This window comes from Camelus bactrianus, chromosome 22 (assembly GCF_048773025.1).
Source record: "Camelus bactrianus isolate YW-2024 breed Bactrian camel chromosome 22, ASM4877302v1, whole genome shotgun sequence".
NCBI classification, from domain to species: Eukaryota; Metazoa; Chordata; class Mammalia; order Artiodactyla; family Camelidae; genus Camelus; species Camelus bactrianus.
The window spans coordinates 1,577,280-1,721,458 of NC_133560.1; the positions used below are offsets into that span (position 1 = coordinate 1,577,280).

The 144,179-nt window shown below is 42.0% G+C and overlaps 1 long non-coding RNA gene across 3 annotated transcripts; it reads left to right on the plus strand.

The window, feature by feature from the left end:
• Positions 1–555: 555 nt before the first annotated feature.
• Positions 556–119,765, plus strand: LOC141574623 (uncharacterized). Of its 3 annotated transcripts, none has more exons than XR_012501509.1 (12): positions 556–789; positions 50,174–50,261; positions 51,477–57,488; positions 57,650–57,797; positions 57,996–58,088; positions 81,565–81,784; positions 84,944–85,122; positions 85,676–85,732; positions 87,625–87,849; positions 93,957–94,156; positions 94,460–94,582; positions 117,833–119,765. It is a non-coding gene; the product is annotated as an uncharacterized LOC141574623 (long non-coding RNA). The 3 variants fall into 3 exon arrangements; XR_012501510.1 differs by having other exon boundaries at positions 81,629–81,784; XR_012501511.1 differs by lacking the exon at positions 81,565–81,784.
• The last annotated feature ends 24,414 nt before the right edge of the window (positions 119,766–144,179 follow it).

Below are 144,179 nucleotides of genomic sequence, written 5' to 3' on the forward strand. Positions count from 1 at the left end.
GACTGCTGCCTCCTTCAGGGTGCCCCCAGAGTTAAAACTTTTTCTCTCCATCTCTGCTACTCTCCTCCCCCCTCCAGATCCCTGCCTTCTCTCTGCTCCTCCTATCCATCTCTCTCCCTCCGCTTTTCCCCTCCTCCCCTCCTTCTCCCATCTTCTCCCTCCCTCACTTCCCCACCTTCTCTCACAGAACCCAGAGCATATAGGTGGCCCTCCTGCGCAAGCGCCGTCGGTGCCAGCTGGAAACAGGGTTGGAAGCTCCAGCTCCGAGCCGGGATCGGCCCCAAAGGCTTCTCAGCTCTTTCGCTGAGACTTTTTCGTAGGACTTTGGCTCCTTCCCCGGCGCCCCGGCCACAGCTGTCCAGGGCCAGATGTGCACCTGCCGCCTCTCGCCCCAGCCGGGCTCCCCTCAGTCCGCGTCTGTCGTCCCCTTCCCCTCTACCGCCCACGAGTCCTCTCCTCCCGAGCTTCCTCTCCTCGGCCGCCGGCCCGTCCCCGCCCCTGGGCGGGCTGTGTCCCGGGCGGGCGGGGTCTGCTGACCCGGATGGGGCGGGCGGCTGGGGCTGGGTATGGCCTCCGAGCGGGGCTGCAGCCCGCGTCCCCTGCCCCGCGACCCCGGGGCTGCCCTCCTCTCCCTTTTCGGATCCCTGAGGTCTAACTCAGTGGCATCTGCGCTGCTTCCCGGGCTGAGCGCATCCAGCTGTAAACCCCAGCTTCTCCTGGTGGAGTCGGTAAAAGGGAGTGTCAGTGCTGAGAGAGCTTCCGTCTCCTCCCTCAGTGTTTCTGCCCCAGGTAAGTACCTTTAACACGTTCACGTGTTATGATGGCTGTGCTTGATGATGTCACTGTTTTTATAGTGAGAGGGATTACAGTGTTGAAAGCAAGGCTTGGTTCATTTAAAAATGAGCTGAAGGCATGAGGCTGTGACAACCTCCATCCTTCCCTCTCCCAGGGTGAAACATGTGACCGTCGATCTTAAAAAGATAGTTACAGTCCCTAACTAGTCCAGCCAAGCTAGTGTGTGTTAACAGGAACAGCACCACCAGAGGCGTTGGAGACTCAGGGACATTGCAGTCCTAAAGAGCTCCTGGCAAAATTTGGTTTGTTTTGGTTTTTTTTGTTTTTCTTAAATTGTGGGGCAGACTAGTTGTATAGAGGGAAAAACAATTGTCAAGAAATATTTTTTCATTTAACATCTTTACTGTGATATTGTTCACACACCATGAAGTCCACCCACTTAAATGCTACAATTCAGCAGCTTTAGTATATTCACAGTGGTGCAACCATTATTATTCCAGAACGTTTTCATCACTTCAGAAAGACCAGTGGAAATGAATGTCCTATCCACCCCTTCCCAGTGCTGGCTCTAAAGAAGTTTCTTGGCTGTTCCTGACCATAAATTATCTTGTTACCCATGAAAAATCTGGTAGGAAATCTAAACAGAATTGTATTGAATCTGTCTATCAAAGCAATAAGGATTAATGTCTTTATGGCATAAATTTCTTCTACCCATGAATATATCTGGGACCCTATATTTTCATATTTCCAGAGCCTGGCCCATGGGAAGTCCTCATTAATTGTTGAGTTTGTGAATGATGGGATTCTATACACCGTTAGTTGCAACTGAAGCCTTTCACAGAAAAGAAAAGTAAACTCACTGAAGCCAAGTGACTCTCTGATGGTCAGAAAGAGTGACAGCCAGTGCTGGAGTGATCCAGTGGACTTGGTGCTTGCAACCAGAATTCTCCACCACCTACAGCTAAGGGGATTACAGTATTCTTTTATTTTTTCTTAATGGCATTGCTTTTAATTTTACTTATTTTTTAAAATTATTTTTTATTGAAATGTAGTCAATTTACAATGTTAGTTTCAGGTGTACAGCACAGATTCAGTTATAAACATATGCATATGTATATACATATGTTTTAGATTGTTTTTAGTAGAACTCATTACAAGAAATTGTATATAGTTCCCTGTGCTATATAGTAGGTCCTTGTCATTTATTTTATATTTATTAATGTGTATCTGTTAATCCTCCCTTTCCTGCCTGCTAACCACAGTTTGCTTTCTATGTCCATGAGTCTATTTCTAGCAGCAACGTTTTTGCTAGTAATATATGCTGGTTGGCTGCTTTCAGTTTCAGTAATTCCAACTTATCTGTGGGCATTTTACTTCTGGTGGGCCTGTGTGTGGTTTGCACACGTGTTATAAGAGATCTGTATTTGGGAGAATTCCAGGCCTCGTGTAGACCCTGGTACAGAACTCCCACTGAGCTGATGTTTGAACTGGGAAAAAAACATAGTAAATGTTGGAATTTCTGCGATTCTCTGTGAGTCTAAAATCAGATTCTACTTTCTGGTTGTTGGTAAGTTGGAGGAGAAGATGCCAGAGAATTGATAAAAAGATAGTCCACACCAGTCCTGTGAGTGACAGGCACAGGGGACCCGAGTCCCACTTGCTTGTGGTGCCTGGCGGGCTCTGAATGAATTTTCACTTCCTCCCCGGACATACCTCTATGGCTTAAGGAAGGGGGGAGTCATGTCGTGGCCATGATCTGTACTTGTCCTCGCAGGGCCCTGTGATCTACATGCCCTTCTCCCCTTCTGCTTCTTGTAGATGAGCTGGCAGGTGTAGGGGCCTGGGCAAAGCTGAGTGCACAGATGCCAGCACAGTGCCACTCCCAGACTGGCTCCATTCCTGTCACATGTCACCACTTGCTAAGCCCCGAGTTGTTAGTCAAGGTAGGTGCATCGGTGCAACGTAAGCAGGGACCACGTTCTCCCCCTGGACAGAATGGTGGGTGAGCAGTGGAAGCCTGGAGCCCTGCCCCAGCCCTCTGGCCAGTGCCTCCTCTTTTGTCATAGGAGGCACTGGTGAAATTTTTGCTCAGCAACTGCTTGGCTCTGAGTCTGCAGACCCACCAGAGAATGCCAGCTTGTTTTTGCCTTTTGAAGTCTGCCCTTGGGATTTGGTGGAGTACCTGGATGTGTGCTTAGCCCATAGTGGTTGACACTGTCACCATTGTATACCCAGAACCTTGTGTACCTGGCATGGCTCTCGGCTTCAAAATACAGCAGCGCATTAAACCTCCCTCCTGGTGCGTCTGTTTGTTTTGTTACCATAAGGGCTCATCCAGCATCTGAACATCAGTGAGATAACGTGGCCAGTGAGCTCGGGTCAAGAAAGTTCTCCTCCAGTCACTTTTACTCCATTGTTGCTTTTACTATTCCACAGTCATTAATTTTTTAAACAATGCTTTGGTGCAGGAACAGAGCCTAATTCTCTCCTGTTACTCATGTTGGGAGTGAGTAAAATTTTCCAGCTTGAAATGCGACCACATTTGGTAGCTCAAAAGCTGCCTAGACACATCTAGGTGAAGTTTAGGTTTGGGGCGCTGACCATGTTGGGGTCCCCCATCAGCGCCGCTCTCCTCAGGCCCCTGCCTTCCCTGGAACAATAGGTGAGGGTGGGTCTCACCGTCCCCTCGTCCATGTCCTCATCACACTCACGTAAATTCTTGTAATTGCTGTCAGTTATTTTTGTTCTCTTGTGTTTCTAATTTTCACTGTTCCTCTTTTCTTTTTTCTATTTCCCTTTCTCTCTTGTACCGCCCTGTGAGCATGTTGTTGCGTCTGAAAATGTGGGCTGTGCACACCCTGCATTGGAAGTAGCCAGATCGTCCTCCGTGCTGTCCCCATTGCTTTAAAAAGCAAAAACTTAACAGTTGACTTGATACATATATTATCCTACTCATCTTTTATTTTCTAGATTTTTGGAATTTTTGCTTTGTTATCACATCACCCACTGGTGTTTGATACCTGTTAAAATCCTTGCTTTGAGGAACCAGTTTGGTCCTCCTTATATTTGTTGAAAAATGCGCCCTTAATAATTTTGTTTGATTGTTTTGTAGAAGTGAGATGCGAATTGATTTAGGCGGCTGCTGAGAGATTTTTTTCATGGAGTATTTAAACTTGGAAAGTCAAAATCTGCAGCATCTTCCTTGATTCCGGCTTTTTTACACAAACGTGCTTGGCACCCGGTTCCGGGCTGTCACTGTGTGACGTGCGTGACGGAGCTTCCTGGCCGGCGGTCACTGGTGAGAAAGTGGCAGGCTCGGAGATGAGCAGCTGCAGGGGATGCTGTTGGAGGAAGCAGTCACCTTTTTTGTTTTTTGTTTTTTCTTTTTGCATTCACCTTCCCCGTGCCATTTACTTTACTTTACCTTCATAGAAGGGCAGGAGCGGGTCTAAACTCCATGCCACTCTTTTTTTCCCTTTACGAGGCTGGTTTTTCTGAGTATCAGAACAATATGGCCTTCTCCTAAGTAGCTGGCTCACTTGGACCTGGTGGACACAGGGACCGCTAAAGGGGAGCGTAGCTTCCTCTCTGCTCCAGCCAGTGGGCATTCAGAGCCGGGTCTGTGGTTTGCCTCAGCAGCCATGCAGGCCTCCCTGCACTGGCTTTTACTATTAACCCATGTTGGCATTAAGTAGCTGGCTCCATGTCTGTTGCAGCTGACGTCCACCACTGACGGCCGTGTCGTTAGTTTGCGGTAGTGAGTCTCCAACACCCCAGTGAGCCGTGAAGGGACCTTGCATTCTCACCCACACCCTGGTTCATCTCACCCGGGGGAAGGGTTTGGCCACCACCGTCATGCTGGCCATGAGACCTTGTTTCTCCTTTCATGCTCTGGTCCAAATGTGGACACCTCATCCTTCACTGACTTGGTCTCGCTTGAGACAGGCCAGACTTTCTGAAAAAGTCCATCACATTCTGGGGGGGAACAGAACAGAAGTAAAAGTCACAAGTAGGAGTCTAGGCTATCTGGGTTGGCAAATGCATGCTGGGATCTCTGATGGCCGGGCTGTGCCCTGGACACAGGCCTTTCCCGTGGCTCCCGATAGCCCAGGGGTCGGAGTGAGAACAGCCTTGCCTGGGTTCCCCCATCCTCATCTGCTCACTGGCAGGTGTGTCTGCTAACTAGGAACTGCCCTAAACCTCCGGCCCTTCAAAGTTCAGACCACAGGAGAACCTTGAGTCCCTTCTCCTGGTCCTCCTTTGTGAGAATCCAGTGCCTTCTGAGGTGACCAGTGGCAGGAGATGCCTCCCCCTCCAGGGAACTCTCTTCGGAGGACTGTGACTCAGTGCACCTTGCTGTGAGCTTGTGGGGTTCCATCCGTGGTCCTTGCAGAATCAGACTTGAGACTGGCTTAGTGACAGAAATGACAAGAGTGATTCCATGGCAGGGCCGGGGGGAGGAACAGGGGAAATTGACTGTGACCTCAAACACCTATGTGGGTTCTGAGTCTGTTACTAAAATCGGGAGCCTGGGAGGTACCTGCCAGGAATCGAACTCTAGAGTAAATGGTGGACATGAGGCATTTTTAAGATTCCATTTGTCATCCAAGTTAGGACTTCAAAGAGGCTCTCGGGTCTATGGCCCTGGGGCTCAGGTGAACGAGCCGGACCACATATACACGTTGGGAGTCGTCATTCTTAGCTGGTGTTCACAGCCGTGCAGGTGGATGAGCTCATCTCGAGAGGTGCAGACTGAGGCTGAGGCAGGGCAGGGCTGTGCCTGGGTTGGAGGAAAGCCCAGACCATGCAGCTTTGGTGTGTCAGTCAGCGGTGTTTGGGATTTTCAGAGCAATGGCATTTATCCTTAAGGGTCTTGGGGGTGGGCAGGGCCACCCAGGAAGAAATCTGAAGGGAGGGTTGTGGCCACGCGTGCGCTTCTTGGGATGATGCAATGGCTGCAGTGTCCGGGAGGGGAACCTCCTCAGAAGCTGGAGTCGGAGTGGGGAGAAGGTAGTCACACTCATCTGTGAGGGAGGGACGGAGGCCTAGGGAGTCCCCACCATAGCGGACTCTCTTTCCCACAAACAAAAGGCCAGCAGACAGAAGATTTGAGGTGAGAAGGGATGGGCGCTGGGAGACGAGCCAAAGTGGAGAATGGTGGTTGGACAGTTCTGGAATAGTCTCCCTGCAAAATAGAGTTGAAAAAACCCAGACTCTTAAGAACACTGATAGTAACGTGGGAGGAGATGGTTCTTTTTCTGGCCTCCTAAGGGTAAGGCATGTATCCGGGGATACACAGAAGAATCGGGCAGTCTGGTCTGGGGGCTTGACCCTTACCAGGAGGAACAGTGCAAGTTTAAAGGGGGAGAAGGGCAGCAGAGGGAAACTAACCAGGCCCCGTGTCAGGTAGCAGTCGGCCGCCCTACTTGCATGTTGCATACACATCCATGCCTCCCAGGTGGGCGGTGGCAGCCCCCTTTTGCAGATTGGGAAGCCTTCTCAGAGGGGTCAAGGAATTGGTCTGTTTAGTGGCTAATAAATGCTCTAGCAGGATTCAAGCAGGGCCTTGTCAGTCTTCAAGGGCATGTTCTATCTACTAATTCCGGCACCTCCCTGTTTTACGTGGAATGGTGAATTGGGTCAGTTTTGGAGCCTTTCAGAAAAAGTACAATTTAAGTGCCTCAGGACTGTTTCACAAAGCTCAGCGTTCTTTGATTTTTCTGAAGCACCGAAGTGCTTTTCGCCCCACAGAGGTAAGGTCTTACTCCTTTGATGCTGACGTGGTTGCAAATGACGTACAGGTGCAAAACCAGACTTAGCAGCTTCTGAAGGGAAACTCTCCAGTTCTCCCTTGATCGGCTTTCTTCCACGGGATGTAACCTGCTGCAGCGTAGGCCTAAGCTTTCCGTATGGAGTGAGGGTTTGATATCCAAAGTTAGCAAAGAAGGGTCAGATGGAGAAAATCGATGTTAACAATTTATTTTGGGGTTTCATTAGACAAGATGCACTATCACTTAATGGCCCATATAAGGTATGTAACTGAGTACAGAACATTGCATTTCTTACTTTCTAATGAGAGCTGTCTTGCAAAGTAAGGTTGTCTGCTTTGGAACTTCAGCTAGGGCGCCTGTCAGTGTGTTGGTGTGATTGTATTTACACAGTGCATGTAATCTGGGCTTCCTCAGCCCCAAACACTCCAGTGCAGAATCATAGGCTGTAGCCATCACTTAGTTATTCAAATACTTCTACAACTATATGATACAAAAAAAAAAAAAGAGAGAGAGAGAGGGAGATTGCCTTTATCAAAGTTCCTTTGGATTTTAACTGCAAACTGTTGTTGAGCAGCTCTGGTTTCCTTTGGATATGAATATGTACATTTCTTTGCATGTAACTTGGATTTTACACTAGAACACCAAGCTCTTGCTTTCCATGAGCCACAAAAATCATAGCCAAATGACATACGTACTAAACATTTTATTCTTTTCTTCTGAGACAGTATCCTTGATTTGGGACTTGGGCTGTGATTTTGCTTTTTGCTCTTCCCACCCCTCTTGTCATCTCACTCCTTTTTCCCACGTGGCCTCCAAGAGGTCATGGTCTCAGAGGAGCAGGTGGACAAACACCAGTTGGTCACCAAGCAGTCCTGCTGTAGAGGGAGCCCAGCCAAGAGCTAAAGGACATCATCAGAGAGGACTTCCTGGAAGAAGTGGGCTCTACATTCAGTTCTGAGGACAGAGTAAGAGTCAGCCAGGAGAAGGAATCAAGAGGGTGACTCAGGTGGCAGGAGCAGCCCGGGTAGAGGCCTGGAGGCTTGTGGGGTGGGGACTTGGGGAGAGTGCCCTGTGTGGTCCAGGGTGGAGGGTGCCCCTTCTTGGGAGGACACTGGAGAGGGCCTAGGGATGGAGGGCTTTGAAGTAGCTTGGTTTTTTACTAGAACTGACACAGAAGAGGCAGTGAATGGTGTCAGCAGAAAGTGACCCTCAGGAGAGGTACTCCTGGTTTTGCTTCTGATGTTCTACAGAAGGAAGGGGTCGGGATGGGCTAGAGCAGCTCTGACTGTCCCTTTGAGACCCACCCCTTCATTCATTTATTCATAACACATGCAATTCTGAGTGTCTAAGGGAGAGAGGGTGGACTCACAGTAGTAAGCAAAATGTACTTGCTTTTTGAGAGCTTAGCAGTGTCAGAAGATGTCTTAGCGTAGAAAGTTCTAGGAACACAGCAGGAGAACCTAACCCAAAGTGCGGAGGTTCGAGGGAAGGAAGGCTTCCTTGAAAAACAGTCAAAATGAGCCTGGAGGCAAGTGGGAAGTAGCAGCAGGTCAGGGGGCGCCTGAGGTCACTGGGGACCTGGGTACTGAACTGAGGCTGGGCGATCTGGGTCGGGGGTGGGGCTAGAACTCTATCAGGGAGCCTCTGAAGGGTTTGAAGTGGGGGTGATGGAATCAAATTTTTGCTTTGGGAAGGCTGTCCTGGCTCCGTGTGTGTGTGTGTGTGTGTGTGTGTGTGTGTGTGTGTGTGTGTGTGTGTAGCGGGGAAGAGGGGGAGGATGCCACCAACTGGGAGGGTCATTAGAAGACCATTCACAGGCTGGGAGGCCACCAGTGGGAGAGGGGCGTCGGGGCTGCTTGGGGACGGCAGGGGCAGTGTGGATGCCGGATTTCCTTATGGGGAGGTCTTATTAGCGGGGACGCCCTAGCGGCATCTTGTGGCTGGAAGAAAACGGATGCAGCCAGGTGGACTTTTCTCTTCCCTGCCTTGTGTGATGATCTTAGCTCAGCCAACATTTGGAACAGAAGAGCTAAGTTCCAGGGTAGCCCAGGAATTTGTTGAGCTCGTTCGAGTGACATCTGATAGGATTTAGGCTTGTGTTGAGATCTGCATGTTCACTTAGCTAGAAACGTCCCGTCTTTTGGATTTCCATAGGGGTATTTATTCTTGATAAAGATTGCTTTCTTGGTGAGAGGAAATTTAATACAGCTGCTGTCTTTTTCAAAAAATCTTATCTTTTAAGAAATTTAATATTCAAAAGAATAGGAAAATTTAAAAAATGATAAACTAAGGCTTTGGTGTAGTTTCTTTGGTTTCTGAGTTAATGTAGAGTTAGAGCCTTTGCATTACTTAATAGCACATCCTTGTCAGTATTTAAAGAGCTGTTAGTGAGTACCCCAGGCCCCACTTCTCAAAACATCATTAAAGCTTGCTCTGAAATAGTGAAGTCATAAAGGTCTTGTTTCCAGAAGCCAAAGAGTTGGTTTATAATCTGCAGCATAGATCCCTTTATAAAATAATAATAGGTTCAAAATTAAGAAAGTGGAAGATAATTGATTTTTTTTAAGCTGAAACATAAACTTTCTTGTGTTAATGTTGCAACTGGAAATTTTGAAAAGAAAAATCCTACTGTAATATCATCTACGTGAAATAAATATATGTCTATTACATTTGAAATGTAACTGCGCAGTGGTTTTTGAAGTCAGGACCATTCCAGCTGAGATCCTGGCAGTGATGGTTGCTGGTTTTGAATGGAAGACCCTAAATTTGCCTTCTTAGCTTTATTCTTTTCTTTTCTGTTCTCTCTCTCTCTCTTTTTTTTTTTTTTTTTTTTTTTTTTTTTTGTAGTGAGAGGGCTGAGTAGTGCTTTGCCAGCATGATTTTGGGGCAATTTGGGGGCAGATATAATGCAACAGCAGTGAGATATTTCCATGCATTTTACTTTCTGGACATCACCATGGAACATGTGGGGGTTTGTGCCTGCAGGCCGGGATGCTGCAGGACTCCCTGGTCCATCACCGTTATGTCTTGGAGCTGCTCTAGTCAGTGAATGACTTTCTGTGGCTTGGAGGTAAGGTGATCTGATGCAGATGATCAGATGTGTAACTAAAGTACTGTTACTTGAAATAAGAGAAAACCTAGCAAAAATGGCTCTAAAATACAGGATGAGGGAGGAGAATTGGCTGAGCTGCTTGCAGTGGGGAATATTCTCAGGTGACTCCCTCATTGTGTCTCCTGTCACTCCCCACCCCCCCCAGCCCTGCACGGCAGTCATGCTGAAGCAAGAATGCACTTTCTCAGACCGTACTGAATTTCCTTGTGCCTCTGTTTGTTGGCTTTTTTTTTTTTGAAAGCACATCTTGCACTTTGCTTTAATGCCATCCCTGCCTAGTCACCTCTTACACTCATTCTTCTGGACCTCGTCCATACATTGCTGCTGAATGGATGAACAGAATGTAGTATCTCCATGTAGTGGAACATTATTCAGACGTAAGAGTGAATAAAAAAGAAAAAATAAATAAAGGGGAATATGAAAAAGGCCACCTGCTCTGGGAAGTCCACCCTGACTGCTCAACCCGCACTTTTCCCTTTGAAACCCCACCAGTTATACTCCTCTCTACTGTTTTCGATAGTATATACCACCTCCTAATAAACTTTAACATTTTCAAAAAAAAAAAAAAGATGCTGATACCACTTCAACATGGACGAGCCTTGATAACAGCACATTAAGTGAAAGGAACCAGACACAAACGACCACATATTGTTGATTTCAGTGATCTGAAATGCCCAGAAAAGGCACATGCAGAGGCAGAGAGCAGGTGATGGTTGCAAGGGGCTGGGTGGAGGGGGGTTGGGGAGTGACTGCTAGTGACAGGGGTGTTCTTCTGGGGTGATGAAGTGTTCTGGAAATAGATGGTGGTGAGGGCTGCACAACCGTGAGTGTGCAGAAGACTGCTGAGCTCTGTCTCTGGGAGTGCCTGTGGTTGGGGGCAGCTTTATTTTGTTCTCATCTTGCAATGTGAAGAGTCATCTTGTGCTGAGGCCATTCTACTCCTGTGAGTGGTGAGGCTCAGAGACTTTGCAGAATCATGTGTTATTTTCCCACTTGCTGAGTGTAGGCAAAAAAGATTTAAGCCTGAGAAAGTGCTCCATCTGCAGAAATGTCTTTTAGTTTTGCATGGTGTAAAAATCTTGAGAGCTTTTTAATCGTTGAGGACAGCCTGTGGGGGGAAACAGCCCGTGAAGCCTGGGTGAGTCCCGGAAGAGCCGCTCTTCCCTCCCTGACACGGGTGGGGATTTCACCCCCATTCAGGCAGTGAAGGGCCCAGACACGTGAGCCGAGTTGACAGTCGTGAATATTTACATGTATCTGCTGCTTCATCTTGGATATTAATTTCAAGTTGAGTCAGTTTGTGGCGGCAGCCTCATCCTACATCAGGAATCTATAGTAACTGCTCTTTGAGGTGAAGACCTGACAGACTTGATTATTTAACAGTCTCCCTTGAATTGATATGTCAGATTCCTTTGTCAATAGTATAACAGCAGAATTATAGACGTCCTTTAATGCCGATGTGACCTGGAGCAGGTTTAGTCTCTGTGCCTCAGTGGCCTTATCTGTGGGTGGGGAAGATGATAACAGTGCTTCCCTCAGAGGGGCTGGTGAGGGGGGAGTGAGAAGCACACATGGAGGACTTACACGAGATTCTTATTAATGACAAAATTTAGTGCTCTCAGCCTGGTGAGGCCTCTGGGGCAGAGATGGCAGAACAGAGCATTCCTAGCCAGAGCTCGATCTGTGTTGGCAGCTGTTATGATCAGGATCACCCCTGTGGTTTATCAGGCAGTTTTAAGACTTGGTAATATGAATTGATGAATAATGTTAAAAGATTAGACAACTCAGATCCGGTTTACATAGTTCTCAAGATTTCCTGTGAGAAATGGATATTTTTCCCCCATCTTAAATCCGAGTTGAGTCTCTAAAAAAATTCTGTATTCCTCCACCTTTTTGATTTAATTCTCCATTTCTTAAAAAAAAAGTTTTTAAATGGAGTTACTGGTGTCTGAACTGAGGGCCTCATTCATGCTGAGCACATACTCTCTCAAGTGAGGTATAATCTCCCCCCTAATTTTTTTTAAACTTTACTTTCTTAGTATGCAGAGGTTAGAGGCCTCTAATTCTTTTTCTGGAGACTTGTCCATGAACCTGTTAATCTATAATTAATGGACAAAACTTGGCTTATTAAAAACATCAATAGAACATTCTACAATCCATTCAAAAGGAAATGCTCATTGACATAAAATGTTTCTCCTTTATGGTGATTTCTAATTTTTGGTCTGCCTTAACTTATTCAAAGTAATCCTCATCATCATAATGACCAAGCTTGCTCTGAGTGGACACTTACCTAAGGCTAAAACGCTTTCCTCATGTTTTACTTCATAGCAGGTGTTTGAGGGTAGGTATCAGTGTCTCCGTTTCTGCAGCTGAGGGATTGAGAGATGGGGCAGCTTGTCCCAAATCTTATGCAGCTGGCACTGGCAGGCTCAGGGCTGGAACCCAGGCTGCACAGGATGCTTTCTCAATGGCTCCTCTGATCAGCCCCGTGTTGAGTGGTTTCCCGAACTCCTGTGAGTCCATAAATGACCGATTTTAGCGATCTCAGCTTGATGAAGCCTTCAAAGGAGAGACATCAGTGATAATGTGAGACAGAGTGGCATAAATTAAAATTGTACATTTTCACAAATGTTGCTTTCTCAGGCAATGAGTTTAAAAGTTTATATTTTTTTATTTTAGTGCTCTGTAAACACTAAAAACAACACATTAAAAATGATTATAGTGCAAAATAGGAGTGGACTTTGAAAGTCCAACCATTGCTAATGATCTTGCTTGTTTTTCTCTAGTGGTGCTTATTGACAGAAAAATTTACAAAGACTGAATTGGTTCTATGAAGTCTTAGTATGGAGGAAGGTTTTGTCAGTGAATATTGTAAGTAAAATCTTTACTCTTTTCTTTCCTGATGATGAATATGTAAGTTGTTTTCATGGCTTAAGTATATTTCCTCATTTGTGAAATTTGAGTGATGCCGTTTACCTTGTTTGACTGTGAGATGTAGACGCCTTGTATACGAAGCACCCAAGTGCTGCTTAGTAAAAATATGCTGTCACAAGGACAGATAGTTTAGAAGGATCAACTCTGAATACTAAAGAGGGTGGCTTGTTTCTGATGCATATTCAATACGCATATTTATGAATATATGAATATGGCTTAAAGTAACAAGGATTCAGGGTTTTGTGTGTGTGTGTGTGTGTGTGTGTGCAGTATGAAAGTTTAATGAAATCTGTATCATTCTAGTGAGACAGAGACTAGTTAAATCATCTTAAGCAGACGGCCTTGAAGATTATTTACACAGAATGTGTGTTGTTACAACTCAGAATTCATGTTCCCGTGTAACCATCCACTCAGACATTTAAATTCGTAGGAATTTCACCAGAACCATTAAGTTTAGAAAAATCCACATTGATCATTTTCAGGAAATAAGCTTCTCTCTTTTGTGATTAAAGAAAATTTTGATTTATTTTTCTGCACTCTAAATAGGTTTTAAAATATCAAAACATTGATTTGACATGTCACTTTTTTTAATAGAGTAAAGCTCATGCTGTTTTAATGTGCAAATAAATGTTTTTGAATTTCAATACACTTGTATGATTTCCTGGTCCTTTGAGAAGTATTTTGCAAGATACCTAGATTACTTACTGTTGGAAAAATACAGACGTGACTTTTATGAATATAGGCCTAGTACAGATCTGTTGGTTTTTGCTACGGTGCAAGACATGAGGCCTAGGAGAGAGAGCTATGCTGCTGACTGCCAGGAGGACAGATCCCAGATCTCAGTCTCCCCTCCTGTAAAATGAAGTGGCTGGACTGGATTCTTTCTTCTTCTAAGATGAGTTTCCATGAGCCTGTGTCTTTTGTTTATATTCAGGATTATTAGCAACGTCAGAATAAATACTGAATACCCCTCCCTTCCCTGAAGCAAAGTGCAGTATGTGCTACATAAGCTTTTAGTTATCTGATTCTTGTTTCTGATCCAACAGGCAATTTTTGTGTTGCATCTTTCCCGGCAACCTGGAAGGTCTTTATAGCCATAGGTGGCTGTTGCACCTTCTTACAGCCTTAATTTTCCTGTTTGTAAAAGAAGGCTTAACAAATATTATTTTGTTTTGATTACTTTGCTTAGTGCTTCAGAATTGCACAATGTCCATTATGTCTGTCTACCTGGAAAAGTTATTCTGCTTACATCTTAGTTTTATTCTGTCATCTTGCTGTAAACATTTCAGACTTGCTGTGCAAACAATGGCAAAATCGGTCTTTTCTTCCAGTGTTAGCAACCAGTGAGCCGGGAACTTATAAAGCAGCTAGTAGCGGCCTCTGGAGCACCTTAAAGATGAAAAGTGTACTGAGTTCCTTGAGTGTTGACCCAGCCGCTGTGTGTCATTTGGTGGGAGGTGATTTTGTACATATAAGAAGGGGTGTAGTTTTTTGACTTTGGTTTGCGTGCACGCGCTGCCACTGAGCCACGTGAGCCTGAGTCAGTTTGTTCTGAGTTTCTCCCTCGTCTGTGAGATGGGGACGCTCGTATCTTCTTTGTAGAATTGTGAGAATTAGAAATTATGTAAATTGTTTAGCTCAGTGGGAATGCCAAAGGGCTCATAAAGTTTAGCTCCTGTTTTGTATGAAGCCATCATTTTACAGTCTTTGGCAATTACTAAGAAACAGGAAAACAAGAAAAGCTGGTTTTACGATGAAAGATATTTGAGGAGGTTCCATAGTTCCTATACCCATAATTTAGCATCAGCAGAGTCAGGACAGTTACAGTCGCCCTGAACCAATGTTAAGCCACAGAATTTTTTGTTACTTCATATATATTGGGGCTTAAGGGGACCCAATACTTATACACATGTTTTCTCCAGCAGCCAACTGAGAGATGACACAGAACAGGCAGGCGATAAATGTCTCCTATATTACTGATGAAGCCACGTCTCCATGAAATTCAGGGCTGTGGGAAAATGCGTGTCATGATACTGTGCCCCAGAATTAGAGACTCACACAGTCCCAGTTAGCTCTGTGCCACAGCGAGCCTTCCCTTAAGATGATCTGCCCCATCCTGCACAGGGCTGCCCTGCCATGGAGCTGAGCATCCCGGGTGCTTCCCAGGGTTGGCCAACGCTGGAGGGAAAGGAAAGGTTTCATATGCCCTGCTTGTATCTCCGGACTCACACCTCAATCTGTTAGTGTGAGGAGGGCTAGCCATTGTCCAGGGGTCAGGGGTGTGAAGGGAGAAGCACTCTCCATGGACCAGAGTGTGGAGGAGGCATCCCTTCCCTGAGTTTAAACAGGTGGTGGGATGCAACAGAAGGGTGCTCCCCAAGAGTTTATAAGAGGGGAAATAACAATTTCCTTTGGGACTCAGACTAGCCATGAAACACAGAAGATGATTAGAAGGGAGACTTGTAAATCATTTTCTTATTAAATTCACATTTTTTGAGCACCAAAAATGTGCTACATTCTTTTCTGAGCGTTTTACAGAAATGAATCCTTCAATCTTCACAACAAGTGAATAAGGGAGATTTGACCGTTATCCCAGGTTTACAATGTGGAAATTGAGGCACGGAGAGAGTAAGTAAGTTAGCCAAGGTCACAGAGCTAGTAAGTGGCAGAGCTGGTATTTAAACCCTGGCTGTCTGGTTTCCAGGCTCCCAGGGATGGGCTTTGGGTGTTTAGAGGTATCTGCACCCCTGGATGTCTGTACCTTTGTGCATCACTTAGACCAGAAAGGACAGGGAAAGGAGAGTTACACAGGTGCTCACAGTCGTGTCTCAGCCACTGTCCATGGACAGTGCACCGTGATTGGCGTTAAATGTCTTCTGGGCAGCAGATCTGTTCGTATAACAGAAATTTAGTCCATTGAGTTAATCTAGAAACCCTTCCTGCTCTGCTTCTGTCCACGCTTGCCATGTGACTGCCTGCCCGTGATTGGGCCGTTGAGGAGAACATGTACTCATGGTTGAACTCTGATATTTCAGTCTGGTTTGTAGTTTCACGTCTTCTGTTACAGTAATAAGTTAAGTTTCTGGTTTTCTTGCATCAGGGTGTCATGAGTTTGGTTAATGTGCAATCAGTCCATGGGAGCCCCGGGGTGCTGACAGTATATTTTCTGAACACGTTGTGGCACTTCTACCCATTCGGACCTGGGTGGAAGATTTCCACCTTCCGCACTGATTTCCCCCAACAGCAGGGTCCTCTTCCACCACCGGATGTGAGGCTGGGAGCTCTCTGAGTAGGCCAGTCAGAGGCCTAGTCCACCATTCAGAAAATGATGAAGTACCCGGAAGTGGGTTTAATAGAAGAAAAGGGCTTTCAGGTAGTCCGATGGGCTGTTCGAGTCTATTTGGTGAAAAGCTATCCACTGTTTCTGGTTGAGCTGCTTCTTTGCTGTTGAAAAGTCTGGATTACATGGAGGGATTTTAAAAAGCAGAAAGGTGTGATTTCATGTGGTACATCCACACCGGTGAGAAGTGATGGATGACCGCCTGTGTGAGGCATAGACAGAGTCTTACAAACTTCATAAAACAGCTTGAAAAGCTCTGCCATCTGAGTGCACTTCATATGGGGTCCAATTCATGACTGGGCGCACTGAGAGGGCAAATAATTGGTAATGGCTGAAAGGACACGGAGGCATCAAAAAGGTCTCAGTCATGTTCCCTGCTTAAAGGATGAGGCACAATGTAATATATTTGAGCTGGTTCTTCACTGAACAGTTTTGAGTGTTTTCTGGGACTCCCCAGTGCCCCAAGGTTCCGTGCAGCTGGGTGTCCCCTCAGTGCAGCTCTGTCAGCGCTCATCCTGGGCTGACGTGTTGTCACGGGGAGCAGGACGGTCACCGTCCCCGGCTCCTCCGAGCTCCGTTTCTTCATCCGCAGTGCCGGGTTGCTCTTCCTTGTCTACTTAGTAGGGTTGCTGAGAATCACACGTGATGGTTGTCAGGTGTGACTTGTGGTTGTCTCTGTGATTGCCATATAGTCAATATTTGATAGAAACTCTAATTTTTTATTAAAATTATGGCTCCTAGATTGCAGTGGTTTTTAGTCTGCATTTATTCTTTTTATAACTTTATTCTTATTTTTAAATAAGCACTTATTTTTATTTATTTTTATGAAGGTACTGGGGATTGAAGCCAGGACTTTGTGCATGCTAAGCAGGTGTTCTACAACTGAGTAATACAGACCCTCCTTGTCTGAACTTAAAAATAAATATTTCAATACACAAAATAGCTCTTAAACACCATCGTGGGACCTATTTTCTGTACAGACAATTGAATACATATGCTACTTCAGTAAGAATAAACGTTGTTTGGACATATTTTCTGAATCTGTTTACGTGTTTAAAAACGATCATACGTAGTGATAAACACGAGTCTTGGATCCAGTACTTAGGGTCTGTTTTGCCATCATGGGAAATTATATTCTACAGAGAAGGCTAATTGGGTCTCGTTGATATTTGGATGATTTAGCAGATGATGAAGACTTTCAAAAGCTGACAATCTTGTATTTTAAACTAAATACAAAGTTATCTTCTATAAGTTGGAAGTCCTCAGCTTGTGAATTGCCCAGTAATTCAGTGTGTACATGTCTGTGTCTCTGTGAAGATGTGCTTGTATGATTTCAGGAAGGTAGAAATAAGTTCCATATAGACTTCTGATACCTTTCTCTTCCAGTTCAAGGTGTAGGCACATATTTATAGAAATAAATTGATACTCTTTTGTCATTTGGCATATTGGTGAGAATAAAAGGTTCTCATACTTGTTTCAGAAGGGTTGGGGAACATGAGCTTAGAAAATAGGAGGAGACAGAGGCAGGGAGGTTCTTTACTCTTTGTACAGGATGAGAAACAGTAGCTTTTCTTTCTTCTACTAAAGCAAACTGGCACTGAATTGTAACATACTATTACTCAGAATTGCTTTTCTGATCAGATACAAGTGCCTCAGATTTTTCAAGGCAACATGAATGATAAAATGTGTTTTAGCAGTTATCTTTAAAAGTAGTTGTATTTTTTAAGTAAAAGGCTATAGCCTGTTCTTTATTCCAGCTGTACAAGAAGTTCTCATTGATCCAGATACATGATAATTGTGCTTAGTTTCTTTGGGTTTTTGTTTGTTTTTAAGTGCTTGTTTCACTGTGGTGTGAATGAATGTTTAAAATTTCTGGATTTTGATGTTTAGAACATGCTGATTTATCAGAACTGTTAAAAACCTGATTGCTGTTTGGTCCTCGTTTGGTGGGGCAACCTACTGATTTCTGTTGTCTGTTAAAGAGGGAAATTCTTCCTCTAGCCTGTAGATCATTAAGTGAATGGTTTGCAGTGTGCCTTTAAAATTACTTGAATGCATTGAGCATGTTTGTCCAGTGAATTTTGAATTGAGTCATAGTAATGACTTTGCTTTGATTCTGTGGCTTTTGCTCCTCTCCACATGAATTTGAATTCTCTGTTGCATTTTGTATACGTGTTCTTAACAGGGGAAGAAATTTTGCATTTTTTACAGAGCTGGGTTTTCCTATCCCCTCTGAATGCCTTCTGTAATTCATACAGCGAAAATCTGTTATTGCAGTGCTTAATTATTTCATAAACTATTTTTTAGCTTAATCAGAAACAATGACAAAGAATGATAATAAAAAAATATGAAAACCTTCCTTCCTTTGAAGAATAGAAATGAGGTGGTCAGGCTCATGCATGCTTTGTACCTGACATCCTTACTTTCATGTCATTGTGCATCATGATTCGGAGATGGAGTTGCTTCAGGTTTGTAGATTTTTGTTTTAACACATGTGTTGAATTCATTCTCTAGGCTGATGTTTCCTGATGTGTTTGTGGAAAGTGTAGATGAAGGGAAACAGATGCTTTGTTTTGTATTCAGGAGGCCTGAGTTGCTGAAGAGAAAGGAGTAGAGGGTGGGCTGAGGAACAGAGTGACACTCCCTCACCTCCAGGCTGAAATTGATGAACAATGAAATCAATTAAGTGTATCGGTATTTGATGAATAGAAGTCAGAGGGCCCAGACTGTCTAGTTATGTGCAATGGAAATTACTGAATTCACCTGCAGAATTAGGTGATTTACCAAGTAGAAGCATCTTAGAGCAATCAGAAAAATCAGTCCTATGATGAGATATAAAAAGAATATAATATCTATTATTTCTGAAACTATTCTACGTTAAGTTGTATAGAGCTAAAATTAAGTTCCAAGCACCAGGAGTAAAGAGTCTGGGTGGTTCTGTGGGTTCGTTATTCAGGGATGTGTCTAGACCCTGCTGGAATGGCCGAAGCTGGCAGGAAAAGACCCAGAGCCAGGATTTGTCATCCTAGGTTGTCCTCCATAATGGTTCCATGTGGTAGCCCATGATTGGGTTAACAAATTTAACAGACCCCAGACGCATGTCAACTTTAAGAAGAAAAAATGCGCTTAGTAACTTCTTTCAAGCAAGCACCTGTGCATCCTCACTCCTGTCTCCTTGCCATAAAAAGCATAGACAATGCCTTGCTTGCATATTTGAGGTTTTAGATAGCACTCTGCTCATTGCACAGCAATGACCCAGGCCCTCAGCTATAAACGCTGGGCGTGCTTGCTGTTAGATAGTATATTATTCCCAAAACAGGGACCTGGCTGGTCTGGTGGTCTGCTTTGTAATGAAGATATCTAAAGAATTTATCTTGTTCCCCTCTCCCCATGTCTCCCCTAAAGGTAAACTAAGCCTTTTTACTCATTGCGGATTCTACAATCTCTGCCTCATCCCGTCTTTCCCGAAGTTCCTCCTTACTATCACACAACTGTTAAAGACTATTATCTTTGATTATACACAATAAATATGGGAGCATTTGAGAGATTCTTAGAGTTGGCTCCCTACTCCCTCTCACTTTCTTTCCTTTTTCCACAGTCTTCAGTAATTCATTCCATGTTGGTAAGACTTCTGGCAGCCAGAACCCACAGTTCCAGGTGAGAAGGATGCAGACTTTATCTCTCCTACCCGAGGGAGAGAGAGAAGAGAATTGAGATCTGCTCCCCCGTGGTCCCTTCCTGCCCCAGGGCCACTCCAGTTCACCTGCAGCATTCTGGCCTCTGCTCAGAGGGCCTCTGTCCCAGGACTGACTGCAGCCTTTTCTTCACTTGTCTATATTTCCTGTTCCTTTCAGAAGTTGGTCTCTTCTCTGCAATTCAACCCTGGCAGATGTGATGGTGGTCAGCGAGCTGGTGGGCAGTCATTTGGGGACTCCCAGGAGCCATGCTGATTCTCCTGAGTCTCTCATTCGGGGTTACAAAACTGTCGAGCACCGGAGGAAGCCCATTCACGTGAGGTCAACACACCATCACATCACTTTCATTTTGTTTTTGAATTTTCAGTGGAGAAATTATTTGTAGCAAACTGTTCCAGATTTTCGGCTGCCTGCTTTCCTCACCACTATTTCCTTGTTGGCTCTGGCGCTTGCTTAAAGAACCAGGTTTCTTCTCTGGTCATTTGTAGCAGCTGGGCTTGCCGAATCCTTTATCTGCATTTGAAGCAGAATGCTTCCTCGTGATGTCAAACTGATTTTCCTTGTCATGCCTTAATAATTTGTGTACACTCAGCAACTGTTTCAAGTGAAATGCTCTTGTCCAATTTCGGTTAACTCAAATTTGCTGAACTCCTGCTTTCATGCTGAGGGCAGTTTCTTCTTCCTCTAATAAAATTTAGCAATTTGCATTTACTATGGGAAGGTACTGGCTGGAGGTGCTTTTTTCTTACCAGTTTTAATAACAATTCACCCATTAAAATGTACGGCGGTTTTTACTCTATGCCCAGAATTGTGCATCCCAGTCAATCTTAGAACATTTTCATCCCCCCAACAGGAAGCCCCTTACGCATATGCAGACGTTCCCATCTTCCCCATCCTCCCACAGCCCCAGGAAGCCACTTTTCTCTCTCTGTGGATTTGCCTGTGCTGGAAATTTCATGTAAGTTGAGTTACTTCATGTAAGTGGAACCATCTACTGTGACTGACTTCTTTCACACTGAGTAACGTTTTCAATATTTGTCCAAGTTGTGGCCTGGGTCAGTACTCTATGCTTTGCTATTGCTGAATAATATTCCACTGTATGGCTGGGCCCCTCTGTTTACCCATTCATCACGTGATAGACATTTGTGTTGCTTCTGCTTTTTGGCTGTGATTAGTAATGGCTCCATGAATATTCCTGTAGGAATTTTTATGTGAACATTTGTTTTCAGTTCTCTTACGTGTGTGCTCAGGAAGCAAAATTGCCTGGTCATTCAGAAATCAAATGTTCAACTCTTTAAGGACCTGCCAGGCATTTTTCCAAATTGGCTACGCTGTGTTACATCCTCACCAGCAACGGCTGTGACCTCCATTTCTTCTGTGTCCTCATTAGTGCTTCTTACTCTTTTTTTGATTATAACCTATTGTAGTGAGTGTGAAGCGGTTTCTCCTAGTGGTTTTGACTTGATTTCCCTTACAGCTAATGATATTGAACATCGTTTCACTGTGCTTATTGGCCACTTGTATACTTTCCTTGAAAAATATTTTTCAGATACTCTATTGATTTTTTAATTGAGTTGCCTTTTTATTGTTGAGTTGTAGGAGGTTCTTTTTTTTTTTTTTATAGATACAAATTCCTTATCAGATAAATGATTTGAAAAAATTTCCTCCTGTGTGTTGTTTTTTCACTTTCTGGATGGTGAAATTTGAAGCAAAGTTTTAAATTTTGATGAACTCCAATTTATCTCTGTTTTCTTTTTTCCTTGTGCTTTTGGGGTTATATTTAATATCTGAGGTATTTTATTTAACCTTTTATATATAAAATAACTTAATTATTAGGACCGTTCTAGGAGACGGGTGCTGTTGTCCCCAGTCTATGGATAGGAGACTGAGATTCAGAAAATTTCACTGACTTATCAGTGTCAAAGCTAAACAGTGCTGTGGGAATTCAGACCCTCATGTTTGTCCCAAGCATCTGTGATCCTCACGACCATGCTCCACTCCTTCCTGGAACCGTTAATGAAAAAGTCTTTACTTTTTTGATTTCTTGTTAGTTTTTGTTTTTCTCATTGGGGCCTCATTTCCTCATTTCCTTAAAGAGATCAGTGTAGGTTTATTTTAGCTCTCTTGTAGGCAGAAGCATTGCTATCTGTTAACTTCTTTATTACTCACTCCCCAGTGATGGCTTTTGCTAATTGACCTAATCAAGCCATGCTTAAGTCTTTCCTTCTCGTGACACTAAAAACAGAGTCATGACTTACTGAATGCTTAAAGCAGAAAGTATTTGATTGATTTTATTTTGCTAACCAATCAAACCAATCAAATAAAAACCCAATGTTGAAACAGACGGTAAGCCCTCCAGAATAGGGTCACTGTCTTCCTTGTGTTTCATTTGTTTGGTCACAGTGTCTGGATAGTGCCTTGCTGTTCAGCAGTTTTGTTAGGATACGGTGCTCGTGAATCATTGTAAGGACAGAATTTTGACAACAGACTGTGTTGTTCATTTAACGAGGGAAAAGTTAATATCGAAATACTGCTCTGATCTATTTTAAAATTAAGCTTGGAATTTTGAAAAGAGTTCAAGAAACCATACAAAGATCTTTTTCACTAATTTTAGATCTATCTTAGACACATTATGTTTACATAGCAGAGTAACTTATCAAGTAGATTTGACAAGAGGAGTGTATTATTGATTATTTGTTTTAGTTGAAATATTCTACCTGGGATAAAATATTCAGTGCCCATAAATGAACAAATATGTTTGTATTTCTATGCAACATGGGAGTAGACTTCATATGTTTCTATATAATATATATGACTGTGTGTTTTAATCTGTCTGTCAGTGTCTTTATAGTTTTTCAGCAATGTTGTAACTTTAGAATTCTTCTAAGAAAATCACCCCAGATTCTAGTGCAGTTTGTACTGTGTATGCTGTCTTATGCATGGGATTCCACTGTCCCCTCAGTGAGGAATTTCCTCTTCTATTGAGTTAGTATCAGAGTTAAAGGAACTGTGATTTCTAGGCCTTTGCTCTCCATGTGTTTGCACTTGGGTGTCAATCACAATTTTCCCTTTCTTGAGTTTTCATTGTTCAATTAGAATTTTTGAAAATAACTATTAATTTGTTGCATCAGTCTCCCTAGAAACTTGATGTGTTTGTGCTTTTCTGTTTTCAATTAATGAAAAATGTAAATACACTCTTGTTTTTAAGTAGTCCTTTTTCACTAGATATTTGTTTACCTCCTTATAGTTAATATATTTTTTCCCTATGAATGAATCGGTGTGCATGTTTTAAAAGATACCTTACTTTTTATTTTTCTTATTGTAACAGTTATATTCATTGTAGAGAATTAAAAAATAAGGATAAACACAGTAATAACTTCACAATGGCTTCTAATCTCACCTGGAGATACAGTTGTAAGGTTTGAAATTGAGAATTACAAGTCCTCTTACATGTTCTTCTTTTTCAAGTACGTTTTGGTTACTGAGTCCCTCGAATTCCCATATGAATTGTAGCAGCAGCTAGTCAGTTTCTGCAGAGAAGCCCGCAGGGATTCTGATCGAGACCACGTTGAATATACGGATCGCTCTGGGGAGCACTGCCATTCCAAGAGCTCTGTCTTCTGATTCAGGAATATTCGTGGTGTGTCTGTCCAGGTATTTAGGTCTTCTTTAATTTTTTTTCAACAATGCTTTGAGTTTACAGAGTTTTATTTTACTTTTTTTTTTTTTTTTGGCCTTATACTGAGGACAAGTGTGCAAGGTACCAGGATCAGAAGTGTATTTGAGCCCTGCCACTTGCTGCCACCATGGTCGCTGAGCTCTTTCTTCACCCGCTATACAATCTTGCACAGAATAGGACCTCAGTAACTCTCTCTCTCCATTGAATGATTGTATGATTGTTGGATGATGTTTGAGAGTCCTTGTGATGATTTTATTTCCCCAGCCTTTCCCCACTTCTTTACTATGCCCTTTCTCTTCCTTTCCTCCAGCCTGGGTTTCAGTCTACCTGTCGCATTGATTTTTCTTGTCTGTAGACACTTCTTTTCACTGGTTCATGATAATTTTACATGTGGGCTGTGCAAACTTGCTAGATGTCAAGAAAGAGCCAATCCATTGCATGCTAGTATTTTTAGAGTGTGTTACTGTTTTATCGATTGAAATAAAATCAGGCTGACCCACTGAGCCCTCCCGTGAGCTGTTTTAGCCTTCCTAGAGGTGATACTGCTCTGGTTGCTGAATGTACCCTTTCCCCAGACTTGGTTTTGGAGTTAAGTCACCATCAGTGGAGCCCTCTCTTTCAAAGATGAAGAGAACATTTGCTCCTTCTCCCTGCTTGGGGACTTGGATGAGATGAGGTACCAGATAAAGAATGGAGCCCCAGCTCATTCTAACACCAGCTCGTGTTCCATTCCTTTCTCCAGGGAAAAAGAGTACAATTCAACACTATAAACATTTATTGTGAGCTAATGAGATAGACAGGATAACCGATCATTTATTAAATATCCTTTCGTGCCAGAAACAAATGTATTATACACACAAAAAGCACACAAAGCACGGTAGTACCATGATTACAAACGTGGGTCCGAGTTCAAGTCCTGCTCTGGAGTGACCAGTCCTGTGAGATGGAGAACTGGTAGGTCAGCTTAGCCTCTCCTGGACTTGTTTTCTGTCCTGCAAAGACGGGCTCGCTAGGCCTCTCTCCCCCGTAGAGGTTCTGTGGGGTGTAAATGATGCACGTGGGCAGCCTGAGCACAGCTGCTCTTTCCTCGTAAGTGCAGGATAGCATAGCTTTTGTGGTTACGGCTTTATGACCGTCCCGTGTAGACTCTTAGTGCTCCGAAGTGATGACTTGTGGTTTGGAGATGGGATTCTCACTTCTGTAAATACCCAAGGATTGTGTTATTGGGCCCTGCTGATTTGAATCTATTCTTTAGAAAGTACATATTGTAGATATATTTTTCAAGCATGCATGCTTTTTTCTTTTATTATTTATAGTTCTACCCTCTCTCTTGGTGGGACTTTTCATGGAATCCAGGAAACAGTCCTAAGCTACCTGCCTCTTCACACTTCTCCGTGGTGGTTTTCTTCCCTGACTACAAGAGGGTTCTGCATAGGAAATTTTCTTTGTTCCCCTTTTCTTGAAGTCTCTCTGTCTGTCTGCCCAACTCTCACCTGTCCATCTGTCCATTTATCTACCCACTGATTCTTCTGACTTGTTCCAAAAAGCTTTTCAGGCAGCTTACAGAAGAACAGATACCAAATAAACAGGTGAGAAAATGGGGCCAAGTTCAGACAGTGAGGCTAGGAGGCGAGCCTGTTTGAGGGTTGCAGGCATGAGAGACACGTGTCTGCCCTGTGACTTATAAGATCGACACCTACATTGTGCCTGAGGCTCTGAGCAGACACAGGGAAACAGGGTTTGTGGGAGATGCTCACTGGCTGTGAAATAAATAAGTGGCTGAAGAGAAACCCAGCCTTTCCAGCTACTAAGGCTTAGGAGAATATTTTGAGTTTTTTCAAAATCAGAGTATTGCATCTTTTCTTTTGTCAGAGTTCTACGTATAGTTGGTTACATTCTATACATGGAAATTTCTCCAAAACTGCTTCCCACGTGAGTCCCATGGCTCGGGAATGGGGTGGTTCTGCTCATTGACGGGTGTTGGCCAGAAACAGAAAATGACAGCCTCAAAGGAGCCTGGGATTTGTCAGTTATGTTTTGTCAGTACTGTAGAATTCAAAAAGTGCTTTCACAGTATCTCTCCATCTGAGGTGGCAGCGTGCTCTGTTACCAGCATCAGGAACTCAGGACCACGGGATGGTGCGGGCTGAATGCACTGCCATCAAGACAGCTGAACTAGTCACTGCAGGTGTGGTTCTTTTACATAAGGCCTTTCATGTTCTTTACTAGAATGTTTCAACAGGGAGTTAATTAACTGAGTCAATTCACATTTAATAAATATGATGCTTTTTTGAAAAGACAGTTATAGGCAGAATATAAGTTGTGAAGACTTTAAAAACTATTTCATTACTGAAATTTCAATAGGGAAGATACACAGTTTATCTTACTTATGCCTCTCTTTTAAAGTAACAAAGAAACAAGACAGAAAAGGCAGAGGATGGTTTCTGTTCTTCCTCTCCGCTTGCAGGTGCCCTCACCTCCAGTAGCATCCATCCAGACACCAGCACTGACACTGGCAGTGCTCAGAACTGCCTCAGCCCTGAAGACACAACTGACAAATAGAAGGGGGCCAAGCCCTGTTACAGCAGGTGCTCTCAATTTGTAGGTCCTTATGTAACTGCACGTTGTTATTCAGGATCGCCCGTTCTACATTGTGTAGCCCTGCTGCGGTGTCTCCTAGTTACTTGTTTCTGTAAGTATTCATGTATTATTCCCCAATGCGTGGTACTACATGCCTAAAAATGCTTTTTTCACATGAAAAATAATGTGCATTTAATATAATAAGTCTGAAAAAACGGGCAAAAGATTCTATCCTGGTCCTGCTACTAGAGATAATAATTAACAATTTAACATTTATTTTCTGTTCTTTTCGTCAGTGTGTATCAGCTCTGTCATAAAAACCAGTGAGCACTCTGTCCCTTTTTACTGTGCGGAGACCTCCATTTTCCATTCGGCTTCTTACATGTTTTTCTGCAATATTCTATCTCCCCTGGTATGATTTTTAATGACAAGTGTAGCATTCTGTCTTAAGGAATGCATCGTCCATTTTACTTCGGACTTAAATAAACTTTTAAATTCCAAGTATACTTAACTGAAATACTGAAAAGAGAACTGTGGTGGTACAGGAAGGCCCCTAACTCCCTTCCCATTATTTCCTGAGAGTAAAAGCTGTGGAAAATTTGGTATATATATTTCATGACCTTTATGCCTATGAGATACATATATATGCACATATGAGAAATCAATGTATACATGTGTGTATATATGCTTTATTTAAAAATGAGACCATACTATATGTTTTTCTGCAGCTCGTTTATTCACTCAGGGGTATATCATAGACGTCCTCCCACTGCAGACTCCCCCGGTCCTTTCAGATAGATTGGAGGGATCTCCTGATGTGCGGGTGTCGTCTCTTGTCCACGGACACCTTTGGTGGGAGAGTACTGTGGACAAAGCCCTGGACCACTGTGAAACGCAGGCTCCCTCAGCGCCCGCAGCTCACCGTGATTTACCGTAACATTGTCTTAATGGTGGACAGTTAAGTTTTCTCCATTTTCCACTGTCAGAAAGAATGTTTGACTTACATCCTTCTTGTACAGACATTCCTGTGATCTTGCATGTGTATTCCTTTAGTTAAGGCTTCTGGAAATTTAGTCCCTGGATGTGACATTTACATTCATCACAGACTCCTTTCAAGTGACTCTTGAAATTCCTTCTCCATTGGGGAATGAAAAAATGCACAATTACTTATGTACCCAATTCTCTATCGCTGGATATGATTTCACTTCAGTTTTTCTTCCCACCTTTGTAAACAGTGCTGTGTAAATGCCCTGATGGATACATCTGTTTGGACTGATTTTTTTTTTTCCTAAAGGAAACGATTCCTAGAAGTGGAGTTGAGTCAGTGTGTACGTACGTTTTTCAGAGTTTACATATCCATTGATATGTCATCATCTGAAAAAGTCGTTCATGATTTGTTCTCCCACAGATGGACACTAACTAGAATATCTTAAAAATATTCGCCAATATGATAAGCAAAAGTGCTTTTTCATTGTTTTAGTTTGCATTTGATGACCAGTGAAGTTTTGAGCATTTTTCACTCATTAGCCTTTTGACTTTTTTAAAATGAATGATTCATTTTGTCCTTTGCAAACATTTAAGTGAGGGAGCTTCTTGTTGCTTTGTGACAGCTCTTTGTATGTTATGAAAATTTACTTCGTGACTTCATCAACATGTATCACAGAGCTTTTTCTTGTCATTTCTTTCCTTTCATTTTGTTCAGAAAGTTTTTTTATTCTTGTTGTGGCTCAAATTATTCTTAAGATAGTAAAGGTATTCCTTATGGGTTTTATCTTTGACATTATTCTTAGAAATACTTTCTTATAATGGAATAATTCTCTTCTGCAGGTTTTTTTAATCTCTAAGGTGGAGATTATAATAGTACTTGTTATAGTGAGGAGAAGTTGATTTAATAAGAGCAAAGGGTTGTATTTGCTGTTACTAGTACTTTTTAATATTTACATCACTATGTGCAATTTATCTTGTGGTCATTATGACAGGAATAGTATTTATTCTTTCTAGGTGATTTTCTGATTGTCCCAGGACAATTATTGAATTCATACTTTTCTCTCTGATTTGAAATCCCATCTGTACAAAATACTTACATACACTAGAGTCTCTTTTTGAGCTCATGGTTCCCTTCTGTCAATCTCCCTTCCTTACTCCAGCACCATATCTTACATATGGTAAAAATTTATTTAATAACTGGCAGTCTGATTTTTTTTTGATTCTTTTCTTCCATCCCAAATTTTCTTGTCTAGTATTATGACTTTATTATTCCTGAAGAGTTCCAAAATATTTTGTTCAAGTTAAAAAAAATCAGATTGGAATTTTCATGGCATTTTTTAGCAAGTTTTGAATTATTCTTAGGAGAACTTACATCTTTACAAAACTACTTTCCTCCATGCAATATGTTTATGTCTCTACATTCATGCCTCTTACTTTAATCCTCAGTACAGTCCTGAAGTTTCTCCATGTAGAACATGGGCATTATTTTTGAATTTATTCCAGTTTATTGTTTATGTTTTTGTTAATTTTGTGAGAATTTTTTGCTATTATATTTTTAAATGCTTAAAACTGACATTTAGAAAGGAAGATTCGGTTTGTAAATACTCACTTTGTAACTTGTCATTTAAAATTGTAAGTATTAAGCACTTATTCCAGAATCCTTTCTTTTCTGTTTTTAAAAATTTGTTTCCAAGATTCTCAAAATGCTCATAGCTAAGTAGTATAGGTGGGGAGACAGGTGGAGAGAGGTAGTGTGGCTCATGTACAAACTGTGAGCATTTTCATGGCTGCCTTTAGGCTGGAGAAGCCGCAGAAGAGCCCAGGTTAGACCCGGGGGTGGCTTTGTACACACTTGAAAGCCAGCTTTCCTGCCTGTATGGTGAAGCCTGGTGGGCGTGGCAGGTAGATGATCAAGGTCCGATGGAGGTCATTGGCTGCACAGAGCGCTGTGTCTGTGAGAACTGGCGACCATTACCATGGGAAATGCTTGGTGCCAGGAACACTGCAGGGGAGCTGGGGGGCCTGTGTGTTAAGGATTTTCCAGTCCTGTGAGTGAGAAGAGCAGACTCTGCATTCAGATCTGAGTTTGAATTCATCCTCTTTAGTTTACTGGTCCTCTGACTTTTGTCAAGTTATACATCCTCTTTGAACTCCTGTTTTCTTGTCTCTCAAAACAGGAGAATTACAGCCTGCTGCTAGAGTGTTTGATCAGTGTAAATGATTTGTGTCTATAAGATGCCATGTACAGCCACAATCTCAGTGAGAAATGGGCTGTCGCCTCTTCTTCTGCAACTCAGTGCTCGATAAGACATCGGGGGAAAGCCAGTCCCTAATTTGTATGTGATGCAAAGAGGAACAAAATTAACTTCTTGCCTTTCCCTAGCACTATTCTTACTTCTTTGTTTCATTTACCTCTTTCCTCCTTTACTCTCCCTTTTCACCTCCTCCACCAAAAGAGACTGAGACTCTCTCAGAACACTAGATTCAAATTACTTTAAATGTTAGCTCATCCCCATGAAATTACAGTGACATTAAAAAAAATCTGTACACATCCCAGACTTGATTACATTTGATTTACACACACACACACACACACACACACACACACACACAATCAGGCTGCCTCCCATTTGCTGAGAGAGAAGGTCCACTTTTTCTGAGTTTTCATTCACTGAGTGTGAGAGCAAAGTCTCTTAAGCAGAAATTCACCTGGCTTCATGCATGGTTTTTAAATTGGATTTCTGCTTTGTGTCCATAGAAATATTCTCCTATTAGAAGAAGGGAAGTGGAGACATAGATATTCTACTGAGATATTGGTGTCATCATATTTGAGTTGGAAAGGAATTACGACAGCATAGAGTCGTAATTTTTTATGGGCGAGAATCCATGATAGTGTAACTTGGACAAGAAACCGGGTCTTCTGTCTTCGTATCCATGCAGATGAAGAGGCAACTGGGTGGGGGATGGCAGGGATCCTTCTTGCTTGAGTTCCAGGGTCTTGCTAGTTTTCATTGTTCAGCTGCCTTTAGTTTATGTCCATGTGGCCTCTCATGGGAAGGTCACTATGTCCTGATAGATTGAGTTTCTTATTAGCAAAAATGTCTGGACCAACTCATGGTTCCCAGAGATTTTCTGCTGACCTGCTGACACTTTATATAAATGAGACCTAAGAAATTGCTGGATATAAAATCCTTATTGTTATCATTTGCCCTCGAGTTCCATAGGAATGCGGTGCTGTCTCAGGCTGTCTAAGGCTAAATCTGAACAAAGATAGGGTGATAGGCTGTGCAGCTGGACCCTCCCCAGTCTAATGGGATTTCCACCTTAGTTTTTATTATCAGGCAGATGAGTTCAAATCTTGCCTTTACAAGTTATTAGCTTTGTGACCTTGAGGAAGAAACTTTACTTTTTTGGGGACCAATTTTCTTTATCTGTAAATAAGTTCAGTATTTATTTTAGGGTTTTTGTTTTAGAATTGAATGAGCTAATTCCCTTATTTACTCCTAAAATACAGATCACATGGTTCTATGCTGGTGCCTTAGTAGTTGATTACTAAGGGACTCAGCAGTGAGAATGTGGGTGAGGGCCCCTAGATAATAGAGCTTATATTCCACGATATGCTTGTAAAAGACTGGATTGCAGTGGATTTTTAGTAAATGTCCATTCCTTTCCTAATCCCCATTGATTGTGTATATATCTTTATACTAATATATGAACAATTTTTTTATTGCAATTTAAGTCTCTGTAGTATTTAAAGTATGTAGCTATAACAAAAATATGTGAAATAAACTGATTTGACTTTTATTTTCTTTTCAATAAGCAAAACAAAATAAAATAGAAAAGAAAAGAAAAATTTTTGAAGGAATAGAAATAATTTTATTTCCGTGGAATCAACTCCCTATGTTAAGTTTTTTGGTTGTGTTCTTAAACAGCATATAAAATTGACAGGTTTTGACTTCAGTGTTGATAGCTGGGTGAGTATAGTTTCTTTTTGTGGTTGTCTTTGATGAATTATTTGCACTAGATCATAAGTAATGTGCACATTACATATTGGAAACTAGGAAACAGTGGAGACATACTACCTCCAATGCAGTCATTTTGTTACCGAATCCAAACTCGTTCTGCTCGCCGCATGACAGGGCAATAAACCAGGAGACGAGGTGTTGGAGCAAGAAATAGTGACTTTATTTGCAAAGCTGGCAGATCCAGAAGATGGCAGACTGATGTCCTGGAGAACCATCTTCCCCAAGTCTGAATTGAGTCTCTTTTTATACTAAAAAGGGGCGGGGTGTTGGTTGGTTGTTGGAAACTTCTTGCTGTATGAATTGCTTGTCCTTTGAATCTGCTGTTCTTGCAGCTGTCCATGCGGATCAAATCATGTTGCCACTGTGAAACCTCCAAAAAAAAACAAAGGTTATTCTCTATTTTGCAACTTGCCATCTCTACATAAGTGCAGATGAGTTAGCATCCTTCAAGATCACGGCCAGGAGAATAGGCTGTCCTGGATATTTCAGTCTAAAGACAACTTTCTTTTACAAATGGTGCAGAGCTAGCAAGTCTGAGCCTAGAAAACAGGACACAGGGTTAAAGCCAAAGGAACAGACCTAACATGGGGTCAAAATTGTTCTTTTCTATTACAATTCCCTTTTCCGCTTCATAGATAATTTTAGTAAGAAACACGAGCAATTTTGTATTTTTGCTTCTTAATAACCGATAAGTGGGCCAACTATATGTGAGCAGGGATGCTGCACGGGCATAGGGGTCACAGCACACTCTTGTTGGGGGTGGCCGACCCTGCAACATGTCTGATGCCACGTGAGTGTAGGTGAGGGTCCCCCTAGCCAGCGGCAATCTTCAGGAACTAGCATATGGGCATTGACTTCTGGAGACCTCATTTCCGGCTGCAGGAAATTTTTTCAGATACTGCGATTGAAAAATCACTCCAGCTGGGGATAATTATGGAAAAAAGGAAAAGGAAAAGGGTTTGGAGTAGAGTAGATGAGAAGGACATCAGATCACGGAGCCTGAGTGCTTGGCAGCGGGGCCTCGGTAGAGAGGGGAGCAGAGGTGGGGAGGGGCCTGGCTCCGGAACCAGCTCCTGCACCTGTCCCCGTGCCCAAGCCACATAGCTTTCAATTGGCCTGGGCCACCTCTCTGGGCTGGATGTCACCCTGGTCAGAACCTTGAGAATCGAAGTTAAGGGGTGGGCAGCACTCACCTAGGGGGTTACTGTGGATTTCAGTCAAGTCCACAGTGCCTTTTCTGGTCATGTGCCTTCACTTGTCCTTTATCTCAGGATCTGAGGAGGAGGAGAAAGGAACTCAGGTAGAGATCCAGGAAGATGTCCGACTGTGTTAAGAGAGGACAGACACAGTGAAAAGGGGACCGGGGACACTTGCAGCAAAGTAAAACAACCTCACAACTATTGCATCAGAGCTGCAGGTGTGAGAGAGACTAAGCCTGTTTCAGAGTGCAGGGGACAAGCGGAAATGAATGGCAAAATTTCCACTGACAATTGAAATTTTGTTAAATAGCCTGCTACTGTTGCTTGTATCACTTGAATGAATGCAGGCATATTTCTTTGGGCATTTATATGTTCACTCAACCCCACCAGCCACTCTTGCCCCCATCGGGGATGGGCTTTCTCAAGCACAGTGCACCTCCTGTTTGGGTGGGCCACGCTGTGGGTCCTCGCCTGGGGCCGGGCTGCTGCAGGGCACTGAGTCCCTGAGGCACGGCCTGTGATACACAACAGGAACACCTGTGCTCTTGACTGAGGGCCTCCTTTTCCCCCTGCAGTGTAAGAATTCCGGTGACTGAGTTAGAAGCATGCTTCCAAGCTGTCTGTGTCCTCAGCATCCAGAAGCAGAGCCTGGAAGCTTCCGAATTTCTCCAGAATGCAGTCTACATTCACCTTCGGCAGGTGAATATATGTCCTTACAAAAGTGGAGGAATTACTGCCGTTTTCCTGGAACTTACTCCCCACTAGTCCATCTGATTTTTCTGTGCTAGGATTCAGTATGGCCTGCTAAAAAATCTGGAGTCAGATCTTGAAACCCTGATGAAGAGGATTATTTATTTTATTTCCCTATATGATAAAATTTTACTTTCAAAATTCAGAATTTTTGGTTCTTTCAGGCATTTTTGGGGGGGTTGGCAAAACAAATTTGCTCTTACCATCTTTGCGACCTGTTGCTTTGGGCCTCTCACCTGTCTTCTGTCACTTGTGAGGCAGTTCCATTTGTGACCCTGTCCGGGTTGTTCATGTTATAAAACATAAAGTCTGTAAAAGTACAGTCCCTTTTACTCCGAAGACATTCCACAAATACTACTTAAATCTGGGTGTGGTTTTAAGAAGACAGAATCATTAGAACATGTACTTGCAGGTTGCTAGTGCAAAATCCCCAAATCAATAGTCTAGCTCAGCATCTAAAATCTTTCTAATCTACCTTGGATTTGTATTGATAAGTGAAGACATTTGCTAAGAACTCAAGAACAGTGTTAGAATACAGGCTGGTGTAGCTCAGCAGGTCCTCTTGAGCCAGCGCTGTGCCAGAGGGCGGGGCCTTGGGGAAAGAGGAGGGCCAAGGAGGAGGGGGGTCCTGCCCTCCCTGAGCTGACAGTTTCATGGCAAACACCTTCACCAGGTGAGGAACTTGGAGTTTCTTCTAAGAACACTAGGTTTGAAAAGAGTCATAAAAGAACGGGAGTGACAAAATCCAATTTGTCTCAAATAGGGGAGAGCAGCTGGAAGGCCACTTGGGAGACTCGTGAGTCCAGGTGGGCAGTGTTGGTGGCTTCTACCTGAGCAGTGGGACAGTCAGTGGGACAGTCACCGGGAAAAAACGAACTGATTTTACGCATGTTTAGATGGTAAAAAGGAAAGTATGAATTCTGTCTGTGAAGGTAGGTTGGAGTAAGGCCCAGGTTTCTGGGTGGATTAATGAGGTAAATGATGGTCCTGCTGTGCTCTGAGGAGGGAAAGCTGCAGAGGGAGCTCTGGGGGAAAACTGATGAGTTCAGCTGTGGATAAAGTGAAAGGCTGTTAAATGTGTGGTCTGGGAGCTCAGGTGAGAGCCAGTAGCGAGTAGGGGGAGGGGAGAGAGACGTTCAATTCATTTTGTCTTGTAAGCATACAAATAATTATGAGTAATAAAACACTTGCGCCTCTATATTCTGGATTTAACACCCATTAACATTTTGTTATATTGACTGCAGAGGTTCCTAATATTCCTTAATAGAAATAAAATAAATAGAAACAAAATAGTGGAGTTAATAAACATCTTAGAGTTGATGTGTGTCCTTGTATGTATTTTGATACCTCATCTGTTTATAACCATAATCTATAAAATGTTAACTAGTTTAGCATAAGAGTTAAACAGAGGGACGTGACACACAGTTTCGGGGCTTGAAGCTGATCTTCTCGGGCAAATTATGTAGCCTCTCTGTACCTTTGTTCCATCTTCTGTGACTGCCCCCGGGCCCCTCATCACAGCTGATTTCCTAGACTAGATGTTGGGAGGGAGGCTGCTGAAGGGAGTAAGAAGTGGCAACCGCTAGGGACACTGAAGAGAGAGACAAAAAGAGATTAAAGCCGATAAACTCAGTACAAACAAATACTCTCAAAAGAGAAAGAATCCTGCAGTGTTTTGAGCTACTTAGCGTAAGCGAAACAAAACCACGTGGACCCAAAGCTCTTGAGCATGTGAGTATTGTGGGTGGGATGGTGTCATCAGAAAAGGGTTGAGAAAAGGTCTTTTGGTTTCCCTTGACGTTTCCAGTAAGGATGGGGAGCAGAAACGAAAACCCTCCGCTTCAGTGGAAGCTGCTGTTTTGTGTGAAACTGACCAAACCTTGGAGACCAGTCATCAGCGGTGCTGGCAAATGAAGAGACTTCTGGATTGGATGGGGCACTTGCTGTGACTTCCAGGTGACCTGCTGGCTGGGGGCTGTGAGGCGGGCAGTAGGTTTGCAGGGTGACCCGGGCATAATCCCTGGCTCTGAGGCTGCTGGTCTGACTAGCAGGCCTGGGCACATGCAGTCCTAATGGGGCAGCTCGGGATGTGGCCTGGGACACCTGCCGTGCTGAGGGCGAGAAGAGGGCTCCCCTGAGGGGTTGTCCCTGCAGAGAGTGGAAACGTCCTCCTGCAGGGGAGGAAGAGCCTCTGAGCATGAGGAAGGATGCATAGGCAATACCAGCCTGAGCACGGAGGTTTTGGGAAGTCAGAAGTCATACAGTGGCCAGAGCAGCCTTGTTCCTGAGAGATGGAGGGAAAAGATGCTGAAAAAGCAGGCTAAGGTCAGACCCTGTGGTGGGTCATGAGTGACAGGAAAGGACTGGTCAGGCAGGCACGAGAGAACCCTGTGGGTGTCCCAGCTGGGGCGTCACGCCGGAGGGAGGAGCAGAGTTATAGACTTTGCCACTTTTTAGCTGTGTGACTTTGAGCAAGGTCACCCCATCTCTCTATATATACCTTCATCTGTAAAATGACAGAGTGACAAGCTCGTGTCATCAGAAGGCTTTTAGCTCTGATCCTCTGTGTCCAGTCCTTTCAGTGCTGCCCTGTGAAGTTCTGCAGTGGCTGCTCTTACCCTGAGATGGGAGGGCTTAGAGGGACATTGTAGCGCCTGAGGGCAGGAAGGGTTTGTTTAAAAACAGACATGTAGCCGCCTGCAGCTGCAGGCCTGCAGGCAGTTTGGTTGATGGTCCAGGAGAGGACTTTGGAGGCCTTAGCATCATCATAAGACTTGTTTTCCCTTGGGGGCCGGATTTGCCTTTGCAGATTAATGTGGAAGATTTGGGCTTCTGGCAAAGCTGTTTTCAGAGATGGTAATATACATAACATATCGTATAAAATATAATGCTTTTATTTAATCTGTGGGACTTTGCAGCTGTTAGGAACAGCTCTGTTGGCCTGGTCTCCACGGAGGACACTAGTGGTCGACAGAGCGTGCGGGAGGGCAGGCAGCCCACCATGGTGCTGCGGGGTGTTCTCCACAGCACGGCACTCTCTGAGTTGACTCTTCTCTGAGTTTGGTTGCCAGACGAGCAGACAGCAAATTAATGAGTTTTGGTGGGATTGTATAATGACAGGAATAAAGAGGGACCCGTAGTTTTTCTGGACTAGAACACGCTTTTGGTTCCTGATCCAGTGTGTTCCATTACAGAATTGATGAGTTGTGTCTATTCTGGGACTTGTCGACTGAAAGAAATATGTAGCCTGAAAGTTTAGAGTTATACTTTATTAGGCGGGAGGACTCGAGGCGGGATGACAGCCTTCAAATCTGTCTGAGGGACTGCTCCCAAGAAGTAGGGGAGGAGCTAGGATTATATAGGAGCTTTACAACAAAGACCAGGGAGTTGGAACAATAAAAGATTGCTTGTTATCTAAAGAAATCCAGGCATCTCAAATTCAAGAATTTAGTGCTTTTCTATGTATGGGAGGAAGCATTTTGGCTCATTGAGTTTATTCCTTTTACAAGCACCTAGCTATCTAGGGCCAGTATTCTGTCTTTTCTTATTCTGAGTACCCTCAGAGGACACCATTCTGAGTGGCTGCCTAGGCTGTGCTGAGGGCCTGTCCTAGCTGGGGGATGGAGGCAGCTGCTGATGTCTTGGTTTCAGCATTCTTTGTTTACTGACGTGGTTGCAGTATTTTCATTCACATTGTAGTATTTTCATTCACAGTGCTCCCCCTTGGTCCTAAATTCGACCAATATTTTGAGAGACATTTCATGACCAATTTTGTCCCAGGGTGCTATGAAGGCTCATTCCTAGTTCAGGTTGAAGAGCCTTCTGACCTGCCATTCAAGGTGTTAGGTGATTTTATCAGGCCCTGTTGATACTAAAAGTTCTCTGGATCGCCTATCTTACTAGTCTATTATGATCCAGGAAATGTTTACCCTTTGATGCTCATTCCCATACATAGAATCACATTGTTACAATTATTTTACGCAGGGTTATAAACTTTATGTATTTCTTCAATATGTTTTGCCATCATCAATCTTGTTGTAGGCCTAGTTACACATTGGGAAATGTAAGAGAAAACAATCTTATAAAATAGACAGGATAAAAGTAATAAAGCTAGTAATGTTAATAGAGTCACGATTAAGAATTTAATAGTTGAGAAGTTATATTTTTGGGTTAAAATTTTGCTTGTGTTTCTGATTGAGTTTGAGTGATCTTATGAGAAAGTTCGTATTTATGGTCAGGCTCCGAGCAGGTATTAATTGGCCAGGTGAGGTCACCCACCTTGTAATATCAACTGTGGCCTAAACAGAACTATAATTTCTTTTAAGAGTAAAGTTCCTGAGGGCTATCTAGTTAGAGCCTTGGTGTAGGGAAACCCACCAAGGTAACACAGAAGTACTAGACATAGGTAATTTACCATAAAGTTAACAATTGGAGTAGTTCATAATCAAAGGTAGGAGAAATTATCAAAATAATTGGTATACAGGCCTGGTCTGGTGACTTGGGTCAGCTGTCTACCTCATATGTCATCTTCTTCTCAGCCTGGCCTGGTAGCTTTTTCTCCATTTGGGCATTGTTTTAAGGTGAGCAGTGCTCTATAGGCCAGTGCATTGCAGGGGCTCTTTCTGATTGGAAATGAATCCGAAAGTCAGTTTCCTTCAGCTTTGGTGTGTATGGTCTAGTTAAGAGTACCTGATAAAGGGTCCTTCCATTCATGTTGGAGACAGGTTTTTAAGTCACGCCTGTTCCAGTATGTATAATCCCCTGGCTGCAGGTCATGAGGCATTGGATCTTTACCCAAGGATATATTACTAAGCTTCAGAAAGAAACATACAGTGTCCTTTTAATAATTCAATTAAACTTTGCAGCAATGTAACATAACAGCAAGGAATGATCTGGGAATTGTCTTACTAAATATAGACCTCAATTAACAAAACGAGAATTTAATATCCACTAAAATATAATCTTTTTCTCTCTGAAGTTCCCTCGTTTTTATCAAATACAGTCAAATCAAGGTGAATTTGTTTACAAGTTAAGTCTGATTATTTGATCATATAGGCTTTTTTAAATTGGCTGTGTTGGAAGTTTTAATAAGGACTTTTAAGCTAGAATGTTAATAAGGTTTTCTAAGGCCAGGAAAGCCCCGTCAAGGGCCTGTCATAGATCTCTGCCTAACAGATTTAGGTAAATTCTTTTCTTTTTGAAGTCCTTAAAATACTTTGAGATTCCTATACCTGTTAGGAGACGATCTTCCTAATTTATCTGATAGCACCACTGGGGACCTAAGAGATTTTAGTCTCTTGAGGGATCAGATAGAGAGAAAAGATAACTGTTCTAAGTCTGCTTACATAGGTATAATTTATCAAATTGCCATGAATCATAACTAGTTTAAGGAGAAGAGTTTCTTTATGTCTGGGAAACATGTTAAAAGCCAGTAGTATTTCAGACAAAATCAAAAATTGTAACTATATTCATCAGTTTACTCAGTCCCACGTAACTAATTCTTTTAATCAGAGTTTTCATTAGACCTTTAAAATTTCTTACCTAGTTTATTTCAGTGCTATAGTTGTGAAATTTATTAGAAATCAGTAAATCTCCTTAAAGAGAGAGTATTTTGCAAAATCATCAGAAGAAAACAATTACCTGCCTATAAATGACAACAGAATTAACAGCATGGTTAAACAACATTACACTGTAATCTATAAAGAGACCTGGTCACAATAATCAGAATTATGACTGGTAACATTTTAGATATACTAGAATTTTAGGAAGTCCATATAATTTCTAGACTATCTATATTAATAATATTTTCTCATACAATATAACCTAGGAAGATTTATTATTCATTTGACAATACTTCACATGTTATTTAACATGCCAAATGAAACTTACTACTTTAAAATCTCTCTTTGTGATATTTCAGGGACCCTTTGTAGCATCCCAAAGTTAACTGGAGACTAAAAGAATTTTAATGAGAAATTGATATTTGGGGAGCTTGTTAAAAGTTTTCAAAACACTTGGTCAGATAAACGTATAGATCACTGTAAAGTAGTACTTACTCATTAACAAGAAAATATTTCAAAGGTAAAGGCACAACAGATCACTTAAGTCGCATAAGAAGCTTTACAATTTGTTACTGAAGGTGGATTAATATTTTAAGAAAATTTTGTCCCCTTAACAGAGAGAAAACCAAATCTTGTCTTGTACCAGCTTACTTCGAAGATTCATTTACTTTGCCCAAATTGATTCTAAACTTAGCCAATTCCGACCACGTACGAAACATTCCTCAGGGTTCCTCTTCCACAAGCCTTCCACAGCTTTCTATACTCGTATTATTGTGTCCCTTATTTTTTCTTCCATTCAGAAGTAACCAGCTTCAGGACAAAGTCACTATTTTTCATTAACAAAATATAATTCCATTCCTTATATCTTCCTTTACACATTTATCTTACATTCCAAGGATACTGAGATCTTTCCCTTAATAACAGAGACTATTTCAGAGTGGCACCAAGCATTTATTAATATTTCTAAACACCTATAGTTTCTCTGTAAGAGGAAGTCATATGTTAAGTAATTCATATTTCAATCTTATTTTATCTCAAAATGGCATAGCTATTAAATAAAATCCTATCATCTAACTTAATTTAGCACAACTCTAGAATTTAGATACCAAACATTTAGAGATTATCTTAAGCATACTTGTTAAATATATATTTAAAAATATTTATCCAAAACTCTCATCTCATTTGTATTTAATTTACTTAAAATTTTATCACACCACATTACTATTATATTTTTTGACAATTCTGCAACAGATATAACAGGATCTTATTTGACTTTCATTAAACCTAGGTACAGTAAAGGTATTATACTTAATATTGATGAATTTAAAGATGTCTATATTAATTAGAACATACTTAAACTAAACAATACCAAGTATTCTCTTAATATTGAATATTTTCCTGTTCACGTGAACCTGAAGGTCAACTTAGTTTTTATTTTAAAAATACTTGATTTGTAAACTCTTACTTTTTATGTAAATTAAGCAGAGCTCTTTGACTTTGGTTTTTTTTTTTTTTTAGCAGTAGAAATATCTCATATCTATAATGTGAATGCAGGCTTATAAACAGACAAAAGCTAGAGATCTCATATCTTCACTTTAAAACTTACTTATGAGATAGGTATAATAATAGCTGGAGTAAGCTGAATTTGCTGGATCAAATCACTAAGGCTTACTATTTATGAAAAAGACATTTAAGATTTCTTGACAAATTCTGACGGACCCGTCAGAGTTCTGAGTTCTAAAATTCCAAAAATTTCTTTGGCCTTAAGTTTTATTTCATTGAGCTGATTAGGCTCAGTCCTAGGTCACTGTTTGTTGTATTTACATTTCTGATCTGCAAGACAATGACAGACACTTCCAGTTCCCCAGAGAACTGCTCTGTCACCTAGGCCCAATTGTATGTCCTTATTTGGCTTTTTTGTATCAGTGAGAAGAGCTGTAAACAAAGAATTCCATGTTTTAAAACTTTAAGGTTCAATTTATCTTGTCTTCCAAAGCTTGCATAAGGCATTTAGTAAGGTCTCTTTTCCTTGAGTTATAAGTTAAACCCAGGGTAAACCTCTTATTATATTTTTTTATTAGCCACTGAATATTAGTTTTTAGTTTTACATTATATTGTATGGCTCATGTAACTCTATTTGTTTCCTTTAGTTTGTTCAATTAATATTTTCTGAGGGACAGAAATGTGTCCAGCCTTGTAATACCAAGAAGGGGAAGCGTTTTTCTATTGAAATATATCTATCCCACAACATAATTAAGCAAAAAGTTTATATAAAGCCCATTTAAACATACCAATTTTACAAACTTTTATCTCAAATTTATTAACTCTTATACCTTTAATTTAAATATTTATTAGGTTTAATCAATAATTTTTATTTCTAGAAGGAGTGCCAGAAGCCTTTTTCTTCTTTTCTTCTCTTTCTTTCTTTTTTTTTCACTGTATCTAATTTTATAGAAAAGCCTCTGGGATCCCCAAGTTTAAGCCAAAGAACTTAGGCCCTTCTCAACTTTTAATTTGATTAATTGGTCTGTTGCCCCAATCATTGATCAAATATCTCAGTCTAGATATATATATATATATATATCTAGCCCTATAAATACATACATTTTAAACTGGGGTAAATAAAACGGACTTGTTTGAACTTTAATGTTGGGAGGGCAGTAGGTGATCTCGTTGGCCATTTTTTTTTTAACTTTATGTAGTGTAGTATCAAAACCTTGTATCTAAATCCAAAAATGTCCATTTTATTTATCTCATTCAAAATAACCATCTAAAAATATTTACCCATTTGGGATAAGACCCTTATCTTTTTTTTTTGTTTTGTTTTGTTCAGAAAAAAATCTTTCGACATTTTTACATTCCTTTTTCCAGTTACTCAACCTAATTAACATTAATTATTCTAAGATTTTATTAGCATCTCTAAAACCATTGATGGGAAAGGAAAAACACAAATGTAGCTTTTTAAACCAGTTTTTTTTAACAAAGTTCTTAGATTAACCTTATATATATTTTCTACCTTTAAACTTGATTTTAATAGGTACCAATAAAATGGCTGTTTATAATGAGAGCTCTTTCAACTTTCACCAATTTAAAATTTTTTCCAAATTAAGGGGTCCATCACATGGCCATCAATTTATACACACACACACACACACACACACACACACACACACACACTGATTTTAAACCAATAAAATGAAGAGATTTTTCCACTTGAGAGTGGGGGTGTTGCCTAAATAAAATTCAAAAGTTTACTCTCCAAACGGTAAAGCCATTTGTGGTCCAGGATGATGCAACAAAGTTTAAGATGGCAAGATGCCTGAAAATTGGTTCAAAGGATAGTTGAGAATCCCAATTTATTCGTGTGGCCACCATATGTACACAATACTTGTACCTTTTGCATGGCAGAGTCCAAGTTTTCCTTTAAAAAAAAGGAAACACATATATACATACATACGCACACATAAAACATCCAGAGAAAGGTAAAACGTTTACATTTCAAGGACACAGGAAGAGAAATCCAAGTTCCCCCTAAAGGGGTTTTGGTTTTTATAAGTTCTGAATTCCAAAAAATGTTTTTATCAGGCCTGGTTAGTTACTTTCAGAGTGAGTTTTTTTTCTTTAATTCCCAATTAAAGTTGTAAGTTTGTATGTATATAAACTTGGCTGGGGTATTACTTGGAGGCTGGCTATCTGTCATTTCTTTTTCTTTTTTTCCTTTTCTTTCTTTTTTTTTTTTTTTTTGAAAGTTCTATTCCCCATTCTAAGGTAGGGTTGTCAGAATAAAATTGCTAGTAGGTTTTCCCGCAGGGACAGCTGTATGGCATGAAGTCTTTGCCTCTACCACTCCTGCAAGTTTCTCAGTCATCCGAGAAAGCTGTTACCAGCCAGGAGGAGGGTCCCATTTTTGGAATTCAAATGTTCCTCATTAGAGTTTTACTTTTATCACGAAAAATTCAATGGAGGTAACCAAATTGAGGAAAGCATTAGACCAGCCTCTTACCTAACCACTCAGTCCTGACCCCAGTGTCTTTCAACATGGACCCACTCGGGATGTCTCCACTGGGTATTTTCCTGGTATCTTTCAACCAGCCCCACCTTGGACGTCTCCTAAAGGTGGGTATTTCCCGTTATCTTTCAACCAGGCCCCACCCAGTATGTCTCCACTGGGTGGGTAATTGCCCCCATTCTCTTTCGCCTGGAGGGCCAGGTACCTGGATACACCGCCAAATAAAACTCAGGATTATCAACCAATATGGGAGATCTGAGAATGAGTATAGACTCATCCAAATTCATCTGTACTCCCCGAGGAGGCAGATGGGCACAAAGGGCCACTGCTGGTACCAAGGTTCCGGTTACTTGGAGAGTTCAGGTGGAGAGAAATCTGCTCTGGGTCCCTTCATGGTGTACAAAACTGTTGACTGAAATACATGTGCAGCCTAAAAGTTAAGAGTTATGTTTTATTTGGCAGAAGGACTCGAGCTGGGATGACAGCCTCTCAGATAGCTCTGAGGGACTGCTCCGAAGAGGTTGGGGAGGAACTAGGATCCATAGGAGCTTTACAACAGAGACCAGGTAGTTAGAACAATAAAAGATTGCTTGTTATCTAAAGAAAGACAGGTATCTCAAGTTCAAGAATTTAGTGCCTTTCTATGTATCATTTGGCCTCACTGGATTCATTCTTTAGACAAGCACCTAGCTATCTAGGGCAATTATCCTGTCTTCTTATTCTCAGTCTGTTCAGAGGGCACCATTGTGAGTGGCTGTAGAGGCTGGGCTTTAGGTCTGTCCGCGCTGGGGGGTGGCGGCTGCCTTGATGACTTGGTTTCAGCATTCTTTGTTTACGGACATGGTTGTAGTATTTTCATTCACATTGTAGTATTTTCATTCACAGACTGATTGTGGATAATCTGGAAACTTGGAAAGGAACCGAGATGGAATTACTGCAGGTACCTTCTACTTTAATAAGCCGTGTGCAAACATAAACATGGAGGAAGCATACATTTGAATTTGGTGGTGTAGGGAAGGGTTTCTGCACATTACAGGAGAACACAAGGCAGAATATCTCTTCTTTGTTGGCAGGGATGTGGGTTCACCTGTCTTTTCTGTAGCGGTTTCTGAGAGCAGTTTATGGTAATTAATGAACATTGACAAACGGTGGCACACTTTGCATTTAAGAGCTGGCCTGTGCAAACGTGTATTGGACAGGTGGATTTCATAGGCAAGTGGTGAGGTGGATTGGAGAGAGGTGTAGCCCAGGCCTGGGCTCAGATTCAGGTTTACTTCACCATTTCCTCACCAAAGGACCTTGGACAAGAATGTAACCTCCATTAAACTGTTGGTGAATCTATGAAATGTGCATTATAATATTCATTTCTTCCTGGGTTTGTTGTAAGTTGTAAACAGTATTATAACACACATGAAGCACTTAACAAACAGGCACTTAGCAGTGTTCACTGTGTCCTTCCGCCCTGCTTAGCATGTGTCACAGCCGTAAAGGTAGCATGAGCCTGTTGAGGACGTACTGGTAGCTCCTTGAATAGGTTGTGAATTTGGTGATTTCCTTTAATCCTTGAAACTCTACGTGCCATGGGCAATTATTTTCATGAACAGATGAGTAATCTTAGGGTAAAGAAGACTGTGTAATTTGCCCAAAGTCAGACCATAATTTTGGGTGCTGGGGCCTCGGTTCAGCATGGGCCCCTGGGCTTTCTGCCCTCTCCATTCAGCACCAGAGCCAGACGTGGGGTCGCCTGTCTCCCAGCCCAGAATATCCGGCAGGCAGCAACACAAACCTGGACCTGTGCTGCTTAAGCAAAAACTCCGGAGGGGAGGCAGGTACTAAAGGGATAAATGTAAAAACAGACGACTGCAAACTGTGATCAGCTCTGAGAAGGAAAGGAACACGCCTCGCCGTGCAGAGCTGGGAGCTTTCCCTTCGGGGCTGCTCTGGGGGCATTCATTTCAGCTAAACAAACTCCGCTTCTGCACCAAGGCAGGAAGGCAGGGTGCGTGTAACCAGGTTGACAGGGCCTCATTGATTATACTCATTCCTAATTCAGTGGCAGCTGTTACGGGCAATTACCTAGTAAACAGATGTTGGCCATAATCATCACGCACTTTGCTTGGTAGTTTTATTCGCCTCACATTTGAGATGAGGTAATTGAAGCTGGGGAGTTTGCTGCATGCCCGTGATCACCTTGGAAATACCCCCACTGGTCTTTCAACCTAGACTTGTGTGGCTGTTACATCCCAGCCCTGTGAATGGCACCGTGTAGCTTCTACCAAGTGGCCCAAATGACTGACTTTGATTTTCTTAATCTGTAGGAAATGGTATGTGACAATAAGAGAAAAGGTAGTAAGAAATTCTTTGGCAAACTAGAACAAAATCCAATATTTCCCCAGCTGGGGTAGCGTACCCAGTGTCACTCATCCCACTCACAGCTTGGCACCTCCTCCCTCCCGACTCCATGTTCAGAAGCCACTTTGAGCCTTCGAAGAACATTTTGCCTCGTGACACTGTTGACTAAGACCTGTGACCTCTCTGTCCCAGGTTAACTCTCTTCAAAGCCAATTAAATTTTATGCAGGCTTCTCCACTCTGATGTAAGAAAAGACTCTTTAAATTTCTTGATGCAGCTCCTTAGTGAAGATCTTGTGAAGGAAACCTAGTCAAAACCTGGGAGGTATGCACATAGTGACTGTAATCTCAGCATTATATGAAGTTCAGAATCAGAGGGGTGGGAGACTCAGGAAAGGCTTTTTAAGGTAGAAAGGGGAAAGTGAAAGGATGCAGGCTGTGTGAGACTGAAACATCTCGGTCCCAGCCAGCAAGGCACCTGCGTTCGGGATGGTGTGTGGGGAGTACAGAGTTCTCACAAAGAAAGAAGTGGTGGGATGAGAGGGAGGACAGATAGATTCTTTACTAGGGAAGGAAAAAGTGGGCTGAAAACTTCCTGGTTGAATAAGAGGACTGTGACATGATGTGCTTGTATTTTGGAGAGAAGGGTTTTGTGGGGACAGGCCTAGGAGAACGCTGTCTGGCTAGGGGGTCAGCACAACAGGGAACCACAGAGAACTGGGCTGACCTCAGGGCCCCTGCTGGGGGAGGGGCTGCCCGCCATTTTGGTCCTGGGGGCTGCTTCTGTCCCTTAGCTGGGGCCTCAGAACTCCCTTCATATCCCAGTCCTGTTGATACAAGAAAACACATGTGGGGCATGAGAAGGGCTGTATCCCAGGCTTTGGTTGAGTCCCTGGAATGTGCCCTACCAGACGTGGGTCCTTGGCTTCATGCAGGAAAGAATTCAAGAGCAAGCCACTGTTGAGTAAAGGTAGATTTATTCACAGAGACACATTGAAAGGCAAGAGAAAGGCCACGAGTTGTGGGGGTTGGTTGCTCAGATTAAAAGTAGGTACACATTCCACAGAGTGTGGTCCTTCTCCGAAGAGGGAGAGAGGGTTGACCGCGAGGTGGCGCTGTGTTGCTGGTTTTCATGGGCTTCGTTGTTTCATATGCTAATAATTAGAAGGAGCAGCCTAAGGGAAGGGGGCTGGGATTCCCAGGGAGTTGGCCATTTCCCACCCTTTGACATTTTGTGGCTAGCCTTGGGATGGCCATGGTGCCTTGGGGCATGTTATTCACCATGTTACTATTACAATGGGTGTATAATGAAGCTCAAGATCTGCTAGAAGTTAAATCTCTTCATCCTGAGCCTCAAGGCCTATTGGGGGTTGAATCCTTCACCATTTTGATGTTAATTGCTGTGGCCTTCCTTGAATGGCTATGCTCTGCCCCCTTCCATCCTGTCTCACTGTGTTGACACAGAGAGAGCAAAGGCCGGGCCCTGCCTGTGCTCCTGCATTTAACAGGGGGAGGGGTGTGGTGGGCTGAGGATGACTCTGAGTGGTGAGAAGGATGTTTCAGATTTTCCCACGTGAGACATGGGGACGTGCCAGCAGCCACCGCAGATTTATCTCACGGGCATTATCATTTGTGTCACTCATCTTTTTCTATTTTTCTTTTTTTTTTTCAAGTATTTAATCTAAATTTAATATCAGGTATTTTTAGTAAAGAAATTTCTCTTTTTCTTTTCTTTGGGGCTCTTTTGGGGGGTAGGTTATTAGGTGTATTTATCTGTTCGTGGAGGCCCTGGGGCTTGAACCCAGGACCCCGTGCACGCTAAGCACTGGCTCAACCACTGAGCTCTACCACCCGCCCCATCATCTTTTACTTTTTGCTTTAGCTGCCAAGAATCTTACTGCTGAATTTCTAGTCGGCCTTTAACACTTACCCTGACTTCATGGCATTCATTTTTATGAGTTTACCTCCCCCTGGTTTCATTTAAGTATTGAATCTCCATTTTCTCTTCACTCTAACTTTTGTGTTTTTGTTGTTATGGTTGTTAAGCTGTGTTAAAAAATTGTTTAATTTCTCTTTTAGCACGAGGCTGAAAGTAAATAAATATGTAAACAAACTTATCACACTTAAATGTTTTATACATTCTAAGCTGTTTAGTAGTTACTTATAAACCGAATTGAATACTAAAGTGATAACATTTTTAAATTATTTTTTAATTTTTTTATAAAAGTATAGCTGATTTACAATATGATATAAGTTTCAGGTGTACAATAGTTGCAGAATTTTTATTGTTATGCTCCATTTATATTTATTGTAAAACATTGGCTATATTCCCTGTGTCGTAAGATACATCCCTGTAGTGTGTTTATGTTAGATGGAGCAGTTTGTATAAGAAAGTTGGGTAATACAGAGTCTGGGGTGTGGCTCTGTCTAACCCATGTTCCCGGTCACCCTTCCTGTCAGAGCACAGGCCCTCACGCCTGTCTGCAGGGGAACTACTGGAGGCAGCCCTCATCAGCGCTGGCACCACCCTCTGAGTGGCAGTGACAGCAATGACTGTGTGTGGACGTGCAAAGTGTTGTTCCAGGAGCTTTACATGCATTTCTGCATTTAATAATTAAAGCCCTCCTGTGAGGAATCATTTTATGATTTTAATGAATAATACATTTCATTTTGATTTTGATAGAGTTCAATCCTCCGGAGAATGTACTGGAATAGTACAATAAACGCTTAGATACAGTTCACCTAGAAGGGCACTGTTTGCCCTTTTGTGTCTGGCTTATTTTAGTATAAACTTTCAAGGTTCATCCATGTTGTAGCCTCAATCAGTAATTTATTCTTTTTGTTTGATAATATCCTTTTTCTTTTTTTTCGTTTTTTGTCTATTTAAAAAATTTTCATTGAATTCTAGTCAGTTTATAATGTTTCATCACTTTCTTGTGTACAGCACAACACTTCATTTATATAGGAACATACCTGTATTCATTTTCATATTCTTTTTCAACATAAGTTACTATAAGATACTAAATATATTCTCTTGTGCTATACAGTATAAACTTGCTGTTTACTCTATACATACTCAGTATCTGCAAATCTTGAACTCCCAATTTATTCCTTCCCACACCCTCTCCCCTCTGGTAACCATAGTTTGGTTTCTATGTCTGTGTGTCTGTTTCTGTACTGTAGATAAGTTTATCTTTTGTTTGCTTGGTTTTTTTTTTTAGATTCCACATGTGAGCGATCTCATATGGTATTTTTCTTTCTTTTTCTGGCTCACTTCACTTAGAATGACATTCTCCAAGTCCATTCATATTTCTACAAATGGCATTATTTTATTATTTTTTATGGCTGAATAGTAGTCTATTGTACAAATACACTACAACCTCTTTATCCAGTCATCTGTCAGTGGACATTTAGGTTGTTTCCATGTCTTGCTATTGTAAATAGTGCTGCTGTGAATATTGGCGTGTAGGTGTCTTTTTGAATTACGGTTCCTTCTGGATATATGCCCAGGAGTGGGATTGCTGGGTCATATGGGAGGTCAAAGTTTTGTCTTTTGAGGAACCTCTGTACTGTTTTCCACAATGTCTCCACCAAACTGCATTCCCATCACAGTGTATGAGGGTTCCATATTCTCCACAGCCTCTCCAGTATTTATTGTTTGTGAACTTCTGAATGATGTCTATTCTGACTGGTGAGATGTGACATTTGATTGCAGTTTTTATTTGAATTTCTCTTATACTGATATTGAGCATTTTTTCATGTGCCTATTGGCCATTTGTATGTCTTCATTGGAGAAATGTTTCTTTAGGTCTTCTGCCCATTTTTGAATTGAATTGTTTGTTTTTCTTTCTTATCAAGTGTAAAAGGTGTTTATATATTCTGGGAATTAAGCCCTTGTCAGTCTCATGTATTGCAAATATTTTCTCCCATTCCATAGGTTGTCTTTTTGTTTTGCTTACTGTTTCCTTTGCTGTGCAAAACCTTGTAAGTTTAATTACATCCCACTTGTATATTTCTGCTTGTATTTCTATTGCTTGAGTAGACTGCACTAGGAGAACATTGCTGAGATGTATGTCAGATGTTTTGCCTATGTTTTCTTCTAAGAGGTTTATAGTGTCTTGTCTACATGTTTAAGTCTTTAAGCTATTTTGAATTTATTTTTGTGTATGCTGTGAAAGAGTTGTCTAACTTCATTGATTTACATGCAGCTGTCCAGTTTTCCCTACACCATTTTCTGAAGAGGCTGTCTTAACTCCATTGTATGTTCTCACCTCCTTTTTCTAAGATTCAATGACCAAAAGTTTGTGGGCGTATTCTTGGTAATTTTGTTTATCCATTCATTGATGGATGGATATTGTTTGTAACCTTTGGCTACTCTGAATGATACTGCTATGAATATTGATGTGCAAGCTTTTGTGAGAATATGTTTTCATTCTGTTGGCTGTACAGTTGGCCCACCATATCTGTAGTTTCCACTTCATGGATCCAGATGGCTGGTTGTAAAGGGAATCGAACATCCTTGGATTATGGAATCCAGGGTGGGGGGTTCCTGAAACCAACCCCCTGAGGATACTGAGGGATGACTCTACATGTAGGAGTGGAATTGCTGAGCCATATAACTCTAACCTTTTGAGGAAACACCAGACTCCTCCAAAGAAGCTGCACCATTGTCCCTTTCCACTGGCCACAAATGACGTATCTCTGCCTCCTCAACGACACTTGTTATTGTCCATGATTTGATTATATCCGTCCTAGTGGGTGTAAAATGAGATCTCATTTTGATTTTGATTTGGCTAGTGATGCTGAGCTTCTTTTCATGTGCTTATCGGCCATTTGTGTATTTATTTAAATCCTTGGCATATTTAAAAATTGGGTCGATTTTCTTTGTATTGTTCAGTTGTAAGCATTTTTTATATATCCTGAATACTAGTCTCTTATTAGATACATGCTTTGCAAAATTTTTCTCCTGTTCTGCAGATTGTCTTTTCACTTTAGTTTTTTTAAGCATTAAAACAATTTCTTTACAGGGGAGGTAATTAGATGTATTGATTTGTTTTATTTTTCTTGCTAAGCATGCACTCTATCACTTGAGATACCCACTTCCCCTGTCATTCCACTTTCTTGATGATGTCCTTTGTAAATAAAAGGTTTTAATTTTGATGAAGTCCAGTTTATCTGCTTTTTTCTTCTATCACTTGTGCTCTTCGTATTGTATCTAGGAAACCAAAGCATATCCTAGGACCACAAAGATTTATACTGTGTCTTCTTTTAGAAAGTTTATAGGTTTAGTTTTTATGTTTCTTTCTGTGATCAATTTTGAATTAATTTTTATTTGTTATTTAAAATATGGGGGTCCAGATTCCAGATTCATTCTTTTGCCTGCAGATACTCAGCAGTCCCTGCACCATTTGTTGATTAGACTATTCTTTCAATGGAGTGTTGTTGGCAACCTTGTGGAAAACTGACTGTAAATGTAAGTTATTCCCCCTGGGTTTTTATTATGTCTCATAGATTTATTTATCCAAACTTATGCCAGTACCATACTGACTTAGTACTATAGCTTTTTAGTACCCTTTAAAGTGAGTCCTCCAACTTTGCTCTGCTTTTTCAAGACTGTTTTGGCTGACCTGGGCCCCATGCACTTCCATATGAATTTTGGGATCAGTTTTTCAATTTTTGCAAAGAAGTCAGCTGGAATTTTGATAGGGATCCCACTGAATTTGTAAATCACTTTGGGGAGTCTTAAGATTTTTAACAATATTGTCTACTATTCCATGAACATGGGATGTCTTCCATATATGTAGATCTTTTAAATTTTATTTCGATGATACATCAAAATATTCAATGTACAAATCTTGTAAATTTTTGTTAAATGTATCTCTCATTTTATTTTTAATGCTGTTGTAAATGGAAAGGCTGAGTTTCTTGAGGGTAGGGCTATATATCAATTTGTTTATTTCTAGGATTCCTACACAGCAAATACCCTAGGTTTATATTTGCTACATAAATCTATTCACAACTCTTCCCACCCCCGTGTTATAAGAAACAAAGACCCAGGTTAAGCTACCTGAACAACTATGTGGAAGTGAGAAATGAGACCCTTGGGTGGGACTTTGTGCAGATGATACTGAGAGCTTATTTAGGATGGCTTCATCTTAATTTCTTTTAAACAACACTTTCTGTGTAGTCAGATACATTAAGAACATGCCCTTTGGAAGTGCAGAGGAGCTAAGACTATCATTTTCAAATAATTTCTAGTGAGAGTATTGTACTTGAAATCAAATTTGCATCAATATTTGAAGATTTATGTTTCAGGAGCTTTGACTAAAGAACATCTGTCTTTATTCATTAATGACAACTAAATGCTCAAGCAACATGTAAGAGTTTGAGCAAACTGCCCCCGCCCCGTAGTGCTGGTCGGCTGCAGCTGTAACTGGAGTCAGAGCTTACCTCTCCCAGCACGCTTGGGCTGATCTGTTCAAAGGTGTTCATCCAACAGTTTGTCTGTAGTCTGTTGGACAAAGCCATAAAACATTGAGTTAAGGTTGCTGGAATGCAATATATTCTTATTAATATTAAGTAAGCACATATTGAGTGCTTACTGTATGTTGGGAATTGTCCCTCAGCCTCACATGAATATTATTTCACTTAAAACTTCACATATTTCCTTGTTATTCTCACTTTACAGATAAAGAGACTGAGAATTAGGCCTTCTCTCTTTTGGGTGGAGCTCATTATCAATGACGGGAAGTTGTAAGGAAAAAGATATTGATTCATCCTGAGAAAACATTTTTCTGAGAGACAGCATTGAAGAGGATGACCACTGAAGAAGGTGATCATTGTTCGATTGAGACGAGCCCCGGGTTGTACGGAGTCAGCATCCCTGTCCTGGACACGGTCAGTGTAGTGCTGCATCGTGGGTGAGGCGGCGTGGCCCCGCAGGGAACATGGATGCTGGGCCGTTGGGCTGTGCTCAGGCCCGGTGGGGCTTTCTCCTAAGGGCACTGGGCCGTCATTGACAGATTTTAAGTAGGGGAGTGGTGCGCTCTCGTAGATCACTTTTGTCTTGTAGAATGCTTAGAAACATTTAGAAGGCTCGGCAGAAGGTGATGTGATGAGTCAGATTAGGGTGGCTGCCAGGTGTAGGAGTGTAGAATGTTCAAGTGGTTTTCAGTCCCAGTTTTGTGGCTCAGTAGCCATGTCACTTTGGATGACACACTCAAGGAAGAGAAACAATTTATCTAATCAATTAAAGAAGTGATGTACCGACCTCCCAGGACTGCTGTGGAGATCCTGTGAGATAACATGTGCACAGTGTGCAGCGTGGTCCCCAGCACACAGTTAGTGCTGAGTGAGTGCCAGTGAGTACCTGGTAGGTCAGGTGTGGGTGTTGGGACTCGGTGATTGAGGAAATCTGGGCCCTGAAGGAGGGGTCCAGTCACATCTGTGAGTGATGGGCCTGAGCTGGGAGAGGCAGGGAGACCTTGCCCCCCGACCAGGGGCCCTGGGCAGGATGGCTATGGGAGGAGCACCGTGAAGTCAGCTCTTTGCAGGTGGAGTTTGAGTTGCCCTTGAGACATCTAAGTGCATTGTCATGAGCTCAAAGGGGAGGTCTGGGCCCGGGCTGTGAATTTTCCTATAATCTCAATCCCTGAGGACGCCAAGGTATTGATCACTGAACGTGAAGACATACTTTACAGGACAAGTGAATAGTAGTATCATCTCTGTCATCAAAGCTCACATCTCTTTATTCATCACAAGTTTGCTATTGGGTACTTACAGAGCTCACTTCACCGCCCTCCACTGGACTCAGGCTTCACAGTAAAGAGCTGGTGAGCCTCCCTCTTTTCCAGAAGAAGACACATTTAGCTGGTAGCCTTCTGTACCTCACCAGACTTAGAATTTTAGTTTGTTGTATTAATTCTATTTTCTGTTAGTCATCTCCTGACAGGAGAGACGTTTTACCTCATGGTCATATTTCAATTAGCTGTTACTGAGAATTGCTGATCTGATCCATAGTGTAAGTATTATATTAACCTTGTAGAGTATTTATCATTTTTCTGTCTTTGCCCTTTAATTTTGTATGCCCCTTCAAGTCTCTATCCTATTTGGGGCCTTATTTTTTTAAAGTAAAAAATGTCTATTTGCAGTTAAGAAAACAAAAGAAAAGAAAAATACACATGATAGCTAAACTTAGAAAATATCTAGTCTGTTTTCTGTCTCGGCAATGGAGGGTTCTAGGAACTCGTGAAAACCTTCATTACACAAGTTTCTTAAAATGCTGATTAAGAAATAAAACCTTCCTTCCTCATCTTTCAAGCTGCACAGCTAATTGTCAAGAAAGTGAGGGGAAATCCTCAGAAGCCAAGACAAACCAGAAAGAAGGGATTCTGTGAGATACACGAGCCTTAGAAACCCTGGGGTGCCTGTTGGCTCCTGTACTGAGTTTCAGTTGCCCTGACAGGAGGGCAGGAGGTGAGACCGAATCCTCTCACACTGGGAGTTGGATGACTGATCATACGTAAGGCCAAGCCCATCCCAAGAAGCATGGTTTACTAAAGGGTGAACTATGAAAAAAAATTCCTCAAGGCAAGACAGTAAGGAAAGTCAATTTTGCTGGAAGAGGGGAAAAATAACAAATCCAAAGTAAGGATATAGTTTAAAGCTTTTCTGGCATGAGAGTGACCACAAACTCCTGGCAGAGAAGCACAGCTACTCCTGGAATGAGAAGCTGTGGTTTGAATGAATCAGTGAGCAGCCATTCCAAAAAAGGCCTCCAGAGTCTTGTGGATCAAGATACTTGACTGCAAACACGTCTCTTCCAAGGTCTCATACAAATAACCAGAAAGGTTTTAAAGGAAAGAAGCCATAATCATAGTTCTATTTTTTAACATTACATTATGCTAGGAATTCAGAAGTGACTATGGAGTTGTCTCCTCTTTTATGGACCTTACTTTCTCTTTGGGGAGACCAACTGACATAGTTGGGGAGCTTGGTGGAGGGAGGTGTTAGTCTGTTGCAATTAGCCAGGAGAGGAGATTAAGAAAGCAGTGAAGGGTGGGTGAACTTTTTAGCTGAGGACATTCTTGTTCTGCTGGCCCTTAATTGCAGGCTCAATGAGCAGTCACTGGAGGGAATAGATCTTACGGAAGATGGACTTAGCTCAGGCCTCTTTAGAATGGACAAGTGAACCTGGAGAAAGACAGTCAAATCTGTGCAGATATTAAAGTTCACTTGAACGTGCTCCATCCCTGAGCCAAAGATAGGACAAATATGCAGCACTTCTTAAGGACAGAGGAGTGGTTTTTAAGGTTCTCCAAGTATGAATCCCAGGGAACCGAGATGGCCAGTTGTCAAACTGTGACTTTGCCCTTTGGACGGTGTACCCACCAAGGGTATTGGCCGTTTATAGGTTTCCATTTCTCTTTAATACATGTCAGGTGATGAGGACGTGGGCACAAGTGTTTGACACCTTGTCGAGGCGACTTTGGGTACCTGCCTAGAAGTGCGGGCACAGCTGAGGATGCATCATACGTCTTGCCCCCTTCCCGTTCCCCGGCTCCATGATCACGGCAGAGTGGTCCCTTGTTGACCTGTCCATCTCCTCTGTGACATCATAACCCATGAAAAGACCGGAGCGTATTAACTTGGATTTGTTAAAGTTAAAGGAACAGGTCAAATATGGAGTCAGATTTGTTCTTTCCTATTTCAGTAGTGCCATGGAGAAGGCAGTTTGGGCAGCTTTTTATAGGGTCCTGGAGGCTTTCTCTCTCAGCCCCTGGGCGCCTCTATGGAAAACCCTTCATAGCTGTCTGGCCTGCTGGAAAACCACTCTGCCTGTTTTGCCCTGAAGATGTGTTCAGTTTATAACTCATCTCTACTCCTTGGAAAACAACTCAATAAAAACTCAGTTGGTTTTCCACCAGCCATGGGCAGGGGTGAGGGATTCCTTGTTATTATTTCATAAAATATTAATAATAATAATAATAATAATAATAATAATAATAATAATAATAATAATAATAATAATAAAAGAAGTCTTAAAACAGCACTGGGCACATAGGAGAGAGTCAATAAATGCTTCCTGGCTTAAATCAAAAGTGATGACTCAGTGATTCCATGGCTGCTGTATTTGCTGAGCTAGTTACTCCTTTGCTCCATTACACATTTTTTTTAACTGAAAGAGAAATACATGCAAATGGTTAAAAAAATTTCAAACAGAGCAAAAAAATACACAAGTGAAAGAAGTTTTCCCTCATCCTCTCTTCTTTCAGCCCTCCCTGGAGATGCCACTGTTTACTATCCTTTGGGTGCTTTTCCAGATATTTTATGCACATTCCCACCTATGTATGTAAATTCCTTTAAAGTTTTAGTTATTTTTAACTTAAAGGGATTTAAATCCTTAAGTGTCTTCTGCCTGGGTAATAGAACAGAAACAATCTGACTCCATATTAGATCTGTTCCTTTGACTTTAACCCTATGCTCTGTCTCCTAGGCTTCATCTTGCTTGTAAAACAATGTTGCTTACAGCCTGAAATATACAGGAGAACCTATTCTGAAGGCTCTGACCTTTAAGGATATTTAACACTTTTTCATTCATAAAAATATAAAAAATTGCAGAATAGAAAATAACGTTTGTTTTGTTAGAGGTTTACAGATGTTTGACCCAGGCAGATAGCTGCAAGAACAAAGGATTCTAACAAGAAGGAATTCCTACACCAAGAAAATTGCAACAACCAAGCACGTAGGAAAAGAGCCTGAATTCTAACTTGGGGAGATGGTTTTCCAGGACATAAGTTTGCCATCTAGGTCTACAGAAACTTGCTTTTCCATACCCCAACACCTGGTGTCCCAACTTATTGGCCTGTCCTGCACTGAAGAGAATGAATTTGGACTTGGTAACACTCCTATCTACCTAGCAAGCTGGGCACTGGAACTGAGTGTTATGGAAACAACAGGCCAGCCAAGGAACAATCACCACTCGAAGTGTTGGAGTACTCAGATTTATTATGCCGGTGGGCTCAGAGGGGCTTCTGCTCCAAAGTTCTGAGCACCTCCAAGATGTGAACATGAGGTTTTAAAGGGTTAATTACAAGTAATTGTGTATTAGCCAATAAGGCTCAAACAACAAAAAGCAAGGAATCAGCACACTGGAGCTTATCAACTTATAATAGACAATTGTTGAGCTTGGATTTACGAGTTAGCTTGTTAGCCCAGTAAACTGACACTAAACTTCAGATTTAAGAGTTAGTCCAGCAGAATTTAGATCAGTAAACCGACACTTATCACACTTAGATTTGTGACTTAGCTTGTTAGCCCAGCTGGGCTTTTCCTTCACGTGAGGACAGCTCTCCCACACCCAGGGAGCTACTGTAAGCCCTTGATGGTTCCACTAGGGTGGGGTGTGGTTTACCCAGGAGGGATGGGGACTATGCACCAACACTCAGGCAGTCTGCTCTGTCTGGGGCTCTGATCTTGTACCACCCCGCTCCCTGCCAGCCCAACACCTGGGACAGTGGGGCTAAGGCAGAGATCGTGCCTGCTTGTTTCCCAGCATGTAAAAGGGGAATATGTACTCTTCCCAAGGTAGTTCTGAGCGACAACACCTGCGGGTGCTTGGTTCCCAGAGCAACAGAAAACCCAGCTCCACGTGGGGGCAATGGGTGTGATACCAGTAGTGTTTCTTCAGAAGCATCAGATGGAGGGCTGGATCAGGGAGGTAAAACTTGAGCTGCGGGCCTTGAAGGGTTACAGAAGGGTACAGAGGCAGGACTGCTGCCTCCTTCAAGGTGCCCCCAGATGTAAAGCTTTTTCTCTCCATCCCCGCTAGGACCTTCTCATTTCCAGATCCCTCCCTTCTCTCTGCTCTTCCTGTCCATCTGTCTCCCTCCACATTTTCCCTCCTCTCCTCCCCCTCCCATCTTTTCCCTCCCTCACTGCCCCACCTTCTCTCGCAGAACCCAGAGCGGATTGCTGGCCCTCCTGCGCATGGGCAGTCAGTGTCAGCTGGACCGAGGGTTGGAATCTCCAGCTCCGAGCAGGGGATTAGCCCCAAAGGCTTCTCAGCTCTGTCGCCAGCCAGGCCTTTAGCTCCTGCCCGGGGCCGGTGCCTCTGGCTGTGGATGTGCAGTGTGGGGTCTCCCGGGAAATGGATCAGGTGGCTGCGGGAGGGCGGTTCACGTGTCACAGACCACGAAGGCGCGAGTCAGCCTGTGTTCAGCTGAATTCCTTTGACCAGGCCTCTCTGACCATGCCACCTGCCCCGGAGCCCCGGCCACAGCTGCCCAGGGCCAGGTGTGCACCTGCCGCCTCTCTCCCCAGCTGGGCTCCCCTCAGTCTGCGGCTGGCGTCCCCTTCCCCTCTCCCGCCCGTGAGTCCTCTCCTCCCGGGCTTCCTCTCCTCGGCTGCCGGCCCGTCCCCACAACTGGGCGGGATGCATCCCTGGCGGGCGGGGTCTGCGGACCCGTACAGGGCAGCTGGGGCTGGGGCTGGGGATGGCCTCTGAGCGGGGCTGCAGCCCGAGACTCCGGGTCTGCCCTGGTCTTCCTTTCCCGCTCCCTGAGGAACATCTCAGTGGCGTCTGCGCTGCTCCCTGGGCTGAGAGTCTCCGGCTGTAAAGCCCAGCTTCTGGTGGAGTCGGGAAAAGGGATCCTCAGTGCCAAGCGAGCTTCTGTCTCCTCCCTCAGTGTTTCTGCCTCAGGTAAGTACCTTGAACACTTTCAGGTGTTATGATGGCGGTGCTTGTTGATGTCATGTGTTTTTATAGTGTGAGGGATTACAGTGTTGAAAGCAGGGCTTGGTTCAGTTAAAAATGAGCTGAAGGCATAAGGCTGTGACATCTTCTTTCCTTCCCTCTCCCAGGGTGAAATGTATGACCATCGATTTTAAAAAGACAGTTACATTCCCTAACTAGCCCAGCCCAGCTTGGGTGTGTTAACAGGAACAGCACCACCAGAGGCGTTGGAGACCCAGGGACATTCCAGTCCTAAAGAGCTCCTGGCACAGTTTGGTTTGTTTTGGTTTTTTCTTTTTCTTAAATTGTGGGGCAGACTAAGTAGTATAGAGGGAAAAATAATTGTCAAGAAATATTTTTTCATATAACAGCTTTATTTTGACATTGTTCACACACCATGAAGTCCATCCATTTAAATGGTACAATTCAGCAGCTTTTAGCATATTCACAGTTGTGCAACAATTATTATTCCAGAACGTTTTCATCACATCAGAAAGACCAGTGGAAATGAATGACCTATCCACCCCTCCCCAGTGGTGGTTCTAAAGAAGTTTCTTGGGTCATATGGTAAGTCTATTCCTAGTTTTTGGGGAATCTCCACACTGTTTTCCATAGTGGCTGCACCAAACTGCATTCTCACCAGCAGTGTAGGAGTGTTCCCCTTTCTCCACAGCCTCTCCAGCATTTGTCATTTGTGGATTTTTGAATGACGGCCATTCTGACTGGTGTGAGGTGATACCTCATTGTAGTTTTGATTTGCATTTCTCTGATAACTAGTGATATTGAGCATTTTTTCATGTGCTTTTTGATCATTTGTATGTCTTCCTTGGAGAATTGCTTGTTTAGGTCTTCTGCCCATTTTTGGATTGGATTGTTTATTTTTTTCTTATTGAGTCGTATGAGCTGCTTATATATTCTGGACCCAGGAATCCCACTCCTGGGCTTGTATCCAGAAGGAAATCTACTTCAGGATGACACCTGCACCCCAGTGTTCATAGTAGCATTATTTACAATAGCCAAAACATGGAAACAGCCTAAATGTCCATGAACAGGTAACTGGATAAAGAAGATGTGGTATATTTATACAATGGAATACTACTCAGCCATAAAAACCGACAACATAATGCCATTTGCAGCAACATGGATGCTCCTGGAGAATGTCATTCTAAGTGAAGTAAGCCAGAAAGAGAAAGAAAAATACCATATGAGATCGCTCATATATGGAATCTAAAAAACAAAAACAAAAACAAACAAACAAAAACAAAGCATAAATAAAGGACAGAAATAGACTCACAGAAAGAGAATACAGACTTGTGGTTATCAGGGGGGTGGAGGGTGGGAAGGGATAGACTGGGATTTCAAAATTGTAGAATAGACTACACTGTATAGCACAGGGAAATATACACAAAATGTTATGATAACTCACAGAGAAAAAAATGTGACAATGAGTGTGTATATGTCCATGAATAACTGAAAACTTGTGCTGAACACTGGAATTTGACACAACATTGTAAAATGATTATAAATCAATAAAAAATGTTTAAAAAAAAAGAAGTTTCTTGGCTATTCTTGACCATAAATTAACTTGTTACATTCCATGAAAAATCTGGTAGGAATTCTAATCAGAATTGCAATGAATTTGTCTATCAAAGTAGGAAGAATTAATGTCTTTATGGCATAAACTTCTTCCACCCATGAATATATCTGGGACCCTATATTTTCATCTCTCCAGAGCCTGGCCCATGGGAAGTCCTCACTAATTGTTGGGCTTGTGAATGTTGAGATTCTATACATCATTAGTTGCAACTGTAGCCTTTCACAGAAGAGAAAAGTAACCTCAGTGAAGCCAAGTGACTCTCTGATGGTCAGAAAGAGTGACAGCCAGTGCTGGATTGATCCAGTGGACTTGGTGCTTGCAACCAAAATTCTTCAGCAGCTACAGCTAAGGGGATTAGAGTGTTCTTTTATTTTATCTTAATGGCATTGCTTTTATTTTTACTTATTTTTTAAAATTATTTTTTATTGAAGTGTAGTCAATTTACAATGTTAGTTTCAGGTGTACAGCAGAGATTCAGTTATAAACATATGCACATGTATATACATATGTTTTAGATTGTTTTTACTACAACTCATTACAAGAAATTGAATATAGTTCCCTGTGCTATATAGTAGGTCCTTGTCATTTATTTTATATTTATTAACGTGTATCTGTTAATTCCCCCTTTTCTGCCTGCTAACCACAGTTGGCTTTCTATGTCCATGAGTCCATTTCTAGCAGCACCGTTTTTCTTAGTAATATATGCTCTTTGGCTGCTTTCAGTTTCAGTAATTCCATCTGTGGTTTCTTTTCTTCTGGTGGTCTTTATGTGGTTTGTACACGTGGTAATAGAGATCTGTATTTGGGAGAACTCCAGGCCTCGTGTAGTCCCTGGTACAGAGTTCCCACTGAGTTGATGCTTGAACTGGGAAAAAAACATAGTAAATGTTGGAATTTCCACTATGGTTGAGACTTCCAGGTTTCTATAACCTGTTTAGCCCACCTTAATATTGGCTGCACCCATACTTGGTAATTTGGTGGAATTTCATGTTATGGTGGTGTAGAGACAGGGCCTTTTATGATTATTCTCTTTCCTTTTTCTAACACTCATTCTCCTGGGCCTCCCAGATCCTCCCCCAGCAGTGCCCAGGGCTGGCTTGGTGCTGCACTGAAGCAATATTTATTAATAAGGCCCTTTCCTCATCTCTTCTGAGCCTCCGTTTTTTTCTCTGCACAATGAGGGCTTAGACTAGATAAGTCCTTTTCAGTTTCTTTAAAGCCATGTTTCCTTTGAGAAACAGAAAATGCAAATCACTCCTCCCATCCCAACACTTTAGATTTTGATACGGCCTCCAAGGAGTGACATAGCTCTTTGTGGAAAATTGATGTGATTGTGATTCCAGGTGGCACAGAAAGGACTCTTCAGAGATTTATTGCAGGGAGAGGGCAGGAAAAGTGCAGTATGTCACACTTTCTGATGTGAGAACTGGAGCAGTGGCTTGGATTTAAATACGGTGTCTGACGTGTCCTCTCTCTAATCTTGCACAATGTGATAAACTTCTCTACCTCAGTTTTCCTTGATGTGTCAAGTTGGCGTGATGATATTTTAGGGCTTTTGTGAAACATTATGCACATAATCCATTTGTGTTTCGGTAGAAATAAGACCTGCTAGGGATTCAGGGATTTGTTTAAAAAAAAAAAAAATCTTGTCCATAGCACTCTGTCGGTGTGTATTTTGAATTTCCTGGAGGGTGAGGGTTGAGTCTAAAGTCCATCGTGGGACAGGTGGCCCATGGGTCTGTGTGACCCAGATTGCCCCCTCCTCCCCAGTCCTCTTCCTCAGTCCAGGATTAAGTTCCCTAGTAGATTTACACAGAGGTCTTGTGGAAATGGCTTTTCATTTTATTGTTTCACCAAGAAAGGCTGCCATCATGATCTCTGTGGTCAGGTTTTGAAGGGCTGCAATCATGATGTCTGGTCAGGTGAAGGCTATGCAATTTGGAGTTTCTATTTAATAAAAAGAAAAATATTACAAATAGAAAATTAGAATAAGGATGATGACAGGGGCTCTTGGAAGTGGGCACCATTAGCTTTGTTAGCTTCAGGTGCAGTGGCCTCTTGCCATGAGGACCCAGACTCTTGCTCTGAAGTTGGAGGGACCAGTGGGTTCAGTGGGAATGTTAACTGAGTGTATCTCATATGCTGGGCTTTGTCCTATTTTTACTGTGTGTTCCTTATTTGAGAGTGTGCTCATTTAACCTCAATAACCTCTTTAAAAAATTAGACTTTTTATTTTGAGATATAATGTAGATTCCCACGTAGTTGTAAGAGATAATATGGAGAGGGCCTATGGACCCTTTGCCCAGTTTTCCTTAATTGTTCCATCTTGCAAGGTTGGGGTACAATTCATTATTGACTCACTAACAATTTGAGGTTTGTGTTATTGCCCTAATTTTATTCATGATTAAACTGGGGCTTAGAGAATCACACAGGCCTGACCAGGTCACCCACATGGTTAGTGTAGAGATGGGTGGAACGTGGGCTTGGGATTTCCAGGCAGTACCATTGTGATGGTCTGTGGCAGGGAGCAGCATTTACTTTGCTTGTTTATTCATTCATTCAACAAACATTATTGAGTAACCTCTGTGGGTCAGATGCTTTCATAGGGTTATCTGATTCTTCAGCAGTCCTGAGAATCAGGTAATGTTTATTTTTTTAATCTGAGAAAATTAGCTCTGAGAGGTTATAACCCCCCCAAAGGAAATATAGCTCATAAAGGAGCAATAGTAAATTTGTACAGTCACCCCTTTTTATGCAGGTGGTACCCTAGGCATTTTAAATTTGCGAACTTCGGTAATCAAGATATATTCTTGTAAGGGAAGGATTTTTTTTTTTAATTGAAGTATAGTCTAGTTTACAATGTTGTGTCAATTGCAAGGTGTCTTTTGAATTTTGAATTGAAAAATATTTTTTGAGGAGGGAAATTAGGTTTATTTATTTGTTTCATTTTTTAAAATGAGGTACTGGGTTTGAACCCAGGACCTCGTACATGCTAAGCACGTGCTCTACCACTGAACTGTACCCTCCTCCCCAAGGCAAGTTTTCTTATCCATTATTCTGAAGCTTAGGAGTTCAAATAAATTGGATAGAAATCCAGATCTTTTGATCCTACTGTAGTTCTTTTCTTTATATTCTGCTGAAGGAGGTTGGGGAAAGCAGTTCCTTTGTTCATTTCTTTATTCAGCATTTTTGAGCAGTGACTTTGCATCAGGGCCTTGGTAGGTGCTTGGAAACAGAAAACAAGAAATGACCCTTCTCTGCAGGGGCAGGAAGCCTAGACCAAAAGCTGGGTAATGTGATCCGAGCTACGGTAGCCATGTGCAGACTCTGAGGACAAACTGTACTCCCGTATTTGCTTGGGCTTCCCTTGCCTTCTGGCTGGTACACACCAGGTCACCGCAACCCAGATGGGCCCTCAGCCCACAGCACAGTATGTACCTCAATCTCCTCTCCCCTCTCATCACGGCCTGCAACATGAGCATCCCTGACTACGTGCAGTGTGCTGAGGACTATGAGACCCTTCCCGTTGTTGTCCAACCCGTGGGGATCATCTCAGATGAGAATTTCTTTTGCATCTATAAGCGAATCTCCTTGGTGAGCCAGATCAGCCCTTGCGGCTCCCAGTGGGCACTCTGTATCCACTACAGGCACCACTATGTGCCCGAGAATGGGTGGAGCGAATTCCAGACCCACTGCAAGGTCGTGGGCCTTGTCACCATTACCGACTGCCTCTTGGCCAAGGCCTTCGAGAAGCTCCACGTGCAAAGGAGCTGTATGGCACCATGTTCTATGACTCTCAGCTCTTTCTCTTTGTGCTGCATGGGGAGGTGGCCGAGCAGCCGCGCACCGACGTGGCCTTCAATTTACGAGGACTGCAGGGTGGTGGAGAAGAGGATCGAGGACTTCACTGAGTCACTCTTCATCTTGCCCAAGTCCAAGTGGCTGGATGGTGCATCCGACAAGTCTGGGGACAAGATCCTCCTTCTCTGCATCCCATTTGAGAAGGAGGACATCATGGGACTGGACACAGAGAGCAGGAAAGTCTACCTGGATGCCCGGCCACCCTGGCTGTGTGCCGGGTTCCTTCCCTACATCCAGAAAGGGATCAGCAAGGAAGAGGACTCTTTTGTAGCCAAGGGTGGAGGGAGGTGCAGCCCGCCGGTTTACAGACATTTAAAAGTGAATCCGCCTTCGTTTCAGAGAGATCCTTTTAGGGTTAGTGTGGACACTTACTCCCGTTTTCAGCCAGGACCTTGGTGTGACCCCTGGAGTTGCTGTCCAATAAAGTAGCCACAGCCACTGATGCTAGGAGAGCTGGGGAGGAGGCTGCTCTGAGCTGAGATGTGCTGTAGATCAAATGCACATCAGATGCTGAGACTTGTCTAGTAAAAAGAATATAAACTATCTTGTCATTTCCTGTATTGATTACATGTCAAAATCATAGCATTTTACATACAGTATATTAAGTAAGATCTGTTCTTAAAATCAGTTTCTAGTATTTGTTTTTTGTTTGTTGGTTTGTTTCTTTGTTTACAGTTTTAAATGTGGCAACTGGCTAACTTTCTTTACATGGCTCTCATTTCATTTATGTTGGGCAGCCTGTCTTGAGACAGTCTCATCCCTTTGCTTGTAGATGAGATTCTGAATCCCAAGTGGCAGAACGAGGTGCTGGTTGAGCTGGGGCTGGAGCCGGTGTCTCCTGCCTCCCAGGCCCAGCACCTGTTAGGCTCAGGCCCTGTCTTCCTGCCCGACAGCCACCATGCCATGTTAGGACATCAGAATCACCGCCAGGGACCTCCGAATGAACTCCTTATGCAGGGAAAGGCATATCAAGGAGTATGGGACAGAGCAGGGAAATGTTCATTTTCATTTTGTCCCTGTGATTAAGTCAACGGCCCCACTTTGTCTCGGAAGTACAGACGAGCTCTTCTGGGCTGCCTACCCCCCCACCTTCTGCTCTGTTTCCCCGTGTATCTATCGTGCTGTCCTTCGTGCAGAAGAGGGTGAGATGCCTTTGCCGAGAGGTGGTCCCCCTTTGCTGGGGAGAGTGAGGGAAGCTGTGTGCCCCTGGCCTACAGCCTCGGGACTTGAGTCTGGAGAGCACTCATGGCGGTCCCACAGGTGACGGTCGGAGGACCTGGCATGGCTGCTGGGCCCACTGTGGAGGCGGTGCTCTGTGATTCTTGAACTTAACTAAGATCAGATTCTACTTTCTGGTTGTTGGTAAGTTGGAGGAGAAGATGCCAGAGAATTGATAAAAAGAAAGTCCAGACCAGCCCTGTGAGTGATAGGCACAGGGGACCCGAGTCCCACGTGTGTGAGGTGCCTAGCGGGCTCTGGATGAATTTTCTGTTCCTCCCGGACATACCTCTATGGCTTAAGGAAGTGGCAAGGCATGTCGTGGCCTGTACTTTTCCTCACAGGGCCCTGTGATCTTCATGCCCGCACTCCCCTTCTGCTACTTGGAGATGAGGTGTCAGGTTTAGGAGCCTGGGCACTGCTGAGGGCATAGCTGCCAGCACTGTGCTACACCGAGGCTGGCTCCATTCACCTCACATGTCACCTCCTGCTGAGCCCAGAGGCGTCAGTCAAGGTAAGTGCATAGGTGCAACATACGCAGAGACCACCTTCTCCCCCTGGACAGACTGGTTGGTGAGCAATGGAAGCCTAGAGCCCTGCCCCAGCCCCCAGGCCAGTGCCTCCTCTTTTGTCATAGGAGGCACTGGTGACATTTTTGCTCAGCAACTGCTTGGCTCTGAGTCTGCAGACCCACCAGAGAATGCCAGCTTTTTTTTGCCTTTTAAAGTCTGCCCTTGGGATTTGGCGGAGTAGCTGGATGTGTGCTTAGCCCATAGTGGTTGACTCTGTCACCATTGTTTACCCAGAACCTCGTGTACCAGGCATGGTTCTCGGCATCAAAATACAGCAGCGCATTAAACCTCCCTCCTGGTGCGTCTGTCTGTTTTGGTACCATAAGGGCTCAGCCAGCATCTTAACGTCAGTGAGATAACACGGCCAGTGAGCTCGGGTCAAGCACGTCCTCCAGTCACTTTTACTCCATTTTTGCTTTTACTATTCCACAGTCATTAATTTTTTAAACAATGCTTTGGTGCAGAAACAGCCTAATTCTCTCCTGCTACTCTTGGTGGAAGTGAGTAAAACTGTCCAGCCTGAAATGCGACCAGAATTTGTAGCTCAAAAGCTACCTAGACGCATCTAGGTGAAGTTTAGGTTTGGGGCGCTGACCATGTTGGGGTCCCCCATCAGCGCCACTCCCCTCAGGCCCCTGCCTTCCCTGGAGCAGGAAGTGAGGGTGGTTCTCACCATCTCCGCATCCCTGGCCTCACACACATAAATTCTTGTACATGCTGTCAAAATCATTTTTGTTCTTGTGTGTTTCTAATTTTCTCTTGTTCCTCTTTTCCTTTTTCTTTATTCTTTTTCTCTTGTACTGCCCAGTGAGCATGTTGTTGCATCTGAAAATGTGGGCTGTGCACACCCTGCATTGGAAATAGCCAGATTGCCCTCCGTACTGTCTCCATCACTTTAAAAAGCAAAAACTTAACAGCTGCCTTGATCCATGTATTATCCTAGTCATTTTTTATTTTCTAATTTTTTAGAATATTTGCTTTGTTAGCACATCACCCACTGGTGTTTGATACCTGTTAAAATCCTTGCTTTGAGGAATCTGTTTGGTCCTCCTTATATTTGGTGACAAATGCGCCCTTATTAAGTTTGTTTGATTGTTTTGAAGAAGTGAGATGCGAATTCATTTAGGCGGCTGCTGAGGGATTCTTTTCATGGAGTATTTAAACTTGTAAAGTCAAATTCTGCAGCACCTTGCTCGATTCCTGCTTTTACACAAACGTGCTCTGCACGCGGTTCTGGCTGCCACTGTGTGACGTGCGTGATGGCACTTCTTGGCCAGTGGTCACTGGTGAGAAAGTGGCAGGCTCGTGGGTGAGCAGCTGCAGGGGATGCTGTTGGAGGAAGCAGTCACCGTTTTCTTTATTTATTAATTTTTGCATTCAACTTCCTCGTGCCATTTACTTTACTTTCCCTTCATAAAGGCGCAGAAGCGGGTCTAAACTCCATGCCACTCTTTTGTTTCTTTTACGAGGCTGGTTTTTCTGAGTATCAGGACAACATGGCCTTCTCCTAAGTAGCTGGATCACTTGGATCTGGTGGACACAGGGATTGCTAAAGGGGACCGTAGCTTCCTCTCTGTTCCAGCCAGTGGGCATTCAGAGCCGGGTCTGTGGCTTGCCTCAGCAACCGTGCAGGCCTCCCTGCCCCAGCCTTTACTTTTAACCCATGTTGGCAGTAAATATCTGACTCCGTGTCTGTTGCAGCTGACGTCCACCACTGACGGCCTTGTCGTTAGTTTGTGGTAGTGAGTCTCCAACACCCCAGTCAACTGTGAAGGAAGATGTTTTGGCCGACCTAGGACCTTGGATTCTCACCCCCACCATGGTTCATCTCACTCGGTGGAAGGGTTTGGCCACCACCACCATGCTGAACATGAGGCCTTGTTTCTCCTTTCATGCTCTGGTCCAAATGTGGACACTTCATTTATCACTGAATTTGTCTCACTTGAGACAGGCCAGAATATCTGAATGAGTCCAACACATTCTGGGTGGGGAACAGAACAGAAGTAAATGTCACAAGTAGATGGAGTCTAGGCTGTCCGGGTTGGCAAATGCAGGCTGGGATCTGTGATGGCCGGGCTGTACCCTGGACACAGGACTTTCCCGTGGCTCCCGAGAGCCCAGGGGTTGGAGTGAGAACAGCCTTGCCTGGGTTCCTCCATCCTTTCTGGTCACTGGCGTGTGTGTCTGCTAACTAGGAACTCCCCCAGACTTCAGGCCCTTCAAAACTCAGACCATGGGAGAACCTTGAGTCCCTTCTCCTGGGCCTCCTTTGTGAGAATCCAGTGCCTTCTGAGGTGACCCGTGACAGGAGATGCCTCCCTCTCCAGGGAGCACCCTACGGAGGACTGTTAGTGTACCATGCTGTGAACTTGGGGGGTTACGGCCATGGTCCCTGTAGAACCACATTTGAGATGGGCTTAGCGATGGAAATAATAGTACTGATTCCAGGGCAGGGCTTGGGGGAGGGAACAGTGGAAATTGAATGTGACCTCAAACACATAGGTGGGTGCTGGGGCTGTTACTAAAATGGGGAGTCTGCGAGGTACCTGCCAGGAATCGAATTCCAGAGTAAATGGTGAACATGAGGCATTTTTAAGATGCCATTTGTCATCCAAGTTAGGACTTCAAAGAGGCAATCGGGTCTATGAGATTGGGGCTCAGGTGAAGGAGCCGGACTAGAGATACACATTGGGAGTCGTCATTCTTAGCTGGTGTTCACAACCTTGCATGTGAATTAGATCATCTCGAGAGCTGCAGACTGAGGCTGAGGGGGGGCAGGGCTGTGCCTGGGTTGGAGGAAAGCCCAGACCATGCAGCTTTGGTGTGTCAGTCAGCGGCATTTGCGATTTTCAGTATAATGCCATTTGTCTTTAAGGGGCCAGGGTGTGTGCAGGGCCAGCCAGGAAGAAATCTGAAGGGAGGGTCATGGCCACGTGTGTGTCTTGGGAAGATGCAGAGTCTGCAGGGTCCTGGAGGGTAGACTTCTTAGAAGCTGGAGTTGGAGTGGGGAGTGGGCAGAAGGTACTCACACTCACCTGTGAGGGAGGGGGGAGTCCTTGGGAGTCCCCACCCTACCGGACTCACTTTCCCATGAACAGAAGGCAATCAGACAGAGTATCTGAGGTGAGAAGGGATGGGTGCTGGGAGGGGAGCCAACCTGGAGAATGGTGCTTGGAAAGTTCTGGAATAGTCTCCCTGGAAAATAGAGTTAAAAATACCCAGAATCTTAAGAACATTGATAGTGACTGGGGAGGAGGCAGTTTTTCTGGCCTCTTAAGGGTAAGGCATGTATCCGGGGATACACAGAAGAATCGGGCAGTCTGTTCCATGGTCTTGATCCTTACCGGGGGAACAGTGCAAGTTTAAAGGGGGAGAAGGGCAGCGGAGGGAAACTAGCCAGGCCCCGTGTCAGGTACCAGTCGGCCGCCCTACTTGCATGTTGCATTCACATCCATGCCTCCCAGGTGGGCGGTGGCAGCCCCCTTTTGCAGATCGGGAAGCCTTCTCAGAGGGTTAAGGAATTGGTCCTTTTAGTGGCTAGTAAATGTAGCAGAATTCAAGCAAGGCCTTGTCAGACTTCAAGGGCATGTTTTCTCTACTAATTCCGGTACCTCCCTGTTGAACCTGGAATGGTGAATTGGGTCAGTTTTGGAGCCTTTCAGAATAAGTACGATTTAAGTGCCTCAGGACTGTTTCACAAAGCTCAGCGTTCTTTGATTTTTCTGAAGCACCACAGTGTTTTTCGCCCCACAGATGTTAGGTTTTACTCCTTTCTCGATGACGTGGTTGCAAATGAAGTACAGGTGCAAAACCAGACTTAGCAGCTTCTGAAGGGAAACTCTCCAGTTCTCCCTTGATTGGCTTTCTTCCATGGGATGTAACTGTGCTGCAGTGTAGGCCAGAGCTTTACTTATGGAGTGAGGGTTTAATATCCAAAGTTAGCATAAAACGGTCAGATGAAGAAAATCGACGTTGACAATTTATTTTTGGGTTTCATTAGTCAAGATATACTATCAGTTAATGACCCATATAGCAAATGAAATTGAGTACAGAACATTGCATTTCTTACTTTCTATTTAGAGTTCTCTTACAGCATAAGGCTGCCTGCTTTGGAACATCAGCTCCACCACCACGGCACCTATCACTGTGTTGTTGTGATTGCATTTACGCAGTGAATGTAATCTGGGCTTCCTCAGCCCCAAACAATCCAGTGCAGAATTACGGGCTGTAGCCATCTCTTAGTCACGCAAATACTTCTAAAATTATATGATGCCAGAAAAGAAAGAAGAGAGAGATGGCCTTTATCAAAGTTCCTTTCTATTCTAACTGCAAACTGTTGTTGAGCAGCTCTGGCTTCCTTTGGATATGAATATATACATTTCTTTGCATGTAACCTGGGTTTTGGACTAGAACACAAAGCTATTGCTGTCCACAAGCCACAAAAATAGTAGCCAAATTGCACACATGTGAAATAGTTTATACTTTTTTCTGAGAAAGAATCCTTGAATTTGGGACTTGGGCTGTGATTTTTGCTTCCCCCACCCCTCTTGTAATCTCTCACTCCTTCCCACATGGCCCCCAAGAGGTCGAGGTCTGAAAGGAGCAGGCAAACACCCAGTTGGTCTCCATGAAGTGCTGATGTAGAGGGAGCCCAGCCAAGACCTAAAGGACATTATCAGAGAGGACTTTTTGGAAGAAATGGGCTCTACTTTCAGTCGTAAGGACAGAGTAAGAGTCAGCCAGCAGAAGGAGTCAGGAGTCTGGCTCAGGTGTCAGGGGCTGCCCGAGCAGGGGCCTGGAGGCTTGTGTGGTGGGAACCCGGGGAGAGTGCCATGTGTGGTCCAGGGTGGAGTGTGCCCCTGCTGGGGAGGACACTGGAGAGAGCCTGGGGTGAAGGGCTTTGGAAGAGTTTGGGTTTTACTTGAACAGACACTGGAGGCAGTGAAGGGTGTCAGCAGGAAGTGACCCTCAGGAAAGGTACTTCTGGTTTTGCTTCTGATATTCTACAGACAGAAGGGTCTGGTCAGGCAAGAGCAGGTCTGTCTGTTCCTTTGAGACCCACCCCATCATTCATTTATTCATAACACGAGAACTTCTGTGTGTCTAGGGGAGAGAGGGTGGACCCACATTAGTAAGCAAAATGTATTTGCTTCTTGTGAGCTTAGCAATGTCAGAAGTTGACTTAGCCTAGAATGTTCTAGGAACAGAGGAACAAGATGCGGAGGTTGGAGGGAGGGAAGGCTTCCTTGGGAAACAGTCAAAATGAACCTGGAGGCAAGTGGGAAGTAGGAGCAGGTCAGGGGGTCCCTGAGGTCACTGGGGACCTGTAATGAGGTGAGGCTGGGTGAGCAGTGTCGGGGGCGGGGCTAGAATTCCACCAGGGAGCCTCTGAAAGGTTTGAAGTGGGGTGATGTAGTCAACTTTGTGATTTGGGAAGGCTGCCGTTGCCCTGTGTGTGTGTGTGTAGCAGGGAAGAGGGAGAGGGTGCCACCAACTGGGGGGCCACTAGAAGACCATTCACAGGCTGGGAGAGGGGCATCGGGGCTGCTTGGGGATGGCAGGGGCAGTGTGGATGCCGGATTTCCTTCTGGGGAGGGCTTGTTATCGGGGCCGCCCTAGAGGCGACTTTTGGCTGGAAGAAAACAGATGGAGGCCGCCAGGTGGACTTTCCTCTTCTCTCCTTCCCTGCCTTGTGTGATGATCTTAGCTCAGCCAACTTTTGGAACAGAAGAGGTAAGTTCTAGGGTAGCCCAGGTCTTTGTTGTACTCGTTCGAGTGAGATCTGATAGGATTTAGATTTGTGTTCAGATCTGCATGTTCACTTAGCTAGAAACGTCCCGTCATTTCGATTTCCATAGGGGTATTTATTCTTGATAAAGTTTGCTGTCTTGGAGAGAGGAAATTTAATACAGCTGTTGACTTTCTCAAAAAAAATCATACCTTTTAAGAACATTAATATTCAAAAGAATAGGAATATATAAAAATGATAAAGTAAGGCTTTGGTGTAGTTTCTTTCATTTCTGAGCTAATGTGGAGTTAGAGCCTTTGCATTACTTAATAGCACATACTTGTCAGTATTTAAAGAGCTGTTAGTGAGCGCCCTAGGCCCCACCTCTCAAAGCATCATTAAAGTTTGCTCTGAAATAGTGAGGTCATGAAGCTCTTGTTTGCAGATATCAAACAGTTGGTTTATACTACACAGCATAGCTCCATTTATAAAATAATAATAGGTTCAAAATTAAGAAAGTGGAAGATAATTGATTTTTTTAAAGCTGAAACATAAACTTTCTTGTGCTAATGTTGCAACTGGAAATTTTGAAAAGAAAAATCCTACTGTAATAACATCTACGTGGAATACATATATGAGTTTCATGTTTGAAAAGTAACTGTGCAGTGGTTTTTGAAGTCAGGGGCATTCCAGCTCAGATACTGGCAGTGATGGTTGCTGGTTTTCAATGGAAGAGCCTAAATTTGCCTTCTTAGCTTTTTTTTTTTTTTTTTTGTAGTGAGAGGGTTGAGTAGTGCTTTGCCAACATGATTTTGGGGCAATTTGAGGGCAGATGTCGTGTACCAGCAGTGAGATATTTCCATGCATTTAATTTTCCGGACATCACCAGGGCACATGTGGGGTTTGTGCATGCAGGCTGGGATGCTGCAGGACTCCCTAATCCATCACCGTTATGTCCTGGAGCTGCTCCGGTCAGTGAATGATTTTCTGTGCCTTGGAGGTAAAGTGGTCTGATGCAGATGATCAGATATGTAGTTAAAGTGCTATTACTTGAAATAAGAGAAACCTAGAAACATGGCTCTAACAATAGAGGATGAGGGAGGAGAACTGGGTGAGGTGTTTGCAGTGGGGAGTCTTCTCAGATGACTGCCTCGCTGTGATTCCTGCCAATGTCCGCCCCAGCCCTGCACGGTAGTCCTGCCGAAGCAAGCATGCACTTTGCTCAGAAACGCACTGAATTTCCTTGCGCCTCTGTTTGTTGGTTTTTTTTTGAAAGCACATCTTGCCCTTTGCTTAAATGCCATCCCTGCTAGTCACCTTTTACACTCATCCTTCTGGACCTCGTCCATACATAGCTGCTGAATGCATCAGCAGTATGTAGTATCTCCATGTAGTGGAACTTTATTCACACGTAAGAGTGAATAAAAAAATAAATAAAGAGGAAAATGAAAAAGGCCACTTGTTCTGGGAAGTCCACCCTGACTTCTCAACCCGCCCTTTTCCCTTTGAAACCCAACCCCTTATCCTCCACTCTACTCTTTTTGATAGTACTTACCACCTTCTAATAAACTTTAACGTTTTCAAAAAAAAAAAGAGAGAGATGCTGATACCCCTTCAACATGGACAAGCCTTTATAACAGCATGTTAAGTGAAAGGAACCAGACAAAAACGGCCACATATTGTTGATTCAGTGATCTGAAATGCCCAGAATAGGCACATGCAGAGGCAGAGAGCAGGTGATGGTTGCAAGGGGCTGGGTGGAGGGGGGTTACGGAGGGACTATTAGTGACAGGGGGTTTCTTTTGGGGTGATGAAGTGTCCTGGAAGTGGATGGTGATGAGGGCTGCACAACCGTGAGTGTGCATAAGACTGCTGATCTCTGTCTCTGGGAGCGCCTGTGGTTGGGGCGGCTTTATTTTCTTCTCACCCTGCAATGTGAAGAGTCATCTTGTGCTGAGGCCTTTCTACTCGTGTGAGTGGTGAGACTCCGATACTTTGCAGAGTCATGTTTCTTATTTTCCCCTTGCTGAGTGTAGGCAAAATAGGCTTAAGCCTGAGAAAGTGCTCCATCTGCAGAAATGTCTTTCAGTTTTGCATGGTGTAAAAATCTTGACAGCTTTTTCATCGTTGAGGACAGACTTTGGGGGGAAGTAACCCATGAAGCCTTGGTAAGACCTGGAAAAGCAGCGCTTCCCTCCCTGACAAGGGTGGAGTTTTAACCCCCGTTCAGGCAGTGAAGGGCCCAGACCCGTGAACGGAGTTGACAATCGTGAATATTTACGTGTATCCACTGCTTCATCTTGGATATTAATTTCAAGCTGAGTCAGTTTGTGGCGGCAGCCTCATCCTACATCAGGAATTTATAGTATCTGCTCTTTGAGGTGAAGACCAGACAGACTTGATTACTTAACAGTCTCACTTGAATTGATATCTCAGATTCTTTGTCAAAATCAAAACAGCAGAAATACAGAGGTCCTTTAATGCCAATGTGACCTGGAAAGGGTTTAGTCTCTGTGCCTCAGTGGCCTTATCTGCGGGTGGGGAAGATGATAACAGTGCTTCCCTCAGAGGGGCTGGTTAGAGGAGAGTGAGAAGCACAAAGGGAGGACTTACAAAGAGATGCTCATGAATGACCGAATTTAGTGCTCTCAGCCTGGTGAAGCCTCAGGGGCAGAGATGTCAGAACAGAGCAGTCCTAGCCGGAGCTTGATCCGTGTTGGTAGCTGTTATGATCACTATCACCACTGTGGGTTATCAGGTAGTTTTAAGACTTGGTAATATGAATTCATGAATAATGTTAGAAGACTACACATCTCAGATCCAGTTTACATATTTCTCAAGATTTCCTCTGAGAAATGGATGGTTTTTTCCCCATCTTAAATCTGAGTTCAGTCCCTAAAAAAATTCTGTATTCCTCCATTTTTTTGATTTAATTCTCCATTTCTTAAAAAAACAGTTTTTAAATGTAGTTAGTGGGGACTGAACTGAGGGCCTCATGCAAGCTAAGCACATACTCTCCCAAATGAGGTATAATCTCCCCCCTGATTTTTTTAAAATTTACTTTCTTAGTATTCAGAGTTTAGAGGCCTCTAATTCTTTTTCTGGAGACTTGTCCATGAACCTGTAAATCTAACTAATGGACAAAACTTAGTTTATTAAAAAAATAAATGAATATTCTGCAATCCATCCGAAAGGAAATGCTCATTGACTTAAAATGTTTCTCCTTTAAGGTGATTTCTCCTTTTTGGTCTAGCTCAATTTATTAACAGATATCCTCATCATCATAATGAGCAAACGCACTCTGAGTGGACACCTACCTAAGGCTAAAATGCTTTCCTCATGTTTTACTTCATAGCAGGTGTTTGAGGGTAGGTTTCAGTGTCTCCTTTTTTGCAGCTGGGGGATTGAGATATGTGGCAGCTTGTCCCAAATCTCACACAGCTGGCGCTGGCAGGCTCTGTGCTGGAACCCAGGCTGCACAGAATGCATTCTTAATTGTTCCTCTAATCAGCCTCCCGTTGAGTGGTTACCCGAACTCCTGTGACTCCATAAATGGCCGATTTTAGTGATCTCAGCCTGATGAGGCCTTCAAAGGAGAGACACCATTGAGAATGTGAGACAGAGTGGCATAAATTAAAATTGTACATTTTCACAAATGTTTAATTCTCAGGTAGTGACATAAAAAGTTAATTTTTATTTATTTTAGTGCTCTGTAAGCACTAAAAACAAAACATTAAAAATAATTATAGTGCAAAAGAGAAGTGGGCTTTGAAAGTCCAACCACAAGTAATGATGTTACTTGTTTTTCTATAGTGGCCCTTATTGACAGAAATACTTACAAAGACTGAATTGGTTTTATGTACTCTTAATATGGAAGAAAAGATTGTCAGTGAATATTTTAAGCAAAATCTTTATTCTTTTCTTTCCTGATGATGAATGTATAAGTTGTTTTCATGGCTTAAGTACATTTCCTGTATTGTGAAATTTGAGTAATATCGTTTAACTTGTCTGACTGTGAGAGTTAGTAGCCTTGTATACAAAGAACCCAAGAGGTGCTTAGCAAAAACGTGCTGTCAAAATGACAGATATTTTAGAAGGATCAAGTCTGAATACTAAAGAGTGTGGCTTATTACTGATGCATATTTAATATGTATATATATGATATATATGAATATGGCTTAAAGTAACAAGGATTCATTTTTTTTAGTGCACTATGAAGTTTTAATGAAATCTGTATCATTCTAGTGAGACAGGGACTAGTTAAATTGCCTTAAGCAGATGACCTTGAAGATTATTTACACAGAATGTGTATTGTTACAACTCAGATTTCATGTTGCCGTGTAACCATCCACTAAGACATTTAAATTCGTGGGACTCTGACCAGATTCATTAAGTTTAGAAAAATCCACATTGATCATTTTCAGGGAATAAGCTTCTGTCTTTTGTGATTAAAGAAAATTTTGATCTTTTTTCCTGCACTCTTAACAGGTTTAAAATACCAAAACATTGATTTGAAATGTCACTTTTTTAATAGAGAGAATAAAGCTCATGCTGTTTCACTATGTAAATAAATGTTTTTGTATTTCAACAAACTTGTATGATTTCCTGGCTCTTTGAGAATTATGTTGCAAGATACTTAGATAACCTACTGTTGGAAAAATACAGACGTGACTTTTATGAATATAGGCCTAGTACAGATCTGTTGGTTTTTGCTACATTGGAAGACATGAGGCCTAGGAGAGCTTTGCTGCCGATTGCGAGGAGGACATATCCAAGGTCTCAGTCTCCCCTCCTGTAAAATGAAGTGGCTAGACTGGATTCTTTCCTCTTCTAAGATGAGTTTCCATGGGCCTGTGTCTTTTGTTTATATTCAGGAGTATTAGCAATATCAGATTAAATACTGAGTACCCCTCCCTTCCCCAGAAGCAAAGTGCAGTATGTGCTACAGTAGCTTTTAGTTACCTGATTCTCGTTTCTGATAGTACAGGCATTTTTTTGTGTTGCATGTTTCCTGGCAACCTGGAAGGTCTTTTTAGCCATAGGTGGCGCTGTTGCACCTTCTTACAGTCTTAATTTTCCTGTTTGTAAAAGAAGGCTTAAACAACGTGATTTTATTTTGATTTCTTTGCTTAATGCTTCAGAATAGCACAATGTCCATTATGTCTGTCTACCTGGAAAAATTATTCTGCTTATATTTTAGTTTTATTCTGTCATCTCGCTGTGAACACTTCAGACTTGCTGTGTAAACAATGACAAAACCGGAATTTTCTTCCAGTGTTAGAAACCAGTGAGCCGGGATTTTATAAAACAGCTAGTAGCAGCCTCTGGAGAACCTTAAAGCTGAAAGGTGTACTGAGTTCCCTGAGTATTGACCCCGCCACTGTGTATTAATTGGTGGGAGGAGATTTGGTACATAAACGAAGGTGTGTAGTGTTTTGACTTGGGTTTGCGTGCACGCGCTGCCACTGAGCCACATGAGCCTGAGTCAGTTCGTTCTGAGTTTTTCCCTCGTCTGTGAGTTGGGGACGCTCGTATCTGCTTTGTAGAATTGTGAGAATTAGAAATTATGTAAAGTGTTTAACACAGTGTGTATGTCAAGAGGGCTCATAAACTTTAGCTGCTGTTTTGTGTGAAGCCATCATTTGACGGTCTTTGGCAACTAATAAGAAACAGGAAAATAAGAAAAGCTGGTTTTATGATGAAAGATATTTGAGGAGGTTCCATAGTTCCTATACCCATAATTTAGCATCAGCAGTGTCAGGACCATTACACAGTCGCCCTGAACCAATGTTAAGCCACAGAATTTTTTGTTAATTCATATATGTTGGGGCTTAAGGGGATCCAATACTTATACACATGTTGTCTCCAGCAGCCAACTGAGAGATGACACAAAAGAGTAGGCAGGCGTTAAATGTCCTCTTTGTTACTGATGAAACCATGTTCTCCATGAACTTCAGGGCTGTGGGTGAATGAGTGTCGTGATACTGTGTCCCAGAAGTAGAGACTTACCCTGTCCCAGGTATCTCTGTGCCACAGCGAGCCTTCCCTTGAAAGGATCTGCCCCATCATGCACAGTGATGTCCTGCCATGGAGCTGAGCATCCCGGGTGCTTCCCAAGGGTGGCCAACCCTGGAGGGAAAGGAAGGGTTTCACATGCCCTGCTTGTCTCCCTGGAATCACACCTCACTCTGTTAGTGTGAGGAGGGCTAGCTGTGGGCAAGGGGTCAGGGGTGTGAAGGGAGATGCACTCTCCATGGCCCAGAGTAGTGGGGAGGAGGCATCCCCTCCCTCAGTTTAAAGACGTGGTGGGATGGAACAGAAGGGTGCACCCCAAGAGTTTATAAAATGAGAAATAAGGATTTTCTTTGGGACTTAGACTAGCCAGGAAACACAAAAGATGATTAGAAGGGAGACTTGTAAACCACTGTAATATTAAGTTGACATTTGTTGAGCACCAAAAATGTGCTACATTCTTTTCTGAGCGTTTTACGGAAATGTATCCTTCAATCTTCTCAACAAGTTAGTAAGAAAAGATTGATTGTTATCCCAGCTTTACAGTGTGGAAATTGAGGCACACAGAGGTTAAGTTGGCCAAGGTCACAGAAATAGTAAGTGGCAGAGCTGGTATTTAAACCCTGGCTGTCTGGTTTTGAGGCTCACAGAGACGGGCTTTGGGAGTTTAGATGTATCTGCATGCCTTGATTTGTGTACGTCTGTGCATCCGTTAGCCCAGAAAGGACAGGGAAAGGAAAGTCACACAGGTGCTCACAGTTGTGTCTCGGCCACTGTCCACGAAGAGTGCTCCGTGATTAGCGTTGTTTTCCAGGCAGTAGATCTGTTCGTATAACAGAAATTTAGTCCTTTGAGTTAATCTAGAAACCCTTCCTGCTCTACTTCTGTCCATGCTTGCCATGTGACTTCCTGCCCGTGATTGGGCCGTTGAGGAGAAAATGTACTCATGGTTGAACTCTGATATTGCAGTCTGGTTCATAGTTTCACATCTTCTGTTACAGTAATAAGTTAAGTTTCTGGTTTTCTTGCATCAGTGTCTCATGCGTTTGGTTAATGTGCAATCAGTCCATGGGAGCCCAGGGGTGCTGACTGCATAATTTTTTAGCACTTTGTGGCACTTCTACCCGTGCAGACCTGACTGGATGATGTCCGCCTTCCGCACTTTTTTACCCCAATATCAGGGTCCTATCCCATCCCCGGATGTGAGGCTGGAAGCTTTCTGAGAAGGCCAGTCAGAGGCCAAGTCCACCAATCAGAAAATGATGAACTACCTCAAAGTGGGTTTAATAGAAGAAAAGTGCTTCCAGGTAGTCCGATGGGCTGTTCAAGTCCATTTGGTGAGAAGCTGTCCACTGTCTGTGGTTGAGCTGCTTCTTTGCTGTTGAAAAGTCTGGAGTAGATGAAGGGATTTTAAAAAGCAGAAAGGAGTGATTTCAGGTGGTACCTCCACACCGGGGAGAAGTGATGGATGACCGCCTGTGTGAGGCATAGACAGAGTCCTACAAACTTCATAAAACAGCTTCAAATGATCTTCCATCTGAGTGCACTTCATATGGGGTCCAGTTCATCACTGGTCACACTGAGAGGGCAAATATTGATGATGGCAGAAAGGACACAGAGGCATCAAATATTTCTCAGTCATGTTCCCTGTTTAAAGGATGTGGCACAGTGTAATATATTTGAGCTGGTTTTTCACTGAACAGTTTTTGTGTTTTCTGGAACTCCCCAGTGCCCCAAGGTTCCATGCAGCTGGGTGTCCCCTCAGTGCAGCTCCGTCAGCGGTTGCCCTGGCCAGACGTGGTGTCATGGGGAGCAGGACGGTCAGAGTCCCCAGCTCTTCTGAGCTTCGTCTCCTCATCCACAGTGCCGGGTTTCTCATCCGTGCCTACTTAGTAGGGTTGCTGAGAATCACACGTGATGGTTATCAGGTGTGATTTGTGGTTGTCTCTGTGATTGGCATATAGTCAATATTTGATAGAAACACTTGTTTTTTAATTGTAATTGTGGCTCCTAGATTGCAGTGGTTTTTAGTCTGCATTTTTTTATAACTTTATTCTTATTTTTAAATATGCCCTTTTTTTTATTTATTTTTTTAGAGGTACTGGGGACTGAAGCCAGGACATTGTGCATGCTAAGCAGGTGCTGTAAACTGAGTAATACCCACTCTCCTTGTCTGCACTTAAAAATACATATTGCAATACACAAAATAGCTCTTAAACACCATCATGGGACATAGTCTGTATAGGCAATTGAACACGTATACTATTTAAATAAGAATAAATGCTGTTGGGACATACCTTTCTGAATCTGTTAATGTGCTTAAAAACGATCATAGCAAGTGATAAACACGAGACTTGGATCCAGTACTTCCTAGGGTCTATTTTGCCATCATGAGAAATTACATTCTACAGAGAAGGCTAATTGAGTCTCTTTGATATTTGGATGGTTTAGCAGATGATCAAGGCTTTTAAAAGCTGGCAGTTTTGTATTTTAAACTAACTACAAAGTTATCTTCTAGAAGTTGGAATTCCTAAACTTGTGAAGTGCCCAGTAATCCTGGGGGTATATGTCTGTTTCTGTGTGAACGTTTGTGTGTGTGATTTCAGGAATGTAGAAATAAGTTCCATATGGACTTCTGATACCTTTCTCCTCCAGTTCAAGGTATAGGCATATATTTACACAAATAAATTGATTTTCTTTTTTCATTTTGCATATTGGTGGGAATAAGAGGTTGCCATACTTGTTTCAGAAGGGTTTGGGAGCATGAGCTTAGAAAACGGGAGGAGAAAGAGGCAGGGAGGCACTTCACACTCTGTGCAGGATATGAGAAACAGTAGCTTTTCTTTTCTCTTTTCTTCTAAAGCAAAATGGCACTGAATTGCAACATATTATTACTCAGAATTGCTTTTCTAATCAGATACAAGTGCCTCAGATTTTTCAAGGCAACATGAATGATGAAATGTGTTTTAACATTTATCTTTAAAAGTAGTTTTATTTTTCAAGGAAAAGGCTATAGCCTGTTCTTTCTTCCAGCGGCAAAAGAAATTCTCATTGATCTATGTACATGATCTATGTGCTTAGTTTCTTTGGGGTATTTTGGTTTTTTTAAGTGCTTGTTTCATTGTGGTGTGAATGAATGTTTAAAATTTTTGGATTTTCATCTTTAGAACATGCTGATTTATCAGAACTGTTAAAAACCTGATTGTTTTTTGGTCGTTGTTTGGTGGGGCACCCTATTGAATTCTGCTATGTGTTAAAGAGGGAAATTCTTCCTCTAGTGTGCATATCATTAAGTGAATGGCTTGCAGTGTGCCTTTAAAATTCATTGAATGCATTGATCATGTTTGTCCAGTGAATTTTGAATTGACTCATAGTATTACTTTCTTTGTTTCTGTGGCTTTTGCTCCTCTCCACAAGAATTTGAATTCCCTGTTGCATTTTGTTTACGTGTTCTTAGCAGGGGAAGATATTTTGAATTTTTTACAGAGGTGGGTTTTCCTATCCCCTCTGAATGCCTTCTGTAATTGATACAACAAAAATCTGTTATTGCAGTGCTAAATTATTTCATAAACTATTTTTTGGCTTAATCAGAAACAATGACAAAGAGTGATAATAAAAAATACGAAAACCTTCTTTCCTTTGAAGAATATAAATCAGGTGGTTAGGCTGACGCATGCTTTGTGCCTGACACACTTACTCTCATGTCATTGTGTATCATGATTCAGAGATGGAGATACTTTAGGTTTATAGATTTTTAACATTTGTGTTGAATTCTTTCTTCAGGCTGATGTTTCCTTTTGGGTTTGTGGAATGTGTAGAAGAAGGGAAACAAATGCTTTTTTTTTGTTTTCAGGAGGCCTGAGTTGCTGATGAGAAAAGAGTTGAGGGTGGGCTGAGGATCAGAGTGACACTCCCTCTCCTCCCGGCTGAAATTGATGAACAATAAAATCAATTAAGTGTATCGGTATTTGACCAATTGAAGTTAGAGAGCTCAAACTGGCTAGTTATGCCCAATGGAAAGTATTGAATTCACCTGCAGAGTTAGGTGCTTTACCAAGTAGAAGCAGCTTAGGGCAATCAGAAAAATCTGTCCTATGATGAGCTATAAAAAGTATATAATATCTTTTATTTCTGAAACTTTTCTAACTTAAGTTGTGTAGAGCTAAAATTAAGTTTCAAGCACCAGGAGTTATGAGTGTGGTTGATTCTGTGGGATCGTTATTCAGGGATGTGCATAGACCCTTCTAGAGTGGCTGAAGCTGGCAGGAAAAGACCCAAAACCAGGATTTGTCATCCTAGGGTATTCTCCATAATGGTTCCATGTGGGAGCCCTTGATTGGGTTAACAAATTGTAGCAGACCCAGGCCGCCTGTCAACTTTAAGAAGAAAAACTATGCTTAGTAACTGCTTTGCAAGCAAGCGCCTGTGCATCCTCACTCCTGTCTCCTTGCCTTAAAAAGCAGAGACATTGCTTTGCTTGCATAGTTGAGGTTTTAGATAGCACTCTGCTCATTGCAAAGCAAGGACCCAGGACCTCAGCTATAAAAGCTGGGCTTGTGTGCTGTTAGATAGCCTGTTATCCCCAAAACAAGGACCTGGCTGGTCTGGTGGTCTGCTTTGTAATTCACATATCTAAAGAATGTATTTTGTTCCCCTCACCCCATGACTTCCCTAAAGATACACTAAGACATTGTGCTCATGGTGGATTCTATAATCTCTGTCTCATCCACTTTCCCCAAGTTCCTGCTTACTATCACACAACTGTTAATGACTATTTCTTTGATTATACACAATAAATATGGGAGCATTTGAGAGGCTCGTGGAGTTGGCTCCCTACTCCCTATCGATTGCTGGACTTTTTCCAGTCATGAATAATCATTCCCTGTCTGTAAGATTTCTGCCAGCCAGAACCCACAGTTCCAGGTGAGAAGGATGCAGGTTTATCTCTCCTACCCTAGGGAGAGAGAGTAGAGAATTGAGATCTGCTTCCTTGTGGTCCCTTCCTGCCCCAGGGCCACTCCAGTTCACCTGCAGCTTTCTGGCCTCTGCTCACAGGGCCTCTGTTCCAGGACTGACTGCAGCCTTTTCTTCCCTGGTCAACATTTCCTGTGCCTTTCAGAAGTTGGTCTCTTCTCTGCAATTGAACCCTGGCAGATGTGATGGTGGTCAGCCTGCTGGGGGGCAGTCACTTGGGGCTCCCAGGAAACATGCTGATTCTCCTGAGTCTCTCATTCAGGGTTACAGAACTGTCGTGCACCGGAGGAAGCCCATTCAGGTGAGGTCAATACAGCATTGCATCACTTTCATTTTTTATTTGAATTTTCAGTGGAGAAATTATTTGTAGCTAACTGTTCCAGATTTTCGGCCTCCTGCTTTCGTCACCACCATTTCCTTGTTGGCTCTGGTGCTTGTTTTAAGAACCAGGTTTCTTCTCTGGTCATTTTTAGCAGCTGGGCTTGCCAAATCCTTGATCTTCATTTGAAGCAGAATGCTTCTTCATGATGTCAAAATGATTTTCCTATTTCTGAATATTTTGTGTACACTCAGCAAGTGTTTCAAGTGAAATGCTCTTGCCCAATTTCAGTTTACCCACATTTGATGATCTCCTGCTTTCATGCTGAGGGCAGTTTCTTCTTCCTGTAATAAAAATTAGCAATTTGCATTTACTATGGGAAGGTACTGGCCCGAGGTGCTTTTGTTCTTAGCAGTTTTAATACAATTCACCCATTAAAATGTACAGCGGTTTTTACTCTATGCCCATAATTGTGCATTCCAGTCAATCTTACAACATTTTCATCCCCCAACAGGAAGCCCCGTATGCATAAGCAGTTATTCACATCTTCCCCATCCTCCCCCAGCCCCAAGGAGCCACTCTTCTTTCTATGAGTATTTGCCTGTGCTGGATATTTTCATGTAATTTGAGTCATTTCATGTAAATGAAACCATCTATTATGATTGACTTCTTTCACACTTAGTAACGTTTTCAATGTTTGTCCACGTTGTTGCCTGGGTCAGTACTCTATGCTTTGCTATTGCTGAATAATATTCCACTGTATGACTGGGCCCCACTGTTTACCCATTCATCAGGTGATAGACATTTTGTTTGTTTCTGCTTTTTGTCTGTGATGAATAATGGCGCTGTGAACATTCCTGTAGGAGTTTTTATGTGGACACTTGTTTTCAGTTCTCTTACTTGTGTTCCCAGAGAGCAGAAAGCCTGGGTCATTCATAAACCAAATGTTTAACTCTCTGAGGACCTGCCAGGCTGTTTTACAAAGTGGCCTCACTGTGTTAAGTCCTCACTAGCAAGGGCTGGGATCTCCGCTTCCTCTGTGACCTCATTACTGTTTGTTACTCTCTTTTTGAGTATATCCTATTATAGTGAGTGTGAAGCAGTTTCTCCTAGTGGTTTTGACTTGATTTCAATTACAGCTAATGATATTGAACATCGTTTCTTTGTGCTTATTGGCCATTTGTATATTTCCCTTGAAAAATACCTTTTCAGATCCATTATTCAATTTTTAATTGAGTTGCCTTTGTATTGTTGTAGGAGTTTTTTTTTGTTTGTTTGCTTGTTTTTTTTTTTTTTTGAGATACAAATTTCTAATCAGATAAATGATTTGAAAAAATTTTCTCCTGTGTGTTGTTTTTTCACTTTCTGAATGGTGTCCTTTGAAGCAAAGTTTTCACTTTTGATGAACTCCAATTTATCTCTGTTTTCTTTCTTCCTTGTGCTTTTGGGGTAATATTTAAAATCTCAGGTATTTTATTTAAACTTTTATATATAAAATAACTTAATTTAGGACCATTCTAGGAGACGGGTGCTGTTGTTGTCCCCAGTCTATGGACAGGAGACTGAGATGCAGAAAATTTCACTGACATATAAGTGTCACAGCTACCCAGTGCTGTGGGAGTTCAGACCCTCATGTTTGTCCCCAACATCTGTGCTTTTCACCAACATGATCCACTCCTTCCTGGAATCATTAATGAAAATGTCTTTCCGTTTTTGATTTCTTGTTAGTTTGTTTTCTCATTGGGGACCTCATCTCATTTTCCTTGCAGAGGTCAGTGTAGGTTTATTTTAGGTCTCATGTAGGCAGAAGCATTGCTATCAGGTAACTTCTTTATTACTCACTCTCCAGTGATGATTGTTGCTAGTTGACCTAATCAAGTCATGCTTAACTCTTTCCTGCTCATGACACTAAAAACAGAGTCATTACTTACAGAATGCTCAAAGAAGAAAGTACTTGAGTGATTTTATTTTGCTACCCAATCAAACCAATCAAATAAAAACCCCTGTGTTGACACATATATAAGCCCTCCAGAATAGGGTCATTGTCTTCCTTGTGTTTCATTGGTTTGGTCACATTGTCTGGATAGTGCCTTGCTGTCCAGCAGTTTTGTTAGGATATGGTGCTCGTGAACCATTGAAAGGACAGAATTTTGACAACAGACTGTGTTGTTCATTTCACGAGGGAAAAGATAATATAGAAATACTGCTCTGATCTATTTTAAAATTTAGCTTGGAATTTTGAGAAGAGTTCAGGGAACCATAAAAAGATCTTTTTCACTAATTTTAGAACTATCTTAGACACATTATGGTTACATAGCAGAGTAACTTATCAACTAGATTTGACAAGAGGAGTGTATTATTGATTATTTGTTTTAGTTGAAATATTCTACCTGGGATAAAGTAATCAGTGCCCATAAATGAACAAATATGTTTGTATTTTTATGCAACATGGGAGCAGACTTCATATGTTTCTCTATAATATATATGACTGTGTTTTAATCTGTCTGTCAAAGTTTTTATAGTTTTTCAACAATGTTGTAGCCTTAGAGTTCTTCTAAGAAAATCACCCCTGATTCTAGTGCAGTTTGTACTGCATATCCTGTCTTATGCATGGGATTCCACTGTCCTCTCAGTGAGGAATTTCCTCTCCTACTGAGGTAGTAGCAGAGTTAAAGGAACTGTGATTTCTAGGCCTTTGCTCTCCATGTGTTTGCAGTTGGCTGTCAAACATGATTTTACCTTTCTTGAGTTTTCATTGTTAAATTAGAATTTTGGAAATAAATATTAATATGTTGCATCGGTCTCCCTAGAATCTTGATGTGTTTGTGCTTTTCAGATTTCAATTTATGAAAAATGTAAATGCACTCTTGTTTTTAAGTAGTCCTTTTTCACTAGATATTTGTTTACCTCTTTATAGTTAAAATATTTTTTTCCCAATGAATGAATCGGTGTGCATGTTTTAAAAGATACCTTACTTTTTATTTTTCTTATTGTAAAAGATATATTCATTTTAGGCAATTTGGAAAATAAGGATAAACACAATAATAACTTAAAAATGGCCTCTAATATCACTTGGAGGTACAGTTGTAAGGTTTGAAATTGAGAATTACAAGTCCTCTCATGTTGTTCTTCTTTTTCAAGTACGTTTTGGTTACTGAGACCCTCGAATTCCCATATGAATTGTAGTAGCAGCTTTTTGCAGATGTGCCTGCTGGGATTGTAATCGAAACCACGTTGTATGTATGGATCGCTCTGGGGAGCACTGCCATTCCAAGAGCGCTGTCTTCTGATCCAGGAATGTGCGCGGTGTGTCTGTCCAGGTATTTAGGACTTCTTTAATTTTTTTCAACAATGCATTGTGTTTACAGAGTATTATTTTACTTTTTATCTTTGCCTTTATACTGAGTAAAAGTGAGCAAGTTACCGGGATCAAAAGTGTATTTTAGCCCCGACACTAGTTGCCACCATGTACGCTGTGCTCTTTCTTTGCCCTGTGTAAAATCTTGCACAAAATAGGACCTCAGTAACCCTCTCTTGAATGAATGATTATATGATTGTTGGATGATGCTTGAGAGTCCTTGTGATGATGTCTTTTTCCCAGCCTTTTCCCTCTTCTTAACTATGCCCTTTCTCTTCCTTTCATCCAGTCTGGTTTTCAGCCTGCCTGTGGCATTGATTTTCCCTGTCTGTAGACTCTTCCTTTCACTGGTACATGATAATGTTACATGTGGGCTGTGGAAACTTGCTAGATGTCAAGAAAGAGCAAATCCATTGCATGGTAGTATTTTCAGACTGTGGTATTCTTTTATCAATTGAAATTAAATCAGGATGACCCCCTGAGCCTTCCCATGACCTCTTTTCTCCTTCCTACAGGTGATACTGCTCTGGTTGCTGCCTGTGCCCTTCCCCCAGCCTTGGTTTTGGAGTTGAGTAAGTCACCATCACTGGAGCCCTCTCTTTAAAAGATGAAAACATTTGCTCCTTCTCCCTGGTTGGGGACTTGGATGAGATGAGGTACCAGATAAAGAATGCAGCCCCACTTTTTCTGACCCCTGCTTTTTCAGTTCTACTCTTTTTGAAATAGTACAGTTCAACAGTATAAAGATTGATTGTGAGCTAATGAGATAGACAAGACAACCGAAAATTTATTAAATATCCTTTCATGCCAGAAACAAATGTATTATACACACAAAAAGCACATAAAGCACGGTAGTACTGTGGTTACAAACATGGGTCTGAGACCGAGTCCTGCTCTGGAGTGACCAGTCCTGTGAGATGGAGAACTGGTAGGTCTGCTTAGCCTCTCCCATACTTGTTTCCTGTCCTGCAGAGACGGGGCTCGCTAGGCGTCCCTCCACCGTACAGGTGTTGTGGGGTGTAAATGATGCATGTGGGCAGCCTGAGCACAGCTGTTCATTCCTCGTAAGTGCAGGATAGAATGGATTTGTGGAGACAGCTTTATGACCGCCCCGTGTAGACTCTCAGTGCGCCAAAGGGATGTCTTGTGGTTTGGATGTGGGATTCTCACTTCTCTAAATACCCAAAAATTGTGTTATTGGGCCTTGCTGATTTGAATCTATTCTTTAGAAAGTACATATTGTAGATATATTTTTCAAGCATGCATGCTTTTTTTCTTTTATTATTTATAGTTCTACCCTCTCATCACTTGGTGTGACTTTACATGGAATCCAGAAAACTATCCTAAGCTACCTTAGGATAGCTACCTGCCTCTTCACACTTCTCCGTGGTGGTTTTCTTCCCTGACTAGAAGAGGGTTTTGCATAGGAAATTTTCTTTCCCCTTTTCTTTCCCATTTTCTTGGAGTCTCTCTGTTTGTCTGCCCATCTCTCACCTGTCCATCTGTATTTATCAACCCACTCATTCTTCTTACTTGTTCCAAGAAACATATTAGGCAACTTACAGAAGAACAGATACCAAATAAACAGGTGAGAAAATGGGGCCAAGTACAGACATTGTGTCTAGTTGGCGAGCTTGTGTGAGGGTTGCAGACGTGAGACACATAAGACTTATAAGATTGCTGTGACTTATAAGATTGACAACAAGAGTGTGCCTGAGGCTCCCAGCAGACACAGGGAAACAGGGTTTGTGGGAGATTCTCCCTGGATGTGAAATAAATAAGTGGATGAAGAGAAGCCAAGCCTTTCCAGCTCCTAAGGCTTGGGAGAATATTTTGAGTGTCTTCCAAAATCAGAGTATTTCATCTTTTCCTTTGTCAGAGTTCTATGTATAGTTGGTTACATTCTATACATGGAAATTTCTCCAAAACTGCTTCCCACGTGAGTCCCATGGCTCGGAATGGGGTGGTTCTGCTCATTGACGGGTGTTGGCCAGAAACAGAAAATGACAGCCTCCAAGAAGCCTGGGATTTGTCAGTTATGTTTTGTCAGTGCTGTTGACTTCAGAAAATGCTTTCAGAGTTCCTCTCCATCTGAGGTGGCAGCGTGCTCTCTTAGCATCATCAGGAGCTCAGGGCCACGGGATGGTGTGGGCTGACTGCACTGCCGTCAAGACAGATGGGGTAGTCACTGCAGGCGTGGTGCTTTCACGTAGTGCATTTCATGTTCTTTAATAGGTTTCAACAGGAAGTTAATTGAGTTAATTAACATTTAATAAATATGATGCTTTGTTGTAAAGACAGTTATAGGCAGAATATAAGCTGTGAAGACTTTAAAAACGGTTTCATTACTTAAATTTCAGCAGGGAAGATTTAGTTTATCTTATTCATGCCTCTCTTTTACAGTAACAAAGAAACAAGACAGAAAAAGCAGAGGATGATTTCTGTTCTTCCTCTTGGCTTGCAGGTGCCCTCACCTCCAGTGGCATCCATCCAGACACCAGCACTGACACTGGCCGTGCTCAGAACTGCCTCAGCCCTGAAGACACAACTGACAAATAGAAGGGGGCCACGCCCTGTTACAGCAGGTGCTCTCAATTTGTGGGTCCTTATGTAACTGCATGTTGTTATTCAGGATCGCCCGTTCTACATTTTGTGGCGCTGCTGCAGTGTCTCCTAGTTATTTGTTTCTGTAAGTACTTATGTATTTTCTCCAATGCATTGTAATAGACATCTTAAAATGCTTTTTTTCAGATGAAAAATAATGTGTATTTAATATAATAAGTCTGAAAAAAGGGGCAAAGAGGGTATCCTTGTCCCACTACTCAGAGACAGTAATTAACACTTTAACTTCTATTTTCTGTTCTTTTCTTCAGTGTGTATCACCTCTGTCATAAAAACCAGTGAGCACTCTGTGCCTGTTTACTGTGTGGAGACCTCCATTTTCCATTCGGATTATTACATGTTTTTCTGCAATATTCTATCTCCCCTGGCATGATTTTTAATGACCAGTATAGCATTCTGTCTTGTGGAGGCATCGTCCATTTTACTTCGGACTTAAATAAACTTTTAAATTCAAGTATACTTAACTGAAATACTGAAAAGAGAACTGTGGTGGTACCAAAAGGCCCCTAACTCCCTTCCCCTTATTTCGTGACTGTAAAAGCTGTTGGCAATGTGGTGTATATATTTCATGACCTTTATGCTTATGACATATATATATAACCATAAATACATACATACATACATACATACACATATATGAGAAATCTACTTATATGTGTGTGTATATATGCTTTATTGAAAAATAAGACCATACTGTATGTGTTCTTCAGCTCACTTTATTCACTCACGGGTATATCATAGACGTCCTCCCACTCCAGACTCACCCGGTCCTTTCAGATAGAGTGGAGGGGTCTCCTGATGTGCAGGTGTGGTCTCTTGTGCAAGGACACCTTTGGTGGGAGAGTGATGTGGACAAGGCCCTGGAGCATGCCAAATCGCCAGCCCCTTCAGAGCCCACATCTCGCCATGATTTACCGCATCATTTTCTTGATGTTGGACCCTTAAGTTTTCTCCATTTTCCACTTTCAGAAAGGATGTTGACTGGCATCCCTCTTGTACAAACATACCTGTGATCTTGTATGAGTATTCCTTTAGTTAAGGCTTCTGGAAATTTAGTCCCTGGATGACATTTACATTCATCTCAGGCTCCTTTCAAGTGACTCTAGAAATTGCTTCTCCAGTGGGGAATGAAAAGCTGTAGAATAACTTATGTAACCAATTCTCTATCACTGGATATGATTTCACTTCAGCTTTTCATCCCACCATTGTAAACAGTGCTGTGTAAATGCTCTGATGAGTACATCTTTTTGAACTGATTTTTTTTCTAAATGAAACGATTCCTAGAAGTTGAGTTGAGCCTGTGTGTACACACGTTTTTCAGAGTTTACATATCCATTGACATGTCATCCTCCAAAATGTCGCTCACATTTTATTCTCTCACAGATGGACACTAGCTAGAATATCTTTTATAAATATTTGCCAATGTGATGAGCAAAAGTGCTTTTTCATTGTTTTAGTTTGTATTTGATGACCAGTGAGGTATCCAGCATTTTTCACTTATTAGCCATCTGACTTTTTAAAAGTGAATGATCCCTTTTGTCCTTTGCACACATTTAAGTGAGGGAACTTCTTGTTGCTTTGTGACAGCTCTTTGTATGTTATGAACATTAACCGCTTGTCTTCATCAACATGTATCACAGAGCTTTTTCTTGTCATTTCTTGCCTTTCATTTTGTTCAGTAGGTTTTTTATTTTCGTTTTGGCCCAAAATATTTTTAAGATTGTAAATGTCTTTCTTTTGGGTTTTATCTTTGTTATTATTCTTAGAAACACTTTCTTATAATGATATAAATCTCTTCTGTAAGTTTTTTTAATCTCTAAGATGGAGATGATAATAGTACTTGTTATAGTGAGGAGAAGTTGAATTAATATGAGCAAAGAGTTGCATTTGTTGTTATTAGTATTTTAATATTTACATCACTCTCTGTAATTTTTCTTGTGGTCATTAGCACAGGAATAGAATTTGTTCTTTCCAGGTGATTCTCTGATTGTCCCAGGACAATTATTGAATTCATACTTTTCTCTTTGATTTGAAATCCCACCTATACAGTATGCTTATGTACACTAGAGTCTCATTTTGAGCTCATGGTTTATTTCTGTCAATTTTACTTTCTTACTCCAGCACTATATCTTATATATTGTAAAAATTTATTTAATAACTGAAAGTGTGATTTTTTTTACTCTTTTCTTCCATCCCAAATTTTCTTGGCTAGTATTATGACTATTATTCCTGAAGAAATCTAAAATACTTCGTTCAAGTTAAAAAAAAAGCAGATAAGGATTTTCATGGGATTTTTTAGTAAGTTTTGAATTATCTTTAGGAGAACTTACATCTTTACAAAACTGCTTTCCTCCATGCAATATGTTGATGTCTCTACATTCACACCTCTTACTTTACTCCTCAGTAGAGTCCAGTAGTTTTCTCCATGTAGAACAGGGGCTTTAATTTTGAGTTTATTCCAGATTATTGTTGATGTCTTTGTTAATTCTGTAAGTGAGAATTTTTTGGTATTATATTTTGTAACTGTTAAAACTGACACCTAGGAAGGCAGATTCGGTTTGTAAATACTCACTTTGTAAATTGTCATTTAAAATTGTAAGTATTAAGTACTTGTTCCAGAATCCTTTCTTTTCTGTTTTTCAAAATTTGTTTCCAAGATTATCAAAATGGTCATAGCTAAGTAGTATATTTGGGGAGACAGATGGAGAGAGGTAGTGTGGCTTATGTACAAACTCTGAGCAGTTTCATGGCTGCCTTTAGGCTGAAGAAGCTGCAGAAGAGACCAGTTTAGACCAGAGATGGCTTTTTATGCACTTGAAAGCCAGCTTTCCTGCCTTTATGGTGAAGCATGTTGGGCATGGCAGGTAGATGATCAAGGTCTGATGGAGGCCATTGGCCGCACAGAGTGCTGTGTCTGTGAGAACTGGAGACCATCGCTATGGGAAATCCTTGGTACCAGGAACACTGCAGGGGAGCTGGGAAGCCTGTGTGTTAAGGATTTTCCAGTCCTGGGAGTGAGAAGAGCAGACTCTGCATTCAGATCTGAGTTTGAATTCACCCTCTCTTGTTTACTGGTCCTCTGACTTTTGTCAACTTATATATCCTCTTTGAACACCTGTTTTCTTGTCTCTCAAAACAGGAGAATTACGGCCTGCTGCTAGAGTGTTTGATCAGGGTAAATGATTTGTGTCTATAAGACTCCACGTACAATCACAAGCTCAGTAAGAAATGGGCTGTCACCTTTCTTCTGCAACTCAGTGCTTGACAAGACATGGGGGAAAGCCAGTCCATAATTTGTGTGTGATGTAATTAGGAACAAAATTAATGTCTTGCCTTTCCCTAGCAGTATTCGTACTCCTTTTCTTCATTTACTTCTTTCCTCCTTTCTATTCCCCTTTCCCCTCCTCCACCAAAAGAGCCTGAGATTCTCTCAGAACACTAGATTCAAATTAATTTAAAGGTTGTCTTATCCTTATGAAATGACAGTAAGATAAAAAAATCTGTAAATATCCCAGAATTCATTGTATTTGATTTACACACACACACACACACACACACACACACACACACACACACACAATCAGGCTACCTCCCACTTGCTGAGGGAGAAGGAACACTTTTTCTGTGTTTCCATTCACTGAGCGTGAGAACAAAGTCTCTTATGCAGATATTCTCCCGGCTTCTTGCATGGTGTTTTTAATTGGATTTCTGCTCTGTTGCCATAGAAGTATTCTCCTAATAGAAGAGTGGATGTGGAGATATAGACATTCTGCTGAGATATTGGTTTCATCATATTTGAGTTGGAAAGTACTTAAGAGCATAGAGCAGTAACTTTTTATGGGTGAGAATCCATGATGGTGTAACTTGGACAAGAACCTGGGTCTTCTGCCATCGTGTCCAAGTGGGTGAAGAGGCAACTCGGCAGGGGATGGCAGGGGTCCTTCTTGCTTGAGTTCCAGGGTCTTGCTAGTTTTCATTGCTCACCTGCCTTTAGTTTATGTCCATGTGGCCTCTCATGGGAAGGTAACTCTGTCCTGGTAGACTGAGTTTCTAATCAGCAAATAGCTCTGGATCCACTCATATTTCCCAGAGTTTTTGTGCTGACCTGCTGACACTTTATATAAATGAGGCCTAAGAAACTACTGAATATAAAATCCTTATTGATATCACTTGCCCTCGAGTTCCATAGGAATGGGGTGCTTTCTCAGGCTGTCTAAGGCTAGATCTGAACAAAGATATGGTGATAGGCTGTGCTTCTGGACCCTCCACAGTCAAATGGGATTTCCACCTAGTTTTTAGAATCAGGCAGATGATTTCAAATCTTGCGTTTACCAGTTATTAGCTTTGTGACCTTGGGGAAGAAACTGTACTTCTTTGTGTCCAATTTTCTTTGTCTGTAAGTAAGTTCAGTAATTATTTTAAGTTTTTTTTTTTTATAGAATTGAATGAGCTAATTCCCTTATTTATACCTAAAATACTGATCACGTGGTTCTATGTTGGTGCCTTGGTAGATGATTACTAAGGAACTCGGCAGTGAGAATGTGGGTGGTGGACCCCTGGGTCATACAGCTTATATTCCAGGATATGCTTGTAAAAGACTGGATGTGCAGTGGATTTTTAGTAAATATCCATACCTTTCCTAATCCACATTGATTGTTTATACATCTTTACACTAATATATGAACAATTTTTTATTGCAATTTAAATATCTTTTTAGTATTTAAAATATGCAGCTATAACAAAAATACATGAAATAAATAGATTTGACTTTTATTTTCTTTTCAATAAGCAAAACAAATAAAATAGAAAAGAAAAAAAGTTTTGAAGGAGTTGAAATAATTTTATTTCCTTGGAATCAATTCCCTATGTTAGGTTTTTTGGTTGTGTTGCTAAACAGCATATAAAAGTGACAGGTTGTGACATATTGTAAATGAGGAAACAGTGGAGACATACTAACTCCAATGAAGTCATTTAGTTACCACGTCAAAACTAGTTCTGCTTCCTGAATGACAGGCCAGTAAATCGGGAGATGAGATGTTAGAGCAAGGAATAGTGACTTTATTTGAAAAGCTGGCAGACCCAGAAGATGGCATACTGATATCCTGGAGAACCCTCTTCCCCAAGTCAGAATTCAGTCTCCTTTTTTACTAAAAAGGGGCGGGGGTGTGGTTCGTTGTTGCAAACTTCTTGCTGTTCGGATTGATTTCCTTGGAATCCTTTGTTCTTGCAGCTGTCCATGTGGGTCAACTCATGGTGACCTTTTAAAAACACCAAAAAAAAAAAAAAAAGGTTATTCTCTATTTTGCAACTTGCCATCTCTACATAAGTGTAGAAGAGCTAACATCCTTAAAGATCAGAGCCCGCAGAATAGGCCCTCCTGGATATTTCAGGCTAAAGGCAACTTTCTTTTACAAAAGGTGCAGAGCTAGCAAGTCTGAGCCTAGAAAACAGGGCACAGGTTTAAAGCCAAAGGAACACATCTAACATGAAGTCAAATTTGTTCTTTTCTATTAAAATTCCTTTTTCCACCTCATAAATAATTTTAGTAAGAAACATGAACAATTTTTAATTTTTGCTTCTTAATAACGGATAAATGAGCCAACTACATTTTTGTGAGCAGGGATGCTGTGCGTGCCTTGGGGTCACAGCAAACTCTTGTTGGGGGTGGTCGACCCTGCAACATGTCTGATGCCCTGTGAGTGTTGGTGAGGGTCTCCTTAACCTGGGGCTCTCTTCAAGAACCAGCATATGAGCATTGACCTCTGGAGACCTCTTTTTCAGCTGCAGGAAACTTTTTCAGATACTGTGATTGAAAAATCACTCCAGCTGGGGATAAGTAGTGAATAAAGGAAGAGGAAAAGGGCTTGGAGTAAAGTAGAAGAGAAGGACAGAAGATTAGGGAGCCTGGGGGCTTGGAAGCGGGGCTTCGGGAGAGAGACGAGCAGAGGTGGGTAGGTGCCCGGCTCCGGAACCAGCTCCTGCACCTGTCCGTGCGTGCAAGCCACACAGCATTTAATTGGCCCAGGACACTATCCTGTCTGGATGTCACCCTGGGCAGAACCTTGAGAAGTGAAGGTAAGGGGTGGGCAGCACTCACATAGGGGTCACTGAAGGCTTTAGTCAAGTCCTCAGTGCCTTTTCTAGTCATGTGTCTTCACTTGCCCTTTATCTTAGGATCTGAGAAGCAGGAGCAAGGAACTCAGAGAGAGATCCAGGAAGACATCTGACTCTGTTAAGAGACGACAGTCACAGCGACACGGGGAGTGAAGAAACTTGCAGCAAAGTAAAATGACTTCAGAACAATTGCATCAGAGCTGCAGGTGTGAGAGAGCCTAAGCCTGTCTCAGAGTGCAGGGGACAAGTGGAAAGGAATGGTAAAATTTCCACTGACAATTGAAATTTTGTTAAATAGCCTGCTACTCTTAATTGTATCACTTGATTGTATGTAGGTGTATTTCTGTGAGAATTTATAGGTTCACACAAACCCACCAGCACCTCTTGCCCCCATCGGGGATGGGCTTTCTCAAGCACAGTGCACCTCATGCTTGGGTGGGCCATGCTGCGTGTCCTCGCCTGGGGCCGGGCTGCTGCAGGGCACTGAGTCCCCGAGGCACGGGCTGTGTGACACGACAGGAACATCTCTGCTCATGACTGAGGGCCTCCGTTTCCCCCTGCAGTGTAAGAATGCCGGTGACTCAGTTAGAAGCATGCTTTGAAGCTGTCCGTGTACTTGCCATCCAGAAGCGGAGCCTGGGAGCTTCCGAATTTCTCCAGAATGCGGTTTACATTCACCTTGACAGGTGAGTGTATGTCCTTTTACAAGTGGAGGAATTACTGCCATTTCCCTGGAACTTACTCACCACTAGTCTATCTGATTTTCCTGTGCTAGGATTCAGTATAGCCTGCTAAAAATTCTGGAGTCAGATCTTGAAACCCTGATAAAGAGGATTATTTATTTTATTTCTTTGTATGATAGTATTTTACTTTCAAAATTCAGAGTTTTTGGTTCTTTGAGGAATTTTTTCGGGGGTTTGAGAATCAACTTTGCTCTTACCATCTCTCTGACCTGTTGCTATATGCCTCTCACCTGTCTTCTGTCACTTGTGAGGCTGTTCCATTTATGACCCTGTGTGGGTTGTTCATGTTATAAAATATAAAGTCTGTAAAAGTACAGTCCCTTTTACTCCGAAGACATTCCACAAGTACTACTTAAATCTGGGTGTGGTTTTTAGAAGACAGAATCATTAGAACATGTACTTGCAGGTTGCTAGTGCAAAATCCCCAAATCAAAAGTCTAGCTCAACATCTAAAATCTTTCTAATCTACCTTGGATTTATATGGATAAGTGAAGCAGTTTGCTAAGAAATCAAGACCAGGTTTAGAATACAGGCTGGTGTAGCTCAGCAGGTCCTCCCATGCTGATGCTCTGCCAGAGGGTGGGGCCAAGGGGAGAGGGCGGGTCCTTCCCTCCCTGAGCTGACAGTTTGATGGCAAAGACCTTCATCATGTGAAGAACTTGGAGTTTCTTCTAAGAAAAGTGGGTTTGAAAAGAGTCCTAAAAGCACGGGATTGACACAATCCCATTTGTCTCAAGTAGGGGAGGGCGGCTGTGGGGCCACTTGGGAGACTCGTGAGTCCAGGTGGGCAGTGATGGTGGCTTCCACTTGAGCGGTGGGACGGTCAGTGGGTAAAAGCGAACAGATTGAAGACATGTTTCGATGGTAAAAAGGAAAGGATGAATGCTGTCTGTGAAGTTAGAATGGAGTAAGGCCCAGGTTTCTGGGTGGATTAATGAGGTAAATGATAGTCCTGCTGTGCTGTGATGAGGGAAACCTGCAGAGGGAGTTCTGGGGAAAACTGATGAGTTCAGCTGTGGGTAAAATGAAAGGCTGTTAGATGTGTGGACTGGGAGCTCTGTTGAGAGCCAGTAGTGAGTAGGGTGAGGGAAGAGAGACTTTCAAATCATTTTGTCTTGTGAACATACAAATAAGTATGAGCAATGACACACTTAACACCTCTATATTCTGGATTTAAAACCCAGTAACATTTTGCTATATTGACTGCAGAGATTCTTAATTTTTTTAACAGAAATAAAATAAATAGAAACAAAATAGTGGAGTTAATCAACATCTTAGAGTTGATGTGTGTCCTTGTATATATTTTGATACCTCATCTGTTTATAACTATAATCTACAAAAAGTTAACTTGCTTAGCATAAGAGTTAAACAGACGGAAGTGACACACACTGTTGGGGGTTGAAGCTGATCACCTTGGGCAAATTATGTCGCCTCTCTGTGCCTTAGCTGCATCTTCTGTGACTGCCCCTGGGCCCCTCATCACAGCTGATTTCCTAGACTTGATGTTGGGAGGGAGGCTGCTGAAGGGAGAAAGAAGTGGCAACTGCTAGGGATACTGAAGAGAGAGACAAAAGCAGATTAAAGCCTATAAACTTAGTACAAATACCCTCAAAAGAGAAAGAATCCCGCAGTGTTTTGAGCCACTTAGCGTAAGGAAAACAAAATCACGTGGACCCAATTCTCTTGAACATTTGAGTATTGTGGGTGGGAGGGTGTCATCAAAAAAGTGTTGAGAAAAGGCCTTTTGGTTTCCCTTGACGTTTCCAATAATTTTGGGTAGCATAAGCAAAACCCCCCCGGTTCACAGTGGAAGGTGCCTTTTTGTGCAAAACTGACCAAAGGTTGGAAACCAGTCTTCAGCGGTGCTGGCAAATGAAGAGACTTCTGGATTGGGTGGGGCACTTGCTGTGACTTCCAGGTGACCTGCTGGCTGGGGACTGTGGGGCGGGCATTAGTTCTTCAGGGAGACCCGGGCATAATCCCTGGCTCTAAGGCTGCTAGTCTGATTAGTCCCTGGGCACCCGCAGTCCTAATGGGGCAGCTCGGGATGTGGCCTGGACACCTGCCATGCTGAGGGTGAGAAGAGGGCTTCCCTGAGGGGGTGTCCCTGCGGAGAGTGGAAACATCCTCCTGCAGGGGAGGAAGAGCCTCTGAGCAGGGTGCTGGATGCACAGGCAAGACCAGCCTGACCACGAAGGTTTTGGGAAGCCGGAAGTCATACAGTGGCCCGAGCAGCCTTGTTCCTGAGAGACTGGACGGAAAAGATGCTGAAAAGGCAGGCTAGGGTCAGACAATGTGGTGGGCTATAAGTGACAGGAAAGGACTGGTCAGGCAGGCATGAGAGAACCCTGCGGGCGTCCCAGCTGGGGCGTCACGCTGGAGGGAGAAGCAGAGTTATAGACTTTGCCACTTATTAACTGTGTGACTTTGAGCAAGATCACCCAACCTCTCTCTATATATCTTCATATGTAAAGTGACACAGTGACAAGCTCGTGTCATCAGAAGGCTTAGTTTAGCTCTGATCCTCTTTGTCCAGTCCTGTCAGTGCTGCCCTGCAAGGTTCTGCAGCGGCTGCTCTTACCCTGAGATGGGAGGGCGTAGAGGGACATTGTAGCACCCGAGGGCAGGAAGGGGTTGCTTTAAAAGCAGACGTGTTGCCGCCTGCAGCTGCAGACCTGCAGGCAGTTTGGTTGATGGTCGTGGAGAGAACTTTGGAGGCCTTAGAGTCATTTTAAGACTTGTTTTCACTTAGGGACCGGATTTGCCTTTGCAGATTAATGTTGAAGATTTGGGCTTCTGGCAAAGCTGTTTTCAGTGATGATATATACGTAACATATCGTATAAAATAAAATGATTTTCTTAACTTGTGGGACTTTGCAGCTGTTGGAAACAGCTCTGTTGGCCTGGTCTCCACGGAAGACACTAGGGGTCAGCAGAGCGTGCGGGACGGCAGGCAACCCACAGCGCTTTTGCCGGCTGTTCTCCCCAGTAGGGCGCTCTGCTGAGTTGACTCTTCTCTGAGTTTGGTTACCAGATGAGCAGACAGCAAAGTAATGAGTTCTGGTGGGATTGTATAATGACAGGAAGAAAGAGGAACCAGTAGTTTTTCAGGACTAGAACACGCTTTTGGTTCCTGATCCAGTGTGTTCCATTACAGAAGTGATGAGTTGTGTCTATTCTGGGACTTGATTGAAATAAACGTTCAGCCTAAAATTAAGAGTTGTGTTTCATTTGGCGGAAGGACTCGAGCTGGGATGACAGCCTCTCAGATCACTCTGAGGGACTGCTCCCAAGAGGTATGGGAAGAGCTAGGATATACAGGAGCTTTACAACAAAGACCAGGTAGTTGGAACAATAAAAGATTGCTTGTTATCTAAAGAAAGCCAGGTATCTCAAGTTCAAGTATTTAGTGGTTTTCTATATATGGGAGGAAGCAAACATTTGGACTCACTGAATTCATACTTTAACAAGCACCTAGCTATCTAGGGCAAGTATCCTGTCCTTTCTTATTCTGAGTCCTCTCAGAGGGCACCAATGTGAGTGGCTGAGAGGCTGGGCTGTAGGCCTGTCATTGCTGGGGTGTGGCAGCAGCTGCTGATGACTTGGCTTCAGCATTCTTTGTTTACTGACATGGTTGCAGTATTTTCTTTCACATTGTAGTACTTTCACTCACAGTGCTCCCCCTTGGTCCTAAATTCGACCAATATTTTGAGACGTTTCATGACCAATTTTGTCCCACGGTGCTAGGATGGCTCATTCCTAGTTCAGGTGAATTATCTTCTGAGCTGCCATTCAAGGTGTTAGTTTTTTATCAGACCCTGTTGATACTAAAAGTTCTCTGGATCGCCTGTCTTACTAGTCTATTATGATCCAGGAATTTTTTACCCTTCGTTGCTCATTACCATAACTAGAATCACACTATTACAGTTATTTTACACAGAGTTATAAATTTTATATATTCCTTCAAGATGTTTAGCCATCATCAATCTTGTAGGCTAGTTACACATTGGGAAATGTAACAGACAACAATTTTATTATATAGACAGGATATAATGAATTCAGCTAGTAACGTTTATAAAGTCATGAGTAAGAATTTAATAGTCAAGAAGTTATATTTTTGGGTTAAAATTTTCCTTGTGTTCCTGATTGAGTTTGAGTGATCTTATGAGAAATTTCATATTTATGGTCAGGGTCAGAGCAGGTATTAATTGGCCAGGTGAGGTCTCCCACCTTGTAAGATCAACAGTGGCCTAAACAGAACTATAATTTCTTTTTAGAATAACGTTTCTGAGGGCTATCTAGTTAGAGCCATGGAGTAGGGAAACCCACCAAGGTAACACAGAAGTACTAGACATAGGTAATTTACCATGAACTTAACAGTTGGAGTAGTTCATAATCAAACGTAGGAGAAATTATCAAAGTAATTGGCATACAGGCCTGGTTCGGTGTCTTGGGTCTGCAGTCTTCTTCAGATGTTGCCTTCTTCTCATCTTAACCTGCTAGCTTTTTCTCCATTTGGGCATTGTTTTAAGGTGAGCAGTGCTCTATAGGCCAGTGCACTGCAGGGGCTGTTTCTGATAGGAAATGAATCTGAAAGTCCGTTTCCTTCAGCTTTGGTGTGTATGGTATAGTTAAGAGTACCTGATAAAGGGTCCTTCCATTCAGGTTGGAGACAGTTCTTTAAGTCATGCCTGTTCCAGTATTTATAATACCCTGGCTGCTGGTCATGGGGCATTGGAACTTTACCCAAGGATATATTACTGAGCCTCAGAAACAAACCAAGTGTATTCTTTTCATAATTCAATTAAACTTTACAGCAATGTGACATAACAACAAGGAATGATCTGGGAAATGTCTTAGTGAATATAGACTTCAATCAACAAAATTAGAAATTAATGTCCACTAAAATATAATTTTTTTTCTCTCTAAAGTTACCCTCAGTTTTCTCAAATATAGTCAAATCAAGATTAATTTGTTTACAAGCTAAGTCTGATTATTTGATTATATAGGCTTTTTTTAAATTGGCTGCTTTGGAACTTTTAATAAGGACTCTCAGGGTAGAATGTTAATAAGGTTTTCTTAGGCCCGGAATGCCTTGTCAAGGGCTTATCATGGATTTCTGCCTTACAGATTTAGGTAAATTCTTTTCTCTTTAAAATCCTTAAAATACTTTGAGATTGCTATATCTGTTAGGAGATGATCTTCCTCATTTGTCTGATAGAGCCACTGGGGACCTAAGAGATTTTAGTCTCTTGAGGGATCAGATATAGAGAAAAGATAACTGTTCCAAGTCTGCTTACATAGGTATAATTTATCAAATTTCTGTAAATCATAACTAGCTTAAGGAGAAGAGTTTCTTTATGTCTGGGAAACAGGTTAAAAGCCAGTAGTATTTCAGACAAAATCAAAAAGTATAACCATATTCACCAGTTTACTCAGTCCCATGTAACTAATTCTTTTAATCAGAGTTTTCATTAGACTTTTAAAATTTCTTACCAAGTTTAGTTCAGTGCTATAGTTTGAAATTTATTTGAAATCAATAAATCTCCTTGAAGAGAAAGCAATTTGCAAAATCATCAGAAGGAAACAATTAACTGTATATAAATGACAAGTGATTTAAAAGCATGGTTAAACAACGTTACACTATAATCAATAAAGAAAGCTGGTCACTATAACTAGAATTATGACTGGTAACATTTCAGATATACCAGAATTTTAGGGAATCCATATAATTTCTAGAATATCTATATTAATAATATTTTCTCATACAATATAACCTAGGAAGATCTATTATTCATTTGACAATACCATGTTATTTAACATGCCAAATGAAACTTACTAGTTTAAAATCTCTCTTTGGGATGTTTCAGGGGCCCTCTGTAGCATCCCAAACTTAACTGGAGATTAAAAGAACTTTAATTAGAAATTGATATTTGGGGAGCTTGTTAAAAGTTTTCAGAACACTTTGTCAGATAAACATATAGATCACTGTAACGTAGTACTATTTCATTAACAAGAAAATGCATCAAAGATAATGGCAGAACAGATCAGTTAAGTGGTATAAGAAGTTTTACAATCTGTTACTGAAGGTGGATTAACATTTTAAGAAAATTTTTTCCTCTTAACAGCGAGAAAACCAAATCTAGTCTTGTACCTGCTTACTTCTAAGATTCATTTACTTTGCCCAAGTTGATTCTAAACTTAGACAATTCCGACCACGTACAAAACTCTTTCCTCAGGGTTCCTCTTCCACAAGCGTTCCACAGCTTTCTATACTCACATTAGTGTGTCCTTTATTTTCTCTTCCATTCAGAAGTAACCAGCTTCAGAAGTCACTATTTTTTATTAACAAAATATAATTACATTCATATATCTTCCTTTACACATTTATCTTACTTTCCTAGGATACTGAGATAATACCCTTAATAATAGAGATTATTTCAGGGAAGCACCAACAATTTATTAATATTTCTAAACGCCTTTAGTTTCTCTGTAAGGGTAAGTTAAATGTTAAATAATTCATATTTCAATCTTATTTTATCTGAAAATGTCATAGCTATTTAATAAAATCCTATCATTTAACTTAATTTAGCACAACTCTAGAATTTAAAGATACCAAACATTTAGAGATTATCTTAACCATACATTTTAAAAATATATTTTAAAAATTTACCCAAAGCTCTCATCTCATTTGCATTTAATTTACTTAAAATTTTACTACACCACATTACTATTTTTTTTCTTGACAATTCTGCAACAGATATAACAGGATCTTATTTGACTTTCATTAAACCTAGGTACAGTAAAGGTATTGTACTTAATATTGATGACTTTAAAGATGTCTATATTAATTAGAACATACTTAAACTAAACAATATCAAATATTATCTTAATATTGAATATTTTCCAGTTCACGTGACGCTGAAAGTCAATTTGGTCAGTTTTTATTTTAAAAATACTTAATTTGTAAGCTCTTATTTTTTTTACGTCAATTAAGCAGAGCTCTTTGACTTTGATTTTTTCTTTCAGCTGTAGAAATATCTCACATCTATAATGTGTACGCAGGCTTATAAACATACAAAAGCTAGAGATCTCATAGGTTCACTTTAAAACTTACTTATAAGTTAGGTATAATAATAGTTGGAGTAAGCTGAATTTGCTTTCTCAAATCACTAAGGCTTACTATTTATGAAACCGACATTTAAGATTTCTTGACAAATGCTGAAGGACGCCTCAGAGTTCTGAGTTCTAAAATGCCAAAAATTTCTTGGCCTTAAGTATTATCTCGTTGAGCTAATTAGGCTCAGTCCTACGTCACTGTTTGCTGTATTTATATTTCTGATCTGCAAGACAGAGACACACGCTTCCAGTTCCCCAGAGAACTGCTCTGTCATGCAGGTCCAATTGTATCTCCTTAATTGGCTTTTTTTGTATCAGTGAGAAGAGCTGTAAACAAAGATTTCCATGTCTTAAAACTTTAAGATTTACTTTATCATGTCTTCCAAAGCTTGTATAAGGTATTTAGTGAGGTCTCTTTTCCTTGAGTTATAAGTTAAACCCAGGGAAAACCTCTTATTTTATTGTCTATTAGCCACTGAATATTTGTTTTTAATTTTACATTATATTGGACAGCTCACAAAACTCTATTGGTTTCCTTTACTTTGTTCAATTAATATTTTCTAAGGGACAGATATGTGCCCAGCCTTATAATACCAAGAAAGGGAAGCATTTTCCATTGAAATATATCTATCCCACAATATAATTAAGCAAAAGTTTTATATAAAGCCCATTTAAATATGCCAATTTTACAAACTTTTATCTCAGTTTTATTAAATCTTGTACCTTTAATTTTTATATTTATTAGGTTTAATCAGTAATTCCTATTTCTAGAAGGAGTGCCAGAAGCTTTTTTTTTTTTTTTTTGTGCATTGTATCTAATTATATACAAAAGTCTCTGGGATCCCCAAGTTTCAGCCAAAGAGCTTAGGCCCTTCTCGATTTTCAATTTGATTAATAGGTCTGTTGTCCCAATCATTGATCAAGTATTTCAGTCTATAAATATGTATTTTTTTTTAGCTCTATAAATACATATATTTTAAACTGTGCTAAAGCGGACTTGTTTGAACTTTAATGTTGGGGGGCAGTAGGTGATCTCTTTGGCCCCCTTTTTTTTTACTTTACGTAGTGTAGTATCAAAACCTTGTATCTAAATCCAAAAATGTCCATTTTATTTATCTCATTCAAAATAACCATATAAAAATATTTATCCATTTGGGATAAGCCCCTTATCTTTTTTTTTCCGACATTTTTACAATCCTTTTTCCAGTTATTCAGCCTAATTAACATTAATTATTCTAAGTATTTATTAGCAACTCTAAAACCATTGATCGGAAAGGAAAAACACAAATGTAGCTTTTCAAACCAGTTTTATTTTTTTAACTAATTTCTTAGGTTAACCATTAGATATATTTTTCTACCTTTAAACTTGATTTTAATAGGTACCAATAAAACGGCTGTTTATAATGAGAGCTCTTTCAACTTTCACCAATTTAAAAGTTTTCCCAAGTTAAAGGATCCATCACATGGCCATCAATTTATATATATATATATAAATATATATATAGTGATTTTAAACCAATAAGATGAAGAGGCTTTTCCACATGAGAGTGGGGGTGTTGCTTAAATAAAATTCAAAAGTTTACTTTCCAAAAGCTAAAAGCCTTTGTGGTCCAGGCTAATGCAACAATGGTTAAGATGGCAAAATATCTGAAAATTGGTACAATCAAAGGATTTTTGAGAATCCCAGTTTATTTGCATGGCCACAATATGTACACAATACTTGTACCTTTTGTATGACAGAGTCCAAGGTTTCGTTTAAAAAAAAAGAAACACATATATACATACATACACACACATAAAACACCCAGAGAAAGATAAAACGTTTACATTTCAAGGACACAGGAAGAGAAATCCAAGTTCCCCCTAAAGGGGATTTTGTTCTTATAAGTTCAGAATTCCAAAAAATACTTTATCAGGCCTGGTTAGTTACTTTCAGGGTGAGTTTTTTTTTCTAATTCCTAATTAATGTTGTAAGTTTTGTACGTATATAAACCTGGCTAGTGTATTAGTTGGAGGCTGGCAATTTGTCATTTCATTTTCTTTTCTGTTCTGTGTTTTTGTTTTTTTTTTAATTTTTTTTTGAAAGTTCTATTCCCCATTGTAAGGTCTGGTTCTCAGAATAAAATTGCTGGTAAGATTTCCCGCAGGGACAACACTATGGCATGAAGTCTTTGCCTCTACCATTCCTGAAAGTTTCTCTGTCACCCAAGAAAGCTGTTACCAGCCAGGAGGAGGGTCCCATTTTTGGAGTTGAAAGGTTCCTCATAAGAGTTTTACTTTTATTCCAAAAAATTCAATGGAGGTAACCAAATTGAGGACAACATTAGACCAGCCTCTTACCTAACCACTCAGTCCTGAACCCAGTGTCTTTCAACTTGGACCCACTCAGGACGTTTTCACTGGGTGAGTATTTTCCTGGTATGTTTCCACCAGCCCCATTTCAGACGTCTCCTCAAGGTGGGTGTTTCCTGTTATCTTTCAACCAGGCCCCACCCAGTATGTCTCCACTGGGTGGGTAATTCCCCCCATTCTCTTTCAACTGGAGGGCCAGTTACCTGGAAACACCACCAAATAAAACTCAGGATCATCAACCAATATGGGAGATCCGAGAACCAGGAGAGACTCACCCAAATTCATCTGGATTCCCTGAGGAGGCAGATGGGCACAAAGTGCCAATGCTGGTACCAAGGCTCCGGTAACTCGGAGAGTTCAGCTGGAGAGAAGTCTCCTCTGGGTCCCTTCCAGGTGTCCAAAACTTTTGACTGAAATACATGTGCAGCCTAAAAGTTAAGAGTTATGTTTTATTTGGTGGGAGGACTCGAGCTGGGATGACAGCCTCTCAGATCACTCGGAGAGACTGCTCCCAAGAGGTTGAGGAGGAGCTAGGATATATAGGAGCTTTACAACAAAGACCAGGTAGTTGGAAGAATAAAAGATTGCTTGTTATCTAAAGAAAGCCAGGTATCTCAAGTTCAAGAATTTAGTGCTTTTCCATGTATGGGAGGAAGCAAACATTTTGACTCACTGAATTCATTCTTTAGACAAGCACCTAGCTATCTAGGGCAAGTATCCTGTCCTTTCTTATTCTGAGTCTGCTCAGAGGGCACCATTGTGAGTGGCTGTAGAGGCTGGGCTGCAGGCCTGTACTTGCTGGGGTGTGTTGGCAGCCGCTGATAACCTGGCTTCAGCATTCTTTGTTTACTGACATGGTTGCAGTATTTTCATTCACACTGTAGTATTTTCGGTCACAGAATGATTATAGATAATCTGCAAACTTGGAAAGCAACTGAGATGGAATTACTTCAGGTAACTTCTAATTTAATAAGCCGTGTGTAAACATAAACATGGATGAAGCATACAAAAGTATTTGGTGGTGTAGGGAAGGTGTTCTGCACATTACAGGAGAAGGCAAGGCAGAATTCCTCTCCTTTGTGGGCAGGGACGTAAGCCCAACTTTCTTTTCTGTAGTGGTTTCTGAGAACAGTTTATGGTAATTAATGAACATTGAGAAACGGTGGCAAACATTGCATTCAAGAGCTGGCCGGCTGCAAACTTGTGTATTGGACAGGTGGAATACATAGGCAAGTGGTCAGGTGGATGGGAAAGAGATGTAGCCCAGGCCTCGGCACAGATTCAGGTTTAAATTGCCATTTCCTCACCATGGGGCCTTGGGCTAGAATGTAACCTCTCCTAACCTGTTGGTGAATCTGTGAAATGGGCATGATAATATTCGTTTCTACCTGGGATTGTTGTAAGTTGTAAAGAGTATTGTAGCACACATGGAGCACTTAACACACTGGCACTTAGCAGTGTTCACTGTGTGGGGCCGCCCCGCTTCGCTTGTGTCAGAGCTGTAAAGGCAGCATGTGTCTGTTGAGGATGCACTGGTGGCCCCTTGAATATGTTGTGAATTTGGTGATTTCCTTTAATCTTGGTAAATCTGTGTGCCATGGGCAGTTATTTTCATGGACAAATGAGGAATCTCAAGGTAAAGAAAACTGTGTAATTTGCCCAAAGTCAGACCATAATTTTGGGTGCAGGGGCCTCAGTTCAGCATGGGCCCCTGGGCCTTCTGCCCTCTCCTTTCAGCACCTGAGCCAGATGTGTGCTCGGCTGTCTCCCAGCCCAGAATATCCAGCAGGGAGCAAGACATACCTGGCCCTGTGCTGCTTGAGCAAAACTCCGGTGTGGAGGCAGTTACAAAAAGGATAAACATAAAAACAGATGACTGCAAACTGTGATCAGCTCTGAGAAGGAAAGGAACAGGCCTGGCCATGCAGCGCTGGGAGCTTACCCATCGGGGCTGCTCTGGGGGTGTTAATCTCAGCTAAACAAGCTCTGCTGCTGCACCAAGGCAGGAAGGCAGAGCACGTGTGACCAGGTAGACGGCCTCGTTAGTCATACTCATTCCCCATTAAGCGGCAGCTGTCATGGGCACTTACCTAGTAAACAGATGTTGGCCATAATCATCACACACTTTGCTTGGTAGTTTTATTGGCCCCACCTTTGAGATGAGGTAATTGAAGCTGGGGAGTTTGCTGCATGCCCGTGATCACCTTGGAAATACCCCCACTGGTCTTTCAACCTAGACTGGCATGGCTGTCGTGCCCCAGCCCTGTGAATGGCATTGTGTAGCTTCTCCCAAGTGGCCCAAATGACTGATATTGATTTTCTTAATTCGTAGGAAATGGTATGTGACAGTAGGAGAAAAAGGTAGTAAGAAATTGTTTGGAAAACTAGAAAAAAATTCAATTCTTCCCAAGCTGGGGGAGCGTAAGCTCTGTCACACACCCCACTCACTGCCTGTCACCTCCTCCCTGCCGACTCAGTGTTCAGAAGCCACTCTGAGCCTTTGAAGAACATTTTGCCTCATGACACTGTTGACTAGGACCTGCGACCCCTCTGTCCCTGGTTAACAGTCTATTCAAAGCCATTTAAATTTTATGCAGGCTCCTCCACTAAGATGTAAGAATAGCCTCTTTAAACTTCTTGATGCAGCTCCTTAATGAGGATCTTGTGAAGGAAACCTAGTCAAAACCTGGGATGTGTGCACACAGTGACTGCAACCTCAGCACTTTGTGAAGTTCAGAATCAGATGGGTGGGAGACTCAGGAAAGGCTTTTTAATGTAGAAAGGGGAAAGTGAAAGGACGCAGGCTGTGTAAGACTGAAACATCTCGGTCCCAGCCAGCAAGGCACCTGCGTTCAGGATGGTGGGTGGGGAGTGCAGAGTTGTCACAAAGAAAGAAGTGGTGGGATGGGAGGGAGGACAGTTAGGTACTTTACTGGGGAGGGAAATAGTGGGCTGAACATTTCCTGGTTGAACAAGAGGACTGTGACATGATGTGCTTGTATTTTGGAGAGAAGGGTTTTGTGGGGACAGGCCTAGGGAGAACGCTCTGTGGCTGGGGATTCAGCACAACAAGGAAACACAGAGAACCAGGCAGACCCCAGGGCCCCTGCTGGGGGAGAGGCTGCCCGCCAATTCGAGCCCTTGGGGCTGCTTCTGTCCCTTAACCAGGGCCTTAGAGCTCCCTTCACAACCCAGTCCTGTTGATACAAGAAAAAATAAGTGGGTCATGAGAAGGGCTGTGTCCCAGGCTTTGGTTGAGCCCCTTGGATGTGCCCTGCCAGATGTGGGTACTTGGCTTCATGCAGGAAAGTATTCAAGCGCAAGCCACTGTTGAGTAAAGGTAGATTTATTCAGAGAGATTCATTGAAAGGCAAGAGAAATTCCACGATGTGTGGGGGTTGATGCTCAGATTAAAAGTAGGTACACAATCCAGAGAGTGTGGGCCTTCTCTGAAGCGGGAGAGAGATGTGACCCCTAGGCGGTGCTGTGTTGCTTGTATTCATGGGCTTGTTGGTTTCATATGGTAATAAATAGAAGGACCAGCCTAAGGGCAAGGGGCTGGAATTCACAGGGAGTTGGCCATTTCCCACCCTTTGACCTTTTTTGGCTAGACTTGGGACTGCCATGGTGCCTGGGGGTGTGTTATTCACCATGTTACTATTACAATGGGTGTGTAATGAAGCTCAAGATCTGCTACAAGTTAAATCTCTTCATCCTGAGCCTCAAGGCCTATTGGGTGTTGAATCCTTCACCATTTTGATGTTAATTGCTGTGGCCTTCCTTGAATGGCTGTGCTCTGCCCCCTTCCATCCTGTCTCACTGTGATGACACAGAGAGAACAAAGGCCCGGCCCTGGCTGTGCTCCTGCATTTAACAGGGGGAGGGGTGGGGTAGGCTGAGGATGACTCTGGGTGGTGTGAAGGATGTTTCAGATTTTCCCACGTGGGACATGGGGACCTGCCAGCTGCCACCGCAGATTTATCTCACGGGCATTATCGCTTGTGTCACTCATTTGTTTCTATTTTTCTTTTTTCTTTTTATTTAGTATTTAATCTAAATTTAATATCAGTTTTTTTTAGGAAACAAATTTCTCTTTTTCTTTTCTTTGGGGCTCTTTTTGGGGGGGTAGGTAATTAGGAGTATTTATCTGTTAGTGGAGGTCCTGGGGCTTGAAACCAGACCCTGTGTGTGCTATACACACGCTCTAACGCTGAGCTCTACCACCCGCCCCTTCATCATTTTCTTTTTGCTTTAGCTGCCAAAAATCTTACAGCTGAATTCCTAGTCGGCCTTTAACACTTACCCTGACTTCATGGCATCCATTTTTATGACTTTACCTCCCCCTGGTTTCATTTAAGTATTGAATCTCCATTTTCTTTTCACTCTCACTTTTGTCTTTTTGTTGTTATGGTTGTTAAGCTGTGTTTAAAAAATTGTTTAAATTCTCTTTTAGCAGGAGGCTGAAAGTAAATAAATATGTAAATAAACATCACACTTAAATGCTTTTATACATTCTAAGCTGTTTAGTAGTTACTTAAAAACTGGACTGATATTAAAGTTATAACATTTTTACATTATTTTTTAATTTTTTCTAAAGGTATAGCTGATTTACAATATGATATGTTTCAGGTGTACAATAGTTGCTCCATTTATAGTTATTGTAAAACATTGACTGTATTGCCTATGTTGTAAGATAAATCCCTCTAGAGTGTTTACGTTACATGTAGCAGCTTGTATAAGAAAGTTGGGTAACACAGAGTCTGGGGCATTGATGTGTCTGACTCAGGTTCCAGGTCACCCTGCCTGTCAGACCCCAGGCCCTCACACCTGTCTGCAGGGCAGTGAGTGGAGGCAGCTCTCATCAGCGCTGGTACCAACCTCTGAGTGGCAGTGACAGCAGTGACTGTCTGTGGACGTGCAAAGTGTTGTTCCAGGAGATTTACATGCATTTCTTCATTTATTATTTAAAGCCCTCCTGTGAGGGATCGTTTTATGTGTTTTTAATGAATAATACACTTTATTTTTAATTTAATAGACTTCAAACTTCCGGAAAATTTACAGGAGTAGTACAATGAACACTTAGATACACTTCACCTAAAAGGACAGTATTTGTCCTTTTGTGTCTGGCTTATTTCAGCATACTTTTTTAAGGCTCATCCATGTTGTAGCTTGAAACAGTAATTTATTCTTTTGGTTTAATAATATCTTTTTTCTTTTTTTTGTTTTTGGTCTATTTAAAAATAGTTTCATTGAAGTCTAGTCAGTTTATAATGTTGCATCAGTTTCTTGTTTACAGCACAACACTTCAGTTATATAGGAATATACATGTATTCATTTTCATATTCTTTTTCAACATAAGTTACTATAACATATTAAACATATTTCCCTGTGCTATACAGTAAAACTTGCTGTTTATTCTATACATAATCAGTATCTGCAAACCTTGAACTCGCAAGTTATCCCTTCCCACACCGTCTCCCCTCTGGTAACCATAGTTTGGTTTCTATGTCTCTGTGTCTGTTTCTGCTCTGTAGATAAGTTTCTCTTTCTTTGTGTTTTTTTTTTTTTTTTTTAAGATTCCACATATGAGCGATCTCATATGGTATTTTTCTTTCTCTTTCTGGCTTACTTCTCTTAGAATGACATTATCCAGGTCCATTCATGTTACTGCAAATGGCATTATTTTATTATTTTTTATGCCTACGTAGTAGTCTATGGTATAAATATACTGCAACCTCTTTATCCAGTCATCTGTCATTGGACATTTAGGTTGTTTCCATGTCTTGGCTATTGTAAATAGTGCTGCTGTGAACATTTGGGGGAAGGTGTCTTTTTGAATTAGGGTTACTTCTGGATATATGCCCAGGAGTGGGATTGCTGGGTCATAGGGGAAGTCAATTTTTTGTCTTTTGGTGAATCTCCATACAGTTTTCCACAATGGATCCACCAAACTGCATTCCCAGCACAGTGTAGGTGGGTTCCATTTTCTCCACAGCCTCTCCAGCATTTATTGTTTGTGAACTTCTGAATGATGGCTATTCTGACTGGTGTGAGTTGATACTTGATTGTAGTTTTGATTTGCATTTCTCTGATAATGATATTGAGCATTTTTTCATGTGCCTATTGGCCATTTGTATGTTTTCATTGGAGAAAAGTTTCTTTAGCACTTCTGCCCATTTTTGGATTGAATTATTTATTTTTCTTTCTTATGAAGTGTAAAAGCTGTTTATATATTCTGGGAATTAACCCCTTGACAGTCTCATTTATTGTAAATATTTTCTCCCATTCCATAGGTTGTCTTTTTGTTTTGCTTACTGTTTCCTTTGCTGTGAAAAAGCTTGTAAGTTTAATTAGACCCCACTTGTATATTTTTGCTTGTATTTCTATTGCTTGAGTAGACTGCTCTAGGAGAACATTGCTGAGATGCATGTCAGATGTTTTGCCTACGATTTCTTCTAAGAGGTTTGTAGTGTCTTGTCTACATGTTTAAGTCTTTAAGCCATTTTGAATTTATTTTTGTGTGTGCTGTGAGGGAGTAGTCTAACTTCATTGATTTACATGCAGCTGTCCAGTTTTCCCTACACCATTTTCTGAAGAGGCTGTCTTTACTCCATTGTATGTTCTCACCTCCTTTGTCAAAGATTCAATGACCAAAAGTTTTTGGGACTATTCTTCATAATTTTTTTACCCATTCATTGATGGATGGATATTGTTTGTAACTTTTGGCTACTCTGAATGATACTGCTATGAATATTGATGTGCAAATTTTTGTGAGAATATGTTTTCATTCTGTTGGCTGTACAGTTGGCCCGCCATATCTGTAGTTTCCACTTCATGGATCCAGATGGCTGGTTGTAAAGGGACTCGAACATCCTTGGATTATGGAATCCAGGGTGGTGGGTTCCTGAAACCAATCCCCTGAGGATACTGAGGGATGACCCTATATGTAGGAGTAGAATTGCTGAGCCATATGATAACACTAAACTTTTGAGGAAACACCAGACTTTTCCAAAGAAGCTGCACCATTGCCCCTTTCCAATGGCTGCATATTGAGGGTTCCCATTCCTCTGCCTCCTGACTGACACTTGTTATTGTCCGTGTTTTGATTATAACCATCCTAGTGGGTGTAAAATGAGATCTCATTTTGATTTTGATTTGACTAGTGATGCTGAGCATCTTTTCATATGCTTATTGGCCATTTGTGTATCTATTTAATTCCTTGGTAAATTTAAAAATTGGGTCGATTTTCTTTGTATTGGTCAGTTGTAAGCATTAGTTTTATATCCTGGATACTAGTCTCTTATTAGATATATGCTTTGCAAATTTTTTCTACTATTCTGCAGATTGTCATTCCACTTTACTTTTTTTAAACATTAAGACAATTTCTTTATAGGGGAGGTAATTAGATTTATTCATTTATTTTATTTATTTATTTATTTTTTGCCAAGCATGCACTCTATCACTTGAGCTACCCACTTCCCCTTTCATTTCACTTTCTTGATGATGTCTTTTGTAACAAGCGGTTTTAATTTTGATGAAGTCCAGTTTATCTGTTTTTTTTTTTTTTTTATCACTTCTGCTCTTGGTATTGTATCTAGGAAACCATAACCTATCCTAGGACCACAAAGATTTATACTATGTCTTCTTTTAGAAAGTTTATAGGTTTAGATTTTACGTTTCTGTCTGTGATCAATTTTCAATTCATTTTTATTTGTTATATACAATAGGGGGTTTCAGATTCTAAATTCATTCTTTTGCCTGAAGATACCCAGCTTTCCCTGCACCATTCGTTGAATAGACTATTCTTTCAATGGAGTGTTGTTGGCACCCTTGTTGAAAACTGACTGTAAATGTAAGAATCCCCCCTGGAATTTTTACTGTGTCTCATAGATTTATGTATCCAAACTTATGACAGTACCATAATGACTTCAGTACTATAGATTTGTAGTAACATTTAAAGTGAGTCCTCCCACTTTGCTCTGCTTCTTCAAGATTGCTTTGGCTGTCCTGGGCCCCTTGCACTTCCATATGAATTTTGGGATCAGTTTTTCAATTTTTGCAAAGAAGTCAGCTGGAATTTTGATAGCGATTCCACTGAATTTGTAGATCACTTTGGGGAGTCTTAACATTTTTAACAATATTGTCTACTATTCCATGAACATGGGATGTCTTCCATATATGTAGATATTCTAAAATTTTTTCAGTGATACTTCAAATTGTTCAATGTACAAATCTTGTAAATTTTTGTTAAATGTATCTCCCATTTTATTTTTAATGCTGTTGTAAATGGAAAGGCTGAGCTTCTTATGTGGGGGACAATATATCAATTTGTTTATTTCTAGGATTCCTACACATCAAATACACTAGGTTTATATTTGCTACATAAATCTATCCACAACTCTTCCCTCCCCTGTGTTATAAAAAACCAAGACCCAGGTTAAACTACCTCAACACCTATGTGGAAGTGAGAAATGAGACCCTTGGGTGGGGCTTTGTGCAGATGATACTGAGAACTTATTTAGGATGGCTTCATCTTAATTTCTTTTAAACAATCCTTTCAGTGTATATAGTCAGATACATTAAGAACATGCCCTTTTGATGTACAGAGGAGCTAAGACTATCATTTTCAAATAATTTCTAGTGAGAATGTTGTACTTCAAAACTAATTTGTATCTATCTTTGAAGATTTATGTTTCAGGAGCTTTGACTAAAGAACACCTGTCTTTATTCAATAATGACAACTAAAGGCTCAAACAAAATGTAAGAGTTTGAACTGTAACTGGAGGCAGCCCTTACCTCTCCCAATACACTTGTGCTGATCTGCTCAAAGGGGTTCATCCAACTGTTTGTCAGTAGTCTGTTGGACAAAGCCATAAAACATTGATTTAAGGTTGCTGGAATGCAACATATTCTTATTAATACTAAGTAAGCCCATATTGAGTGCTTACTGTATGTTGGGAATTGTCCCTCAGACTCACATGAATTTTATTTCTCTGAAAACCTTACATATTTCCTTGCTATTTCCACTTTACAGATAAGGAGACTGAGGATTAAGTCTTCTCTCTTTTTGGGGGAGCTCATTATCAATGACTGGAAGTTGTAAGGAAAAAGATATTGATTCATCCTGAGAAAATATTTTTCTGAGAGTCAGCATTGAAGAGGGTGACCACTGAAGAGGGTGATCATTGTTCGAGTGAGACGAGCCCCTTGTTGTACGGAGTCAGCATCCCAGTCCTGGACATGGCACTGTGCTGCGTGGTGGGTGAGGCGGCGTGGCCGTGCAGGGAACGAGGATGCCGGGCCGTTGGGCTGTGCTCAGGCCCAGTGAGGCTTTCTCTGAAGAGCAGTGGACCGTCATTGACAGATTTTAAGTAGGGGAGTGGGGTGCTCTCGTAGATCACTTTTGTGTTTGTAGAATGCTTGCAAACATTCAGTAGGCTCGGCAGAAAGTGATGTGACGAATCAGAGTAGGGTGGCTGCGAGGTGTAGCAGTGTTCAATTTTCAAGTGGTTTTCAGTCCCATGTTTGTGGCTCAGTAGACGTGTCACTTTGGATGACGCACTCAAGGAAGTGAAACAATTTATCTAATCAATTGAAGCAGTGATATACCCAATTCCCAGGACTGTTGTGGAGATCCAGTGAGATAACATTCGCACAGTGTGCAGCGTGGTCCCCAGCCCAGAATCAGTGCTGAGGGAGTGCCTGTGAGTACCTGGTAGGTCAGGTGTGGGTGGTGGGGCTCGGTGACTTAGGAAATCTGAGCCCTGAAGGAGGGGTCCAGTCACATCTGTGAGTGATGGGCCTGAGCTGGGAGGGGCAGAGAGACCTTCCCTCCCAACCAGGGGCCCTGGGCAGGACAGCTATGGGAGGAGCACCGTGAAGTCAGCTCTTTGCAGGTGGAGTTGGAGTTGCCCTTGAGACATCTAAGTGCAGTGTCACGAGCTCACAGAGGAGGTCTGGGCCCGGACTGTGCATTTTCCTATAATCTCAATCCCTGAGGACGCCGAGGTATTGATCACTGAATGTGAAGACATACTTTACAGGACAAGTGAATAGTAGTATCATCTCTGTCATCAAAGCTCACGTCTCTTTATTCATTACCCACTTTGTTAATTGGATACTTACAGGGCGGTTCTTCACCACCCTCCCCTAGGCTCAGGCTCCACAGTAAAGAGCTGGTGAGCCTCCCTCTTTTCCAGAAGAAGACACATTTAGCTGGTAGCCTTCTATACTTCGCCAGACTTAGAATTTTAATTTGTTGTTTAATTTCTAGTATCTGTTGGTCATCTCCTGACAGGAGAGACGTTTTACCTCATGGTCATGTTTCAATTAGCTGTTACTGAGAATTGCTGATCTGATCCATAGTGTATGTATTATATTAACATTGTAGAGTACTTATCATTTTTCTTTCTTTGCCCTTAAATTTTGTTTGCCCCTTCAAGTTTCTATCCTATTTTGGGCCTTATTTTTTTTAATTAAAAAATGTGTGTTAGTAGTTAAGAAAACAAAAGCAAAGAAACAATGCACATGATACCTAAATTTAGAAAATATCTATTGTGTTTTCTGTCTCGGCAATGGAGGGTTCTAGAAACTCGTGAAAACGTTCATTACACAAGTTCCTTAAAATGCTGATTAAGAAATAAATCCTTCCTTCCTCATCTTTCAAGCTGCACAGCTAATTGTCAAGAAAGTGAGGGGAAATCCTCAGAATCCAAGTCATACCAGAAAGCAGGGATTCTGGGAGATACGCGAGCCTTAGAAGCCCTGGGGTGCCGGTTGGCTCCTGAACTGAGTGTTAGTTGCCCTGGCAGGAGGGCGGGAGGTGAGCCCCAGGCCTCTCACACTGGGAGTTGGATGGCTCATCCTATGTAAGGCCAAGCACATCCTGAGAATCCTGTTTAATAAGGGGTGAATTAGAAAGAAAGAAAAATATCATTCCTCAAGGCAAGAAATTAAGGAAAGTCAATTTTTGGGAAAGCAGGGAAAAATAACAAATCCAAAGTAAGGATTTAGTTTAAAGCTGTTCTGGCATGAGAGTGACCACAATCTCCTGGCAGAAAATCACAGCTCCTCCCGGAATGAGAAGTTGTGTTTTGAATGAATCAGTGAACAGCCATTCCGAAAAAGGCCTCCTGAGTCTTCTGGATCAAGATACTAGACCCAAACAGCTCTCTTCCAAGGTCTCCTTTAAATAACCAGAAAGGTTTTAAAGGAAAGAAGCCATAATCATAGTTCTATTTATTGACATTAGTATATGCTAGGAATTCAGAGGTGACTATGGAGTTGTCTCCTCTTTTATGGACCTTACTTTCTGTTTGACATAGTTGGGGAGCTGGGTGGAGGGAGGTTTTAGTCTGTTGCAATTAGCTAGGAAAGGAAATTAAGAAAGCAGTGAAGGGTGGGTGACATTTTTAGCTGAGGACAGTCCTGTTCAGTTGGCTTTTAATTGCAGGCTCGATGAGTTTTCACTGGAGGGAATTGATCTTACAGAAGATGGACTTAACTCAGGCCTCTTCAGAATGGACAAATGAACCTGGAGAAAGACAGTCAAATCTGTGCAGACATTGAAGTTCACGTGAACGTGCTGTATCCCTGAGCCAAAGATAGGACAAGTAGGCAGCAATTCTTGAGGACAGAGGAGTGGTTTTTAAGTTTCTCCAAGAATGAATCCCTGGGAACCGGGATGGCCAGTTGTCAAACTGTGACTTTGCTTTTTGGACGGTGTGCCCACCAAAGGTGTTTTCCGTTTATTAGTTTTCATTTCTCTTAAATACATCTCAGGTGATGAGGACGTGGGCACAAGCATTGGACGCCATGTCGAGGTGACTTTGATACCTGCCTAGAAGCGCGGGCACAGCTGCGGTTGCGTCATACATCTTGCCGCCCACCCCGTTGCCCGGCTCCGTGATCACGGCAGGGTGGTTCCTTGATGACCTGTCCGTCTCCTTTGTGACATTGTAACCCACCAAAGACCGGAGCGTATTAGCTTGGCTTTGTTCTTTTCCATCCTTCTCTTTGAATGGACTGATAGTGGACCCAGTTATGTTAGCAGATGTTTTACAAGTAGGGCTCTCAGTGCAAACCTTGTAATCCCCGTTGTGTGACCTAGAGAAGAAAGTTACATTCTTTCCAAATTGTTTTGATGCACTTATGTGGGAAAATGTTGTACGTTTGAATATGTATTTCCTCTCTGAATCATCATGGCTAGAGATGAATGTGGGCAGACATGGAATGTGTTTTCTGTATTTGAACTGTATGGTCCCCTAAATTCTTCCCAGCTTTTTAAAGTCATCACTGGAGTGCTACCTCCAGAGTGTCCCAAAGCATCCACCACTGCCTGTTCTTCGGACACTGTGAGTTTCCAAGTTGGAGAAGGCTGCTAGCTGGTGAGGCATTCTCTGGCACATCTCTGGCTGGCTGATGTGGGCTTAGCACCCAAGACTTGGCAGACAGTAACTAACCACGATCACTTCCATTTCTGGGACACTCATGAAGGATTTTAGACGTATGCTAGTGGCATATGTTATTTCAATTAGTTTTCCCAACAATCATAATTAGATTTTTTCACCTGTATTAATAAGTAAACTGTCAAAGCGAGTGATGTGCAGACTTTGGACTGGAACACGGGTCTTTCTGATCCCTGTCTCTGTTCCCTCCCCGGCCTATCCTTCCAGATGGCCAGGAGACTCTTCCTCAATCTTGAGTTTCCTGCTGATATTACCACTCTGTTTCTGGAGAGGAAAACAAGTCTAAACTTACTTTCCAGTTGAAAATGGAATGGAGAGTTAACGTTGGAAGCCGGGAGAGTCTGTCCTGTGATGAAGTGGTCGCCGAGCCACTTCCATTGGGACGTCATGTCACTGTCTGGGCCCCTAGCACAGCCTGTGCACAGGTGACAGCACAGATGTGCCGAGCAGTCCTCCCGGACAGGGCAGTTGGTTGGAAATGAGTTTGGGGATTTGGTTTCATTTCATAGGTTTCTGAGGGCCTTGGCCTGGCACTTCGAGTGGGACCATCTCCTGTCCCACATACTCGTGCTCTGGGCCAGTGCAGACCTGATGTGGCCTCAGCCTGAGGCTCAGGGCCCGTGGTGAAATGGAGAATTTTAGTCCAGGGTCTGTGGAGGCTCTGACAATTCTGGGTCGTGGGAGATTGTCCAGGATGATAATAATTCCTCACCGAGTTTCAGATTTCCTTGCCTGTGAGCCGGGGTAGTAATATTTTCTGAGATGATTGTAATGATTCAGTAAGGGGGGCAGTGTGTGCTGGCAGGTAGCTGGTGCTTAAGGAGCAGAAGTCGCAGTCACTCTGTCAGCCTCTCACTGTGTGCTCTGTGCTTTGAGATGATGTGTGTTTGGTGAAAGTCCTGCCCAAATACTAGGGTCTAGATGAAACGTTGTTCCTTTACTTTCCCCTTCTTTTGCTCCTTCCTTTCTCTGCGTCTCATGTGTAGGGAGCAGATTCCTCTGTTTCAGGGAATACAGGCCTTTCTAGGAAAAGGACAGGATGAACGTGGATAGGTGGGGCCGGAGGGGGTCTGGAGCATCTGCACAGCGCTGCTTCCCTGCATTTCTGCATCCGGTCCCATCAGTGCACGAAGTCAGCCTTCTTCTTCCTTCCTGTGTCATCAGGTCTCTGTTTTATGGGAAAACATTTTTTACGTGTCTTTTTTCACTTACATGTTTTGTTCAGATGCTTGTTGCTTTTCTCCCTGTGCTTCAGATTTCCTAGGAGAGAATTCAGCAGTGCAGCATCCTCTCCGAGCTCTATGAGTTGATTGGCTTCCACTGCAAGTCCGTCTTCTTCAAGTGGGTGGCCCCCGTGCAGCGCGCGGCCCCCGGCATCCCGGAGCCTGGCGGGAAGGCCTGCTACCGACTCCTTCTGCAGACGCTTCCTGGCTACAGTCTGTCACTGATTCTGCAGGACTTCAACAAAGGTTTTGGAACTAAAACATTGCTTCAGTCCGATTAACCATGCCTTGTTTGGGCCCTGCTCTCCTGTCTCATCAGGGTGAATTGTGATTCATGTAGAACAGGACACAGCAGACTTTTTTCTGTCAAGGGCTTGGGAGTCAATATTTCAGGATCTGCAAACCTCCTGATCTCTGGTGCAGCTGCTCAGCTCTGCTGTTCAGACGCCAGAGCAGCCGGACAGTCCACACACCCACAGAGCTTTATTCACAGCAGTGGCTGGGGCTGGATTGGGTGTATGAACTGCAGTTTGTCCCCACAGCCTCCTCACTATTGACGCCTGCACCTGAGCGTGCATTTGTGACAATGGGTGAACCTACACTGACACGTCATCATCACCAAGAGCCCATACTTGACACTAGGATTTACACTTGGTGGTGTGCACTCTGTGGGTTTGGACAGATGTACAATGACACGTTTCTACCATCACAGCATCATACAGAGTAGTCTGTCTTAGTGACCCTAAAAATGCTCCGTGCTGCACCTCATTCATTACTCCTTCCCCTCTAGCCTCTGACAGCAACTGATCTTTTATTCTGTGTGGTTTTGCCTTTCCCAGAACACCATACAGTTGGAATCAGACAGTTGCAGAACCTTCCCAGATTGGCTTCTTTCACTTAGTAATATGCATTTAAGGTTCCTCCATGTCTTTCCATGCCTTGATAACTCATTTCATTTTAACACCATAAATAGTCCATTTTCTGCTTGGACCACAGTTTATTTATCCATTCACCTACTGAAGAACAGCTTAGTTGTTTCTGAGTTCTGGTGATTATGAATAAAGCTGCTATTAACATCTGTATGCAGATTTGTGTGTGGACGTAAGTTTCCATTTTGTTCAGTAAACACCAAGGAGCACAGTTGCCAGATCATATGGTAGGAGTACGTTTAGATTTGTAAAAAATTGCCAGACCGTCTTCCAAAGTATCTGGGCCATTTTTCATTCCCACCAGCAATGCATGAGAATTCCTGTCTCTCCACATCCTCACCAGCATTTGGTGCTGTCAGTGTTCTGAGTTTTGGCAGTTCTGACAGGTGTGCAGTGATACCTCGCTGTTTCAGTCTGCAGCCCCTTGATGACAGATGCTGTGGAGCATGTTTCCATAGACTTCTTTGGCATCTAGTTTCCTTCTATGTTGAGGTGTGTGTTGAGGCATTTTGCTCATTTTTTAAGCAGGTTATTCATTCTTCTTGTTGAGTTTAAAGAGATTTTGGTGTATTCTGGATATCAGCCCTTTATCAATGTGTCCCTGCCCTTCACCTGCAGCACCGGAGTTGTCCTTTGGGTCTCAGTGGAGTGTCAGCTCTTCAAAGAGGATCCCTGTCTTCCCTCAGCCTAAATACTGTCCTTGAATTTTTCACTTTCATTAACTCACTTTGTTCTTTTTAAATAGCATTTCCCATTATTTGTAAGTACATTAAAAAAAAAGGCAATGATTGAACACTGCCTCCCCCACCAGGCTGTGTGCCCTGTGAGAGCAGAGACCCTGTCCCCACTCACCATGTCCCATGACAGCACATGTCACATGTCCATGTAAATGTGTGTAACGTGGGGCCAAACCTGATGAGCAGCTATGACGACATGTGTTGGCTACCATTCATTGAATAGAGTTTGTTTCTTGATCTTAATTTTAAATCACATGAATGAAACATGTTTCTTTTGAAAAATAAAACAACAAAGCACACCTCCATGTGATTGGTACTGTCTACTTAGCCTTCTGACCCAGGAGGGGACGTTCACCATCATTTTGTGGAGGAGGTTGGGGAGGTAAAGTAGGAGAGTGAGATCAAATAAAGTAAAAATGATAACTATCAGCTGGCTTTATTTTCACTAAGACAAATGTTACTTTAAACCATATCTCAGCTGTTGTTCTGTTTTTTAAACACTTCTCATAGAATTAAATGGAAGCCCACTAAACCCGGAAAGGGAAATTATGTGCTCAGGTCCTGAAAAGTGTTTATGTCTATTTCTTGAAATGCACATTTTCCCTGCTGGTTACAGAAAGTCGTGGCGGGAACCCAGCCATGAGCTGTGTGTGTCTGCCGGCTTCACGGGATGCTCACTGTCATTTTCATTTTCTTGTGTTGCAGTGTATGAAGGTTTTCCATCAGACTGTTTGCTCAGCCCCTTCCTGAATAAGGGATTGAATTTTCCACAGGAAATATTATGGAAGAGAGTGACAAGGCACATGGGTTTCCCAAAAAGCAATAGTTGTTGTAATAAACTCTCACATTGGTGAACTTTATGAATACAAGCGAGTTGAAAATTTTATCATCAGGTCATATGCCACAAATCTGTCTTAAGAATAAAAAGATTCAGATTTTATAGAAGAAGCAGTTTGAATAAAGTATAAATTATAATTTGTACACTAGTTGGTGTTAGAACTTATACTCACTCCACTCCATACATATATATGGGAAGGTACTAGCTCCAACTCGTTTTTACAGTGAAAACTGCAGGAACTTCAAACCGGCACTAGGAAACAGACTGAGAAACCAGAGTAAAAGTTTCTCCTGCAAACCGTTCCCTTTGTGCTAGATGAACGGACGTCTCTCCACAACATTAGTTTTGAGAGATAAGTGTGTGTGAAAGAAGTACTTCAATTAGATTGTTGGGAACACAAAGTTTCTTTTCATTATCCAACTCCACTCCATAAATATATATGGGAAGGTCTATCTCCAACTCGGTTTTACAGTGAAAACTGCAGGAACTTCAAACCGGCACTAGGAAACAGACTGAGAAACCAGAGTAAAATTTTATCCTGCAAACAGTTCCCTTTGTGCTAGATGAACGGACGTCTCTCCACAACATTAGTTTTGAGAGATAAGTGTGTGTGAAACCCGTCCTTCAACTAGCTTGTTGGGAACACAAAGATTCTTTTCACTTTCCAACACCACGGCATACATATATATGGGAAGGTAGTAGCTCCAACTCGGGTTTACATTGAAAACTGCAGGAACTTCAAACCGGCACTAGGAAACAGACTGAGATAGCAGAGTAAAAGTTTCTCCTGCAACACGTTCCCTTTGGGATAGATGAACGAACGTCTCTCCACATGCTCAGTTTTGACAGATAAGTGTGTGTGAAAGCCGTCCTTGAAATAGCTTGTTGGGAACACAAAGTTTCTTTTCATTTTCCAAACCCACTCCATAAATATATACATGAAGGTATTAGCTCTAACTCGGTTATAGAGTGAAAACTGCAAGAAATTCAAACCGGCACTAGGAAACAGACTGAGAAACCAGAGTAAAAGTTTCTCCTGCAACCCGTTCCGTTAGTGCTAGATGAATGAACGTCTCTCAACATGCTCAGTTTTGAGAGATAATTGTGTGTGAAAGCCGTCCTTAAACTAGCTTGTTGGGAACACAAAGTTTGTTTTCAGTTTCCAAATCCACTCCATAGATATATATGGGAAGGAACCAGCTCCAACTCGGTTATACAGTGAAAACTACAGGAACTTCAAACCGGCACTAGGAAACAGACTGAAAAACCAGAGTAAAAGTTTCTCCTGCAACCGGTTCCCTTTGTGCTAGATGAACGAACCTCCCTCCATATCCCTAGTTTTGAGAGATAAGTGTGTGTGAAAGCCGTCCTTCAACTAACTTGTTGGGAACACAAATTTTCTTTTCAGTTTCCAAATCCACTCCATACATATATATGGGAAGGTACTAGCTCCAACACGTTTTTACAGTGAAAACTGCAGGAACTTCAAACCGGCACTAGGAAACAGACTGAGAAATCAGAGTAAAAGTTTCTCCTGCAAACCGTTCCTTTTGTGCTAGATGAACGAACGTCTCTCCACATGCTCACTTTTGAGAGATAAGTGAGTGTGGAAGCCGTCCTTCAACTATCTTGTTGGGAACACAAAGTTTCTTTTCAGTTTCCAACTCCACTCCATACATATATATGGGAAGGTACTAGCTCCAACTCGGTTTTACAGTGTAAACAGCAGGAACTTCAAACCGGCACTAGGAAACACACTGAGAAACCAGAGTAAAAGTTTCTCCTGCAACCCGTTCCCTTTGTGCTAGATGAACGAACGTCTCTCCACATGCTCAGATTTGTGAGATAAGTGAGTGTGAAAGACGTCCTTCAACTAGCTTGTTGGGAACACAAAGTTTCTTTTCACTTTCCAACCCCAATCCATACATATATATGGGAAGGTACTAGTTCCAACTCGGTTTTACACTGAAAACTGCAGGAACTTCAAACCGGCACTAGGAAACAGACAGAGATACCAGAGTAAAGTTTCTCCTGCAACCCGTTCCATTTGTGCTAGATGAACGAACGTCTCTACACATGCTCACTTTTGAGAGATAAGTGTTTGTGAAAGCTGTCCTACAACTAGATTGTTGGGAACAAAAAGTTTGTTTTCAGTTTCCAAATCCACTCCATAAATATATATGGGAAGGTACTAGCTCCAACTCTGTTTTACAGTGAAAACTGCAGGAACTTCAAACCGGCACTAGGAAACAGACAGAAAAACCAGAGTAAAATTTTCACCTGCAACACATTCCCTTTATGCTAGATGAACTAACGTCTCTCCACATGCTCAGTTTTGAGAGATAAGTGTGTGTGAATTCCGTCCTTCAACTTGCTTCTTGGGAAGGCAAAGTTTCTTTTCAGTTTCCAACTCCACTCCATACATATAAATGGGAAGGTACTAGCTCCAACTCGGGTTTACAGTGAAAACTGCAGGAACTTCTAACCGGCACTAGGAAACAGACTGAGATCACAGAGTAAAAGTTTCTCCTGCAACCCGTTCCCTTTGTGCTAGTTGAACGACCGTCTATCCACAATCTCAGTTTTGAGAGATAAGTGTGTTTGAAAGCCGTTTTTCAACTAGCTTGTTGGGAACAAAAGTTTCTTTTCATTTTCCAAACCCACTCCACACATATATACATGAAGGTATTAGCTCCAACTCGGTTATAGGGTGAAAACTGCAAGAAATTCAAACCGGCACTAGGAAACACTCTGAGAAACCAGAGTAAAAGTTTCTCCTGCAACCCGTTCCGTTTGTGCTAGATGAACGAACGTCTCTCCACATGCTCAGTTTTGAGAGATAATTGTGTGTGAAAGCCGTCCTTCAACTAGCTTGTTGGGAACAGAAAGTTTCTTTTCAGTTTCCAACTCCACTCCATACGTATATATGGGAAGGAACCAGCTCCAAATCGGTTATACAGTGAAAACTGCAGGAACTTCAACCCGGCACTAGGAAACAGACTGAGAAACCAGAGTAAAAGTTTCTCCTGCAACCGGTTCCCTTTGTGCTAGATGAAGGAACCTATTTCCACATGCCTAGTTTTGAGAGATAATGTGTGTGAAAGGCGTCCTTCAACTAGCTTGTTGGGAACACAAATTTTCTTTTCAGTTTCCAACTCCACTCCATACATATATATGGGAAGGTACAAACTCCAACTCGTTTTAAAGTGAAAACTGCAGGAACTTCAAACCGGCACTAGGAAACAGACTGAGAAAGCAGAGTTAAAATTTCCCCTGCAACCCATTCCCTTTGTGCTAGATGAACGAACGTCTCTCCACATGCTCACTTTTGAGAGATACGTGTGTGTGAAAGCCGTCCTTCAACTAGCTTGTTGGGAACACAAAATTTCTTTTCAGTTTCCAACTCCACTCCATACATATATATGGGAAGGTACTAGCTCCAACTCGGTTTTACAGTGTAAACTGCAGGAACGTCAAACCGGCACTAGGAAACACACTGAGAAACCAGAGTAAAAGTTTCTCCTGCAACCCGTTCCCTTTCTGCTAGATGAAAGAACGTCTCTCAACATGCTCAGATTTGTGAGATAAGTGAGTGTGAAAGCCGTTCTTCAACTAGCTTGTTGGGAACACAAATTTTCTTTTCACTTTCCAACACCACACCATAAATATATATGGGGAGGTACTAGCTCCAACTCGGTTTTACAGTGAAAACTGCAGGAACTTCAAACCGGCAGTAGGAAACAGACTGAGACACCAGAGTAAAAATTTCTCCTGCCACCCGTTCCCTTTTTTGCTAGATGAACGAACGTTTCTCCACATGCTCAGTTTTGAGAGATAAGTGTGTGTGAAAGCCGTACTTCAACAAGCTTGTTGGGAACACAAAGTTCCTTTTCAGTTTCCAACTCCACTCCATACATATATATGGGAAGGTACTATTTCCACCTCGTGTTTACAGTGAAAAGTACAGGAACTTCAAACCGGCAATAGGAAACAGACTGAGATACCAGAGTAAAAGTTTCTCCTGCAACCCGTTCCCTTTGTGCTAGATGAAAGTATGTCTCTCAACATGCTCACTTTTGAGAGATAAGTGTGTGTGAAAGCCGTCTTTCAAATAGCTTGTTGGGAACACAAAGTTCCTTTTCAGTCTCCAACTCCACTCCATACATATATATGGGAAGGTACAAGCTCCAAATCGGTTTTACAGTGAATACTGCAGGAACATAAAACCGGGACTAGGAAACAGACTGAGAAACCAGAGTAAAAGTTTCTCCTGCAACCCGTTCCTTTGTGCTAGATGAACGTAGGTCTCTCCACATTCTCAGTTTAGAGAGATAAGTGTGTCTGAAAGCCGTACTTCAACAAGCTTGTTGGGAACACAAAGTTTCTTTTCAGTTTCCAACTCCACTCCATACATATATATGGGAAGGTACTAGCTCCAACTCGGTTTTACAGTGAAAACTGCAGGAACTTCAACCCGGCACTAGGAAACAGACTATGAAACCAGAGTAAAAGTTTCTCCTGCTATCCGTTCCCTCTGTGCTACATGAACGAACGTCACTCCACATGCTCAGTTTTCAGATATAAGTGTGTGTGAAAGCCGTCCTTCAACTAAATTGTTGGGAACACAAAGTTTCTTTTCAGTTTCCAACTCGAATCCATACATATATATGGGAAGGTACAAGCTCCAACTCGGTTTTACAGTGAAAAATGCAGGAACATCAAAACGGCACTAGGACACAGACTGAGATACCAGAGTAATAGTTTCCCTGCAACCCATTCCCTTTGTGCTAGATGAACGAACGTCTCACCACATGCTCAGTTTTGAGAGATAAGTGTGTGTGAAAGTCATCCTTCAACAATCATGTTGGGAACAAAAAGTTTCTTTTAAGTTTCCAACTCCACTCCATAAATATGTATGGGAAGTTACTATCTCCAACTCGGTTTTACAGTGAAAAATGCAGGAACATCAAAACGGCACTAGGACACAGACTGAGAAACCAGACTAATAGTTTCTGCTGCAATCCGTTCCCTTTGTGCTAGATGAACGTACGTCTCACAGCATGCTCAGTTTTGAGAGATAAGTGTGTGTGAAAGCCGTCCTTCAACTAGCTTGATGGGAACACAAAGTTTCTTTTCAGTTTCCAACCCCACTCCATACATATATATGGGAAGGTACTAGCTCCAACTCGGTTTTACAGTGAAAACTGCAGGAAATTCAAACTGGCACTAGGAAATAGACTGAGAAATCAGAGTAATAGTTTCTGCGGCAACCCTTTCCCTTTGTGCTAGATGAACGAAAGTCTATCCACATGCTCAGTTTTGAGAGATAAGTGTGTGTGAAAGCCGTCCTTCAACTAGCTTGTTGGGAAAACAAAGTTTCTTTTCAGTTTCCAACTCCACTCCATACATATATATCGGAAGGTACAAGCTCCAACTCAGTTTTACAGTAAAAACTGCAGGAAATTCAAACCGGCACTAGGAAACAGACTGAGAAACCAGAGTAAAAGTTTCTCCTGTAACCCGTTCCCTTTGTGCTAGATGAACGAACGTCTCCCCACATGCTTAGTTTTGAGAGATAAGTGTGTCTGAAAGCCGTACTTCAACTAGCTTGTTGGGAACACAAAGTTTCTTTTCAGTTTCCAACTCCACTCCATACATATATATGGGAAGTAACTAGCTCCAACACGGTTTTACAGTGAAAAATGCAGGAACTTCAAACCGGCACTAAGAAACAGACTGACAAACAAGAGAAAAAGTTTCTCCTGCAAACCGTTCCCTTTGTGCTAGATGAACGAACGTCTCTCCACAACATTAGTTTTGAGAGATAAGTGGGTGTGAAAGCCGTCCTTCAACTAGCTTGTTGGGAACACAAAAATTCTTTTCACTTTCCAACTCCACGGCATACATATATATGGGAAGGTACTAGCTCCAACTCGGTTTTACAGTGAAAACTGCAGGAACTTCAAACCGGCACTAGGAAACAGACTGAGATAGCAGAGTAAAAGTTTCTCCTGCAACCCGTTCCCTTTGTGCTAGATGAACGAACGTCTCTCCACATGCTCAGATTTGTGAGATAAGTGAGTATGAAAGCCGTCCTTCAACTAGCTTGTTGGGAACACAAAGTTTCTTTTCACTTTCCAACTCCAATCCATACATATATATGGGAAGGTACTATTTCCACCTCGGTTTACAGTGAAAACTGCAGGAACTTCAAACAGGCACTAGGAAACAGACAGAGATACCAGAGTAAAGATTCTCCTGCAAACCGTTCCCTTTGTGCTAGATGAACGATCGTCTCTACACATGCTCACTTTTGAGTGATAAGTGTTTGTGAAAGCCGTCCTACAACTAGCTTTTTGTGAACAAAAAGTTGTTTTCAGTTTCCAAATCCACTCCATAAATATATATGGGAAGGTACTAGCTCCAACTCTGTTTTACAGTGAAAACTGCAGGAACTTCAAACCGGCACTAGGAAACAGACTGAGAAACCAGAGTAAAATTTTCACCTGCAACCCATTCCCTTTATGCTAGATGAACGAACGTCTCTCCACATGCTCAGTTTTGAGAGATAAGTGTGTGTGAAATCCGTCCTTCAACTTGATTCTTGGGAAGACAAAATTTCTTTTCAGTTTCCAACTACACTCCATACATAGAAATGGGAAGGTACTAGGTCCAACTCGTGTTTACAGTGAAAACTGCAGGAACTTCAAACCGGCACTAGGAAACAGACTGAGATCACAGAGAAAAAGTTTCTCCTGCAACTCGTTCCCTTTGTGCTAGATGAACGAATGTCTCTCCACATGCTCACTTCTGAGAGATAAGTGTGTGTGAAAGCCGTCTTTCAAATAGCTTGTTGGGAACACAAAGTTTCTTTTCAGTCTCCAACTCCACTCCATACATATATATGGGAAGGTACTAGCTCCAAATCGGTTTTACAGTGAAAACTGCAGGAACATAAAACCGGGACTAGGAAACAGACTGAGAAACCAGAGTAAAAGTTTCACCTGCAACCCGTTCCCTTGTGCTAGATGAACGTACGTCTCTCCACATTCTCAGTTTTGAGAGATAAGTGTGTGTGAAAGCCGTCCTTCAACTAGCTTGTTGGGAACCCAAAGTTCCTTTTCATTTTCCAAACCCACTCCATACATATATACATGAAGGTATTAGCTCCAACTCGGTTATAGAGTGAAAACTGCAGGAAGTTCAACACGGCACTAGGAAATAGACTGAGAAACCAGAGTAAAAGTTTCTCCTGCTATCCGTTCCCTCTGTGCTACATGAACGAACGTCTCTCCACATGCTCAGTTTTCAGAGATAAGTGTGTGTGAAAGTCATCCTTCAACAATCATGTTGGGAACAAAAAGTTTCTTTTCAGTTTCCAACTCCACTCCATACATATGTATGGGAAGTTACTATCTCCAACTCGGTTTTACAGTGAAAAATGCAGGAACATCAAAACGGCACTAGGACACAGACTGAGAAACCAGACTAATAGTTTCTCCTGCAATCCGTTCCCTTTGTGCTAGATGAACGAACGTCTCACAGCATGCTCAGTTTTGAGAGATAAGTGTGTGTGAAAGCCGTCCTTCAACTAGCTTGTTGGGAACACAAAGTTTCTTTTCAGTTTCCAACCCCACTCCATACATATATATGGGAAGGTACTATCTCCAACTCGATTTTACAGTGAAAAATGCAGGAACTTCAACCCGGAACTAGGAAACAGACTGAGATACCAGAGAAAAAGTTCCTCCTGTAACACGTTCCTTTTGTGCAAGATGAACGAACGTCTCTCCACATGCTCAATTTTGACAGATAAGTGTGTGTGAAAGCCGACCTTCAACTAGCTTGTTGGGAACACAAAGTTTCTTTTCAGTTTTCAAATCCACTCCATACATATATATGGGAAGGTACTAGCTCCAACTCGGTTTTACAGTGAAAACTGCAGGAAATTCATACTGGCACTAGGAAACAGACTGAGAAACCATAGTAATAGTTTCTCCGGCAACCCTTTCCCTTTGTGCTAGATGAACGAACGTCTCTCCACATGCTCAGTTTTGAGAGATAAGTGTGTGTGAAAGCCGTCCTTCAACTAGCTTGTTGGGAACACAAAGTTTCTTTTCATTTTCCAACTCCACTCCATACATATATATGGGAAGGTACAAGCTCCAACTCAGTTTTACAGTAAAAACTGCAGGAACTTCAAACCGGCACTAGGAAACAGACTGAGAAACCAGAGTAAAAGTTTCTCCTGTAACCCGTTCCCTTTGTGCTAGATGAACGAACGTCTCTCCACATGCTTAGTTTTGAGAGATAAGTGTGTCTGAAAGCCGTACTTCAACTAGCTTGTTGGGAACACAAAGATACTTTTCACTTTCCAACTCCACGGCATACATATATATGGGAAGTTACTAGCTCCAACTCGGTTTTACAGTGAAAACTGCAGGAATTTCAAACCGGCACTAGGAAACAGACTGAGAAACCAGAGTAAAATTTTATCCTGCAATCCGTTCCCTTTGTGCTAGATGAACGGACGTCTCTCCACAACATTAGTTTTGAGAGATAAGTGTGTGTGAATGTCATCCTTCAACAATCATGTTGGGAACAAAAAGTTTCTTTTCAGTTTCCAACTCCACTCCATACATATGTATGGGAAGTTACTATCTCCAACTCGGTTTTACAGTGAAAAATGCAGGAACGTCAAAACGGCACTAGGACACAGACTGAGAAACCAGACTAATAGTTTCTCCTGCAATCCGTTCCCTTTGTGCTAGATGAACGAACGTCTCACAGCATGCTCAGTTTTGAGAGATAAGTGTGTGTGAAAGCCGTCCTTCAACTAGCTTGTTGGGAACACAAAGTTTCTTTTCAGTTTCCAACCCCACTCCATACATATATATGGGAAGGTACTATCTCCAACTCGATTTTACAGTGAAAAATGCAGGAACTTCAACCCGGAACTAGGAAACAGACTGAGATACCAGAGAAAAAGTTCCTCCTGTAACACGTTCCTTTTGTGCAAGATGAACGAACGTCTCTCCACATGCTCAATTTTGACAGATAAGTGTGTGTGAAAGCCGACCTTCAACTAGCTTGTTGGGAACACAAAGTTTCTTTTCAGTTTTCAAATCCACTCCATACATATATATGGGAAGGTACTAGCTCCAACTCGGTTTTACAGTGAAAACTGCAGGAAATTCATACTGGCACTAGGAAACAGACTGAGAAACCATAGTAATAGTTTCTCCGGCAACCCTTTCCCTTTGTGCTAGATGAACGAACGTCTCTCCACATGCTCAGTTTTGAGAGATAAGTGTGTGTGAAAGCCGTCCTTCAACTAGCTTGTTGGGAACACAAAGTTTCTTTTCATTTTCCAACTCCACTCCATACATATATATGGGAAGGTACAAGCTCCAACTCAGTTTTACAGTAAAAACTGCAGGAACTTCAAACCGGCACTAGGAAACAGACTGAGAAACCAGAGTAAAAGTTTCTCCTGTAACCCGTTCCCTTTGTGCTAGATGAACGAACGTCTCTCCACATGCTTAGTTTTGAGAGATAAGTGTGTCTGAAAGCCGTACTTCAACTAGCTTGTTGGGAACACAAAGATACTTTTCACTTTCCAACTCCACGGCATACATATATATGGGAAGTTACTAGCTCCAACTCGGTTTTACAGTGAAAACTGCAGGAATTTCAAACCGGCACTAGGAAACAGACTGAGAAACCAGAGTAAAATTTTATCCTGCAATCCGTTCCCTTTGTGCTAGATGAACGAACGTCTCTCCACATGCTCAGATTTGTGAGATAAGTGTGTGTGAAAGCCGTCCTTCAACTAGCTTGTTGGGAACACAAAGTTTCTTTTCACTTTCCAACTCCAATCCATACATATATATGGGAAGGTACTAGTTCCAACTCGGTTTTACAGTGAAAACTGCAGGAACTTCAAACCGGCACTAGGAAACAGACAGAGATACCAGAGTAAAGATTCTCCTGCAACCCGTTCCCTTTGTGCTAGATGAACGAACGTCTCTACACATGCTCACTTTTGAGAGATAAATGTTTGTGAAAGCCTTCCTAAAACTAGCTTGTTGGGAACAAAAAGTTTGTTTTCAGTTTCCAAATCCACTCCATAAATATATATGGGAAGGTACTAGCTCCAACTCTGTTTTACAGTGAAAACTGCAGGAACTTCAAACCGGCACTAGGACACAGACTGAGAAACCAGAGTAAAATTTTCACCTGCAACCCATTCCCTTTATGCTAGATGAACGAACGTCTCTCCACATGCTCAATTTTGAGAGAAAATTTTGTGTGAAATCCGTCCTTCAAATTGCTTCTTTGGAAGACAAAGTTTCTTTTCAGTTTCCAACTCAACTCCATACATATAAATGGGAAGGTACTAGCTCCAACTCGGTTTTACAGTGAAAACTGCAGGAACTTCAAACCGGCACTAGGAAACAGACTGAGATCACAGAGAAAAAGTTTCTCCTGCAACCCGTTCCCTTTGTGCTAGTTGAACGACCGTCTCTCCACAATCTCAGTTTTGAGAGATGTGTGTGTGAAAGCCGTCCTTCAAATTGCTTGTTGGGAACCCAAAGTTTCTTTTCATTTTCCAAACCCACTCCATACATATATACATGAAAGTATTAGCTCCAACTCGGTTATAGAGTGAAAACCGCAAGAAATTCAAACAGGCACTAGGAAACACTCTGAGAAACCAGAGTAAAATTTTCTCCTGCAACCCGTTCCGTTTGTGCTAGATGAACGAAATTTTCTCCACATGCTCAGTTTTGAGAGATAAGTGTGTGTGAAAGCCGTCCTTCAACTAGCTTGTTGGGAACACAAAGTTTCTTTTCAGTTTCCAACTCCACTCCATACATATATATGGGAAGGTTCTAGCTCCAACTCGGTTTTACAGTGAAAACTGCAGGAACTTCAACCCGGCACTAGGAAACAGACTGAGAAACCAGAGTAAAAGTTTCTCCTGCTATCCGTTCCCTCTCTGCTACATGAACGAACGTCTCTCCACATGCTCAGTTTTGAGAGATAATTGTGTGTGAAAGCCGTCCTTCAACTATATTGTTGGGAACACAAAGATTCTTTTCAGTTTCCAACTCGAATCCATACATATATATGGGAAGGTACAAGCTCCAACTCGGTTTTACAGTGAAAACTGCAGGAAATTCAAACTGGCACTAGGAAACCGACTGAGAAAACAGAGTAATAGTTTCTCCGGCAACCCTTTCCCTTTGTGCTAGATGAACGAACGTCTCTCCACATGCTCAGTTTTGAGAGATAAGTGTGTGTGAAAGCCGTCCTTCAACTAGCTTGTTGGGAACACAAAGTTTCTTTTCAGTTTCCAACTCCACTTCATACATATATATGGGAAGGTACAAGCTCCAACTCAGTTTTACAGTAAAAACTGCAGGAACTTCAAACCGGCACTAGGAAACAGACTGAGAAACCAGAGTAAAAGTTTCTCCTGTAACCCGTTCCCTTTGTGCTAGATGAACGAACGTCTCTCCACATGCTTAGCTTTCAGAGATATGTGTGTCTGAAAGCCGTACTTCAACTAGCTTCTTGGGAACACAAAGTTTCTTTACATTTTCCATCTCCACTCCTTACATATATATGGGAAGGTACTAGCTCCAACTCGGTTTTACAGTGAAAACTGCAGGAACTACAATCAGGCACTAGGAAACAGACTGAGGAAGCAGAGTAAAAGTTTAACCTGCAAACCGTTACATTTGTGCTAGATGAACGAACGTCTCTCCACATGCTCAGTTTTGAGAGATAAGTGTGTGTGAAAGCCTTCCTTCAACTAGCTTGTTGGGAGCAAAAGTTTCTTTTCAGTTTCCAACTCCACTCCATACATATATATAGGAAAGTACAGCTCCAACTCGGTTCTACAGTGAAAAATGCAGGAACTTCAAACTGGCACTAGAAAACAGACTGAGAAACCAGATAAATAGTTTCTCCTGCAACCCGTTCCCTTTTTGCTAGATGAATGAACGTCTCTCCACATGCTCAGTTTTGAGAGAAAATTGTGTGTGGAATCCGTCCTTCAACTAGCTTGTTGGGAACACAAAGTTTCTTTTCAGTTTCCAACTCCACTCCATACATATATATGGGAAGGGACTAGCTCCAACTCGGTTTTACATTGAAAACTGCAGGAAATTCAAACCGGCACTAGGAAACAGACTGAGAAAGCAGAGTAAAAATTTCTCCTGCAACACGTTCCCTTTGTGCTAGATGAACGAACGTCTCTCCACATGTTCAGTTTTGAGAGAAAATTATATGTGGAAGCCGTCCTTCAACTAGCTTGTTGGGAACAAAAGTTTCTTTTCAGTTTCCAACTCCACTCCATACATATATATGGGAAAGTACTAGCTCCAACTCGGTTTTACAGTGAAAACTGCAGGAACTTCAAACCGGCACTATTAAACAGACTGAGAAACCAGAGTAAAAGTTTCTCCTGCAAACCGTTCCCTTTGTTCTAGATGAACGAACGTCTCTCCACATGATCAGTTTTGAGAGATAAATGTGTTTGAAAGCCGCCCTGCAACTAGCTTCTTGGGAACACAAAGATTCTTTACAGTTTCCAACTCCACTCCTTTCATATATATGGAAAGGTACTAGCTCCAATACGGTTTTACAGTGAAAACTGCAGGAATTTCAATTCGGCACTAGGAAACAGACTGAGGAACAGATTAAAAGTTTATCCTGGAAACCGTTACGTATGTGCTAGATGAACGAACGTCTCTCCACATGCTCAGTTTTGAGAGATAAGGGTGTGTGAAAGCCGTCCTTCAACTAGCTATTTGGGAGCAAAATTTTCTTTTCAGTTTCCAACTCCACTCCATACATATATATGGGAAAGTACTAGCTCCAACTCGGTTTTACAGTGTAAAATGCAGGAACTTCAAACTGGCACTAGGAAACAGACTGAGAAACCAGATAAATAGTTTCTCCTGCAACCCGTTCCCTTTGTGCTAGATGAACGAACGTCTCTCCACATGCTGAGTTTTCAAAGATAAATGTGTGTGAAAGCCGTCCTTCAACTAGATTGTTGGGAACACAAAGTTACTTTTCAGTTTCCAACTCCACTCCATACATATATATGGGAAGGTACTAGCTCCAACTCGGTTTTACAGTGAAAAATGCAGGAACTTCAAACCGTCACTAGGAAACAGACTGAGAAAGCAGAGTAAAAGTTTCTCCTGCAACCCGTTCCCTTTGTGTTAGATGAATGAACGTCTCTCCACGTGCTCAGTTTTGAGAGTAAAGTGTGTGTGGAAGCCGTCCTTCAACTAGCTTGTTGGGAACAAAAGTTTCTTTTCAGTTTCCAACCCCACTCCATACATATATTTGGGTAAGTACTAGCTCCATCTCTGATTTACAGTGAAAATTGCAGGAACTTCAAAATGGCACTAGGAAACAGACTGAGAAACCAGAGAAAAAGTTTCTCTTGCAAACCGTTCCCTTTGTGCTAGATGAACGAACGTCTCTCCACATGCTCAGTTTTGAGAGATAAGTGTGTGTGAAAGCCGTCCTTCAACTAGCTTCTTGGGAACACAAAGTTTCTTTACAGTTTCCAACTCCACTCCTTACATATATATGGAAAGGTACTAGCTCCAACTGGGTTTTACAGTGAAAACTGCAGGAACTTCAATCCGGCACTAGGAAACAGACTGAGGAAGCAGAGTAAAAGTTTATCCTGCAAACCGTTACCTTTGTGCTAGATGAACGAACGTCTCTCCACATGCTCAGTTTTGAGAGATAAATTGGTGTGAAAGCCGTCCTTCAACTAGCTTGTTGGGAACACAAAGTTTCTTTTCAGATTCCAACTCCACTCCATACATATATATGGGAAGGTACTAGCTCCAACTCGGTTTTACTGTGAAAACAGCAGGAACTTCAAACCGGCACTAGGAAACACTCTGAGAAACCACAGTAAAAGTTCTTCCTGCAACCCGTTCCCTATGTGTTAGATGAACGAACGTCTCTCCACATGCTCAGTTTTGAGAAATAAGTGTGTGTCAAATCCGTCCTTCAACTAGCTTGTTGGGAAAACAAAGATTCTTTTCAGTTTCCAACTCCACTCCATACATATATATGGGAAGGTACTAGCTCCAACTCTGGTTTACAGTGAAAACTGCAGGAACTTCAAACCGACACTAGGAAACAGACTGAGATTCCAGAGTAAAAGTTTCTCCTGCAACCCGTTCCCTTTGTGCTAGATGAATGAACGTCTCACCACATGCTCAGTTTTGAGAGATAAGTGTGTGTGAAAGCCGTCATTCAACTAGCTTGTTGGGAACACAAAGTTTCTTTTCAGTTTCCAAATCCACACCATACATATATATGGGAAGGTACTAGCACCAACTCGGGTTTAGAGTGAAAACTGCAGGAACTTCAAACCGGCACTAGGAAACAGACTGAGAATGCAGAGTAAAAGTTTCTACTGCAAACCGTTCCCTATGTGCTAGATGAACAATCGTCTCTCCACATGCTCAGTTTTGAGAGAAAAGTGTGTGTGGAAGCCGTCCTTCAACAAGATTGTTGGGAACACAAAGTTTCTTTTCAGATTCCAACTCCACTCCATACTTATATATGGGAAGGTACTAGCTCCAAATCGGTTTTACAGTGAAAACTGCAGGAACTTCAAACCGGCCCTAGGAAACAGACTGAGAAACCACAGTAAAAGTTCCTCCGGCAACCCGTTCCCTATGTGCTAGATGAACGAACGTCTCTCCACATGTTCAGTTTTGAGAGAGATGTTTGTGTGAAATCCGTCCTTCAACTAGCTTGTTGGGAACACAAAGTTCCTTTTCAGTTTCCAAATCCACTCCATAGATATATATGGGAAGGAACCAGCTCCAACTCGGTTATACAGTGAAAACTACAGGAACTTCAAACCGGCACTAGGAAACAGACTGAAAAACCAGAGTAAAAGTTTCTCCTGCAACCGGTTCCCTTTGTGCTAGATGAACGAACCTCCCTCCATATCCCTAGTTTTGAGAGATAAGTGTGTGTGAAAGCCGTCCTTCAACTACCTTGTTGGGAACACAAAATTTCTTTTCAGTTTCCAAATCCACTCCATACATATATATGGGAAGGTACTAGCTCCAACACGTTTTTACAGTGAAAACTGCAGGAACTTCAAACCGGCACTAGGAAACAGACTGAGAAATCAGAGTAAAAGTTTCTCCTGCAAACCGTTCCTTTTGTGCTAGATGAACGAACGTCTCTCCACATGCTCACTTTTGAGAGATAAGTGAGTGTGAAAGCCGTCCTTCAACTATCTTGTTGGGAACACAAAGTTTCTTTTCAGTTTCCAACTCCACTCCATACATATATATGGGAAGGTACTAGCTCCAACTCGGTTTTACAGTGTAAACAGCAGGAACTTCAAACCGGCACTAGGAAACACACTGAGAAACCAGAGTAAAAGTTTCTCCTGCAACCCGTTCCCTTTGTGCTAGATGAACGAACGTCTCTCCACATGCTCAGATTTGTGAGATAAGTGAGTGTGAAAGACGTCCTTCAACTAGCTTGTTGGGAACACAAAGTTTCTTTTCACTTTCCAACCCCAATCCATACATATATATGGGAAGGTACTAGTTCCAACTCGGTTTTACACTGAAAACTGCAGGAACTTCAAACCGGCACTAGGAAACAGACAGAGATACCAGAGTAAAGTTTCTCCTGCAACCCGTTCCATTTGTGCTAGATGAACGAACGTCTCTACACATGCTCACTTTTGAGAGATAAGTGTTTGTGAAAGCTGTCCTACAACTAGCTTGTTGGGAACAAAAAGTTTGTTTTCAGTTTCCAAATCCACTCCATAAATATATATGGGAAGGTACTAGCTCCAACTCTGTTTTACAGTGAAAACTGCAGGAACTTCAAACCGGCACTAGGAAACAGACAGAAAAACCAGAGTAAAATTTTCACCTGCAACACATTCCCTTTATGCTAGATGAACTAACGTCTCTCCACATGCTCAGTTTTGAGAGATAAGTGTGTGTGAATTCCGTCCTTCAACTTGCTTCTTGGGAAGGCAAAGTTTCTTTTCAGTTTCCAACTCCACTCCATACATATAAATGGGAAGGTACTAGCTCCAACTCGGGTTTACAGTGAAAACTGCAGGAACTTCTAACCGGCACTAGGAAACAGACTGAGATCACAGAGTAAAAGTTTCTCCTGCAACCCGTTCCGTTTGTGCTAGATGAACGAACGTCTCTCCACATGCTCAGTTTTGAGAGATAATTGTGTGTGAAAGCCGTCCTTCAACTAGCTTGTTGGGAACACAAAGTTTCTTTTCAGTTTCCAACTCCACTCCATACGTATATATGGGAAGGAACTAGCTCCAAATCGGTTATACAGTGAAAACTGCAGGAACTTCAACCCGGCACTAGGAAACAGACTGAGAAACCAGAGTAAAAGTTTCTCCTGCAAACCGTTCCCTTTGTGCTAGATGAACGGACGTCTCTCCACAACATTAGTTTTGAGAGATAAGTGTGTGTGAAAGAAGTACTTCAATTAGATTGTTGGGAACACAAAGTTTCTTTTCATTATCCAACTCCACTCCATAAATATATATGGGAAGGTCTATCTCCAACTCGGTTTTACAGTGAAAACTGCAGGAACTTCAAACCGGCACTAGGAAACAGACTGAGAAACCAGAGTAAAATTTTATCCTGCAAACAGTTCCCTTTGTGCTAGATGAACGGACGTCTCTCCACAACATTAGTTTTGAGAGATAAGTGTGTGTGAAACCCGTCCTTCAACTAGCTTGTTGGGAACACAAAGATTCTTTTCACTTTCCAACACCACGGCATACATATATATGGGAAGGTAGTAGCTCCAACTCGGGTTTACATTGAAAACTGCAGGAACTTCAAACCGGCACTAGGAAACAGACTGAGATAGCAGAGTAAAAGTTTCTCCTGCAACACGTTCCCTTTGGGATAGATGAACGAACGTCTCTCCACATGCTCAGTTTTGACAGATAAGTGTGTGTGAAAGCCGTCCTTGAAATAGCTTGTTGGGAACACAAAGTTTCTTTTCATTTTCCAAACCCACTCCATAAATATATACATGAAGGTATTAGCTCTAACTCGGTTATAGAGTGAAAACTGCAAGAAATTCAAACCGGCACTAGGAAACAGACTGAGAAACCAGAGTAAAAGTTTCTCCTGCAACCCGTTCCGTTAGTGCTAGATGAATGAACGTCTCTCAACATGCTCAGTTTTGAGAGATAATTGTGTGTGAAAGCCGTCCTTAAACTAGCTTGTTGGGAACACAAAGTTTGTTTTCAGTTTCCAAATCCACTCCATAGATATATATGGGAAGGAACCAGCTCCAACTCGGTTATACAGTGAAAACTACAGGAACTTCAAACCGGCACTAGGAAACAGACTGAAAAACCAGAGTAAAAGTTTCTCCTGCAACCGGTTCCCTTTGTGCTAGATGAACGAACCTCCCTCCATATCCCTAGTTTTGAGAGATAAGTGTGTGTGAAAGCCGTCCTTCAACTAACTTGTTGGGAACACAAATTTTCTTTTCAGTTTCCAAATCCACTCCATACATATATATGGGAAGGTACTAGCTCCAACACATTTTTACAGTGAAAACTGCAGGAACTTCAAACCGGCACTAGGAAACAGACTGAGAAATCAGAGTAAAAGTTTCTCCTGCAAACCGTTCCTTTTGTGCTAGATGAACGAACGTCTCTCCACATGCTCACTTTTGAGAGATAAGTGAGTGTGAAAGCCGTCCTTCAACTATCTTGTTGGGAACACAAAGTTTCTTTTCAGTTTCCAACTCCACTCCATACATATATATGGGAAGGTACTAGCTCCAACTCGGTTTTACAGTGTAAACAGCAGGAACTTCAAACCGGCACTAGGAAACACACTGAGAAACCAGAGTAAAAGTTTCTCCTGCAACCCGTTCCCTTTGTGCTAGATGAACGAACGTCTCTCCACATGCTCAGATTTGTGAGATAAGTGAGTGTGAAAGACGTCCTTCAACTAGCTTGTTGGGAACACAAAGTTTCTTTTCACTTTCCAACCCCAATCCATACATATATATGGGAAGGTACTAGTTCCAACTCGGTTTTACACTGAAAACTGCAGGAACTTCAAACCGGCACTAGGAAACAGACAGAGATACCAGAGTAAAGTTTCTCCTGCAACCCGTTCCATTTGTGCTAGATGAACGAACGTCTCTACACATGCTCACTTTTGAGAGATAAGTGTTTGTGAAAGCTGTCCTACAACTAGATTGTTGGGAACAAAAAGTTTGTTTTCAGTTTCCAAATCCACTCCATAAATATATATGGGAAGGTACTAGCTCCAACTCTGTTTTACAGTGAAAACTGCAGGAACTTCAAACCGGCACTAGGAAACAGACAGAAAAACCAGAGTAAAATTTTCACCTGCAACACATTCCCTTTATGCTAGATGAACTAACGTCTCTCCACATGCTCAGTTTTGAGAGATAAGTGTGTGTGAATTCCGTCCTTCAACTTGCTTCTTGGGAAGGCAAAGTTTCTTTTCAGTTTCCAACTCCACTCCATACATATAAATGGGAAGGTACTAGCTCCAACTCGGGTTTACAGTGAAAACTGCAGGAACTTCTAACCGGCACTAGGAAACAGACTGAGATCACAGAGTAAAAGTTTCTCCTGCAACCCGTTCCCTTTGTGCTAGTTGAACGACCGTCTATCCACAATCTCAGTTTTGAGAGATAAGTGTGTTTGAAAGCCGTTTTTCAACTAGCTTGTTGGGAACAAAAGTTTCTTTTCATTTTCCAAACCCACTCCACACATATATACATGAAGGTATTAGCTCCAACTCGGTTATAGGGTGAAAACTGCAAGAAATTCAAACCGGCACTAGGAAACACTCTGAGAAACCAGAGTAAAAGTTTCTCCTGCAACCCGTTCCGTTTGTGCTAGATGAACGAACGTCTCTCCACATGCTCAGTTTTGAGAGATAATTGTGTGTGAAAGCCGTCCTTCAACTAGCTTGTTGGGAACAGAAAGTTTCTTTTCAGTTTCCAACTCCACTCCATACGTATATATGGGAAGGAACCAGCTCCAAATCGGTTATACAGTGAAAACTGCAGGAACTTCAACCCGGCACTAGGAAACAGACTGAGAAACCAGAGTAAAAGTTTCTCCTGCAACCGGTTCCCTTTGTGCTAGATGAAGGAACCTATTTCCACATGCCTAGTTTTGAGAGATAATGTGTGTGAAAGGCGTCCTTCAACTAGCTTGTTGGGAACACAAATTTTCTTTTCAGTTTCCAACTCCACTCCATACATATATATGGGAAGGTACAAACTCCAACTCGTTTTAAAGTGAAAACTGCAGGAACTTCAAACCGGCACTAGGAAACAGACTGAGAAAGCAGAGTTAAAATTTCCCCTGCAACCCATTCCCTTTGTGCTAGATGAACGAACGTCTCTCCACATGCTCACTTTTGAGAGATACGTGTGTGTGAAAGCCGTCCTTCAACTAGCTTGTTGGGAACACAAAATTTCTTTTCAGTTTCCAACTCCACTCCATACATATATATGGGAAGGTACTAGCTCCAACTCGGTTTTACAGTGTAAACTGCAGGAACGTCAAACCGGCACTAGGAAACACACTGAGAAACCAGAGTAAAAGTTTCTCCTGCAACCCGTTCCCTTTCTGCTAGATGAAAGAACGTCTCTCAACATGCTCAGATTTGTGAGATAAGTGAGTGTGAAAGCCGTTCTTCAACTAGCTTGTTGGGAACACAAATTTTCTTTTCACTTTCCAACACCACACCATAAATATATATGGGGAGGTACTAGCTCCAACTCGGTTTTACAGTGAAAACTGCAGGAACTTCAAACCGGCAGTAGGAAACAGACTGAGACACCAGAGTAAAAATTTCTCCTGCCACCCGTTCCCTTTTTTGCTAGATGAACGAACGTTTCTCCACATGCTCAGTTTTGAGAGATAAGTGTGTGTGAAAGCCGTACTTCAACAAGCTTGTTGGGAACACAAAGTTCCTTTTCAGTTTCCAACTCCACTCCATACATATATATGGGAAGGTACTATTTCCACCTCGTGTTTACAGTGAAAAGTACAGGAACTTCAAACCGGCAATAGGAAACAGACTGAGATACCAGAGTAAAAGTTTCTCCTGCAACCCGTTCCCTTTGTGCTAGATGAAAGTATGTCTCTCAACATGCTCACTTTTGAGAGATAAGTGTGTGTGAAAGCCGTCTTTCAAATAGCTTGTTGGGAACACAAAGTTCCTTTTCAGTCTCCAACTCCACTCCATACATATATATGGGAAGGTACAAGCTCCAAATCGGTTTTACAGTGAATACTGCAGGAACATAAAACCGGGACTAGGAAACAGACTGAGAAACCAGAGTAAAAGTTTCTCCTGCAACCCGTTCCTTTGTGCTAGATGAACGTAGGTCTCTCCACATTCTCAGTTTAGAGAGATAAGTGTGTCTGAAAGCCGTACTTCAACAAGCTTGTTGGGAACACAAAGTTTCTTTTCAGTTTCCAACTCCACTCCATACATATATATGGGAAGGTACTAGCTCCAACTCGGTTTTACAGTGAAAACTGCAGGAACTTCAACCCGGCACTAGGAAACAGACTATGAAACCAGAGTAAAAGTTTCTCCTGCTATCCGTTCCCTCTGTGCTACATGAACGAACGTCACTCCACATGCTCAGTTTTCAGATATAAGTGTGTGTGAAAGCCGTCCTTCAACTAAATTGTTGGGAACACAAAGTTTCTTTTCAGTTTCCAACTCGAATCCATACATATATATGGGAAGGTACAAGCTCCAACTCGGTTTTACAGTGAAAAATGCAGGAACATCAAAACGGCACTAGGACACAGACTGAGATACCAGAGTAATAGTTTCCCTGCAACCCATTCCCTTTGTGCTAGATGAACGAACGTCTCACCACATGCTCAGTTTTGAGAGATAAGTGTGTGTGAAAGTCATCCTTCAACAATCATGTTGGGAACAAAAAGTTTCTTTTAAGTTTCCAACTCCACTCCATAAATATGTATGGGAAGTTACTATCTCCAACTCGGTTTTACAGTGAAAAATGCAGGAACATCAAAACGGCACTAGGACACAGACTGAGAAACCAGACTAATAGTTTCTGCTGCAATCCGTTCCCTTTGTGCTAGATGAACGTACGTCTCACAGCATGCTCAGTTTTGAGAGATAAGTGTGTGTGAAAGCCGTCCTTCAACTAGCTTGATGGGAACACAAAGTTTCTTTTCAGTTTCCAACCCCACTCCATACATATATATGGGAAGGTACTAGCTCCAACTCGGTTTTACAGTGAAAACTGCAGGAAATTCAAACTGGCACTAGGAAATAGACTGAGAAATCAGAGTAATAGTTTCTGCGGCAACCCTTTCCCTTTGTGCTAGATGAACGAAAGTCTATCCACATGCTCAGTTTTGAGAGATAAGTGTGTGTGAAAGCCGTCCTTCAACTAGCTTGTTGGGAAAACAAAGTTTCTTTTCAGTTTCCAACTCCACTCCATACATATATATCGGAAGGTACAAGCTCCAACTCAGTTTTACAGTAAAAACTGCAGGAAATTCAAACCGGCACTAGGAAACAGACTGAGAAACCAGAGTAAAAGTTTCTCCTGTAACCCGTTCCCTTTGTGCTAGATGAACGAACGTCTCCCCACATGCTTAGTTTTGAGAGATAAGTGTGTCTGAAAGCCGTACTTCAACTAGCTTGTTGGGAACACAAAGTTTCTTTTCAGTTTCCAACTCCACTCCATACATATATATGGGAAGTAACTAGCTCCAACACGGTTTTACAGTGAAAAATGCAGGAACTTCAAACCGGCACTAAGAAACAGACTGACAAACAAGAGAAAAAGTTTCTCCTGCAAACCGTTCCCTTTGTGCTAGATGAACGAACGTCTCTCCACAACATTAGTTTTGAGAGATAAGTGGGTGTGAAAGCCGTCCTTCAACTAGCTTGTTGGGAACACAAAAATTCTTTTCACTTTCCAACTCCACGGCATACATATATATGGGAAGGTACTAGCTCCAACTCGGTTTTACAGTGAAAACTGCAGGAACTTCAAACCGGCACTAGGAAACAGACTGAGATAGCAGAGTAAAAGTTTCTCCTGCAACCCGTTCCCTTTGTGCTAGATGAACGAACGTCTCTCCACATGCTCAGATTTGTGAGATAAGTGAGTATGAAAGCCGTCCTTCAACTAGCTTGTTGGGAACACAAAGTTTCTTTTCACTTTCCAACTCCAATCCATACATATATATGGGAAGGTACTATTTCCACCTCGGTTTACAGTGAAAACTGCAGGAACTTCAAACAGGCACTAGGAAACAGACAGAGATACCAGAGTAAAGATTCTCCTGCAAACCGTTCCCTTTGTGCTAGATGAACGATCGTCTCTACACATGCTCACTTTTGAGTGATAAGTGTTTGTGAAAGCCGTCCTACAACTAGCTTTTTGTGAACAAAAAGTTGTTTTCAGTTTCCAAATCCACTCCATAAATATATATGGGAAGGTACTAGCTCCAACTCTGTTTTACAGTGAAAACTGCAGGAACTTCAAACCGGCACTAGGAAACAGACTGAGAAACCAGAGTAAAATTTTCACCTGCAACCCATTCCCTTTATGCTAGATGAACGAACGTCTCTCCACATGCTCAGTTTTGAGAGATAAGTGTGTGTGAAATCCGTCCTTCAACTTGATTCTTGGGAAGACAAAATTTCTTTTCAGTTTCCAACTACACTCCATACATAGAAATGGGAAGGTACTAGGTCCAACTCGTGTTTACAGTGAAAACTGCAGGAACTTCAAACCGGCACTAGGAAACAGACTGAGATCACAGAGAAAAAGTTTCTCCTGCAACTCGTTCCCTTTGTGCTAGATGAACGAATGTCTCTCCACATGCTCACTTCTGAGAGATAAGTGTGTGTGAAAGCCGTCTTTCAAATAGCTTGTTGGGAACACAAAGTTTCTTTTCAGTCTCCAACTCCACTCCATACATATATATGGGAAGGTACTAGCTCCAAATCGGTTTTACAGTGAAAACTGCAGGAACATAAAACCGGGACTAGGAAACAGACTGAGAAACCAGAGTAAAAGTTTCACCTGCAACCCGTTCCCTTGTGCTAGATGAACGTACGTCTCTCCACATTCTCAGTTTTGAGAGATAAGTGTGTGTGAAAGCCGTCCTTCAACTAGCTTGTTGGGAACCCAAAGTTCCTTTTCATTTTCCAAACCCACTCCATACATATATACATGAAGGTATTAGCTCCAACTCGGTTATAGAGTGAAAACTGCAGGAAGTTCAACACGGCACTAGGAAATAGACTGAGAAACCAGAGTAAAAGTTTCTCCTGCTATCCGTTCCCTCTGTGCTACATGAACGAACGTCTCTCCACATGCTCAGTTTTCAGAGATAAGTGTGTGTGAAAGTCATCCTTCAACAATCATGTTGGGAACAAAAAGTTTCTTTTCAGTTTCCAACTCCACTCCATACATATGTATGGGAAGTTACTATCTCCAACTCGGTTTTACAGTGAAAAATGCAGGAACATCAAAACGGCACTAGGACACAGACTGAGAAACCAGACTAATAGTTTCTCCTGCAATCCGTTCCCTTTGTGCTAGATGAACGAACGTCTCACAGCATGCTCAGTTTTGAGAGATAAGTGTGTGTGAAAGCCGTCCTTCAACTAGCTTGTTGGGAACACAAAGTTTCTTTTCAGTTTCCAACCCCACTCCATACATATATATGGGAAGGTACTATCTCCAACTCGATTTTACAGTGAAAAATGCAGGAACTTCAACCCGG